Raw genomic sequence first — 144,179 nt, 5'->3', positions numbered from 1 at the left:
GGGCCATTTGTGAACTGAGGAGTCTACATCAAGTTTCCTGATGCTACTGGCCAAGCCAACTATAGAGTGCAATTGTATGAATATGGGCACATCCCAGGAGTGATTGGCTGTATAGATGGATGTCACGTTCCCATAAAGTGTCCATCAACTCCTGATGCTGAGGTGTACAGGAACTGTAAGAACTGGTTTTCCATCAATGTTCAGGGTGTAGGCACTCCTAATGTAAAGTTTTCAAATATTGTTGCCCGTTGGAAAGGTGCAACTCATGATTTCAAGGATTTTTCTCAACTCGTCATTGTGTGCTCAGTTTCGGAGAGGACAACATAGTGTACTACTACTTGGTGATAGAGGATATGGTCAGAGTAACTTTTTATTCACTCCATTACATAAATCCCACAACAGCTAAGCAGCAAAGATACACAACCGAGCTCATATCCGCACGAGAGGGATGGTCGAGCATATGTTTGGAGTATGGAAAAATCAATTCCAGTGTTTACGCAATACACTTCGCTTCAAGCCAAGAAGATGCTGCAAGGTGATCATTGCTACAGCTGTGCTGCACAACTACTCCTCCCATGGAAGATCAGGATCAAGCAGATGTGGCCATGGGTGGGGCAGGCAATGGCAATGGCCAATGAGGACTTGCACACAAAGTTGCTTTCACATTGCAGCACAACTAGATGAGATGCATTTAAATGTGGAATGTATTCATTATGGCTTATTTTTGCTTCAATAATGTTTGTTCTGTACAAAATGCAAATAGTGTGCAGCAAAATTGATTGACTAAACCAAGGCTGGTTTAAAATGTAGTTTGTGGTGATTAAAATACTCTCACTGGTGAATATCCAAATGACAAAACATTTATTTTTAACATATCATATTGTTCACCATGGCTGGAAATCACTATTGTCTCATTTCTGTATCTTTTTGGGGATTGTACCTCTCTCTTCCAACTTCATATCCAATTCAACCTGTAGAATTCTCATTTTTATTTCATGTTCTTCCTTCAGATATTTCTTATTTTATTTTTATTTTATGCTCATGAAATTCTCTGGATAACTTTCATGCATGGTCATCTTGTTTGTTCTCTGCTGAAAGGTGGTGGCAGCGTCTTCTCTCCAGGATGCTATAGCAGATGTGGAGGGTACACACTCACTGTGCACTAGCTCTTCCACACTGTTCACATTCCTTTCCTCTGGAAAAAGAACACTGTTAGAAGCACAAATAAACTCATATGGTCCTTAGAATGAAAGAAGAAGAATGATTGACACAGACAGTTGAATATATTTACCAAAGCAAGTAACCAATTTACTTTCTTTGGTATATGTACAATTTGTGCTCAGTTCTTCATCTTAACTGTCCAAATTGTCATGGTCTGGTATACCAGCCAGACGTTGGTCATGGTCTGGTATACCAGCAAGAGGTTGGTCATGGTCTGGTATACCAGCCAGAGGTTGGTCATGGTCTGGTATACCAGCCAGAGGTTGATCATGGTCTGGTATACCAGCCAGAGGTTGGTCATGGTCTGGTATACCAGCCAGAGGTTGGTCATGGTCTGGTATACCAGCCAGAGGTTGGTCATGGTCTGGTATACCAGCCAGAGGTTGGTCATCATCTGGTATACCAGCCAGAGGTTGGTCATCGTCTGGTATACCAGCCAGAGGTTGGTCATCATCTGGTATACCATCCAGAGGTTGGTCATCGTCTGGTATACCAGCCAGAGGTTGGTCATCGTCTGGTATACCAGCCAGAGGTTGGTCATCATCTGGTATACCAGCTAGAGGTTGGTCATCATCTGGTATACCAGCCAGAGGTTGGTCATCATCTGGTATACCAGCCAGAGGTTGGTCATCGTCTGGTATACCATCCAGAGGTTGGTCATCGTCTAGTATACCAGCCAGAGGTTGGTCATCGTCTGGTATACCATCCAGAGGTTGCTGGCGCTTTATTATTCCAGACAGGAAGTCACTCAATTCATTAGTTTTGCCTTTTTTTGGTGGTCCACCACCAGCAGTAAATCACTCTCTTCTGATCTCTGCATTCTCTCTTTTTAAAGCCAGTTTAAGGTTCTTCCACTATTTAGAGCATTTCCACAAAATACATGTCTTATTTTTGGCTTCAAATACAATACCAATTGTAGGCTGTAACACACGTGACAGAATGATAATTGAGATAATGCAAATAATGAATGATTACCTAGTTGGGTTAAAAAAAAGTGTTTCTTGCTGTAGGCCTAAATCATCCTCTGCCTGCATCCCTACCTGTAGCCTACCTGCCTCTGCTATAATGCATGTCCACCTCTCACTCTATCAGTCTTGTAGTCTATCTTCCTGAATTACAATGATATATTCTAATAGATGAATCTTGATGCCAAAACGTCATTAAATATTGGTAAATTATTTAGCTATAGTGTCGATATAATGAGCACCCAGATACTGCTTAGACAACACAATAATATCAGACAGAGACAAGCTGGCCGGAGGATAAACTGTCGCTGGCCGCCTCTACGTTGGCTACTGTACTACAATATTAATATTATCGGAGCAGTCTTGTTGATACAAAAGATTTCAATGTTCTCCGATCCGCCTCGTTCGTTGATACAACGTTTCATTATTCTCAGAAACACCTTGTTGATGAAATGCTTCAATATTCGCAGAACGTTTCCCTTCCCTGGGGAACATGCAAATACAAAAATGAGTTAGCTGGGCACACACATTACAAGGAACATTTCTGAATGCAGAGCAACAATTTTGGTGGTAAGCACACAAGACAATGTCACTGTCATAGTACACAGTATGCGCGTTCCACAAGGGTGACTTCATATAGCCTATAGCAGGGGGTCTGCAGCCTTTTTCATATGTGTGACAATTTACAATTGATCCTACAATTTTTAAGGATCTGTGTGCCACTTATTATTTTCAAATCAACATTGTAGGTATCTCAACTGTGCCCAGAAAATGTCTGTTAACCCGAAATTGCAAAAACTTGACTTCAGTGAGTTCAAGACACCTGGGCAGTCGGGAATAAACAAGCTCCAACTGGGAAAATATATTTTGAACGGTCATCCAAATCGGAATTGAAAAATCCGGCCTCTTTCTAAAGCTACAACCTGAAGATCAATGACGTCATCATGACCTTGTTTTTTTCAGAGACCCAGTTGTTTTGAAAGCACCATAAATCCAGAGAATGCCAGACTTTGATGACAAAATCTGCCCACGAAGGATCGCCGCGCCACCTTCTTGTTCAAGTGGTCACAGCACAACAAGTTGAGTCCAAAAATGTATTGTATTGTATGCTATTGCTGCTGCATAAATGATGTAATATGCCAGGGAGATATGTATACTGTAGCTAAGAAAGTAATACTAAGTGTATATTGTGTAGAACAATGTTAGTAGCCCATGTGCCTCACCCTAATAATCTAGTCAATTTACCCCTCTTAATTTCACCTACTATTCTGACTTGGTGGTGCACATGTGGCCTTTAACCTGTTTTAGAGAAATGTAATCATCGAATATTGTAAGAGCTTTCATTGTCTGCTTATATGCCCACTTTATTTATCCTACGGTTCTGACTTGGTGTACAGGGAGAACACTGTAAGAACTGCCCATGTTCTGAATTCTGTTGTTGTACATTTCAAAAGTGCTAAACAAAATAGTTATAGTGACTATGTCCATCCGAGCTCGCTCATGAATGTCTTAATCAAAATTACGGATTGCCTCTTATCTGCTTGTCGTCCCTTTATTCCATAGTTTGTACATCTCATTTGTCATTAGAAACCACATTTGTTTAAGTAAGTCAGCCATATCAGCTATTTTTTTTTAAAGACAGTAAATGAGGCTGAATGAACTGTTTCGCTGCCAGACAAGGCTCCGCTGATAGCCAGGTGTAGCAGTGGTAAGATGTTGGGACTGCTGTTGGGACAGCTTTATGTAGGCCCTAACAGTTTGTTGGCACCGTTTGTCACCGTTATAGTGCAATTAATGTGTTCTGTATTTTTTGCCCCCCCCAGATTTACGTGCTGAAATCGCCTCTGCTTCATAGTACACTCTGCTGATCTGATGCTGTAATGGTGTCAAGCGAGTCATGGATAATTGCTTATGTGAAGTGTGTTTGAAAGTGGCGGTTGCAAAATAAGTGGGTGTATGGAAACCTAACAGCTAATTGGGCAAATTGGTTGCCACTCAAGACCATTTTGCATGGCTGCTTGCTGCTTTTATGTAGTGTTTTAGCTAAGCCTAACCCTTTTCCTAACCTTAACCTCATTCTCCTAACCTGCTAGTTTAGTTCTCCTAACCTGATACGTTAGTTATCCTAACCAGCCACGTTTATTCTCCTAACCTGCCACGTTCATTCTCCTAACCTGCAACGTTAATTCTCCTAAGCTGCCACGTTCATTCTCCTAACCTGATACATTAGTTATCCTAACCAGTTTAGCTAAAACGCTACAGGGAAGCAGCCAAACAAAACGCTCTTGAGTGGCAACCAATCTGCCCAATTAGCTCAGCTGTTATGTTTCAATAACCCCACTTATTTCTCAACGCCCACTTTCAGACACTTCACGTAGGCAGTTACCCTTTGTGTGAAACCAGTGTTATGATACTAATGATTTGTCTCCACGGATGGTTTGTTTATATTTCTACCATTGTGGCGATATAGAGTTGGCCTTCCGCTCCATCTATTGGTCGCCTCGGGGACAACAGTTGTTGACAACTAACATTGTCGCTAACCCTTTACTACCTTTAACCTAATTCTCCTAACCTGCTGCGTTAACTCACCTAACCTGCTGCGTTAATTCACCTAACCTGTTGCGTTAGCTCTCGCCTATCTTTTCTTTGCATTAGTGGATACATCTCATTATTGTAATTATTTTTTAAATATTCGATTGAGGTTGTTGACGTCAACCACCTGTATTCAATGGAGAGAGATGCCAAACTAACAACAGCCTATTGTTTTTTTTTATTTAACCAGGCAAGTCAGTTAAGAACAAATTCTTATTTACAATGACAGCCTGCACCAGCCAAACCCGAACGACGCTGTGCCAATTGTGAGCCACCTTATGGTATTCCCAATCACGGTCAGTCTGGATTTGAACCAGGGTGTCTGTAATGACACCTCTAGCATGGAGATGCAGTGCCTTAGACTGCTGCGCCACTCAAGAGCCTTCTCTGATGTGCGCGTGTGCAATAGCTTAATTCACTATTGCACTCCTTAACAACAATATTTTGTCCACTCTGTTCTTAACAGATTCTAGTTTTGGAAACAAAAAACTGTATTAAAATCAAATGTTTCATCGATGAGAAAATTTGCAGAATGAATCTCCTCCCGCTGCCGGCCACTGCGCTTCCTCTCACCGCCATATTTGGTAGTGGGTGGAAACGCCAAACGGATGCCTCATATATATACATCCGATGAAATATCTGTTTCATTGTTCTGTCTCGTTTTTATATCTGCTATTTACAAGCCTCATTGCATGAATATGCATCAGACAACTCTGATATAAAGTGTTTTTTCTCAAAGTTGCTGGGATACCACGTGTCCTACTTATATCAGTACACAACTTAAGCATTACGAAACTTGAAATTACAAAATTTGATCAAATCAACCTCACATTGCAAATAAGCCATTTATTGTTTTGTTGACCAAATTCGACACTCATTGGTCTCCTTGCTTGGTGGGCGAAGCAATGAAAAAACGCCATCTGCTGGACGGAAACAGATTCTCTGCTGAGTTGGGCCCTAGTCTTCCTCTTCCTCGGACAGCGGAAATGGTCATTGTCTGCCTTCACTATTCTCACCCCAATGAAGAAACATCCTACACTATATATACAAAGGTATGTGGACACCCCTTCGAATTAGTGGATTTGGCTATTTCACCCACACCCGTTGCTGACAGGTGTATAAAATCGAGCAGACAACCATGCAATCTCCATGCAATCTCTCTCAGATAGGATCCAACAAGTAAGCTTCGTGAAATGGGTTTCCATGGCCGAGCAGCCGCACACAATCCTAAGAACACCATGCGCAATGCCAAGCGTCGGCTGGAGTGGTGTAAAGCTCGCTTCCATTGGACTCTGGAGCAGTAGAAATGCGTTATGTGAAGTGATGAATCACGCTTCACCATCTAGCAGTCCAACGGATGAATCTGGGTTTGGCGGATGTAAAGTTTAGTGATGGAAGAATAATGGTCTGGGGTGGTTTTTCATGGTTCGGGCTAGGCCCCTTAGTTCCAGTGAAGGGAAATCTTAACGCTACAGCATACAATGACATTCTAGACAATTCTGTGCTTCCAACTTTGTGGCAACATTTTAGGAAAGGCCGTGCATAAATCAAGGTCCACACAGAATTGGTTTGTCGAGATCGGTGTGGAAGAACTTGACTGGAGGCTGTTATAGTAGCAAAGGGGGGACCAACTCCATATTAATGCCCATAATTTTGGATTGAGCTGTTTGATGAGCAGGTGTCCACATACTTTTGGTCATGTAGTGTATCAGGAACAGATGAGCAGGTGTCCACATACTTTTGGTCATGTAATGTATCAGGAACAACGAAATAGAAAATGAAAAAGATAAATGGGATATTGTGACATATTATAACTGAAATAATACTGGGAAATGTAGCCTGTCAATTACGATGATTATGACTGCGGAAATAAAGTTATTGAAGACCAACTTTTAATCAATTACATTGTAAATGAAAGTGATATGGATTGCAGCAACGGGTGTGATAGACAATTTAAATATAATTTTAAAACAAAGCTCTTTGCATCTGTTTCTTTGGAGAACGGCTTCCATATCATAAGAAATGACTCCCCCTACCACATTTCAGACATTGTTTCTTCAATGAAGTAGCCTACAATATGCTACAGTAGACCTACTGGCCTAAATACTATTTCGTACAGTAGCCCTAAACAAAATTATGAAGGTTCACTATTGAGTGTTATCACATTGTTCTACACATAACTTAATTAAATAATCTCCACTATCCGCACAATATTACAATGCAATATAATTCAATTTCAAATACAACAAAATACCAATTTAGTTTCAAATGTTAAATGTGTAGCCTACAGTTCAGGAATATTTCCTGGCTTTTCCCTTCTTGATAAGAAATGACCATTAATGGATTACATACATTTGAAATGAAAAATGTATCCTACAACATGACTTTTCCATTCATAAAGAGTTGTTGTGGTAAATGAGGGAATTAAATACTTTATTTCAGAGTACAAAATGATTGTCAAATAGATAAACAGCACTTGGTGAGTTAAAATAGCAAGATCAAATTGTTCTGATAATACCCACCAGTGGGCGTAATTGACTTGAAAAATGTTGGTAGCAATCAGGACAAGATAACGCCGATATCCGTGTTATGAAGTGGTAAATCGGTGGTGGATGATGGTTGCAACTGAGATCAGCTGTGTGGGGGATTTTAGAGAATATTGATGTTTTAAGGAGAGATCAGCTGGCTATAATCTAGTGGCCAATCTTGGTTTCTATAGGCCCATAACTTGTATAGCTTGGTCAGTCCTTGCATGATAGCTCTATGAATTTGAGAGTGGTTACATTTATCCAGGCGCATCCCTCTGCCTTTTACTAAAAAAGAGGTGGGGGGGCATCCACTTTGTTATTGTTTCAATTCCGGATTGCCCCTTTAAGGGTGAGGAATGAGAATGCAGTTCATCTTTTTCAAAATCAGTTTTATTTCAGTCACAGCAGTAAAAATCTGCCAAACATACAAATACAAGTACTAACCTCCAATGAGGAGCAACAGTACTTTGATGCATTGCAAAAGTGAAGAAAATTATATTTACAAAACATTGCACTAAAATTAAGGAACCACAAGGATTGAGAAGTAACCAGTGATGCAGAATGATTTTCAACTATTTGAAAGATGAAAAGTCTCATCACAAAATACCATTTTGGAGTGATGCAAGGTTGCATTAGCAGATCAATAGAGCAACCATGTAAAGCAGAAAGATATTACATTTCATCCCAACAAAAGAGATTGTGCTGAAATCAATGACTCCGATGATACGTTATATATTTTCTAACCAACTCTGTGGCATTACTTTCAGCATCCTATTTCAAAATGTGACAGACTACTTATTAAGCAGTTAAACCATCCTGTACATATCTAATAAGCTCAGTTACCTCAAAAGGTTTGTACTTATATCTTCTTTACACTCTTTTACTTTGCTCCACTGCTTGCCCAAACATTTGGGACACATAATTCAATGGTCTAAATTCTAAATCTAATGTCACAGGCGTCAACCCTTAACAAAAGACTGTTCTGTTCTGTCCAGATCATTCAACAGGATCTGTCTGGTTCTAGCCAGACAGCAGACTGAGCGGTGTTCTGTTTCACACCAGTGCTGCTGCATTTTGTCCTGAGAACAAACTGTCTCTTCGTTTTTCAAAAGAGGTTTCCCTTTTCCTGTCACTCCTTAACCTGAGGAACGATACAGTCCGTCTCATGTAAAGCCAACGAATGGGCTGATGTTTGTAGTTACTGTATATTGGCTTCTGTCACACAGACTTCAGATGAGTTAAACAGAAAGGTCACCTGGGGAACCATGCAATACATTCAGATGCATCATGCTAAGGCAACGCCACAGCGTCAGCGAGCGGGAGATGTTGCCTTTTCTTTTGCAGATCTGATTTAGACCTAATATGAATTTTCTCTGAAGCTAATTCATTACTCCACACATCTGTTCCAACACTCTCTTTCAGACAGAAAAACACAGATGTCTAACAGGGCTATCCTATACATCTACTGTATACTAGATGCACTCCCATACCTGACCTAGCACAGCCAAAGGGTCAGGGGACGTGAGTAGCATTGTTTTCTCTGATAAGCCCTTAACACCCAACTGCCGCACTTCAATATGAAAAAGAAAGCAGAAAATAAGAAAAGGCTATGAATTTCCCCTTTCCAAGCAGACTCTTACTCTATTCACCCAAAGCTCATAAAATCACCCTCTCTCATTAACGTTGATTGATACACATCCCATTGCTATAGCAGGGGGTCAGCCCATGATCATGTTTTCTTAGATATTAAATACACTATTTCTCAATGAGCATCCCTGACATTCACATTTGTACACAACCATCACCAGATTCACCGGATGGTCTACACATGGAGTGAAATTAGTCCTCCTCCACATGTTGTGTCGTATTCTTTCCCTGTTTGTGTGTGTGTGTGTGTGTGTGTGTGTGTGTGTGTGTGTGTGTGTGTGTGTGTGTGTGTGTGTGTGTGTGTGTGTGTGTGTGTGTGTGTTATAAGCAGGGCAATAAGGACACAGTTCAGTCTTTGGAGCTCATCCCTTCTCCTTGTAGGCCTTTAAAAGGGGGGTGATTTGGGGGCAGAGGGAGGTCAGGCTAGGGGAGTGTTTTGATCCTCTGAGGTTCGAATGTCATGGTCCATTCCCAGTCTAGTGGGGTGGTCAGTGCTCAGGCTCCTGGTGTACCAGCCTGATGGCCCATCAGGGGGTCTCCCCCCTCCCCTACCATACCATCCTGGGTGGGGGTCTGCTTCTCGGCCGTAATGACGATGGTGTTTTCATCCAGCAACTCACAGGTTGGGTTGGAGAAGGCCGACAGGGGCAGGGTGATCCTCTGCATCTCCCGCTCATACACACGCTGGTCATGCTGCTGCTTCAGGTCCCGACCTCTGCAGAAAACAACACATAGACAGAACAGGTTTGGTGGACTGTGGTACCAGGGGCGGAGCCAGAGGGGTGTCCGGGGTGGCACTGGACACCACTGACATCGGATTGGCCACCCCGGGTGCCACACCAAAATGTCATTCCCTACTGGCAGTTTGATGCTGATTGACATCTCATTTCCCCTCTTGTTGAAAGAAGCAGTTATTTTGACGTTTACAAATCGAGGACGAGGAAGAGAGAATATTAACGTTGGTTGCGAGATACAGAAGAAGAACATACAGAAGAAGAAGAGAACATTTTCACAGATCCACTAGCTCTTTTCGCATCATATTTTAAGTAAGTTTTAAGGTTTAGCGTCAGGTTTAGGTTTCCTGAACAACTTTTACGAAAGTTGAGTCGCTGTGTAAGTTAATGGAGCCAAAGGTCTAACGTTAACAGACAGTTCATAAGATAAGAGAGATCGGTTCCCAATTTAGCCTAACATTATGTTTACATCTGTGCTAGTAATACACGCATATACAGTGCAGTGTCGTAAGTTACAGTATACGAATATTTAGCTGATGTGGGGTAACTAGTAGGTTACAGCTGTCAGTGTTCAGCAAGTTAACATTCAGCCATTTGAAATTCATTAACTCAGATTTTCGTACTTGAACTCAAAACAAAGAATTGTTATTATCAATCTGTTAACGTTACTCAAAAGATTACCACAATTTGCAGATAGCCTGTTTGCTATCGTAAAGGTGTAAGAAATTTTAGCTCGCTAAGTTCCTTACTGCAGAGTAGGGCCAGCCATGATCGAACTAGTAACTTAGGCCGGTAGTTGATTTTAACATACAGTTATGATAAAGGGGATTTATAATTGAGATTGAGTTTGAGATTGGTCTAAAATGTGGGTAATTGGATGCTTATATGTAACCACTAATGGTTTTGCATTGGGTCAATTAAACATGAAAAGAAAGGGAGAGATCAGACTTATTTTTAAAGAAGCAGAAACAGGCAGATCAGGTGCAAACAGACCCCAGCCTTTGCATCACCACCAAACCCCAGAGCAGCTCCCTACATGACGCTCGTCAGAGTCAGTGTGGTCAGACTTCACAAGGACCCAGTCTGCCAACACCAGGTCAGAGAATCCACCAGACAGTCAGTCACATGCCCAGTTCAGAATTTAAGTTTAGCTCCAGCTTTTAATAGATGATTTTGTCAGATTAAGCCTCACTTTAAAATGTTGCTTGTTGATTTGTGTGTGTTCTTGTTTGATGGCTGTGGTATTTTTATTTTGATTATACACTAATGGTTATTGTGTTATTTTAATGCAATAGATATATCAAGGGATGACACAGAGACCTCTGAGCAAGACAGTGAGCCAGAGCTGCCAGGAGATGTCATCGAGCCCCTCCCAACTGCATCAAGCACCAGATATGTTGTTCCAGAAGGACCCAATGGTAGGCCAGGCCTATACTTTACACTACACATTTTAGTTAGCAGCTGTTAGTATCTAATCTTGCGGATCCCTTAATTATACATTTCCATAGAGATATGACACATTATTTAACGTGTATTTCAGACATTTCAAGATCCAGAGAAGAGGGTCCTGTACAGCCGTGTTTGACAACATTTCCCAGAACTCAGCATGGTACTAGGAAAGGGGCTTTCAACAGCGCCTGGTATAAGGACAATTCATGGCTTAAATATTCTGTAAGTCAAGATTCAATTTATTGTTTTACCTGTAGGCATTTTTCTCTGTCCAATGCACCTGAATCTGCCTTCACATCACAGTCATGTTTCTCTGCCCAATAAACCTGAATCTGCCTTCACATCACAGTCATGTTTCTCTGCACAATGCACCTGAATCTGCCTTCACATCACAGTCATGTTTCTCTGCCCAATACACCTGAATCTGCCTTCACATCACAGTCATGTTTCTCTGCCCAATGCACCTGAATCTGCCTTCACATCACAGTCATGTTTCTCTGCCCAATACACCTGAATCTGCCTTCACATCACAGTCATGTTTCTCTGCCCAATGCACCCGAATCTGCCTTCACATCACAGTCATGTTTCTCTGCCCAATAAACCTGAATCTGCCTTCACATCACAGTCATGTTTCTCTGCCCAATGCACCCGAATCTGCCTTCACATCACAGTCATGTTTCTCTGCCCAATGCACCCGAATCTGCCTTCACATCACAGTCATGTTTCTCTGCCCAATACACCTGAATCTGCCTTCACATCACAGTCATGTTTCTCTGCCCAATGCACCCGAATCTGCCTTCACATCACAGTCATGTTTCTCTGCCCAATACACCTGAATCTGCCTTCACATCACAGTCATGTTTCTCTGCCCAATGCACCTGAATCTGCCTTCACATCACAGTCATGTTTCTCTGCCCAATGCACCTGAATCTGCCTTCACATCACAGTCATGTTTCTCTGCCCAATGCACCCGAATCTGCCTTCACATCACAGTCATGTTTCTCTGCCCAATACACCTGAATCTGCCTTCACATCACAGTCATGTTTCTCTGCCCAATGCACCCGAATCTGCCTTCACATCACAGTCATGTTTTTGTAACTGTTTAAAGATTCTGGGTTTAAGCTCCATTCGGAGGCAGAGCATCATATCAATGCTATGTATGCTTGGTATCAGCATAAAAGGGATATTGACAGCAACTCATCAATGTTAGATGTCATAAATGAGGACTGGAAAAAGAAAGTGGAGGAAAACTGTACTTACATTATAACAATTGCAGATGTGCTCCTATTAACTATCACTCAAAATATAGCACAGAGAGGTCATCGGGAGTCTGATGACTCACAACAAGGGTAATGTTTTGACAATCTTAGAAGAAATAGCAAAGCATGACCCTCTCATGGAGAAGAGGATGAATGCATGTGGCAATGCTAAGTACACAAGCCACCAAATCCAGAACAAAGTTATTGAGGGCTGAGCTGAGATGGTACAAAGTGAAATAATAAGAGAAGTAAAAGAAAGTTACGTTTTTAGTGTAATTGCAGATGAAACCAAAGATTTAAAGAAAAAATAACAAAAGTCTTTAGTTGTGAGGTACTATTACAACGGGGCCAACCACAAAATATTTTTACACTTTGTCAGCTGAAAGATTAGATTAAATTATAGATAAGATAAGATTAAATTATAATTGATTGCCTTGATTAGGCCAATTCCCAAACTTTTCTTTGATATTAGTTAACATAATATATATGAGCATAAATATGATACTCTAAATTTGTAATATTGATGGGCACAAATTATTTTTAAACTCCATTTCTGCTTGATACCAGGTGTGTCAAATTGCAGTGTTTTTTTGTAAATACATTTTTTTGTAAATAAACTATGCAATATATGTAACACACAAATGCTATCTTATTGGTGCTTGATCTTTATTTTCTGAAAATATTTTGGATGTTCAACACTTATAGACCCAGATTATATATGAATGAAAACAGAGTGAGTCAAGTCTCTCCAGTGTGTGTGTGTGTGTGTGTGTGTGTGTGTGTGTGTGTGTGTGTGTGTGTGTGTGTGTGTGTGTGCGTGCGTGAGAGAGAGAAAGAAATTGAGCTGCAGTTCTGAGGTAGAGACACTGACTATCCATAGTATGTTATAGAATTCTAGTGAAGTAACCCTTTATATGAAGTAACCCTTTATATGAAGTAACCCTTTATATGAGGTAACCCTTTATATGAGGTAACCCTTTATATGAAGTAACCCTTTATATGAGGTAACCATTTATATGAAGTAACCCTTTATATGAAGTAACCCTTTATATGAGGTAACCCTTTATATGAGGTAACCCTTTGGACCACACTATCTGCCACATTGAAGAACTCCGCGTTACGTGAATTATCACTTCTACCTCCAATCAGTAATCATACGATTCATTCATACTCCTTAGATGCCATGTTAGGGTTAAACACTCATTTTCTGTCATGGTCTATGGACCCCCTGAAGTAGCCTTGGCCACCCCATGTATAAAACTATAGTTCCGCCACTGTGTGGTACTGATCATAGTGTTGGGGCAGATTATATACACACATGGGGTTGACAGTTGCTATTTCACACTGCAGTTTGCAGAACTAATGTCTTTAACCTGAGGAAAACACAGCTTTAATTCAGAGAGGCTCATCATAGCGTGCCTCAGCAACTTATTTTGGCCTGGATAATCTTTCAAAACACTTGGAGAGCCATCTTGGGTCCTGATTTCTATTCATGACAAGAACGAGAGGTAGTGTCCCATGCTCAGTCTCATATCATTGGATGAGGCTATTTTTAAGTGTCCCAAGCTGAGTCTCATATCATTGGAAGAGGGTATTTTTAACAGTGTCCATTAATCTTGAGGTAGCAGAAATGACAGGGGCGGTTCAAGGCAGTATCTGGTCTGGTACAGGGAAGGGAATGTTTTGATGGAGACTGGGGGTAGGTGGTGGCAGGCATGCTGCAGTATGAGCTAAGCCAGTCCAGGAAGTATGAGCAAACCCAGTCCAGGCAGGTGACTGGAGTTGTCTCAAATGGCACCCTATTCCCTATATAGAGCTCTGGTAAAAAGTAGTGCACTATGTCGGGAATTGAGTGCCATTCGGGACACAATCTGAGGGTGTTGTGAGGTCTGCTATCTGCTGAGCCCCAGCCGGCACAGGGAACATGCCATACTGTTGGCCAGGAGCCTCTTCCTGCCCCCTGCTTCTATGCGACACTACGCCCCACTACAGCACTGATTCTACACATTGGGTCTGCGTTATGTCATTTCAGGAATCAGCAAATCCTCCTAACCTTCGCTATTTACTTATTGTGCAGCTATTCTTCCAAATCTTGTCTCGTTAACTCGACACGCCTGGGTTTCAGAGGCTGTACCTTTTCCCTAAACCTGATATTACTGCATGAGAAAGAAAAAGGCTAAAACTCTGTATGTACATATGATTGGAAATTGATCTAATCAACACATACACATATCATTGGTGGCATGGATTCACCATCAATATGTGATGATACATGTTTACTATACATGTAGAAGGCTAAGCAAGCATCACATTACCCCCCCCCCCCTCTCTCTCTCTCTCCACTCTTTCAGAATCAAATGTGGGTGCCTAAAATATCCAGACCACAGGCATTCTCTTCCCCTGTTTTTCCATTACGTTTCTTGTTTTCACGTTGTTGTCTTTGTGGCAGTTGGTCTCATTGCATCCGAGTGACACTGCTCTACATCCTCTACATCCTGGTAACATTCTGTGCCCACTGCCCACACATTCCCTCCCTCACCCCACTGGCATTCCGCCAAATAGGTTCCAAGCACTCAGAGCTGCTGCCTTCATCATGAACATGACAAGTCTAAGCTTGCCTGTGCAACGCTACATTCCAGTTTTGAATCACCACTACACCACTGTCTCTCTCGCAGTAGAACAAAGCATCTGTTGCAAATCGATGAAACATTGTTTTCCTACTCTCCGGAGAGGCACCATTTAGTCTTGTGGTGCACGACATGTGCTCTAGTTCTTATGTCACTCACACATACCACGTGATACAACCTAACAAAGTAGCAAAACATAGCTAGGGTTGTAATGTGCTGTCTCTCCAGTTGTAGCACCTAATGTAGCATAGTGGCTGATACTGACCTCTTGTAGAAGTATCCGACGGTGATGCCCACCCCGAGGAGGATGATAATGGACATCATGAGGATGCCAACCACATAGCCTGAAAGAGACATGACAAACCGGCTCTGGTTACCAAACTCAATTCACAAAAGTTTATATACACTATGTATTTGAAAATGTGCATATCAGTGCAGTTCACTTGCAGTGAGGTAAATAATGCTGTTGTGACTATGAGAATATTTGGAATCTTTTATAACTTATGACCATTTATATCCATCTCATTGTACCAAGCCGAGCTGCATCAAGCTGGCCCATTCTTTTTAATACTGTCCCTTTAGGCTCACATGTTATGGCCCTATGGCATCGCCCCTTTCCCCTATTTCTCAGCAATGAGATCAGGACATACCAAGAGTGCCCAGGTCCTTCTTCTTCTTGGGTCCTGTGCGTACCCTCTGGATGATGCCCATGACTGGCTGGACTGCATTACCCCCTCCCTGGGCAAGCCCAGACTTGGCCGGCTCAAAGATCTCTGTCTTTGCTGTGGTGAGGGGGCCTTCTTCTGCCTCTGTAGGGGCTTCGTCTGTGGAGACAATATGATCAACATCCAGTCCCCAAACACTGACCAACCGCCATGTTAGCTTGCGTTCTGTTTTTTCTGATGTTGTATTTGGGTTTCTGTACTTGAGGACACATGATAGTAATAGTTTTAACTCTATTTCTTGTTTAATGATTCACATTTCCCAGGCCGGCCAGAAGAGGCTCTTTACGTGCTTTATTGTAGAATCAACATTGACATAAAATAAATAAATGTGTCACGCCTTGGTCTTAGTATTTTGTGTTTTAGATAATTAGTTGGTCAGGCCAGGGTGTGACATGGGTTTATGTTGTTGTGTTGTTGTATTGGGGTTTTTGTAGGCATTGGGATTGTGGTTGATTAGGGGTGTGTTTGGTATAGGTTTGGCTGCCTGAGGCGGTTCTCAATCAGAGTCAGGTGATTCTCGTTGTTTCTGATTGGGAACCGTATTTAGGTAGCCTGGGTTTCACTTTGTATTTCGTGGGTGTTGGTTCCTGTCTCTGTGTTAGTGTTTCACCAGACAGGCTGTATAGGTTTTTCACGTTCCGTTTGTTGTTTTTGTATTTCTAAGTTATTTCATGTATCGTCGTTTGTTCCATTAAAAAACATGAGTAACCAACACGCTGCATTTCGGTCCGACTTTCTTGCGACAAACGAAGAACGTCGTTACAAAATGAGTGAATAGAGGAGGAAACTAATTTCCACTTGGTTCCATGTAGTAAATAGCATGGTTTTTAATCACTGCCTTGTTTGCCATCAATAAAGTTGACACAGAGGCTATCCTCAGATGGGCAGGAGAGCTACTGGATTAGTCTAATTTGTTTACTTTGGAAGCAGTTCTATAAAGAAAATGCATAATCAAAAATGACAGCCATTTCACAGCACAATGGGGCAGAAGAGCACTACGTGTGACGTGATCGCAGTCTCAGGGAAAAGGAAACTGCAGCTGCGGATGTCAACATCTGCTCTCCAAAAAAGGTGTTTACCAACTCTGCTGGAGTTAAAGAACATGAGGTCATAGCCAGCATTAGCCAATTGCCTGCTGTCTCCATGGGAAAGGTCTCATTTCCACCAATGGGTTGAGTAAGAGTTTCAGGCTTATACCTAACTTTAGGCAGCCGCCTGCCGAACAAGTTATGGCTCTTTAAAATGTAGCATCTGCAGGTTCCTTAAGGACAGGGCCCTTGTTATTGTTTGACATGTATTGTCTTCCCAGACAATGAGAGGTCAAAGATCAAACCCACAGGAAACAGCCTCATAGTGGATTGACTCTTCTCTCACAGCTTTTCACATGGCAGAAGAAACTTCTCTAGATATGCCTAATCAGCAGGGTTATTAAAAATAAAATGCAGCAGTTTGTGTATAAATGCATAACCATAAAAAAATAACTACAGATATCTCTTGTCTAAAAATCTTCAGCTAAAGATCTCTAGTTTCCTTTTTTAAAATGTATTCTTTATTTAACTAGGCAAGTCAGTTTAGAACTTGCCTTCTAGAACTTGAGAAGAAATACATTCTAGGTTCCCGAGAAAGAAAGACACGCCTCCCATTAGTTTGCTTGGTTCTCAAGGCCAACTCTTAGGGGGACATTCCCACCATAACACTTCTAGAGCCTCGCACCTTAATAATAACATTCACAGGGTTAGTTCGGAGAAAAACATTTACATTTCATCTCTTTAAAGTTAGCGATTTCTCAACTACAGTGACTTTCCTTTCCGAGAACTGCTTTGAGAATACATTTAGGGAAGGGCAGAGGAAGTAGCCCCCCTCCTCATCCAATAATGTGTTTTTACCCAGCCCTGACCTACATCTCAATGTGTGTGCATAATATATATTCCCTCCGCCAGGTATATGTTTATTTCTATTAGACTGATTATTTATTTTTTTATGACTGGGCAGCTAAATACCTTTGCAGGTGTCAATGTCACATGACTGTCTCTGTGCCACAGCATCTGGGCCAGTCACGTAGCACCAGGGCTTCTCAGATGAGTCTGGGTTACGGCAGTAGTTATGCTCCCCAATACCTACAGAGCATGGAGAAAAGGACATCAACATCCTCACTGTTCCTCACGGGTGGAAAAACCCTCACGGTATAACTCATTACAAGCTTGCATAATGAACACAAAAGTTATGAAATATACTGTACTACTGAAATGCATGTTCTGGCTCTGTATTGTGGCAACAATATTGAAATGCATCAACCCTGACCTTACTAATATAACCCTCACAGAGAGACTAGAGCCTTGAGTTATACACTCGTGTCAGGAACATCTATAACCAAACAAACATGTTTACCATCACAACAAATGTGCCATTTAAACCAGGGCACTTCTAGTGAACACTCCAGCAATGGTGACCGGTGAGAACTTGTAAAATCAATGAACTATCAATTTGATGATATATTACATGTTTGATTGTGTCATGAAATGACAATGTAGTTTACCCATTTGTGAATCTCTATACGCCATAACATCATAGTCCCGGGTTGTGTTGGTCCAGTTCAGACAGGTTAGTCCTGTGTAGGAGCTCTGTTGATCCCCTCTGTACTCTATGCCGTTGGATTTGATGCAGTCTGGGGACACATTGATTTATGGAAAAATTAACATGTTCAGTTGAAAATAAAGAGGAAAAATTAATAGCAAATAAAACATCAATATACTGTGAGTGCAGAATCTAGAAGAAACACATTCAACAAGGAATTGCCACGAAAGTGCTGTAGTCCTACATTCATATTAATTATCAACACAAAATGTATTATTGAATCTTCTTGTTGTAAACAAATACATTTTAGAACTTGCATTTTCTTGGACTCAATGTCTCAGGTCCTAAGCCATAATGTAACCATACAATTCTTAACTGATAAAGGGAGCATATTGAGTATATAACGAAAACAAATGAACATTACATGTAATAATAAATAGACTAGTGTGAACAAAGGCATTGCTTTCAGTCGTCATAATAAGAGAATTGTGTTACCTTCAGCATTGGGTGTTCTGTCCGCTAAAGCAATGCTTAGCAAAACAAAGTGCAGCAAGAAAAACATTCCGTAGACAGGATGAATAAAAACGAAAAATGATCAGTGCACAAAAGGAAATAGATGGGTTATTTAAAAAGAACAATATGTTTTGTTGTGGAAGAGCCTATGCTGAATAATTCAGTCAAACTGCTCTCCTCTCTGCAGACGAGCCCTTCTTCTTGTCTAAGCAAGATCTGTTTTCTTCGTAAACAGCCTCTCTCTCGCTCTCTCGGACAAGGAACGCCCCTTTGCACTGCAGTACCGGGCAGCGACAGCTGCGGCGCGCTGCCCTTTTCAATGTCCTAAACGTAGAGCCAAAAGAGCTCAACTCAGAAACTCGCTCCATCCATTGGGACCAAATTGACATGCTCAGATTGGTTACTCGGCACTGAATAGTACACCTTTTCATATCGTATCGTCATGTAGTTATACGATTTGAATAACTCACTGTTAAAATGTAGTTTGTATCAGTAAATAATATATGGTTCCTTTAGGATCTGTTGATTTGAATGAACTGTGTGAAATGAAAAGGTTTTTAGATGGCCTTGTTATACTGATCACTGATCAATTGTATCATCCTTTTTTCTAATCTTCTTTTGATGGTAAGATTTAGGTGATCTCCTCCTTTGGCAGCACAGAGCAAAGCCAACCCACTGCCCCACCAACTACATTATCGGCTGCAGGAGACGTGGCAAAATGAATTGCAGAAAATGAAACAATGAGAAGCTCCTTAGAGTAACAGCATTGAAACACTTCTCCCTTGTTTGTTCCCCATTCAGCCTGCTGGCCCACTAGGCCCAATGGAACACATTACGGAACTCATAAATTATTCCCCCACTGGCCTACTTCGCCAGCGTACAAAACAACACTCTGAATAAAGAGACTGCCCAGAGTCCAGACACCGTCCCACTGTATTACTCAAAAAGCCTCTCTGCTTTCCTGAGCTGTCCAAAGATTACCCCAAAAGACTCACACTATAAAGTATGAGTGCTGGCAATAGACTTGACTTGCAACACTTTACATATTACCTCAATTATTACCCCCAAGTCATAAGACTCCTGAACATCTAATCAAATGGCTACTAATCAAATGACTATTTACATTGCCCCCCCCCCGACACTGCTGCTACTCTCTGTTATCATCTATGCATAGTCACTTTAATACCTCTACCTACATGTACATATTACCTCAATTACCTTGACTAACCGGTGCCCCCGCACATTGACTCTGTACGGGTACCCCCTGTATATAGCCTCACTATTGCTATTTTTCTGCTGCTCTTTAATTATTTGTTAATTTTATTTGAAGTTTTATACTTATCTATTTTTACTTAACTTGTTAAAACATTGTTGGTTAAGGGCTTGTAAGTAAGCATTTCACTGTAAGGTCTACCTACACCTGTTGTATTCGGCACATGTGACAAATACAAAGCTATGCCCTTTGCTCCCTCCACTACCCACCCCCTCTCTCCGCCATGTTCTCCCTCAGCCTCTGTCCCTGACAGGACATCAGAAGGCCATGGGGACTGGAGGGGGCCAATGTTAAATGCTGCCCCCTCTCCCTGTACAGGCAGCTGGGTGCTCAAAGGAGAGAGGCCCCTGTCATTGTTGGCTGACCCCAGCAGAAGGAGAGAGCCACAGGCCACTGGCAGAGCATGATTCATTCACTCAGCAGCCGCTTTTCAAACAAACGTCACCCTGCTTTCAAACAATTACCAATACAAACACTCTCCCTCTCTCTCGTACTCTCTATCCCATACTATAGTCACTCTGTCTTTCTTCCCCATGCCAATACAAATACTCTCTCACACCCAGTTCTCTCTCTGGTTCATCTAAACACACACACACTCTCTAATGCAGTATATTACTTTCATTGTCAGTCCTAAAAACCAATCTCACACGGAGACACTTCGTATATTTATTAACTTTACATTGAGTTGACCTAAATCAAGTTGTGTTGGTGCTGAGTAAAGTGTGAATGTTCACTCTTATTATTTCCATAACCAGAACTGCACTGACTGGCAGAATGTCAGTTAGAGAAGATTCCTTGTGACACTAATGGAACACTCAGCTCATAAAAGACTTGTTCCTGTCTGCCGTGTCATTACCTGGACACAGACTTAATGAAACCTCCAAGGCTATATCCAGGTAAACCTTCAGTCTCAGGGAAATGGTAACCAAAGCTCTAATAAGGCCAGACGGACAGCCTCCAGGTTCCTATTAAACCCTCGCCAGAGTGCAGGAAGCACGTACACACCTTCCAGAAAAGACCCAACTTTCCTTTTCTTAATTATGTAAGGAAAGTTTCCAATGGAAAAACATTTGGACAGTTAAATAGGTCATTGTTAGACAGATGAGGGGGAAAAAAACACTGAAATAAGAAAATGGGAAATTGTTGTTTATAAGATTAGGCGAGTCATGCTTTTATTATTAATTTCATTATATGTATGTTCTAGTTCAGGAAGACTCAAGGACAGAAATCAGAACATGTTATCTGTCCATCTGTCTGGAACTCGCACAGAGTTTACAGATCTTTTTTTTCCTGTTTGTTTTAAAATCACTTGAACCTCAGTGCCGGCTGTCACAGTGGGTAAGTCGGCAGACCCATTTAAGTGTTCTGGTATTGTTCCTACTCCAAGCCTGCTGTGGTTTGCTCTCAGACACAGAAATCCTATAGGATTATCTCTCAGTTCTAAGACGTGTCTGAGGAACACGTACTGCATAATTCCCACGTATGATTCATTAAGTGGTTACATAAAGTAAGTGAATAGGGAACTGATAAAGAAACTGGCTAACATGTCACCCAGTTGCTCTTAGACCTGTATGTTAACATTGTAATTGACATTGTAATTAACACAGGAGGCGAAAAAAATGACCAGTTCAGAAACAGTCCTACTTTATAATGCCTGCTCCAACAGTCTACAAGGACATATTAGAAAGGTCATTCAGCCCCAATGTACACAAACACTTCTAAAGAGCGTGAACTGTAGCCGTTCAAATATTTGCCTGCCACCAATAGAACAAAAAGGAGTGGACTGCTGTGATAATGGTGTAAGACTGTTCTAGTGTGGGGTGTTGCACGGCAACCAGCAACAGTACAGCTCAACAGTACAGTCAATCATCTTCATCTGAGGGAGGCAGGCAGTCTGACAATGGACACTTATCCAGGCAGGAGACTGGCCACTAATGGAGCGTAAAGCCTTGTATGCCCATTCTGTTCACCAACCCTCCTGTCTGTCTGCCTCTACTCCTGACGGCCGCCGGCATTACATCACTGTCTGTCTCCCACTGCTGCAGATGAAGCCCAATAAGACGTGGCTAATGCGGAAAGATGAGCAGGAGAGAAGAGAAGGCAACGTAGCCTACTATAGACTAGAATGAAGGAGGGCGCCTTGCTGTGGCTGCTGGTGGTATGACAGATATACCAGGAGTGGTCGGAAGCAGTTGGAACCGGACTGAGACAGCTGGAACCGGTCTGAGAATTCACAGAGGGGCCTTGTTCAAGCACAACAGAGGGATTTAATGTTGGGCAACAGATAAAGACATCCTAAACATAAAAGCCTACAGAAAAGAGAGGACAACCCCAATTTAATAGATTATTTAATCTATAAAATTAAACATTCATCCTTTAAAACCATACAAAAATACTTGCATCATGGCTGCATCATGATTACAGACATGCAAATGCATTAACATAGTAAATAAAATACACAATAGTATCAACAGAGATGTTCTAAGAGGCTCTTTGGATCAGTATAGACACTCAGTTCAGGCATAGTAGGTGTAAGGAGATGCTCTCTATAGCTGGTCAATACTTAGCAGGCCTCAGCAGCAGCAGCAAGTAATCTGATCATTGCATTCATCTGGCTGTAGTCAGTTCTTTTACATAAGTAATTGGAGAACCTGCCTGCCAAATGCTACTGTACTGTAGTGCAGAAGCTACAGAGAGTACATTCAATGCCCACGTTGTTTGTAGCTGCAGTAGGCATTCATGCAGCATCCATGGATTCATTCATTCTGGACTTGGATCGTCAAAGAGGAGAACTAAGGCAATCTGTTGTCATAGTGTGGACCAGACTACTGTATCATCAAGGCAGGTCTCCAGTCAGAGCTGCAGTAAAGGCAGCGGGCATCTGGACACCGTTCTGGCGGAGCACACAGTGAACTTCCTGGATGTTCTTACGTAAACTCTCTGGGTCACAGAGGGGCCGGAGGTCATCAGACATTTCTAGTAGCCGCAGGAGGAATGCTGCCCTGGCCCACAGACCACACAGGGTGCCATGGAAACTAGAATCCATGAGAAGGGCCAACCAGGCTGGGTCCAGGGTGTCACCTAGAATGGAAGAACAGTTAAAGGGATACTTCGGGATTTTGGCAAAGACGTTCTTTATCTACTTCCCCAGATTCAGATGAACTTCTGGATAGCATTTTTATGTCTAATTTGTGTCTTGCTAGTAAATACCCATAGACTTCCAATCGTTGCGCTAATGCTAGTTAGCTTTGGCTATCAGGTGTGTCCATGTAAACAAGATTATTAGGGAAATTGTTCTTCTTGCAAAGCATGTAAACATTTAAAAAAAACTATTATATTAATGACTATGCACAATAACTGTGTTACTATGTGCTTTCCGACACAATCAGTAAGTATGTGGTCCTTGGCCTGTGTGTTACCTGGCTGGAGGTCCTTACAGACCCGGAGGTTCTCCAGCAGGTCTGTAACATTCTCCCTGGCCCATACACCCAGGCGTTCTCCCACCACTGAGGATGCTGGGTACTTTTCAGCGAGCTGAAGCAGGTATGGAAGCAGACATGCTGACATCACAGACGGTTCTGCAAATACGTTTGCCTCATCCTGCTCATAGAGACTGGCACACCTGTGGAACAGAGAGAGATTGGTGAACAACAGAAACAAAAGACACTCGGCCTACATGCCATGAATTTGTTGACTGCCTGTGTGTGTTGTGACTCACCCAGTGTCCCTGGCCTCCCTCAGGACTGAGCTCAGGTCAGACTGGGGCATGTGACACAGCAACACCTCCAGGGCACCAGGACTATCCCAGCATTCCTCCAGCAGCAGCTCCAGCAGGAAGGGCAGAGCCTGGTTGACCTGCATCAGGTACATGCTCCTCTCCCCTCCTCCTCTTCTGGCTTGGCAGAGTGTGGAGGCAAAACCTGCCGCTTTTATCCTCACCTGCTGGCTCTCATCCTGCAGCAGGTAAAGCCCTGTGTTGATCAACCTGCATTGGAAGAAAGACGGAGAGGACATTATGCAGCAGATTGTGACAAAGTCAGCATGCATACTGTAATTTACTTTTTAACCTACGACCCTGCTCTAGATCTCTACCTGGTGCTGAAGACAGGGAGAGGAGTGTGGTCCCTCAGGGCCATGCTCAGTAAGGGGGCCCCAGCCAGACACAGGGCCCCGGCACAGGATCTCCTGAGAGCCTCAGGGGCCTCTGGCACCCGGTGGACCTCCAACAGACTGCACCACCGAGGGAACAGAGATGTCTGAAGACTGAGACAGAGGGAGAAGAAATGTTCAGTATGTCTTTTGCGGATCTGACACCCTAATGACTTGTTGTCAAGTAAATTTAAAAAACATGTCAAAACAGAGATGAGTGCAGTGTGCAGAATTCTGTATGCTGACCTTTGGGAGAGCAGCAGGCTGGCAGCACACAGGGCCTGGGATAGAAACTCTGGCCCCCCTCTGTGGCCCTCCAGGGCCCCCAGCAGCAGCTCCACACACTCCAGCAGGACTGGACCCTCCAGGGGGGGAGAAGGGGAAGGCTCCTGGGACAGAGTATGGTCAGCCCCAGGAGTCATCACGGCAATTAGAGTTGTCAGATATGTCCTGCTGTACTCCACACTCTGATCCAACAGCGCCTCCTTCAGGTTGGCCTGAGTACAGAGAGCAATGTTAAACACCATTCCCATAAAACAGCATGGTCAGGTCACCATTGTCAAATCAGGAATGTGAAGTAATTAAAGGTAATAGGTGGGAAGACTTTGCTGTCCAGAAACTGAAGGAGGTATAAAAACAGGGGCACTCACACAGGCATATGGATTGAGTCTATGGAATTTTATTAAAAGGCAAAATAATGTTTTCTTTAGAATGTACAATAATATATGCCATTCAGCAAATGCTTTTATCCAATGTGAATTAGTCATGGGCACATACAGTGCCTTGCGAAAGTATTCGGCCCCCTTGAACTTTGCGACCTTTTGCCACATTTCAGGCTTCAAACATAAAGATATAAAACTGTATTTTTGTGTGAAGAATCAACAACAAGTGGGACACAATCATGAAGTGGAACGACATTTATTGCTTATTTCAAACTTTTAAAAAAAAAATCAAAAACTGAAGAATTGGGCGTGCAAAATTATTCAGCCCCCTTAAGTTAATACTTTGTAGCGCCACCTTTTGCTGCGATTACAGCTATAAGTCGATTAGGGTATGTCTCTATCAGTTTTGCGAGAGACTGAAATTTTTCCCCATTCCTCCTTGCAAAACAGCTCGAGCTCAGTGAGGTTGGATGGAGAGCATTTGTGAACAGCAGTTTTCAGTTCTTTCCACAGATTCTCGATTGGATTCAGGTCTGGACTTTGACTTGGCCATTCTAACACCTGGATATGTTTATTTTTGAACCATTCCATTGTAGATTTTGCTTTATGTTTTGGATCATTGTCTTGTTGGAAGACAAATCTCCGTCCCAGTCTCAGGTCTTTTGCAGACTCCATCAGGTTCTTCCAGAATGGTCCTGTATTTGGCTCCATCCATCTTCCCATCAATGTTAACCATCTTCCCTGTCCCTGCTGAAGAAAAGCAGGCCCAAACCATGATGCTGCCACCACCATGTTTGACAGTGGGTATGGTGTGTTCAGGGTGATGAGCCGTGTTGCTTTTACGCCAAACATAACGTTTTGCATTGTTGCCAAAAGTTAAATTTTGGTTTCATCTGACCAGAGCACCTTCTTCCACATGTTTGGTGTGTCTCCCAGGTGGCTTGTGGCAAACTTTAAACAACACTTTTTATGGATATCTTTAAGAAATGGCTTTCTTCTTGCCACACTTCCATAAAGGCCAGATTTGTGCAATATACGACTGATTGTTGTTGAGTCTCCCACCTCAGCTGTAGATCTCTGCAGTTCATCCAGAGTGATCATGGGCCTCTTGGCTGCATCTCTGATCAGTCTTCTCCTTGTATGAGCTGAAAGTTTAGAGGGACGGCCAGGTCTTGGTAGATTTGCAGTGGTCTGATACTCCTTCCATTTCAATATTATCGCTTGCACAGTGCTCCTTGGGATGTTTAAAGCTTGGGAAATCTTTTTGTATCCAAATCCGGCTTTAAACTTCTTCACAACAGTATCTCGGGCCTGCCTGGTGTGTTCCTTGTTCTTCATGATGCTCTCTGCGCTTTTAACGGACCTCTGAGACTATCACAGTGCAGGTGCATTTATACGGAGACTTGATTACACACAGGTGGATTGTATTTATCATCATTAGTCATTTAGGTCAACATTGGATCATTCAGAGATCCTCACTGAACTTCTGGAGAGAGTTTGCTGCACTGAAAGTAAAGGGGCTGAATAATTTTGCACACCCAATTTTTCAGTTTTTGATTTGTTAAAAAAGTTTGAAATATCCAATAAATGTCGTTCCACTTCATGATTGTGTCCCACTTGTTGTTGATTCTTCACAAAAAAATACAGTTTTATATCTTTATGTTTGAAGCCTGAAATGTGGCAAAAGGTCGCAAAGTTCAAGGGGGACGAATACTTTTGCAAGGCACTGTACATTATATGTATGGGTGGTCCCGGGAATTGAACCCACTTCCCTGGCGTTACAACTTACAAGTGCCATGCTCTACCCAGTGGTATTTGAAAGTACTAAAGCAAAAATACTTTCAAGTACTACTTAAGTCATTTTTTTGGGATATCTGTACAAAAATATAAATAGCAATAGTCAACTTTTACACTTACTTCACTCTTAAAGAAAATAGTGTACTTTTTTACGCCATACATTTTCCGTGACTCCCACGGCACAACACAGCAGAGAAAAGGGATGGATATCCTTGACTGTATTGGTCTAGTTCAGATTCACCTGACCCTGTTTAGTGAGTTGGGTGTGAGCTGATACACACCCATTCATTTTCATGAGAAAAAACAACTATTCTCAGCTTGATTTCAGCCCTATGCAGCATTGTGTTAAAGTCATATCTTTAGTGCCTTGAATTCCTCATGTTGTATATTGAAAACTAGTCATTGAAAACTGTTGGTAAGTTTTTGGACAGGGTGACTTTCCCAGCATTCTCTAGTCTAGACAGGGTGTTTATGTCTCACCTGCAGTGCCGTCTGCAGCACCTGTTGCATGCTGGTCCCACTCCATCGCCGCCTTTCAGCCGCCCAACTGACCAATGACAGCCTCAGGTCAGAGCTCTCTGTGGAGAAACTCCCCCACACCTGGCAAGCCCACCGGGGCTCTGCACAGAGGAAGTGGATAGCGTTTTGATGGAAGGAGGCGGACCCAATCTGTAAAACGAAATGTCATAAACTTTCAGTATTGTGGGACCCAGATGATGAAAAGGATAACAAATCATGACAGTACCTCTAGATAAGAACGGTGTGTGTGTGTGTGTGCATGTGTGTGAGAGACAGGATCTGTTGGGCACCTGGAGCCTTTGGTGTGGTGAGTGGAGCTCTGACAGGAGCACATCCCTCATCTGGCGGAGGAACCCCTGAGAGCAGAACCCCCTCAGCAGGCCTGCCACACCCAGGTAGGCCCCACGCACCAGGGGACAGTGCTGAGCCCCTGTCATCAACCACAGTCTGGACTCTACACGGTCCACCACATCACACAGTGCGTCTAGGGGAGGACTGGGGAAATAACAAAAATGACAAAACCCGACAGTGCCTTAATCACAGAATAAATAGAACATTAATTATAGAATCTCTATGGTCTCCATAGAATCCTTCCCTGTTAGTTTTCTACTCTGTAAACCCTCACCGTTGTGTGCATAGACCCCTGTCCAGGATGGCTCTAATCTGCAGTAGCTGTCCATGCAGACGATTGTGACAGCTGGGGTCCTGGGGCTCCGGCAGCTCTCCTGTCAACCGGAGAAGGGTGCTCATGTATTGGCAGGGGGGCGTCATGGCGACCAAGGCTTTGGAGGTCATGACCCTCACACTGTAGATGGGACTGGCAGCCAGCTGGAGCAGGGGAATCAGGAAGTCTGACAGAGTCCTGCTGGGAACAAAGGTTTCATGGACCAGTTTTCATACTGCAAGGAGATGCACAAAACACTGTAAACGATTGTGTGCCTACCTGGAGAATACAGGTGTGTTATCCTTAAACAGGCGCATGGACATCATCACCTGCTTCATTGAGTAGATGCAACTATAAAGGGATTCCTTAGCTTGACAAAATTAAATAAATTACATGAAAACAGTAATCACCCAGTTTGGTCTTGGACCCCTCGCTGGAGTTTGGCCAGGAGGGTGAGGACAGGGTAGAGGGAGGGGTGCAGGCGGAGCCGGGCCTCCCCAGAGGGACCCTGCAAGTCCTCTGCCGCCCCCCTCAACTCCCCCAGGAGGAAGGGCTGCAGGGCAGGGTAGTGGGTGAAGAAGGCAGGGGGAGACATGCCATGCTGGGTGGAGCCCTCCTCACCTCCAGAGCGCTGACCCAGCAACCTTGAGCACAGAGAGCCTGTTCATGGGAAAGGGTTCAGTCAGAGGGAGCACAATAACAAATGAATAATTTAACATGCATGTCTGATCGCTACATGAAAGAAATTGGAGCAGACAGCGCAAGTGAACCTAATGGATTCTCTCCCGGTCTATATGATCTAATGTTTGAGCTGGTCAGTTTCAGAGAATACAAATGACACTGAAACCTGAGCTCTGTCCTCAGTGTGCGCATTAGAGTAGTGAGAGGGAGAGATTGTCTTTTTACTGTAGAGCTGCAGTGCAGCATTCCTCATGGCCCAGCAGGGGGAGCTGAGGAGGGTCAGGGACAGGATGGCCACAGCTGGGGCAAACTGCAGCACAGCCACCCCCAGCCCAGAGCCTCGTACCAGGGCCTGCAGGGTGTGGACCGCACACACCTGGGGGAGAGGAGGGGAAAAGCCAACATTAGACAGCATGCTAACTGACCTGGACTTGAGTATCCTATTGGTATGTGTGTATCTCGATGGCTGTGCATCTCATCTGTGTACGTGGTAGGTAATGTACATGCGTATAATTATAATTCAGAATCTGGCTAACTTTTGGTGAATTCATGATGTGTATTACCTGTGGCAGGTCCAGTGTCTGATCCCAGTCCTGGGGCAGAGGGGACCTGGCTGTGTCCAGCAGGGTGTGTATGCTGTGGGCCAGGAGGGGCCGGGCCTTACTGGCCTCCTCTGCTGACACCACACACAGGATGAGCATGGGAAGCCCTGCCGCCCGCCGGGTCACTGACGTACAGCGAGACTGCAGCACGTCTAGGCCCTGGAGAGAAAACCCCATATCAGTTAGCACACACACAGTTTAACCATACTAGCTTAATATGCATGCAACATAGCTTCATTGTTGCAGGTAAAATTAGATATGAATTGGCAGAGAATGATGAGGTACATCACTGGCCTGGACCTAAAACATACTCTACAGAAACCCCTTTACCCCATGAGAACCCTGTCTGCAGTGTGGATGAGCCCCCTCAAAAAGGGCCTGGGTCAGAGGTTACCTGCTTCAGCATGTGTGCTGGGATATCCCTGAGCTCTGGGTCACTGCTGCTCAGGAGACAGGCACAGAACCTGGTAAAGCCCACACAGCAGCCCTCTACTGCCCCCTGGGGGATAGAAATGTGTATGTCAGGACTGAAGATGAGACAAGAAAACCAGGGAGGCTTTGAGTTGTGATCCATAGATGGATGTTATGTCCTTTTTACCCAGTGGCGGCATTTGAGAAGAATGTTCTTGAACACTTTAGAGGCCCTCTTCAGGTCTTCTAAAGTTAGAAAGGGTTCTGTCTGTTTGGCCTGAGCAATCATTCTCTCCACCAGAGAACCTAGAAAGATTCCTATTTCCTGAAAAGGAAAACAACAATAGTTTTTGAAGGCCAGAATGTGTTTCTTAGTGGTGCTGAACACGGGGTTGAATGTGCAGCAGGGTGGTCAGTGCGAGTGTTGATCGGTAAGATGAAGAGTACCTTGAGGGAAACCCAGCAGCAGGTGAGGACCAGACTGTGTTCCTCAGACAGCAGCACACACTCATCCCCCTCCCCCTGGTCCTCTCCAGCCACCTGGCCTATCAGAGAGGTGATGGCATTCCCCATGTCACAGAAAGATGGGGGTATATCTGGAAAAGACAAGGGCCGGGGGTGAGACAACCGTTCCACTTCAAATGTACCCTTCTCCAATCTCTCGTGTGATGTCTCTTTACTCCTTCCTGGCGATACCTTTCTCATCACCGCAGGCATCCTGGTCTCCATACAGCACACCCAGTAGGAGCAGAGTGATCCTCTCCAGGAGAACCAGGATCTCTATGGTCACTCTGTGATCGACCACATCACACAGGGTGTTAGGTACCTCTAGTATACACCTCTCTAGGGCAGTCAAAATACCTGAAACAAATACATCACTCAAATAAGGTTGCCATGTCAAATGCTTTGGAATTCAACATGTTTATATACAAGCTGTTAGATAGCTGCAAAATGTAATTTTGTGAAATAGCAATGATGCAACAGGTCTCACCGTGTATGGGTTTGGTCCTTGCAGCAAGCATCATATCATCCTTAGCAATCAGGTAATGCTGCTCGAGTTCCTTGAGTAGATACCTGACCAGAGTAGAGGCCTTCGAGTCCCCAGAACTGACGTAGTTGATACGGCTGTCCAGCCAGGGCACATGAGACTGACCTCCAGACCTTCGGAGAGGGGGTCATGCAACACTGAGGTCGAGGACCAGAGCTCTGGCTACAGGTGGTGTAGAAATTAAGGTCTACTTACTTCTGGAGGAGGACCTTGATGATCAGAGCTCCCATCTGAGCCTCCGGCACACGGGGACTGCAGAGGAGCAGTTCTGCTCGGCCGAACAGCACAGGAGTAATGTCCTCCAGAAAACTAGGTGGGAAAAATCTCACCAGTAACCCTGCAGAGAGCTCCCGAATCTACATAGGAAGAAAATAGAGCAGAGAAAATACTTTATTTCACTTATCCTTTCTGTCACTTACAAGTGTATTAAAAATAAAAAATGGAATTTGTAACATAAGTATTAAGTCTACCTCATTGGTGGAATCCTCTAAACAGCCAATAAGGACCAGCTGTTTTGATCGAGAGAAGAAATCCCACCATCCTCTCAGTCTTGCCCAGTTGATCAAAGAGGCCATGTTAACTACAGAAAGGGAACGAAAACCTCTTGGAATTTTGCGTCATACAGGCTTTAAAGCCCCAGAATGAAGTCAACCATCTCATTCATGCCCCCTTTACTGACCTGGGGGTTGGCCCTTCTTCTTGTCTGGGCTCCAGGTGTCTGTGCAGGTCTCTAGTACAGCAGACAGCAGCAGCAGGACAGTCTTTTTCCTCTGGTAGCTGTGTCCTGGTGCCAGATAGGACAACGTCAGCTGGGACAGCCAGTCCACAAACCCTACAATGATCAGGATATTAATAAATTGCACCGCACAGCTAGATGGGACAAGGAAATGAAACCATTATTTAGTGCTTCAAACTTTCACAGCTCTCACCTACTCCCTGATCCAGTGCCATCTCGGTCTCCTTTGTGAGGCTGACACCACCGTCCCTTTTTCCCTTCTGTCCTCTGAGGTGGGCCAGGCAGCTGTCTCGGATCCGGACCAGAAACCTCTTCACCCCCGCCTGAAGGTGCTGGCGGAACGGTGACGACTCACTGTTGAGGTTCTGGGGGATGAACGTCCTCATGGTAGACAGCTCCTCCGGCGTCGGGGCCTCTTTGGTCTTTGGGCTGCAGCATAGCAGGTTGAGGGCGGCCAGGCGGACTCTATCGTCCACACATCCCAGGGCAAGACGGAGGGTCTCCAGGGCATAGCCACTCTCCAGGGCCCAGGGGGAGCCTCCATAAGTGGCTCGGCGGGCACTCATCACACAGGCCCAGGCATGGAGGTGCCCTGGAGAGGCAGGGTCTAGAGGGGCCAGCAGGGGCTCCACAGCAGCGGGGAAGACACGCAGAGTCCAGGGCAGCAGGTGGCTGGAGCTGTTGTTCTGAAGAAGGGTCACGTCAGAGGTCAAGGCCTCCAGCAGAGTGGTCCGCCAACGCCTGGCCCACTGATTGGCCAGATCCAGCTCCAAGGGAGGAGCATCCTGGGCCAGTTCCTCACACAGCTCGCACCGCTGCTTCTGGATCAGACACTTGTAAAGCTCTGAGGCACATGGGGACAGATGATTGGTGGACATGCACTTCAGGAGATGGTTGGGAAGCTCAGAGTACTGCTCCAGCACCTGAGGGGTTAACGGAAAATTAATTATAATCAATTTCCACAACTGAACATACACGTTAAAAAAGGTTAAGATGACTTTGAATACACTCACCATGTCAGTGCCAACATAAGGGAGCAGTGAACAGAGGGGGAAGTATTTGGCTTTGGCCTCCCAGGGCAGTTTGGTTATGCGGTGGAGTAAGGAAATGTGCAGGTTCTTCTGTGTGTCTCCAAAACGCTGGCAGTCCATCTCATAGATCTCCAGCAGCAGGCAGAAAGCACTGCGCACAACCTCTGACACACCCTCGACCTGGGCATGTGTTAGGAGAAATGGGATGTTATTGTTACTACTATACTTTGCCCCTGAGCTGTTCTTGTCTATTCATGTTCTGTATTATGTCATGTTTCATGCTTTGTGTGAATCCCAGGAAGAGTAGCTGCTGCTTTTGCAACAACTGATGGGGATCCGAATAAAATACACCCCCCCCCAAAAAAAAAATATATATATATACAGTGGGGCAAAAAAGTATTTAGTCAGCCACCAATTGTGCAAGTTCTCCCACTTAAAAAGATGAGAGAGGCCTGTAATTTTCATCATAGGTACACTATGACAGACAAAATGAGAAGAAACAAATCCAGAAAAATCACATTGTAGGATTTTTTATTGAATTTATTTGCAAATTATGGTGGAAAATAAGTATTTGGTCACCTACAACAAGAAAGATTTCTGGCTCTCACAGACCTGTAACAACTTCTTTAAGAGGCTCCTCTGTCCTCCACTCGTTACCTGTATTAATGGCACCTGTTTGAACTTGTTATCAGTATAAAAGACACCTGTCCACAACCTCAAACAGTCACACTCCAAACTCCACTATGGCCAAGACCAAAGAACTGTCAAAGGACACCAGAAACAAAATTGTAGACCTGCACCAGGCTGGGAAGACTGAATCTGCAATAGGTAAGCAGCTTGGTTTGAAGAAATCAACTGTGGGAGCAATTATTAGGAAATGGAAGACATAAAAGACCACTGATAATCTCCCTTGATCTGGTGCTCCACGCAAGATCTCACCCCGTGGGGTCAAAATGATCACAAGAACGGTGAGCAAAAATCCCAGAACCACACGGGGGGACCTAGTGAATGACCTGCAGAGAGCTGAGACCAAAGTAACAAAGCCTACCATCAGTAACACACTACGCCGCCAGGGACTCAAATCCTGCAGTGCCAGCTGTGTCCCCCTGCTTAAGCCAGTACATGTCCAGGCCTGTCTGAAGTTTGCTAGAGAGCATTTGGATGATCCAGAAGAAGATTGGGAAAATGTCATATGGTCAGATGAAACCAAAATAGAACTTTTTGGTAAAAACTCAACTCGTCGTGTTTGGAGGACAAAGAATGCTGAGTTGCATCCAAAGAACACCATACCTACTATAAAGCATGGGGGTGGTAACATCATGCCTTGGGGCTGTTTTTCTGCAAAGGGACCAGGGCGACTGATCCGTGTAAAGGAAAGAATGAATGGGACCATGTATCGTGAGATCAGCAAGGGCATTGAAGATGAAACGTGGCTGGGTCTTTCAGCATGACAATAATCCCAAACACGCCGCCCGGGCAACAAAGGAGTGGCTTCGTAAGAAGCATTTCAAGGTCCTGGAGTGGCCTAGCCAGTCTCCAGATCTCAACCCCATAGAAAATCTTTGGAGGGAGTTGAAAGTCCGTGTTGCCCTGCAACAGCCCCAAAACATCACTGCTCTAGAGGAGATCTGCATGGAGGAATTGGCCAAAATACCAGCAACAGTGTGTGAAAACCTTGTGAAGACTTACAGAAAACTTATGACCTCTGTCATTGCCAACAAAGGGTATATAACAAAGAATTGAGATAAACTTTTGTTATTGACCAAATACTTATTTTCCACCATAATTTGCAAATAAATTCATTAAAAATCCTACAATGTGATTTTCTGGATTTTTTCCCTCATTTTGTCTGTCATAGTTGAAGTGTACCTATGATAAATTACAGGCCTCATCTTTTTAAGTAGGAGAACTTGCGCAATTGGTGGCTGACTAAATACTTTTTTGCCCCACTGTGTAACACCATTTATATTAATAATGAGATGATTGGAAACTCACTGGACTCTCAGCATTGTCCCAGATGACCTGGATGAGTTGTTGTCTCAGGCTAGAGTCATCGGGCAGCAGGGGAGCGCTGGTCACCTCCCAGATCTCAGCTAGACACTCCTTAACACTCTTCAGCCACAGTGTTAACACTGCCATCAGACATAGGCTTTAATAAACGTTGATTTGATACTCAGGTATTTCTTACTTTCATTACGTTTGCACTTACAGAAACACACATAGACACTGGTTTGGTTTTACAATACCTTCAAAGACATAGTAGTGACAGTCAAGCTTCTCCTCACACAAAGCAGAGACCAAAGGAAACAAACCACCCAGGAGTAGACAAGTCTGAAGCAATAGAGAGAAAACTTTGAATCAGAAACCACATTTTCTAGATTGGCCGAGGAGAATTCTATAAGAACGAATGAAGAAAATATATCAGTTAGCATGAGCAGTCTGTGACATACCCCTGTGGTGTCCACCTGACTGACTAGGATGCCCCTTCTACAGCAGGTCAGCAGACCCCTGCTCACAGCCAGTCTGTCCACTCCGTCCTGCGAGCGGGGGCTGCACTGCACCTGGAGACCACCTACACACAGCTGCCAGGGCTCTGAGTAACACACATCAACCAGTGGCATATTATTATTATTTTTTAAACACTTAATCATCACAGTCCTAATATGCATAGGGTTATGGTTCAAATCAATCATATGTGTTGTGATGATTTGTAATGTAAACAATGTAGAATGTAAACAATAAAAGTCAACATACAATGTCAACAATATGAAAAGTCCTGAATGTGTACCTGAGTGAGTGACTTGTAGCAGACTCCAGGCAGCTGCTCCTCCCTCCCCTCCCTCGAGTACGGTGTTAATCAGCATGGCCACTGTGGTGCCAGCCAGGAGACGGGTGTCCCTGTTGGAGCACTGCCCGCACCCAGAGGAAACAAGTAATATAGTAATAATTTTAAATGCTATTTAGCACACGCTTTTATCTAAAGCGACTTACAGTCATGCATGCATTTCTTTACATATGGGTGATCCGGTAATGGAAACCACTACCCTGGTGTTACATGGGCCATGCGCTACCAAATGAGCTACAAAGGACCATGTAGTAAGAGTAAGAGCTGGACCATGGAGCGACATCAGTGAGAACAGACTGGCAAACCTGAATGATATTTATTTAAAATAGTTTGAGATTTAACCTGAATCGATGTCAAACACAGACCTGTCCCAGGATGATGTCCATTAGAGACTGTAGGATGCTCTGCACTGCCAAACTCCCCTGTTCCTTCTCCCACACCAGAGGGGCCACTTCACCTGGCAACAGCTGAAAAACCTGCAAACACACCTGAAGGGACATGTCCCAGAACAGTAAGACACCTACTAACACAGCCAACTCACAGGTCAGTTCAGTGACAAGACGTCTTCTGAACAGCGCTTCAAATGAATGAATGAAAAATGAAAAAAGAAAAGTACAATTTTGTTGACAAGCGCAAGGAAGTTAAAGGTTGATAAAGTGCATATACAGTATTTACCTTGACAGCTTGGTAACACAGTGGTCCATTTCTCAAACCCTCCTGCTCCAGTATTACAGGGAATAACTCAGCCACTTTATCTATCAAGGAAGGGCAGGCCTCTCGCCACAGCTCACGACCAATAGAGCTGTCCTCCAGGAACATGCAAGCTGCAAACACAAACCACACACAGGAGATCACTTAGCACCTAAAATGAGGCCAAAAAGAGAATAGTTAATATTGACAATGCCACTCACACTAAAACAAAGAACAATGCAAGATGATTCTAATCCACAACTAACCTATCTGGAGGTCCACAATGGATAATGCCTGAAAAGGAAAGATGCTGAAACATTAACATTAAACATTATCAAATTGCTAAAGAATAATTCTAACCATGGATTATTTTTAGAACAATACACATACCTGATCCTTTCCCACAATAGTGCACAAACAGTGTTGGATTTCTCGAAAAACCAGCAAACGATTGACTTCTGCCAGATGTTGTAACATCTGTAATGGCATGATCAAATACATATTCAGAATAGCACTTTAGTTATTCATCATTGAAAACATAACTTCTAAAGGACGGAGCTTGTTCTGGACCTGGTCTAATTTGCGACTGGCGATGTTAAACATCTGCATCTGCATGGCGACGAGTAGCCTGATGAGTGGCAAGAGGAGTCTCTCCTCTAAACACTGAAGCTGCTTCACTGGGATCTTCCTCAGCAGCTGGCCTGCCTCCTCCAGACTACGCTCTTTGCATCGCTTTATGTTGCTCCTGTTCAGAGACAGACAACATGCCATGAAGATGAGTGACACCGACGGTAAACAATGAATGTGTACTAATTGGTTGGAAATGGGAACAGTCGGAGTGGAGCTGGAACCAGCAACTCCGTGACACCGCAGGGACTATCCCACTGCTGCCACCAGTGTAGTGATGGAGAACAATCACTGCATGGCTTGAATCAACAACCCTGTGGTTATTGTGATGTGAATGCATTACCACCTGAAGGCAGTAGTACATGCATTCCCACACATGCATTGTCATACAAACATCAGGGGTGTATTCATTATGGAAACAGTTTAACGTTTTAGCACCAAACAGAAGCATCAGAGCATAACGACAGTTTCTATTGGAAAAATGCAGGTTCATTCTGTTTAAGAAACATTTTGCAACAGAATCGGTGTCATGAATAAAACACATTAGGCACTTGTAAACCAGATTTACCTTGAGCACTCATCAAGTTTGTTCATGAAAAGCTTTAACGTAGTGCTGACATCTGTGGGTATTTTATCCTCAGTGACCACACAGTCTAGTACAGCTTTCATCTGATCTTCGACCGATTGAACAGGCACCATTGTTTGTTAATTCCCGAAAGTTTGTCTTAAAATTATCCCTGGAAAGAAAGAGAACATGCTTCCTCGTGTTTTTCTTGTCAAACTAAATCTACAGTTGGAGTTGAGTCGTTACAGAACAGTGCATTATCAATTACCGCCATCTAGTGTATAGGAGTATACGTTCGGTTAGCAAATCATCTTTGTAACATTACATTACGCTTTTGTGTTCATATTTTGTTGTCAATTCATTAGGGTGCATGCAGAGAGTCCATATAATTGTGCAGGTTGCAAATTTACTTCTAGAAGTTTGCTATAACAGATATATTCTTTGTCTGTTTCCGTAGTACAGAACAGCCCCACGAAAGTCGCTGTTGGCTATCTCAGTAGAAGCTCGCCCATTTCTGGAGCATGAACGCAAGTAATCCCCTAAACTGTGATTGGTTAATATGTCATTGCCATTGCCATCTCTCTACAACAATTTGCAAAAATGGTGACTCCCTGGTGAGGTGGAACTATTGCGTTCTCTACAGGATGTAGGGAAGGTTCACAGATAGAACAATTCGTTATATATATATATATATATATATATATATATTAGGTTTAGTTATACAAATCTTTGGAAGGCTCGCAGTTCAATTCCGGGGAGGACTACGGTTCCTTCCGGTTTAAGAAAAATATGTCGGAAGCAAAAAAAGTGAAGACGAATGTTCTGAATGGACAACAGCAGTAGCGAAAACTATAACAAAAAGGAAATTGTCTAAAATTGGAGTGGATGATACGTGTATGAATGATAATGAATCGCTTCTTGTTGGGATGCATATGTGGGAAACCCGTTTGATATGTCAAATGGTGAGGTATGCGCTGGGAAAAGTCTGTCATACTGGTCTTATTTTGATTAATCGTATTTCTGAAGAACATAGGAAGATGGCAGTGAGCCTCAAAAGAATCCGAATAACAGAAGTTTTGAATTTCGGAGTAGAGCACTCTCAAAGGAGTCGTTGAATACCTGAAGAAGATTCCTGGTGTGGTTGGTGCTCGGCGTCTAACCCGCTGGGTGAATGGAGAAAATAAGAGTCTGTCGGCCCAATTGTTTTCTGATTATTAGCAAATACCTACGCATGTGAAGCTTGGTTATGTAAGATACGCTGTACGAACTGTCGTCCCCAACACATTGCAGTGTAAGCAGTGGCGGTTTTAACTTGTATGGCTCCCTTGGCGAACCCGCCGCCGCTCCCCCCAAAAAGCACCATTCTGTACTAACTCATTTTTATTCAGACATTTGGAACAACACAAATAAATATAACATTTGAAAACTATATAAATCTAAAAAATATATACAAAAAGACTCATGAATAAAGTGACAAAGAAACTAATAGTATACAAATAAAACATTATTACACTATTACCCTACTGCTAACAAAAAACACAAATAAAACTAAATTGCACAAATTCTATACCACACAAATACACAACACACTTTTAAAGAAGAGAACCTGATTATTACACTATTGCACTTCAAACAAGAAACACATTGCACAAATAATTCCATTACTAAATGCATTAGTACTGTACAAAGGTAGAGGTGCGCTATTTGATAGATTCCCCCTACCCCGGGTTTCCAGTGGGGGGACCTGAGGTCAACAACCTCCCACCCACCCATTTCATACTTCTGAGTGGGAGACCTTCCCAGGCAGTAGCCTGCCTAGCTCACTGACGATCCAGGGCGTCCACTCCGACAAGGTTAATTGACCCACAGTCCCACACGATGACAAGATATCATTGACGTAACGTGCAAATGAGTGATAGATCACACAAATGTCACATTTTCAATTTGTTTTTGTGCGGGCGCCTCGTGCAGCCCCCGGCAAGATGCCTCCCTGGGAGGCTGCCCGTGTCGCTTATACCTACATCCGCATCATTAGAATTGATAAGGATTTGGCCATGTTTCAAGTGTGTGCAGATGGACAGGGTATTGAAGAACGATGTGTAGAAGAACAACGGTGTTGCAATCGTGGTGGTGATCATGATCCCGAGTTCCTGGAGTGCCCTGTAAGGGTGAAGGAGATTGAGGTGGCAAAAGGTAGAGCAGTCAATCGAATCTCCTATGCGGAGGCGATTAAAATAATTGAGGAAACAAGTGACGCTAAGTGAAGATATGGTAGTAGCCTGTAGTCATTTTTTTAGAGGGGGATCAGCTTAATATTGCGGAAAGATTGTTGCTTCCATCATTGTAATTGTCTGCATAATTTCCAATCCCCCATATCTGTTTTTTGGTAAATATATATCCATATACATACACATATGCATACACAAACATTCATAGTTCGCAAAGAGCCAGGCGGCCCAAACTGCTGCATATACCCTGACTCTGTTGCAAGAGAAGTGACACATTTTCCCTAGTTAAAAGAATTTCATGTCAGCAGGCAATATTAACTAAATATGCAGGTTTAAAATATATAATTGTGTATTGATTTTAAGAAAGGCATTGATGTTTATGGTTAGGTACACGTTGGAGCAACGACAGTCCTTTTTTGCGAAAGCGCGCCGAATCGATTAAATGCAACGCAGAACATGCTAGATAAACTAGTGATATCATCAACCATGTGGAGTTAACTAGTGATTATGATTGATTGATGGATTGTTTTTTATAATATAAGTTTAATGCTAGCAAGCAACTTTCCTTGGCTTACTGTATTCGCGTAACAGGCATGCTCCTCGTGGAGTGCAATGTAAAGCAGGTGTTAGAGCATTGGACTAGTTAACCGTAAGGTTGCAAGATTGAATCCCAGAGCTGACAAGGTAAAAATCTGTCGTTCTGCCCCTGAACAAGGCAGTTAACCCCCCATTCCTAGGCCATCATTGAAATTAAGAATGTGTTCTTAACTGACTTGCCTAGTTAAATAAAGGTGTAAAAAAAAATGTCCAAATCGGTGTCCAAAAATACAGATTTCTGATTGTTTTGAAAACTTGAAATCGGCCCTAATTAATCGGCCATTACGATTAATTGGTTGACCTCTAATTCCAGGTATGCAAAGCTCTTAGACTTACCCATAAAGACTCTCAGCTGAAATCGCTACCAAATGTGATTCAGTGGTGTAAATACTTATGTAAATGTGATACTTCTGCATTTAATTTTCAATAAATTTACAGCAATTTCTAAAAACAGGTTTTCACTTTGACATTATGGGGTATTGTGTGTGGATGGGTGAAAACATTTATACACCTGTTGTACACCTGTTTGTGAAGCATGTGACAACATTTGATTTGAATTTAAGAAAATGTTTTGTTTTTCTGTTTTGAATAAAAGTAATAATGGAAAAGAATAATGGCTGGGTCTTGACATGTTTATTAAATTGTATTATGTAGTCTCGTTTGTGTAGCCAGAAGGCTGACATTTCATTTATTTTATGCAGTGACTAAATACATTCTTTTAAACAAAACCTTGAGCTGATCATTAAATGTATTGCTAGAATAGGCGTACCATTGATTTTCAGGCTAAGGAATGATAACGAATGTAATAAGTCAATCTTAGCTGTTATATACAGTAGAGATACATACCCTTTTTAGAATATACCTTTATTATTCCACACAAACCCTACCACCCTTCCCCCAATTGGAGTAAACTAATAAACAATAACACTTAGGCTTCTACCAGTTTATACATATTTTACCCATTTTACAGACACAATCTATTTTACAATAGTTATATTTTGTTTGTTTTTTGTCCTTCCTCTTTTTCTGATCCATCTGGTCCATCCAGTCTATTTGTAACTGTGCTATTTCACAGATTTTCTTAATTTACAGTTGATGTCAGAAGTTTACATACACTTAGGTTGAAGTCATTAAAACTCGTTTTTCAACCACTCAACAAATTTCTTGTTAACAAACTATAGTTTTGGCAAGTTGGTTAGGACATTTACTTTGTGCATGACACAAGTAATTTTTCCAACAATTGTTTACAGACAGATTATTTAACTTATAATTCACTTTATCACAATTCCAGTGGGTCAGACGTTTACATACACTAAGTTGACTGTGCCTTTAAACAGCTTGGAAAATTCCATTTCAGGGCTTCAGAAGCTTCTGATAGGCTAATTGACATCATTTGAGTCAATTGGAGGTGTACCTGTGGATGTATTTCAAGGCCTACCTTCAAACTCAGTGGTTCTTTGCTTGACATTATGGGAAAATGAAAAGAAATCATCCAAGATCTCAGAAAAAAAATTGTAGACCTCCACAAGTCTGGTTCATCCTTGGGAGCAATTTCCAAATGCCTGAAAGTACCACGTTCATCTGTACAAACAATAGTACGCAAGTATAAACACCGTGGTACCACGCAGCCGTCATACCGCTCAGGAAGGAGACGCGTTCTGTCTCCTAGAGATGAACGGACTTTGGTGTGAAAAGTGAAAATCAATCCCAGAACAACAGCAAAGGACCTTGTGAAGATGCTGGAGGAAACAGGTACAAAATGATCTATAGCCACAGTAAAACGAGTCCTATATCAACATAACCTGAAAGGCCGCTCAGCAAGGATGAAGCCACTGCCTCAAAACTGCCTTACAAAAAGCCAGACTACGGTTTGCAACTGCACATGGGGACAAAGATCATACTGTTTGGAGAAATGTTCTCTGGTGTGATTAAACAAAAATAGAACTGTTTGGCCATAATGACCGTCATTATGTTTGGAGGAAAAAGTGAGAGACTTGCAAGCCGAAGAACGCCATCCCAACCAAGAAGCACGGGGGTGGCAGCATCATGTTGTGGGGGTGCTTTACTGCAGTAGGGACCGGTGCACTTCACAAAATAGATGGCATCATGAGGGAGAGAAATTATGTGGATATGTTGAAGCAACATCTCAAGACATCAGTCAGGAAGTTAAAGCTTGGTCGCAAATGGGTCTTCAAAATGGACAATGACCCCAAGCAAAATGGCTTAAGGTCAACAAAGTCAAGGTATTGGAGTGGCCATCACAAAGCCCTGAACTCAATCCTATAGAAAACTTGTGGGCAGAACTGAAAAAGCACGTGCGAGCAAGGAGGCCTCCAAACCTGACTCAGTTACACCAGCTCTGTCAGGAGGAATGGGTCAAAATTCACCCAACTTATTGTGGGAAGCTTGTGGAAGGCTACCCGAAACGTTTGACCCAAGTTAAACAATTTAAAGGCAATGCTACCAAATAATAATTGAGTGTATGTAAACTTCTGATCCACTGGGAATGTGATGAAAGAAATAAAAGCTGAAATAAATAATTCTCTCTACTATTATTCTGACATTTCACATTCTTAAAATAAAGTGGTGATCCTAACTGACATAAAACAGGGATTTTTTTTCTTTATGTACATTTTTCTTTAGGCTAAGGCACTAGGTTTGGACTATAGTGAGAACCTGACCCAATATATTCTGCTCAGGTAAGTCACTGGATACACACACTGAGAAGTTGATCAAAATACCGCTCAATGCATACAAATGAGAAGGATCCATGTCTCTCTGTAGAATGTTTGACCTTCCTCTTCTACCTCTGTTAGATCACAGCAATACACAAAGCCAGGATGGAGAGCCAGATTTCCTGGTTGCTCAAACCCTTTCAACTTTAACTATGAAATCCAAATATTAGCTTAAATAGTGACCCTATTAATTCATAATTTTGGCTTTGTTGCGTCTCCATTCCACTTCTGTGACCAACACACTAAATAACTCAACAGTTGTGAAACTGAACTGTAACGTGGTATTCCGTTCCACCGGCACATCCACGTTAGGGTCATTGTGACAGAGATGGTGGTGTGTGTGTGTGGGGGGGGATCCAAGCAGTGGAAGTCAGATGAGTGGCAAAAGCCTATAACACTGTCCATTGCCATCACACCTATGTTAATTTTCTGTCTGTGCTGTCCTTCTGTTGAGACAAAAAAAAAAGTGTGATTGAATAAAGTCCTCCTTGTTAGGACTACTGTCTCTGATGTGGGTGTTGCCCTGACTGGGACTCAGTCTTTCCCTGTCACCTCCACCATCACCTTCACTGATATCCCCATCAACACAGGACCACCCAAAACCAGGTGACCCCTGAAATACTAAAGCCCTCAGAATTGAAATCAACAGCCTCTGTATAATGTTTTTATGACTACGTTGAATGGTTTGGGAAGTGCTGTGAATAAAACTCTGATATGGTTCTGCCCTGGTGTCCTTCAGGTTTCAGATTAACTTTACTGAGTATGACTGCGACAGGAATGATGTGTACTGGCCCCAGCTGTCTTTCCCCCTCACCAGGTATTACACAGGTGAGACTCTGCTGTCCCAAGATGTGACAAGTGAAATATTATAAATAGATGATGTCAGTAGGATTAAAGCTTTCCCTCCACCCTTCTACCTCCAGGTGAGTTGTATTTTGTCTCTGGCCAAGGGCCTTATCCTGGTGTTTTTCTTCATCGCTGCCTCCATTCTTGAGACTCAATGGAAACAGATCCGACAGGCATGGAGAAGTGCTTTTCTCTAAACCCAGGTATCTGAGAAAGAGTGAGGTAATAATCAGACAAATTAACATGCACTAACTCTTGAGGCTTGAATATGCTTGATCCTGCTGTTTGAAAAATAATGTCTGAACATTGTTATTGATGTAATGAAGTCATGTTCAGGTGGTAAGCTTAACAGTTTCAGCAGGTTTTCATGGTTTATAAGAATGTAAATTATCAAGTTTGATTGTATTTTGATATTTTTAAAGATATTTTTTTACCTTTTTAAATCTAATTTTTGATTAACTTGAAATGTGAATCTGGCCTGGGATAAACATTGTCTATTATATTTATGAGATATTCAAGTGACCGCTCTAAGAATGGAAGAGGTGAGATCAGATGGGACCATTCTAACCAATGAGAGGGCAGATACGAGTGTGAACAACAGGCATAGAGATAGATAGAGGACTCATCTTTGTATCTGTGCCATTCTAGCATCTGCAATGCCATGGACAGTGCCATTGAAGACATCTCCATTTTATAGTAGTCCATTTCCTTCTTCATTGGCTGATTACTCCCTACTCATAGCAATCCCCACCTAGTTGACTACTTTATTTTAAAGTAGTACATTTTCTTCTTCATTGGCTGATTGCTCCCAACTCATAGGAATCCCTATATAATAGACAATATTTGTCCCAGGCCAGATTCACATGCCAAGTTAATAAAAATGCTTTCCCTTACAGCAGACTTTTTTGTACATGATGTTGCCACTACCGTCTCTTATGACCGAAAATAACTTCTGGACATCAGGACTGTGATTAATCACCACGGACGAGCAGAATCATCTTTTTCTTTTAACGAGCCTGAACGAGCCTGAACGAGCCCAACGCGAACAACATACTGCTTTCTCGGGAACAGGCACAGATCCCCGTGATTTGCGTGAAGAGGAGGCGGAAAAAAGGTGCTAGATGGCAGGCTGCCTTCTGAGAATTTGTAAGCGATTGAATAAACCCCCACTTCCTTCCATTCTGCTAGCAAACGTGCAATCTTTGGAGAATAAAATCGATGACCTACGCAGAAGATTAAACTACCAATGGGACATTCAAAACTGTAATATCTTATGCTTCTCTGAGTGGTGGCTGAATGATGATATTATCAACATACAGCTGGCTGGTTATACTCTGTACCGGCAGGATAGAACAGCAGCGTATGGTAAGACAAGGGGCGGCTGAATATGTATTTTTGTAAATAACAACTGGTGCACGATTTGTAAGGAAGTTTCCAGCTATTTCTCGTCTGAGGTAGAGTATCTCATGATAAGCTGCAGACCACTCTATCTACCTAGAGAGTTTTCATCTGTATTTTTCATAGATGTTTTACATACCACCACAGTCAGAAGCTGGCACTAAGACAGCATTGAATGAGCTGTATTCCGCCATAAGCAAACAAGAAAACGCTCACCCAGAGGCGGCGCTCCTAGTAGCCGGGGACTTTACTGCAGGAAAACTTAAATCTGTTTTACCAAATTTCTGTCAGGATGTTAAATGTGCAACCAGAGAAAAAAAACTCTGGACCACCTTTACTCCACACACAGAGATACATACAAAGCTCTCCCTCACCCTCCATTTATCAAACCTAACCATAATTATATCCTCCTGATTCCTGCTTACAAGCAAAAATTAAAGCAGGAAGCACCAGTGACTAGATCAATACAAAAGTGGTCAGATGAAGCAGAAGCTAAGCTACAGGACTGTTTTGCTAGCACAGACTGGAATATGTTCCGGGATTCCTCTGATGGCATTGAGGAGTACACCATATCAATCATTGGCTCCATCAATAAGTGCATTGATGACATCGTCCCCACAACCACAACCACAAACCATAGATTACAGGCAACATCCGCACTGAGCTAAAGGCTAGAGCTGCCGCTTTCAAGGAGCGGGACTCTAACACTTGAAGCTTATAAGAAATCCCGCTATGCCCTCCGACAAACCATCAGACAGGCAAAGCGTCAATACAGGACTAAGATCGAATCGTACTAAACGGGCTCTGACGCTCGTGGCAGGGCTTGCAAACCATTACAGACTGCAAAGGGAAGCACAGCCAAGAGCTGCCCAGTGACACAAGCCTACCAGACAAGCTAAAATACGTATATGCTCGCTTCGAGGCAAATAACACTGAAACATGCATGAGAGCACCAGCTGTTCCAGAAGAACTTTTAAACAGGTCAACATTCACAAGGCTGCAGGGCCAGACGGATTACCAGGACTTGTACTGCAAGCATGCACTGACCAACTGACAAGTGTCTTCACTGACATTTTCAATCTCTCCCTGTCTGCGTCTGTAATACCAACAGGTTTTAAGCAGACCACCACAGTCCCTTTGCCCAAGAACACTAAGGTAACCTGCCTAAATGACTACCGACCCGTAGCACTCACATCTGTAGCCATGAAGTGCTTTGACAGGCTGGTCATGGCTCACATCAACACCATTACCCAGAAACCCTTGACCCACTCCAATTTGCATACCACCCCAACAGAATCGAAATAAATCACAACAGTGTCACCAGCTAAGCACACCCACACCATCACACCTCATCCTCCTTGCTTCACGGTGGGAACCACACATGCGGAGATCATCCGTTCACCTACTCTGCGTCTCACAAAGACACGGCGGTTGGAACAAAAAATCTCAAAGATTTCCACCGGTCTAATGTCCATTACTCGTGTTTCTTGGCCCAACAAGTCTCTTCTCTCTTCTTATTGGTGTCCTTTAGTGGTTTTATTTGCAGCAATTCGACCATGAAGGCCTGATTGATGCAGTCTCCTCAACAGTTGATGTGAAGATGTGTCTGTTACTTGTATACTCTTCAAAGCATTTATTTGGGCTGCAATTTCTGAGGTTGGTAACTCTAATGAACTTGTCCTCTGCAGCAGAGGTAACTCTGCGTCTTCCTTTCCTGTGGCGGTCCGGATTGACTGACCTTCATGTCTTAAAGTAATGGTGGACTGCAGTTTCTCTTTGCTTATTTGAGCTGTTCTTGCCATAATATGGACTTGGTCTTTTAACAAATAGGGCTATCTGCTGTATACCACCCCTACCTTGTCACAACACAACTGATTGGCTCAAACACATTAAGAAGGAAAGAATTTCCACAATTGAACTTTTAACAAGGCACACCTGTTAATTGAAATGCATTCCAGGTCACAACCTCATGAAGCTGGTTGAGTGAATGTGAATGCCAAGAGTATTTAACCTTTATTTATCTAGGCAAGTCAGTTAAGAACAAATTCTTATCTTACAATGACTCTCTACCCCGACCAAACCCTCCCCTTACCCGGACAACGCTGGGCCAATTGTGCACCGCCCTATGGGACTCCCGATCACGGCCGGTTGTGATACAGCCCAGGATCAAACCAGGGTCTGTAGTGACACCTCTAGCACTGTGCCTTAGACCGCTGCATCACTCGGGAGCTAAGACAAAGGGTGGCTACTTTGAAGAATCTCAAATATATTTTGATTTGTTTAACACTTTTTTGGTTACTACATTTTTTTAACCTTTATTTTACTAGGCAAATCAGTTAAGAACAAATTCTTATTTTCAATGACGGCCTAGGAACAGTGGGTTAACTGCCTGTTCAGGGGCAGAACGACAGATTTGTACCTTGTCAGCTCGGGGTTTCAAACTTGCAACCTTTCGGTTACTAGTCCAACGCTCTAACCACTAGGCTACCCTGCCGCCCCATATGTTATTTTATTGTTTTGATGTCTTCACTATTATTCTACAATGTAGAAAATAATACAAATAAAGAAAAACCATTGAATGAGTAGGTGTGTCCAAACTTTTGACTGGTACTGTATGCTTCAGTAAGGTTGGCTTCTTAGCGTTCATAGCAATGGTTATCACAGAAAATAGATGTTGTGGTGCCAGCTGCAGAGATGTATTTTGGCATACGAGAGATTTGACTTCAGAAGAGTTACAGGATGTGTTGAGTGGTGGAGTCCCGTCCTCCCAGGCCGTTGGCATGGTGCAGGAGCAGATAGGGTCAAAGTAGTGGAATGAGGTTGTGGACTTTTAATGAGTGTAGAGTTAGTTGGTAGGGTGTTTTTTTATTATATATATTTTTAGTTTAGTTTTTCCTTTTCCCATTTTATTTCACAAAGTATAATATACCGATGTTAAACTCAAAAGAAGAAGACTTGCCGAGTTGGATGATGGTTGGGTCAAGTCGGAGCTCCTTTTTTCCCCCGAGTTACCAGTCGTCTTGAACGCACTGAAGTCGGAGATTTCCAAGTTGTTTTGAACGCGGCATAACTTGCATACAAGCTCCATATCAATGGGCGCATGAGTATGTAAAGCAAGTTAGTCTTATTTGAAGTTTCACGTTTTTAAAATGTGCTTATAGTAATAATTATCTACCGGAACGTTTGTACTCACGTTTTTAAAATGTGCTTATAGTAATAATTATCTACCGGAACGTTTGTACTGTCAGAAGCTAGCTAACGTTACCACAACTTGACTGAGAAGAGAGTTTACGGAACCATCTAACGCTAGCTAGTGACAGTGGACCTTCTGGTTCGCTAAATCGATAGCCACGTTAATTAATATGGTTACAAGAAGATGACTTAGTCGGGTCCTTTTTGAGACTCACTGGACTGGAGACGTGTCACTGATGGGCCAATGATTGACACGGTGTTGAAGTGAATGCACCGGTAGTTTGCCAGCTAGCTGCTAGCTTGCTTGCCAGCTAGCTACTTCTAAGACGCCGGAGCTCGCGGGTGAGATTGTTCGTCCGCTAAGCCTACCCAGGGAAGTGGTTTGTGCTCGTGACTAAGATTAGCTGAAACTATTAGCTGAAACTAGCGAGCGGGTTGTATTGTGTGAGGAGAAGCGCAGGCTGTCAAGATGGGCTCGTTGTTCCGAAGTGAAGAGATGTGTTTGACCCAGCTGTTTCTGCAGTCTGGTTCAGCATACGACTGCATCAGCGAACTGGGAGAAATGGGCATGGTGGAATTCAGAGACGTAAGTATTGATCCCCAAATAAACTGTCATCTAACTAGCACAGCTGTATTGAAACTAATTGAAAAGTTATTCTCTCTCTTTGGTGCTGTTGTATTGTGAGCTGTCACTGTCAGACATAAGCAGGAATGTAGAATGTTGCCCATGGGTTTCCTTAACACAAGACCTGACACAAGATGGCTTATATAACACGTCTAACCATATATAGAGTACAGTAGAATGCTTGCTTTACCGATGTTAACAGGTTCTTGAGGAGTCTGGACCAGTTTGATTTCATTCGTTGCAACTTGCCCTGTAGAGCAGTGGTCACCAACCTTTCCTGAGGCAAGACCACTTTGAGGCTAAATTCAAGCAGAGATCTACTGCGCAGATTGTTTTTAAACATGACTTTAAAAAAACGTAAGCCGAGGCAACAATAACCAATTAAAAACATTTTTCTAGTAATGAGGTTTTTTCATTATGCTATATGCCCAATACATTATCACTGCATATTGGCTATGCTAGATTTGTACTGGTGCTGTTGTTCTCCTCAGATAATTTAAAAATGATTTAAACAATTGAGGTATATGATCACACTGGTAATAGATCATTTGTTCTATTACTTGTGAGGCACAGCTAAGTAAGCATCATTTTCTTTTTTACTGGACTGATGGCCTGCATCTGATGGTCAGTCTGAGGGGAGTGAGGGAACAGTGTGAGGCTCAACACCCTGACTCTCCAACCTGACTCACTGTCCCACCACCCTCTTTCCCTCAGCTGAAAAAATGGGACACAGTCTTCCAGCTGATGTTGTTACTCCTATGACCAGAGAAAGTGAAATATTTCTTGGTATTTAAAAATACACAAGTTGCTAATAATAACACAAGCTTATCGGAACACTTTGCTATACTCATTCAATGCAGCTGCAATGCTGGTGTCTTATAAATTTGTTGAACAAAGTGTTGACAGTGCTGAATAACAATGTTAAATATGAACTTACAAACAGTAGCTCTTTTGTATTCGTTGAGTCGCCAGTCATGGTTTTAAGTTTTGAACTCTCACGGTATCAACATTGCATGTTCCAGGCTTCTTTTTACAGTCTATGGCTCGAGGAAACTTTGCAGACGCGGTGATCTGGCCTATCTGATTGGCCAGTGGTAGGCCTATAGGTGCACTTGATTTGCTCACTGTGCCTGTCGGGTACGCGGAGTTCTACCTTCAGACACATGAAATGGTTCAAAATGGGAATGTTGACTTCCTGGTGCTAGGGCTGCTGAAACAAGTGCACCTACCGCCAACAGTGTGAATTTTTTTTTTTTAAATAGGACTGCAAATGGCGTTATCGTTGTGTTTTTAACAGAAATGTTTTGGAGAACGATCAGTCGATCACGATCGACCGGTTGGTGCCCACTGCTGTAGAGTATAATGTGGAATGTTGACGATAATTTGCAAAATCCAGTCAATCTGCTCAGACAGGTGTGCGTTTGTGTTGAAAGTAACAATGTAGCTCTGCTCTTACTGTTTCAGCTCAACCCCAGCGTGAATCTATTCCAGCGGAAGTTTGTCACTGAGTTAAAAAGATGTGAGGATATGGAGAGAATTTTAGGTAAGGATAAAACCGGTCGGTTTAATCTTTAATAAAAGTGATGATGGGCATGATTCACTCCTGAATAACTCAACAACATTCACACTTAGTTAGTTACTGTGTAAATCCCAGTCTCCATGGTCATGGTAAAGTTATGAGATACACTGATCTGGCCAATGAGTCTCATCCAAGGCAGCTAAACTCAGGCTTAATTTGAGGCCAATGCTTGGTGATTAAATATAGGTCCCCAAAAAAGGAAAGTACAAGGAGCGTTGGGGTGAGTTTCTCAGAAATGTGAGCTCCTGAGAGGAAAGGCTAAGTGTGAGGCAGAGTACATTTGACTCGTGGGGACTATAAACGCTGCGCTGTCCTTAGCCCTGGGCTGTCCTTAGCACTGGACAAAGGGTGTTTTCACATATAGTCCTCTTTAAAAAAACAATCTCAGTTCTCTTTAAAGTGAATTCTGGGGTAAAGATAAAGTGAAGCAAAATAACTGTTCTTTGTATTCACACTGCCCTTGCATTTGAATGAGGACTCAACTAGTTTGCCAGTTCACTTCACCTATTTTGTGGACAGAGCCCTCTTTGCTTTCACATTGCTAACTTCAACAAGCATTTCTCAACGGCTGGCCATGCCTTCCTCCTGGCTACTCCAACCACGGCCAACAGCTCCACCCCGGAGCTACTCACCCAAGCCTCCCAGCTTCTCCTTTACCCAAATCCAGATAGCAGATGTTCTGAAAGAGCTGCAAAACCTGCACCCGTACAAATCAGCTGGTCTTGACAATCTGGACCCTCTATTTCTGAAACTATCCGCTGCCATTGTTGCAACCCCTATTACCAGCCTGTTCAACCTCTTTCATATCGTCTAAGATCCCCAAGGATTGGAAAGCTGCCGCAGTCATCCCCCTCTTCAAAGGGGGAGACACCCTGGACCCAAACTGTTACAGACCTATATCCATCCTGCGCTGCCTATCTAAGGTCTTCGAAAGCCTAGTCAACAAACAGATCACTGACCATCTCGAATCCCACCGTACCTTCTCCGCTGTGAAATCTGGTTTCCGAGCCGGTCACGGTGCACTTCAGCCACGCTCAAGGTCCTAAACGATATCATAACCACCATCGATAAAAGACAGTACTGTTCAACCGTTTTCATTGACCTGGCCAAGGCTTTCGACTCTGTCAATCACCACATTCTTATCGGCAGACTCAGTAGCCTCCGTTTTTCTAATGACTGCCTTGCCTGGTTCACCAACTACTTTGCAGACAGAGTTCAGTGTGTCAAATCGGAGGGCATGTTGTTCGGTCCTCTGGCAGTCTATGGGGGTGCCACAGGGTTCAATTCTCAGGCCGACTTATCTCTGTATATATCAATGATGTTGCTCTTGCTGCGGGCGATTCCCTGATCCACCTCTACGCAGACGACAACATTCTGTATACTCCCGGCCCGTCCTTGGACACTGTGCTATCTAACCTAAAAAACAAGCTTCAATGCCATACAACACTCCTTCCGTGGCCTCCAACTGCTCTTAAACGCTAGTAAAACCAAATGCATGCTTTTCAACCGTTCGCTGCCTGCACCCGCACGCCCGACTAGCATCACCACCCTGGATGGTTTCGACCTAGAATATGTGGACATCTATAAGTACCTAGGTGTCTGGCTAGACTGTAAACTCTCCTTCCAGACTCATATCAAACATCTCCAATCTAAAATCAAATCTAGTTGGTTTTCTATTCCGCAACAAAGCCTCCTTCACTCACGCCGCCAAACTTACCCTAGTAAAACTGACTATCCTACCGATTCTCGACTTCAGGGATGTCATCTACAAAATAGCTTCCAATACTCTACTCAGCAAACTGGATGCAGTTTATCACAGTGCCATCCATTTTGTTACTAAAGCACCTTATACCACCCACCACTGCGACCTGTATGCTCTAGTTGGCTGGTCCTCGCTACATATTCGTCGCCAGACCCACTGGCTCCATTCATCTACAAGTCCATGCTAGGTAAAGCTGCGCCTTATCTCAGTTCACTGGTGACGATGGCAAAACCCACCCATAGCATGCGCTCCAGCAGGTGTATCTCACTGATCATCCCTAAAGCCAACACCTCATTTGGCCGCCTTTCCTTCCAGTTCTCTGCTGCCTGTGACTGGAACGAATTGCAAAAATCGCTGAAGCTTATCTCCCTCACCAACTTCAAACATCTGCTATCTGAGCAGCTAACCGATCGCTGCAGCTGTACATAGTCCATCGGTAAATAGCCCACCCAATTTACCTACCTCATCCCCATACTGTTTTTATTTATTTACTTTTCTGCTCTTTTGCACATCAGTATCTCTACCTGCACAAGACCATCTGATCATTTATCACTCCAGTGTTAATCTGCTAAATTGTAATTATTCGCCTCATGCCTTTTGCACACAATGTATATAGACTTTTTTTTTCTTTCTGTGTTATTGACTTGTTTATTTTTTACTCCATGTGTAACTCTGTTGTCTGCTCACACTGCTATGCTTTATCTTGGCCAGGTTGCAGATGTAAATGAGAACTTGTTCTCAACTAGCCTACCTGGTTAAATGAAGGTGAAATAAGAAAAAAGAGAAAATAAGTTTAGAAAGGAACCAAGATGCTTTTTCTAACATGCACTCTGGTGCAGGCTAGATGCAGTGCATTATGAAAGTTTTCAGACCCCTTGACTCTTTCCACATTTTGTTACATTACAGCCTTATTCTAAAATGGATAAAATAAATTCCTCAGTCTACACACAATACCCCATAATGAAAAAGTTATTTGTATTTTAGCAAGTGTATTAAAAATTGAATTTTCTTATTTACTTAAATATTCAGACCCTTTGCTATCAGCCTCGAAATTGAGCTCAGAAGCATCCTGTTTCCATTTATCATCTTTGAGATGTTTCTACAACTTGATTGGAGTCCACCTGTGGACAATTCAATTGATTGGACATGATTTGGAACAGCACACACCTATCTATATAAAAAAAAAAAGTCTGTCAGAGCAAAAACCAAGCCATGAGGTTGAAGGAATTGTCCGTATTGCTCCGAGACAGGATTGTGTTGAGGCACAGATCTGGGGAAGGGTACCAAAAAATGTCTGCAGCATTAAAGCTCCCCAAAAACAGTGGCCTCCATCATTCTTAAATGGAAGTTTGGAACTACCAGGACTCTTCCTAGAGCTGGCTGCCCGGCCAAACTGCGCAATCAAGGGAGAAGGGCCTTGGTCAGGGAGGTGACCAAGAGCCAAATGGTCACTCTGACAGAGCTCTAGAGTTCCTCTGGAGATGGGAGAATCTTCCACAAGGAAAACATCTCTGCAGCACTCTACCAATCAGGCCTTTATGATAGTGGCCAGAAGTAAATGGCACATGAAAGCCTGCTTGGAGTTTGCCAAAAGGCACCTAAAGACTTTCAGACCATGAGGAACAAGATTCTTTGGTCTGATGAAACAAAGATTGAACTCTTAGGCCTGAATGCCAAGCATCACGTCTAGAGAACACCGTAAGGATGGTGCCAGGTTAAGCATAGTGGTGGCAGCATCCTGTTGTAGGGATGTTTTTCAGGGACAGGGAGACTGGTTAGGATCGAGGGAAAGATAAATGGAGCAAAGTACAGAGAGATCCTTGATGAAAACCTGCTCCGGACCTCCGACTTGGGCAAAGGTTCATCCTTCCAACATGACAACGACCCTAAGCACACAGCCAAGACAATGCAGGACTGGCTTCGGGACAAGTCTCTGAATGTCTTTGAGTGGCCCAGCCAGAGCCTGGACTTGAACCAGATTTGAACATATCTGGAGAGACCTGTAAATAGATGTGCAGCGACGCTCCTCATCCAACCTGACAGGGCTTGAGAGGATCTGAAGAGAAGAATAGGAGAAACTCCCCAAATGCAGGTGTGCCAAGCTTGTAGACTCTTCTTGGGTATGACGCAAGTCATTAATCGCTGCCTAAGTTGCTTCAACAAAGTACTGAGCAAACGGTCTGAATACTTATGTAAATGTGATATTTCAGTTTTGTATTTTTCTTTAAATTTGCATAAATGTATACCCTGTTTTTGCTTTGTCATTATCAGGTGTTGTGTGTGGATTGATGAGGGGAGACGATGTAATCAATTGTAGAATAAGGCTGTAACGTTACAAGGTGTGGAAAAAGTCAAGGGGTCTGAATACTTTCCGATTGCGCTGTATACCTACTTACATTTTGGAAGCTAATAGATTGCTTATAGTTAATCTGAGATATTGTAATCAGAAGATACTATTAACCTGTCCATCTTATTTGTAACAGAATAAATAGCAATAGAATAACTGCAGAATAAATAATGCTGTAATTTTGACAATTGTATGCCCAAGGTAGCGCTACAATAGATTATGTACCATATGTTGTGATACTTACCAACTATATTGTCTAATCACACTATTCAAACCCCACAAGCAATAAAGATCTTATGAAGTTAACTTAGTCTATATGTCACATATTGCAAACAAATAATCTAAGCTAAACTCCACACATTTTGGAATTTCTGCGCGTCATTGACGGCGCACATTTTTTTTTTCTGTGAACCTGCACATCATCTCTCATTTGTGGCACCAATGTGAGGGTTTATGCCAGGGGAAACGGTGTTACAGTAGTCTAGTGTGTGTGGTGCGGGAATAATGACCAGCAAACCTGGGGAGCTTTGCATTCACCATGTCCTAAAAAAAGGAAACCGGACTGTGGAATTCAAGCAAACTGAACTCAGACCACCTCTCGATGGTCTCTGTTCAGTTCGCTTCGGGTGCTCTTTTGAGGGGTCTGAGTTCACACTACCCAAAAAATTAAGTGAACTGCTCTGAGTTCGCAAAAATGTCCTGTAAGGGCCTTAAGACTGGCTCTGGGATAGCTTATCCCGTGTTCACATAAGCATTTATTAACCTTGGGCTAAGCTTTAACCCTGGACTAAGGATTCACATTTGTATCCCAAAGCCCTGGACTAACAGACGAATGCAACACTCGACCAGAGGTGGAAAGTAACAAACTATTCTCATTACTGTAATTGAGTGGCTTTTCCAAGTACTCGTATTTTTAAAGTCCGTATTTTAAAGCTGCAATATGTTACTTTGTCTTTAAAAAAACTTATGTTCTAAAGCACTTAAATTGCTAGTGATCATCCAATGTGATTTCAACAGTAACAATATTTCGCTTCCAGCCTACCTGAGAACTGCTGTATTCAATTTCCCTGTCTGGAAAGATTTACGACTGCATATAATGAAATACGAGTTTCCGGAGGCAGTGCCAGATCAGACAGATATGAATGGAACTTTGATGCCCATATGGCAGATACAGGTAGCACACAACTTGTCCCAGCAGTTCAGACCCCATCTAACATAAAGAAACTAGAGTTCGACTGATTATGATTTTTCAACGCCGATACTTTTTTTTTTTTTTTTTTTTGGGAGGACTAAAAAAAGCCGGTACTGATTTTAAATCAGCCTATTTAAAAAAAATAAACACTTTTTTTATATATATATTTATTTATTTATTTATTTATTTGTAATAATAACAATTACAACAATACTGAGTTAACACTTATTTTAACTTAATGTAATACATCAATTTAGTCTCAAATAAATAATTAAACATGTTCAATTTGGTTTAAATAATGTACCAAAAGTGTTGGAGAAGAAAGTAAGAGTGCAATATGTGCCATGTAAAAAAGCTAACGTTTAAGTTCCTTGCTCAGAACATGAGAACGAACATATGAAAGCTGGTGGTTCCTTTTTACACGAGTCTAAAATATTCCCAGGTAAGAAGTTTTAGGTTATAGTTATTATAGGACTATTTCTCTCTATACCATTTGTATTTCATATACCTTTTGAATTTGTATGTTCTAATAGGTACTTTAGTATTGCCAGTCTAATCTCAGGAGTTGATAGGCTTGAAGTCATAAACAGCGCAATGCTTGAAGCATTGTGAAGAGCTGCTGGCAAACGCAGGAAAGTGCTGTTTGAATGAATGCTTACGAGCCTGCTGCTGCCTACCACCGCTCAGTCAGACTGCGCTATCAAATCATAGACTTAGTTCGTATTTCTGTGTGTTATTATATTATAATTAAGGTCATTAATATGGCCAAATCCAGAAACGATAATTTCAAAAACAAAACGTTTATTCTTTCAGTGAAATACAGAACCGTTTTGTATTTTATCAAACAGGTGGCATCCATAAGTCTAAATATTGCTTTTACATTGCACAACCTTCAATGTTATGTCATAATTATGTAAAACTCTGGCAGATTAGTTCGCAATGAGCCAGGTGGCCTAAACTGTTGCATACACCCTGACTGTGCGTGCAATGAACGCAAGAGAAGTGACACAATTTCCCTAGGTAATGTTGCCTGCTAACATTAATTTCTTTTAACTGAATATGCAGGTTTAAAAAAATATTCTTCTGTGTATTGATTTTAAGGCATTGATGTTTATGGTTAGGTACATTCGTGCAACGATTGTTTTTTTCACATGCGCTCTTGTTAAATCATCCCCCGTTTGGCGAAGTTGTCTGTCTTTGTTAGGAAGAAATAGTCTTGACACAGTTTGCAACGAGCCAGGCTGCCTAAACTGCTGCATGTACCCTAACTCTGTTGCACAGAATGCAAGAGAAGTGACACAATTTCCCTAGTTAAAAGAAATTCATGTTAGTAGGCAATATTAACTAAATATGCAGGTTTAGAAATATACTTGTGTTTTGATTTTAAGAAAGGTGTTTGTTTATGGTTCGGTACACATTGGTGCAATGACAGCGCTTTTGTTGCGAATGTGCTTGTTAAATCACCCGTTTGGCGAAGTAGGCTGTGATTCAATGATCAATTAACAGGCACCACATCGATTAAATGCAACGCAGGACAAGCTAGATGAACTAGTAATATCATCAACCATGTGTAGTTAACTAGTGATTATGTTAAGAGTTTTTTTTTTTTTTTTTTAATTTTTAAATAAGATAAGTTTAATGATAGCTAGCACCTTAACGTGGCTCCTTGCTGCACTCGCATAACAGGTAGTCAGCCTGCTACGCAGTCTCCTCGTGGAGTGCATTGTAATCGGCCATAATCGGTGCCCAGAAATGCCGATTACCGATTGTTATGAAAAATTAGGGCCGATTTCAAGTTCTGCCATTCCGATTAATCGGTCAACCTCTAAAAGAAACAGTGAACTTAAGAGCCAACAGGCGAAAAGGGAAAAATGATTGCGCCCGGGCCAAGACAAGAGTCGAGACTGAACCTCCTATTTGCGTTCATTGTGGAGAGAGCTTGCTAGCGAAGGGATTCAAAACTGACCTGCTGAAAAGGTAAGACATACGTTAGCTAATGTAGCTATCTTGCTAGCTAGATATAAAGTGATGTGTTGCATTTTAGTTATAAATATGGAAGTGGGTGTTATACCTACTATGAAATACTTGTTTGGATTGTTGTTAGCTAGCTGACTGCAAAAGGCATTGGTTTGTTTCATTTTAATTTAGACTATTGCTTCGCTATTTAGTTGTAGCTAGCTATACAGTTGAAGTCGGGAGTTTATATACACCTTAGCCAAATATATTAAAACTCAGTTTTTCACAATTCCTGACATTTAATCCTAATAAAAATTCCCTGTCTTAGGTCAGTTAGGATACCACTTTATTTTAAGAATGTGAACTGTCAGAATAATAGAAAGTGATTTATTTCAGCTATTATTTCTTTCATCACATTCCCAGTGGGTCAGAAGTGGACATGCACTCAATTAGTATTTGTTAGCATTGCCTTTAAATTGTTTAACTTGGATTAAATGTTTCGGGTAGCCTTCCACAAGCTTCCCACAATAAGTTGGGTGAATTTTGGCCCATTCCTCCTGACAGAGCTGGTGTAACTGAGTCAGGTTTGGAGGCCTCCTTGCTCGCACGCGCTTTTTCAGTTCTCCCCACAAATCTTCTATAGGATTGAGGTCAGGGCTTTGTGATGGCCACTCCAATACCTTGACATTGTTGTCCTTAAGCCATTTTGCCACAACTTTGGAAGTATGCTTGGGGTCCATTTGAAAGACCTATTTGCGACCAAGCTTTAACTTCCTGACTGATGTCTTGAAATGTTGCTTCAATATATCCACATAATTTTCTTTCCTCATGATGCCATCTATTTTATGAAGTGCACCAGTCCCTCCTGCAGCACCCCCACAATATGACGCTGCCACCCCCGTGCTTCACGGTTTGGATAGTCTTCTTCGGCTTGCAAGCCTCCCCCTTCTTCCTCCAAACATAACGATGGTCATTATGACCAAACAGTTCTATTTTTGTTTCATCATTTTCTCCAAAAAGTACGCTCTTTTACCCCATGTGCAGTTGCAATCCGTAGTCTAGCGTTTTCATTGCGGTTTTGGAGCTGTGGCTTCTTCCTTGCTGAGCAGCCTTTCAGGTTATGTTGATATAGGACTCGTTTTACTGTGGATATAGATACTTTTGTACCCATTTCCTCCAGCATCTTCACAAGGTCCTTTGCTGTTCTGGGATTGATTTGCACTTTTCGCATCAAAGTACGTTCAACTCTAGGAGACAGAACGCGTCTCCTTCCTGAGCGGTTTGACGGCTGCATGGTCACATGGTGTTAATACTTGCGTACTATTGTTTGTACAGATGAACGTGGTACCTTCAGGCGTTTGGAAATTGCTCCCAAGGATGAATCAGACTTGTGGAGGTCTACAATTTATTTTCTGACGTCTTGGCTGAATTCTTTTGATTCTCCCATGATGTCAAGCAAAGAGGCACAGAGTTTGAAGGTAGACTTGAAATACATCCACAGGTACACCTCCAATTTACTCAAATGATGTCAATTAGTCTATCAGAAGCTTCCATGACACAATTTTCTGGAATTTTCCAGGCTGTTTAAAGGCACAGTCAACTTAGTGTATGTAAACGTCTGACCCACTGGAATTGTGATACAGTGAAATAATCTGTCTGTAAACAATTGTTGGGAGAATGACCTGTCATGCACAAAGTAGATGTCCTAAACGATTACCAAAACTATAGTTTGTTAACAAGAAATTTGTGGATTGTTTGAAAAACGAGTTTTAATGACTCCAACATAAGTGTATGTGCACTTCCGACTTCAACTGTATGTATCCTTTACCTTGTGTTGTATTTCTGTCTGTGATCTTAACAGTGCATCTGATTGGCTAACCAGCTACTTCACAATAGTGGCACGGAATAGCCATGATCATCATTTGACGACAAAGCTCTAACTAGAAAACATATTTCAACAAAAATATTGCCGCTTTTTCAGTTATAACAGGGAGCAATCGACATCAACACCTACCAAGTGTAGTGTGTTTCCAGCCCCACCATTGTCAAGTATTGAATCAGATCGGGAAGCGGGCTTTAGCAAAGTGTTTTTGGCCATGTCTGTTCCAACTTTATTTCCCCTAGCTGGCCAAGAACAATAATATTTCTACTAAAAATGAAGTAGACATCTGCAAATGCTAGGCATCTATTTGGCTAACATGTTTAGGAAAATTAACTAACCAGGATTTTCTTTGAGTAATGATGGCATACTATCCCAATAGATTAGTTTAGTGCACACAGATATGACCATGTTATTCCTCATTTGAGCTGTCTGGCTGAGATGTAGTCAGTCCTAGCCTGAAAGCTACACATGTATAGGACTGTGACATTTTATATTAAATAACTGGAAACATGAATTATGTTCTGCCTAGTAGCCGCCTCCAATTATCATTAATCCTAAACTGGATATATTTACCCTGGAAATATAAGATTGCTTATCATCAAAGGCAGTTCTGTCCCAGTTGTCAAATGGTAAAATTGAATTTCAGATTGGGATTGATGGAGCATGTTAGTTTTTATTTAATTTATTATCTCTAGGTCAGGGATGGACAACTCCAGTCCTTGAGGGCTTGATTGGTTGACACCTCAGCTGACTTCAATAATCAACTAATCATAGTCTTCAGGTTAGAATGCAATTAGTTTAATCAGGTGTGAAAGCATATTTTATTTTTTTTTTTTTAAATAAAGGGCTGGGGGAAAGTGTTGCACCAATTAGCTCCCGGGGACTGGAGTTGCCCATCCCTGATCTAGGTCTACATCTGAGCTGGAGTCATTCTAGAACCACATACTCATTTACATGGTTTACTTTCCCTCCTCTGGTAGAACTTGTAACCATCGTCCAGCCTCATGGAATGCGGGGGCAACTAATGTGTCAACTACAGTTCTGCACTTTATAGTAATGAAATTCTATAGACAGAATAATATTTGGTGAACATTTTATCTTTCAGCTACAGGAGACTCTACAATAACAAGTCTCAAAGGTGAAGTGTCTAAGCATTGACAACTTCAGAGGTCTACTAAACCTACATCCCAGAACTTCAGAGAGCAGTGTTAAGGCTGGCCTCTCAATTGGTGCTACCAAGAAGAATGACCCTGAGAACAAATGAACCAAGACTCCATGTTGTGCCTCCACCAACAACGGCTGAGCTGCTACAACTTCAAGGAGATATCACCACGCAACGCAGTTAGCACACCTTTTTGAATGGGGAAGGAGCTTTCCCTCATGTCAGACTTAGTGGTTCCTGGGAATGTGTGAAAATATTTCAGTACTCTGTAGGTTGTTGAAAGAGGGTGGCCTACAACCAAACATAAAACGTATGTAAATAAGGGAAGTTTGTGTGGGCAACAAACTTGTGTATGAAGCAATATTTGTGTATTCTTTATCTAGCATATAGGCATCATTATTGTGGTATTTGAATTATTTACTAAACTGGTTTCCTTTATCTATGCTCTGGATGGTTTTCACTTCAAATTAGCATACTTACACTAGGGGACCTATCTAGAAAGATGGACTACCCTGGTGTAAATACAGTACAAAACAAGTCAGATCACACAAATCATGTCAAATATATGTTTATTAGGGAGATAAAACAAACTATTCTCTAACCTCCAAAATAACAAAAGCGCAGTGTAAGAAAACATTTGAAATGCAAAACATACAAACCTCAGCGATATCACCCTGCCCAGACCCACCTGCTCACACCCACATCTCCAGTGCCTGCATCACCCTCTGCCACATGACCTCAAACTGCACCATTTTGTTTCTCTCTGATGTAAAACATTCAGATAAAGTACTGAACTGCTATCACCCAGATCTATGGGAAAAAATCAATACTATAAGAATATTTTGAAGATAAATACACAATGCAGAGACAGAAGATGAGCTGGGTTATAACCTACATCCTGTCCCTTTGTTCACTGGGGAGAACCACAGGAGAGGATCGCTGAGGGAGCATCACTGAGAACCAGGAGAATGAACATCTACCATCTACCCCCAAGATTTGTCCTATTTGAATAAACCTATTTTCCTCCCCCTGATTTGTTTGGGGATCTGTGTTAAAGAATAACATCAACTATTTAACATTAAAGATAGGAAAAATATTCAATTTGGTGCTAATTGGGATCCAAGTGAAGACTAAAGTACAGTGTAGTCATGGAAAGTGTTCAAAACGGATTAAAGTTCTCTACTGCAATGGATTTCCAGCATTGATTCTTGAGAGGTCGTTTTTGAGATCAGTGTAGATCTGCATTCAACAACTCCAGTGGGGGTTGGAGATGGCATAGCCTAATACTAACGGAAGCATGTCATTTCAGCCACAACCGTTGATGACTGGTGTATAAAATCGACCACACAGCCATGCTATCTCCATAAACAAACATTGGCTGTAGAATGTCCCGTACTGAAAATCTCCAGTGACTTGCAACGCGGCACCGTCATAGGATGCCACCTTTTCCAACAAGTCAGTTCGTCAAATTTCTGCCCTGCTAGAGCTGCCCCGGTCAACTGTAAGTGCTGTTATTGTGAAGTGGAAACGTCTAGGAGCAACAACGGCACAGCCGCAAAGTGGTGGGCCACACAAGCTCACAGAACCGTGCCGCAGAGTACTGAAGCGTGTAAAAACTGTCTTTCCTCGGTTGCAACACTCACTACCGAGTTCCAAACTGTCTCTGGAAGAAATGTCAGAACAAGTTGGAGTGGTGTAAAGCTCACCTCCACTGGACTCGGGAGCAGTGGAAACGAGTTCTCTGGATTGAGGAATCACACTTCACCATCTAGCAGTCCGACGGACGAATCTGGGTTTGGAGAACGATACCTGCCCGAATGCATAGTGCCAACTGTAAAGGAAGAATGGTCTTGGGGCTGTTTTTCATTGTTCGGACTTGGCCCCTTCGTCCCAGTGAAGAAAATCTTAACGCTACAGCATACAATGACATTCTAGACAATTCTGTGCTTCCAACTTTGTGGCAACAATTTTCCCTTGCCTGTTTCAGCAAGACGATGACCCCGTTGTAAGGCGTTGTGTGGGCGAGCGGTTAGCAGATGTCACCGTTGTGAACAGAGTGCCCCATGGTGGCAGTGGGGTTACAGTATGGGCAGGCATAAGCTATGGACAACGAACAGAATTGCTGGTCACAGAATTGTGAGGAGATCCTGAGGCCCATTTCTTTTTTCTTTTAAGGTATCTGTGACCAACAGATTCATATCTGTATTTCCAGTCATGTGAAATCCATAGATTAGGAGCTAATTCATTTATTTCAATTGACTGATTTCCTCATGAACTGTAACCTAATGTGCAGCACAGTATCGCTCAACTCAGACAGCGGTGTGTAGCCTACTGTAACTGCTGGCAAAGTAATTCAAAGCCTGTACTTTATCACTCAGGATATAACTTTCCAGTGCTACTATTTTTGCCATGTAGGCCTAATGTTGTTATTAAAACAAAATCAGTCAACCCCATAGTAGAATAGTTTTTACCTATTTACCTAGTCAGCTTGTTGTGTATTTTATGCGAGAGAAATATTCCTCGAGGGACAGTCAAGTTGCGAGAGCGATGAGAGGGGAAACATGTCCGATTCTGATTAGCAGTCAATACACAACACTTCCATGAAAGCAGTTTTGGCAAATGTAGTTTGAAAAAAAGTTGGGGATCCCAGTTTTACATTGCTATCATGTTTATTTATCTACTCCTTCAATTGCGGGTGTGGCATCGTTTTACAAATGCAGTTTTCACCCTGAGTTTTAAGAATGGTTTCGGCACAACAAAGCTTATAAAGGGGAAATGTCCTCTTAAAAGGGCAATGAAATACTTTGTAATAGAATCAAAGCAAAAGTCAAATTTTGAGTGAAATTATGTTTATTCATATTCATTATAGAAAATAATTAATAATATCAATCAGGATGTTGTGTCCAATGGGGTAAATACAAATGGATGCAGGTCACTGAACTAAATGACTATCGCCCGTGGCACTCACTTCTGTCATCATGAAGTGCTTTGAGAGGCTAGTCAAGGATCATATCATCTCCACCTTACCCGACACCCTAGACCCACTCTAATTGGCATACTGCCCCAATAGATCCACGGATGATGTAATCGCACTGCACACTGCCCTATCCCATCTGGACAAGAGGAATACCTATGTAAGAATGCTGTTCATTGACTACAGCTCAGCATTCAACAACATACTCCCTTCCAAACTCAGGACCCTGGGATTGAACACCTTGAACACGGGGGCCCCTCAGGGGTGTGTGCTTTGTGCCCTTCTGTACTACCTGTTCATCCACGACTGAGTAGCCGCGCACGACTCCAACACCAAGTTTGCTGACGACACAACAGTGGTAGGACTGATCGACAATAAAGCAGAATATAGGGAGGGAGTCTGAGACCTTATCAGCCAGACAGAGGACCTGATCGTGGACTACAGGAACTGGAGGGCGAGCACACCCCCATCCACATTGATTGGGCTGTAGTGGAGCGGGTCGAGAGCTTCAAGTTCCTCTGTGTTCACATCACTAAGGAATTAACATTGTCCACACACCCACACAGTTGTGAACAGGGCACGTCAGCGTCTTTCCCCCCTCAGGAGGCAGAAAAGATTTGTCATGGGCCCTCATCCTCAAAGTTATACAGCTGCACCATTGAGAGCATCTTGACTGGCTGCATCACCTCTTGGTATGGCCACTGCAAGGCATCTGACCGCAATGCGCTACATAGGGTGGTGAGTACGGCCTAGTACATCACTGGGGCCGAGCTCCCTGCCAACCATGACCTATATATACCGGGTGGCGTAAGAGAAAGGCACAACAAATTGTGAAGACTCAAGCGTCTTGTCAGTAAGTATTCAACCCCTTTGTTATGACAAGCCTAAATCACTACAAAGATACAGCCGTCCTTCCTAACTCAGTTGCCGGAGAGTAAGGAAGCCACTCAGGGATTTCATCATGATGCAAATGGTGACTTTAAAACAGTTACAGAGTTTAATGGCTGTGATAGGAGAACTGAGGATGGATCAACAACATTGTAGTTACTCCACAATAGCAATTCACTTTTTGTCCTGAATAAACATTGTTATGTTTAGGGCAAATCTAATACAACATATTACTGAGTACCACTCTCCATATTTTCAATCATAGTGGTGGTTGCATCATGTTTATTCTTTCAGTGAAATACGGAACCGCTCCGTATTTTATCTAATGGGTGGCATCCATAAGTCTAAATATTCCTGTTACATTGCACAACCTTCAATGTTATGTCATAATTATGTAAAATTCTGGCAAATTAGTTCGCAACGAGCCAGGCGGCCCAAACCGTTGCATATACCCTGACTCTGCGTGCAACAAACGCAAGAGAAGTGACACAATTTCACCTGGTTAATATTGCCTGCTAACCTGGATTTCTTTTAGCTAAATATGCAGGTTTAAAAATATATACTTCTGTATATAGATTTTAAGAAAGGCATTGATGTTTATGGTTAGGTGCAGTCATGCAACGATTGTGTTTTTTCACAAATGTGCTTTGTTAAATCATCCCTCGTTTGGCGAAGTCGGCTGTCTTTGTTAGGAAGAAATATGCTTCACACAGTTCGCAACAAGCCAGGCGGCCCAAACTGCTGCATATACCCTGACTCTGTTGCAAGAGAAGTGACACATTTTCCCAAGTTAAAAGAAATTCATGTTAGCAGGCAATATTAACTAAATATGCAGGTTTAAAATATATACTTGTGTATTGATTTTAAGAAAGGCATTGATGTTTATGGTTAGGTACACGTTGGAGCAACGACAGTCCTTTTTCACGAAAGCGCACCAAATTGATTAAATCAACGCAGAACACGCTAGATAAACTAGTAATATCATCAACCATGTGTAGTTAACTAGTGATTATGATTTTTAGTTATTTATTTTACCTTTTATTTAACTAGGCAAGTCAGTTAAGAACAAATTCTAATTTTCAATGATGGCCTAGGAACAGTGGGTTAACTGCCTGTTCAGGGGCAGAACAACAGATTTGTACCTTGTCAGCTCGGGGGTTTGAACTTGCAACCTTCCGGTTACTAATCCACCGCTCTAACCACTAGGCTACCCTGACGCACCGATTGGTTGATTGATTGATTGTTTTTTATAATATAAGTTTAATGCTAGCGAGCAACTTACCTTGGCTTACTGCATTCGCGTAACAGGCATGCTCCTCGTGGAGTGCAATGTCAAATCAAATTTTATTTGTCACATACACATGGTTAGCAGATGTTAATGCGAGTGTAGCAAAATGCTTGTGCTTCTAGTTCCGACAATGCAGTAATAACCAACGAGTAATCCAGCTAACAATTCCAAAACAACTACCTTATACACACAAGTGTAAAGGGATAAAGAATATGTACATAAAGATATATGAATGAGTGATGGTACAGAGCGGCATAGGCAAGATGCAGTAGATGGTATCGAGTATGGTATATACATATGAGTATGTAAACAAAGTGGCATAGTTTAAAGTGGCTAGTGATACATGTATTACATAAAGATGCAGTAGATGATATAGAGTACAGTATATACGTATACATATGAGATAAATAATGTAGGGTATGTAAACATTATATTAAGTAGCATTGTTTAAAGTGATATATTTTACATCAATTCCCATCATTAAAGTGGCTGGAGTTGAGTCAGTGTGTTGGCAGCAGCCACTCAATGTTAGTGGTGGCTGTTTAACAGTCTGATGGCCTTGAGATAGAAGCTGTTTTTCAGTCTCTCGGTCCCAGCTTTGATGCACCTGTACTGACCTCGCCTTCTGGATGATAGCGGGGTGAACAGGCAGTGGCTCGGGTGGTTGTTGTCCTTGATGATCTTTATGGCCTTCCTGTGACATCGGGTGGTGTAGGTGTCCTGGAGGGCAGGTAGTTTGCCCCCGGTGATGCATTGTGCAGACCTCACTACCCTCTGGAGAGCCTTATGGTTGTGGGCGGAGCAGTTGCTCTCGATTGTGCATCTGTAGAAGTTTGTGAGTGCTTTTGGTGACAAGCCAAATTTCTTCAGCCTCCTGAGGTTGAAGAGGCGCTGCTGCACCTTCATCACGATGCTGTCTGTGTGGGTGGACCAATTCACTTTGTCTGTGACGTGTACGCCGAGGAACTTAAAACTTACTACCCTCTCCACTACTGTTCCGTCGATGTGGATAGGGGGGTGTTCCCTCTGCTGTTTCCTGAAGTCCACAATCATCTCCTTAGTTTTGTTGACGTTGAGTAAAGCAGGTGGTTAGAGCATTGGACTAGTTAACCAAGATTAAATCCCCGAGCTGACAAGATAAAAATCTGTCATTCTGCCCCTGAACTAGGCCATCATTGAAATTAAGAATGTGTTCTTAACTGACTTGCCTAGTTAAATAAAGGTGTAAAAAAAAAACGTCCAAATCAGTGCCCAAAAATACAGATTTCGATTGTTTTGAAAACTTGAAATCGGCCCTAATTAATCGGCCATTACGATTAATTGGTTGACCTCTAATTCCAGGTATGCAAAGCTCTTAGACTTACCCATAAAGACTCTCAGCTGAAATCGCTACCAAATGTGATTCAGTGGTGTAAATACTTATGTAAATGTGATACTTCTGCATTTAATTTTCAATAAATTTACAGCAATTTCTAAAAACAGGTTTTCACTTTGATATTATGGGGTATTGTGTATGAATGGGTGAGAACATTTATACACCTGTTGTACACCTGTTTACAAAGCATGTGACATAACATTTGATTTGAATTTAAGAAAATGTTTTGTTTTTCTGTCTTGAATAAAAGTAATAATGGAAAAGAATAATGGCTGGGTCTTGACTTGTTTATTAAATTGTATTATGTAGTCTCGTTTGTGTAGCCAGAAGGCTGACATTTAATTTATTTTATGCAGTGAGTAAATACATTTTTTTAAACAAAACCTTGAGATGATAATTAAATGTATTGCTAGAATAGGCGTACCATTGATTTTTCAGGCTAATGAATGATAACGAATGTAATAAGTCAATCTTAGCTGTTAAATACAGTGTAAATACAATTGTGCAAGTTCTCTTAAAAGATGAGAGAGGCTTGTAATTTTCATCATAGGTACACTTCAACTATGACAGACAAAATGAGAAAAAAAATCCAGAAAATCACATTGTAGGATTTTTTTATGAATTTATTTGCATATTATGGTGGAAAATAAGTATTTGGTCAATAACATAAGTTTATCTCAATACTTTGTTATATACCCTTTGTTGGCAATGACAGAGGTCAAATGTTTTCTGTAAGTCTTCACAAGGTTTTCACACACTGTTGCTGGTATTTTGGCCCATTCCTCCATGCAGATCTCCTCTAGAGCAGTGATGTTTTGGGGCTGTTGCTGGGCAACACGGACTTTCAACTCCTTCCAAAGATTTTCTATGGGGTTGAGATCTGGAGACTGGCTAGGCCACTCCAGGACCTTGAAATGCTTCTTACGAAGCCACTCCTTAAGTGGGAGAACTTGCACAATTAGTTGCTGACTAAATACTTTTTTGCCCCACTGTATAAAATATAGCATACCTTAGAATGTCACATGATTCACGGCGGGTTTGGATTCGTGGGCAAAATATAAGCGCAACATGCAACAATTTCAAAGATTTTAGTTACAGTTCATCATATAAAGAAATCAGTCAATTTAAATATATTCATTGGGCCCTAATCTATTGATTTCACATGACTGGACAGGGGTGCAGCCATCAGTCGGCCTTGGAGGGCACCCCCCAGACGATTCAACAGGTGATGAAGGGATGTGAAGGTCCTGGGCTGGCGTGGTTACACGTGGTCTGTGGTTGTGAGGCCGGTTGGACATACTGCCAAATTCTCTAAAACAATGTTGGAGCCAGCTTATGGTAGAGAAATTAACATTCAATTCTCTGGCAAACAGCTCTGGTGGACATTCCTGCAGTCAGCATGCCAATTGCACGCGCCCTCAACTTGAGACAGCTATGGCGTTGTGTGACAACTCTTTATATTGTTTTGTTTACATTTTAGAGGCGATAAGGTGATAGTTGCATGCCGCCACCTAATAATGTATTGGCTGTGTATCGGCTTACTATTCTGTAGTATGAATTCATTACACTTTGTGAAAAAATTGCCCTACCAACTACCAAAAATTTCCCTACCAACCTTACACCTATTGAAACCTCTTCACTGTCCACTACTTTTCGCCCTATCTGATCCTCCAGAGAGCGGGAGGTTCTGGGAAATTGCGTTCAAATCTTGAAAAAATACTGCATTCTTGCCAGAGGGATCTCCAAAAACACTTATACACACATACAGTAGTTACGCTGTGCAGCTTTTAAATTGGTTTTGAATGAAGTATTGTACTTCGCTACTTTTGTTTAATCAAATGTTACATAGTGCATTTTTGTAGGCTAGATTTTGTAGTTGTTGTAGGCTACAGTAGAGGGATGACACAGAAAAGTTGTGGCAGCCCCTCAGAGTCAGAAAGAAAATTGCTCATCGTTGTTCAGATATTCTAATTTCCTGCAAGTTTCTAAAGACGTAACGGCATGCATGGGAATGCTTGCACATTAAATATAACTTTGTAATCAGTTAGCGATGCTAATGAAAATAGTTTTGGTAAACGGAAAGGCTTTCCCCAAAACCTTCTCAATTCAATGTTAACTACAAAGTAGGCTTACCTGGCAGAATGATATCATGATTATTTGTATCAATCGGGTGGGCATTTGTATAGCAAACTCTGCAATCATGTGTAGAAACATCTCTTACCAAACACATTCCTCTCTTTCTAGATTTGCAATTAAAGGGGAATTACAAACAATCAATCAACAACAACATAAAATTATCCCACATTTCTTCGGGTGTGATTTATGCATTAACATCCACTCAGAACATCCAATTTTGTTGCATTCTATAAATAATTGTAATTTTGATAGTGGAAAGCAAAACAGAAATGAAAAATAATCATAAACCAGGAAAAGTATAACCGAGAAAATGGAATTTGGGAAAACCAAACCGAATTAATCAAATGGGGTGTGTGAGTGGAAGATGGAGAAAAGTTAGTGAATGAGGAAAAGTGTGAATGGGTGAGTAAATGTCATTGCATGGAAAAGATCATGTGTAACAACGTTCAGGTAACTTTAGAGAAATTAGCTATATATCAAGGTCAATGTTTTTTTTTTTAAGTAACTTAATTACTTTGACTCTGACCATGTTTTAAATTACCTAAACCCATGCCTGCGACGTTCAGGCCCTCCCCTACCCGAGCCTGATAACACAGCTTCTTCCTCAGTTTAATAGTATCAATAAGCTGCTTGTCTCTGTCCCCGCTCCCTGAGTGTTTCTGCTGCTCAATGATGAGATGTGAGAGAGAGCTGTTGGCTGACGTTAGCCAACTACTTTTCATCACTCTAAACTCCGACAAAATGTGTGGAACATTATTATTTTCTATCAACTCGGACAATGTTTTTGCTAGGGCTGGCACAATTACCATATAACCGTGAAACCAACGGTTATGAAGACCGTCATGAAAATAAAATAACCGCCATAACCATTATTTTTTATTGAAGATTGGACGGCTGGGCATTCATGCAGTTGTGTCCGTTTCTGCAGTAATATGGACTCTTAACTCGTATGAAACTTTTTTGCTCCTTGCTGAAACAATCAAGGTGTTGTAGCAAACGTTCTACATTCCATGGTAATGATGAATGTCCATTCAAATGATGTTAGATTCAGCAAAATGAAGCCACGAGCAGTACTGTAGATATTGAGATGAGCGAGATGTAAGACTTTGCTCTCGCAGTCACACACACTGTCTGCACAGCTTCACGCTGTTACAGCGTGGTAGCCAGGGCACCAAAACAGCTGAGAAGTGGAGGTTTGCGCTTCAAAGCTCTGTTGTTCAAGAAATTGACCCACTATGTAGTTTACTTTCTGCATCTGCGTCATATCGCTGAGTCTACCTTTTTAAAGGGACATTTCTAAAATGTTCAACTTCATATTCATAATCTCCAGCCGGGTTTAGAAACAATTAGGACTTTGTGACTGTGTGAACTAGTGACGACCCATATTGATGTGTATTCCTCCTGCTTTTACTTCCTGCTTTTACTTCCTGCTTTTACTTCCTGCTTTTACTTCCTGCTTTGCTCCTATGGGTATACTCTCAATGGCCGCCAGTCCATCCATTATGCCATCATTGACTTGAATGAGTATGAGTATGCCCGTTCCATTCATTCTATTTCTAGAGCAGCACATGCGGTCAGGAACTGAGGAGAGGAGAAAATGTGCTCCATAAAAAATACAATTTGACAGTGAATATTCTACGTGTTGTTCTTGACCCCGTAAAACACTGGATATTTTGGCACTGTGTTTCTGGGGCTAACCCCTGAAAAGTCGGCGCTAACCCTGCTGCGGAGCAGGGCCAGCTAGCCCTGGGCTAAGGTTGGTGCATAAGGAATGTGCAAGTGTGAACACTCGCTTAGCCCTGGGCTAAAATCTCTTAGCCCAGGGTTAAAGAGACTCTTAGCCCTGGGCCTAGTGTGGGCTTGATGAAAAACACAGTGTAAATTACAACAGATTAAGCTTATTGATATACATGTATTATTTGAAACAAATGGATTGTTTGAAATGCAGTGACTCTGTGTGTTGTGTACTAAGACTTAATTGCATCTTTGACAGGGTACCTTCTAAGAGAAATCAAGAGGGCAGACATCCCACTTCCAGAGGGAGAAGTGAACCCGGTTGCACCCCTGCCCAAACATGTCCTAGTTATAATGGTTAGCGCACCCTACCTGTCTCTTTAGAACGTTATAAATCCTTTTATCACAAGAATGAAGTATTGACTTCGTCCCAAATGGCACCATATGTTCCCTAAGTAGTGCACTCTATATAGGGAACATATGGTGCCATTTGGGACACCGCCCGAATTGCCATTGCTATTGACTCTGTATGTATGGCTGTATCCAGGAGCAGTTGCAGAGGTTGGAGGTGGAGCTGAGCGAGGTGACCAGGAATAAGGAGAAGCTACAGAAGAACCTCCTGGAGCTGACAGAGTATACACACATGCTGCGCATCACACGCAACTTTGTGCACCGCAGCACAGAGGTAGGTCCAACAGCTTCTCCACAAAGCAGGATCCCACCACTGTACAACACTTTGCCCCTCAGTTTGACTTAAGAGCACTTGCAATGGCTTTGATTTGCTTCATGAAGAGACTGAGCAAATTTTAGGGTCACATGATTTGGCTTTGCGCATAACATTGAGGCTTTCTTTTATCTTTTTTTCTTTATTGAGGATGTTTTGGGGATACATCTGGGGCTAGCCAAAATCTTGCTGCTTGTCTTTTATTCATTCATGCATGGGAAAATTCTTGCCCTTTTTCTAACAATGTGATATGGGGGTGTATGTGTTTTGTGTGTGTCCTCACACTGGGGTTATGTTTCACAGTGTGAGTCCCCGCAGGTCCAGTATGAGGAGTTCCCCTTCCTAGAAAAGGATTCCATGATGGACTACAGCAGCATGCAGCGACTAGGGGCCAAACTAGGGTAAAGGGCTATCAGCAGTCATATATATTTGTACACACTTGGGTATTTGTGCCTGTTTACTGTAATACCCTGTTTATCTCAACCTCACTCCTGCAGGTTTATATCAGGGCTGATTCAGAGAAGGAAAATAGAGGCCTTTGAGCGCATGCTGTGGAGAGTGTGTAAGGGCTACACCATCCTTAGCTACTCTGAGATTGACGAGTACTTGGAGGACCCTGACACGGTGGGTCAAAGTTGTTATGCCTGAGAGAGATTCTTAGCCCTTTTCTAAATGGTTGAGTGTGAGATAAAATAATAAGGTACTGCTTACCACATAGCTAAATTTAACAGCATCCCTGTTGGGCCTGTGAGAGGTAAAACATCTCACCTCAGCCTTACCATGTCTATATTCTAATCCGCTTCCTGTTCTCTGGTTATTGCAGGGTGAGCCAACTAAGAGTGTGGTTTTCCTCATCTCCTACTGGGGCGAGCAGATCGGACAGAAAGTCAAGAAGATCTGTGACTGGTAATTAAAACACCTCTCCAACTGACCTGTTACACTTTCAGCCTGAGGTGATTCCCTGTCAAACCATTAGGCCTGTTATCTTGCCCCCAACAAGCTCTGAAGACTGTGGTTTAACCTATGTGATAACATCATGGAGCTTGTCTTTTTGCCCCTCAGCTACCACTGTCACGTGTATCCATACCCCAACAGCAATGAGGAGAGGAATGATGTTGTGGAGGGACTCAGGACTCGCATCCAGGACCTGCACACTGTAAGCTCTCTAAAATCGTTGTGAGCAACAACATAGTGGGTGATGTTTTTTAAATTTGTTTTGTCTAAGTAATGAAAATAACTTTTTGACTATCAAATTTGTACAGTTAAAAATACAGATGTTTTCTTTTTAATATTACACATATGTATTCTTTAACCAGAAAAGGTTAACTCCAGAGATCTCTACCTAACGTCACTGGCTACTTAAAATATAAGCTATCAACAGATTAAGGTGTTATTCCTGCTGAATTTAGCTGTTGAAATACAGTGCCTTCAGAAAGTAGTTTAGTCCTCTTTTTTTAGTCCTGTTTTTGGTCCTTCCTCTATTTCTGATGTCCATCCAGTTTGATTTATATTTGTAACTGCTATTTCACAACATTTCTTAACCTACAGTTGAAGTCGGAAGTTTACATACACCTAGGTTGGAGTCATTAAAACTCCACAAATTTCTTGTAAACAAACTATAGTTTTGGCAAGTCGGTTAGGACATCTATATTGTGCATGACGCAAGTAATTTTTCCAACAATTGTTTACAGACAGAATATTTAAATTATAATTCACTGTATCACAATTCTAGTGGGTCAGAAGTTTACATACCCTATGTAGACTGTGCATTTCAACAGCTTGGAAAATTCTAGAAAATGATGTCAGGGCTTTAGAAGCCTCTGATAGGCTAATTGACATAATTTGAATCAATTGGAGGTGTACCTGTGGATGTATTTCAATGCCTACCTTCAAACTCAGTGCATCTTTGCGTGACATAGGAAAATCAAAAGAAATCAGCCAAGACCTCAGAAAATAAATTGTAGACCTCAGCAAGTCTGGTTCATCCTTTGGAGCAATTTCCAAACGCCTGAAGGTACCACGTTCATCTGTACAAACAATAGTACGCAAGTATAAACACCATGGGACCACACAGCTGTCATACTGCTCAGGAAGGGGTTCTGTCTCCTACAGATGAATGTACTTTGGTGTGAAAAGTGCAAATCATTCCCAGAACAACATCAAAGGACCTTGTGAAGATGCTTGAGGAAACAGGGGCAAAAGTATCTATATCCACAGTAAAACGAGTCCTATATCGACATAACCTTAAAGGCCGCTAAGCAAGGAATAAGCCACTGCTCTAAAACCGCCATAAAAATGCCAGACTACGGTTTGCAACTGCACATGGGGACAAAGATCTTACTTTTTGGAGAAATGTCGCCTGGTCTGATGAAACAAAAATAGAACTGTTTGGTCATAATGACCATTGTTATGTTTGGAGGAAGAAGGGAGGCTTGCAAGCCGAAGAACACCATCCCAACCTTGAAGCACGGGGGTGGCAGCATCATGTTGTGGGGGTACTTTGCTGCAGGAGGGACTGGTGCACTTCACAAAATAGATAGCATCATGAGGCAGGAAAATTACGCGGATATATTGCCGCAACATCTCAAGACATCAGTCAGGAAGTTAAAGATTGGTCGCAAATGGGTCTTCCAAATGGACAATGACCCCAAGCATACTTCCAAAGTTGTGGCAAAATGGCTTAAAGACAACAAAGTCAAGATATTCACAAAGCCCTGATCTCAATCCTATAGAAAATCTGTGGGCAGAACTGAAAAAGCGTGTGCGTGCAAAGAGACCTACAAACCTGACTCAGTTACACCAGCTCTGTCTGGAGGAATGAGCCAAAATTCACCCAACTTATTGTGGTAAGCTTGTGGAAGGCTACCCAAAACGTTTAAACCAAGTTAAACAATTTAAAGGCAATGCTACCAAATACTAATTGAGTGTATGTAAACTTCTGACCCACTGGGAATGTGATGGAAATAAAAGCTGAAATAAATAACTCTCTCTCCTATTATTCTGAAATTTCACATTCTTAAAATAAAGTGGTGATCCTAACTAACCTAAGACAGGGAACTTTTACTAGGATTAATTGTCAGGAATTGTGAAAAGCTGAGTTTAAATGTATTTGGCTAAGGTGTATGTAAACTTCGGACTTCAACTGTATACGCCTTGACTTCTTCCACATTTTATTACAGCCTGAATTCAAAATGGATTAAATGGATTTGTTACCCTCACCCATCTATACACACTACCCAATAATGACAAAGTAAAAACATGTTTTTAGATTTGTGTACATTTATTGAAAATGAAATACAGAAATATCTCATCTACATACAGTTCCAGTCAAAAGTTTGGACACACCTACTCATTCCAGGGTTTTTATTTATTTTTACTATTTTCTACATTGTAGAATAAGACATCAAAACTATGAAATAACACATGGAATCATGTAGTAACCTAAAAAGTGTTAAACAAATCAAAATATATTTTATATTTGAGACGCTTCAAAGTAGCCACCCTTTGCTATGTTGACAGCGTTGCACATTCTTGGCATTCTCTCAACCAGCTTCATGAGGTAGTCACCTGGAATGCATTTTAATTAACAGGTTTGCCTTGTTAATTTGTGGAAATGATTTCCTTCCTAATGCGTTTGAGCCAATCAGTTGTATTGTGACAGTGTCGGGGTGGTATTTAGAAGATAGCCCAATTTAGTGAAAGATAAATCCCATATTATGGCAAGAACAGCCGCAAATAAGCAAAGAAAAATTACTTTAAGACATGAAGGTCAGTCAATCCGCAAAAAACAAATGAAACTGGCAGTTGCTATGATGAAACTGGCTCTCGTGAGTACTGCCACAGGAAAGGAAGACCCAGAGTTACCTCTGCTGTAGAGGATAAGTTCATTGGAGTTAACTGCACCTCAGATTGCAGCCAAAATAAATGCCTTTGAGTTCAAGTAACAGACACATCTCAACATCAACTGTTCAGAGGAGACTGCGTGAATCAGGCCTTCATGGTCGAATTACTGCAAAGAAACCACTACTAAAGGACAACAATAAGAAGACGACACTTGCTTGGTTCAAGAAACACAAGCAATGGACATTGGTCTGATGAGACCAAAATTGAGATTTTTGGTTCCGACCGCCGTGTCTTTGTGAGACGCAGAATTGGTGAACTAATGATCTCCCCATGTGTGGTTTCCACTGTGAAGCATGGAGGAGGAGGATGGTGTGGGCGTGCTTTGCGGGTGACACTGTCAGTGATTTATTTAGAATCCAAGGCACAATTAACCAGATTGGCTACCACATCATTCTGCAGCGATAGGCAATCCCATTTGGTTTGCGCTTAGTGGGACTATCATTTGTTTTTCAACAGGACAATGACCCAAAACACAAGGGCTATTTGACCAAGAAGGAGAGTGATGGAGTGCTGCATCAGATGGCCTGGCCTCCACAATCAACCGACCTCAACCCAATTGAGATGGTTTGGAATGAGTTGGACCGCCGTGTGAAGGAAAAGCATCCAACAAGTGCTCAGCATATGTGGGAACTCCTTCAATACTGTTGGAAAAGCATTCCTAATGAATGTGGTTGAGAGAGTGCCAAGAGTATGCAAGGTTGTCAAGGCGAAAGGGTGGCTATTTGAAGAATCTCAAATATAAAATATATTTTTATTTGTTTAACACTCTTTTGGTTACTACATGATTCCATATGAGTTATTTTATAGTTTTGATTTCTTCACTATTATTCTACAATGTAGAAAATAGTAAAAAATAAAGAAAAACCCTTGAATGACTAGGTGTGTCTAAACTTTTGAATGGTACTGTAAGTATTCACACCCTTGAGTTAATACATGTTAGAATCACCTTTGGCATCGATTACAGCTGTAAGTCTTCCTGCATAAGTCTCTGAGAGCTTTTCACACCTTGATTGCATGATATTTGCCCATTATTCTTCCCATTATTCAAAATTCTTAGAGATCTGTCAAATTGGTTGTTGATCTTTGCCTGATCCAGCCTCAGTTTTCTGCTATCACAGCCATTAAACTCTGTAACTGTTTTAATGTCACCATTGGCCCCATGGTGAAATCCCTGAGCGGTTTCCTTTCTCTCCAGCAGCTGATTTAGGAAGGGCGCATGTATCTTTATATTGATACACCATCCAAAGTGTAATTAATAACATTACCATGCTCAAAGGGATATGCAATGTCTGCTTTAAAAAATATATATATTTACCCATCTACCAATAGGTACCCTTCTTTGCGAGGCATTGGAAAACCTCATCGGTCTTTGTGGTTGTATCTGTGTTTGAAATTCACTGCTTGACTAAGGGACCTTACAGATAATTGTATGTGTGGGGTACAGAGATGAGGTAGTCATTCAGAAATCATGTTAAACACTATAATTAAACACAGAGTGAGTTCATGCAACTTATTATGTGACTTGTTAAGCAAATTTCTACTCTTGAACTTATTTAGGACTGCCATAACGAAGCGGTTGAATACTTACTGACTCAGCTTTTAATTTGTTTATAATTTGTATACCTTTCTAAAAACATAATTCCACTTTGACATTATGGGGTATTGTGTGTAGGCTAGTGACACAAAATCTCACCATGCTCAATGCAATATTCAATGTCTGCTTTTTAAAAAGTTTTACCCATCAACCGAGATATATACAGTCAACACAAAGATGCAGGCCAATGGTGACATTAAAACAGTATCCCTTAAAGAATGGATCTCGTGCTTCCAGCTACGGCAAAGATTATAACTTCTTGGAAAGAAGCAGAATGGAGTGTGAGGGGTAGAGGTTTAGGAGCGAGAGGGAGAGTGCTCTCACTCAGGCGCCAGAGCGTGACAACTCTGGGGTCACTTGACTCTGCTTGTGCCTTGCAGTCTGGAAGACTGTTCAGATCAATCGTTTTGGAAGTTCTACCTCTGAAGAAAAAAAGAACTAAATTAACCTCTGGTCCCAGCACGTGATCTCCATGAGGTCTCAACTGAAGGCTGACTCTCCCTCCTCCCTTCCTCCCTCACGCGAACACACGCACATTCCAGAACTTAAAGCACACAGACTCAAATTCCCTCCCTGGCATGTTCATTGCATTTTCTCTAGCCCTCACACAACATTCTTAGACATTCATTCATCATTTACCCAACTGTGTCTCGTGCCAAAAATACCTTTGCTTCAATACCCAAACAAGCTATGGGCCCTTGCACTCAGTGGAGGCTGCGCTCAACGAGCCTAAGTCAATTCTACACACCCTTTTGATATTCTGAATAGTTGTGAAATCCCTCCCATTAGTTCAAATGTCATACTAATACCCCCCCACCCCAACCCCCGGCTTCCACCAGGTACTCCACAGGACAGAGGACTACCTGAGACAAGTCTTGAACAAGGCCTCTGAGTCCGTCTACACCTGGGTCATCCAGGTTAAGAAGATGAAGGCCATCTACCACATCCTCAACCTGTGTAGCTTTGACGTCACCAACAAGTGTCTGATAGCCGAGGTGTGGTGCCCTGTCAACGATCTGCCCATCCTGCGGAGGGCATTAGAGGAAGGCTCGGTGAGTCAGCTCCCTGTTACAATGGCTCCCTGTGTAATGTCATCGTTGGGCTTAACTAATTTATTGTTTTGGATTGTATTGTCATTGTTTGTGACCCCACCTTCTAACTACACTTTGTTCAGTATTTGGCTAAACCAACAGTCACACACCCAGTCAGCATGACCTGCTTTAATAATGGGGTTTTGGTTGTGGTAGAAAAAGGGAAATTGTTCTCGTCTTGACCACCTCTGATCATTTAAGACAGATCCAGGTATTTAGTTGGGCCAACTTTTTGAATTGTGAATATTGTTATAATTCTAGACATTCAGTTACATAGCATTATTTTAATATTCCCATATAATGTTTATACGCGATAACATGGCTGCCATAGAATTTTGAAGTGTCATGTAAATGCTTCATAATGCTTATTCTAGACATTATTGTCCATGTACTGTAATGTTAATGAGGCGCTAACATGGCTGCCATAGAATGTTATAGTGTCATGTAAATGCATAATAATGCAGAAACCTCAATTGCCCAACTCTAAATACATGGCTCTGGTTTAATTTATTAAACTCGTCTAGTCATGGGTCCTGTTGATCCCCAATTGAGGGCTACCAGGCTTCTGTCCATTATTACATTACATACAATGTGACCTTATAATATGTAATGACGTACATAATATAAGGTCACATTCAGTTCAATGACAGCAGTCCATGCAAAGGTTCTGCCAGTCCTTTAAAAGGCTTAAATGAGGCTTCTAAATACGAGGCTTAAATGGTCAATGTATTTGAACAGTCTTGAATGGTCTAAAATATTTGAACTGTTTGATGAGATGTTAGGATTCTGTCTCCATTTGGAGAAAACAAATGATGTCTCAAATAATTGGGTTGCCATCACTCAATCTCCATGCAACCTTAATAGGCTAACATTGCAATAATCTCAGTCTGAAAAGCCACTGTCTTGACATTATTGGCTTACCTTTACAGAGGAAAAGTGGAGCCACGGTGCCTTCTTTTGTCAACCGTATTCCCAGCAATGACACTCCACCAACCCTAATAAGGACCAACAAGTTCACATCAGGCTTCCAGAACATAGTGGAGGCCTATGGAGTGGGCAACTATAGAGAGGTTAACCCAGGTACAGTACGCCCTCGCTAGCCAATGACCGCTGATTACTACATTTAGGATTAAATCACATGCTATCATTAGGCCTACTGCTTTTATGTTTTCTGTTTGTTTTCTATTTCTATGAGCCACATGCCTGTAGCCAAAGACACATGTTCACTCCTAACAAGAATGGACAATAAAGTTTTACACTTTATTGATAGTTGAATGTGTATATGGAGGAATTATGATGTATTGTCTGTTGTGTCTAACAGCTCCTTACACAATCATCACCTTCCCCTTCCTGTTTGCTGTGATGTTTGGAGACCTGGGCCATGGTGTGATCATGGCTCTGTTTGCTCTCTGGATGGTGCTGTATGAGGACAATCGCAAACTGAAACACACCAGGAATGAGGTGAGAGGGGCAGAGGAGAGGCTGTCAGTGTGTACGTCCCAAATGCCACCATATTCCCTACGTAGTGCACTAGTTTTGACCAGGGGCCATGGGGATTTGGTCAAAAGTAGTGCACTACATAGGGAATAGGGTGCCGTTTGGGATGCTATCCGGTTGTGTGGGGAAATTGTTTCTGGTCTAAATGAGCTAAATGAGTAATAAGCAAACAGTAAATGTTGTGGTTAGCTGGATGTTTCCCCCTACGTTGACAATGGTGTATTTGTATGCTCAGATCTGGAACACATTCTTTGAGGGCCGTTACATCATCCTTATGATGGGCTTGTTCTCGGTCTATACCGGACTCATCTACAACGACTGCTTCTCCAAGTCTCTTAACATCTTTGGCTCGGGCTGGAGCGTCAATGCCATGTTTAAATCTGGAAATTGGACTTGGTAAGTACTGTACTATAATATGTTCTGTACTGTAAGATCTGTTCCTGAGATTACAGAGATGATTAGGTCAGGGTGAAAGGCCACATGATCACAACTCAATGCCAATATGTTTTGGTTTTTGATGTCCTATTACTGATTGGCCATACTGGTTTTTCAATTATATATTAATTACAAGTAAAATTAAGTATAACAATTGCAAAGATGTATGCGACATTAAAGATTACATCACCTGATAGCTTGCTCTTTTAATTGTTCACTTTTGTATTTTCTTTAAAAGGGATTCTACACTCCGCACCAATGCCTTTCTGACCCTTGATCCCAATGTCCCTGGGGTTTTCAATGGACCCTACCCTTTGGGCATTGACCCGGTAAGTACATGGCTTTATGATTCATGGTCACAAACTTCTTTGTCTTGTCTCTATGTTCGCTACACACACAAGTTATTCCCTGTCTCTTCTTAACCATACACATTTGCCTCTCACCAACCAGGTCCAATAAAGTAAGTCATGGATCATTACTCATTGTCATTTCAATGTTTTGTTAACAATCGCATCAGTCTGACTGTGATGTCGTCTGTCCATACCTCAACCTGATGTGGTTATTTTCCTTGTTTCTTCCAATGTGTAGATTTGGAACTTGGCGTCAAATCGTCTGACCTTTCTGAACTCCTACAAGATGAAGATGTCTGTGATCGTTGGTATCAGTCACATGAGCTTCGGGGTCATCCTAGGTATCTTCAACCACCTGTGAGTTACAGCACACTCTCCCCCCACACTTTGCAGCCTTCTGTGTGTCTATGAAAGCACTTTATAGCTCTGTTGTCGGGTGTCTATCTGTGTAGGCATTTTAGGAAAAAGTTCAACCTGTACTTGGTACTCCTCCCGGAACTGCTGTTCCTGCTGTGCCTATTTGGTTACCTGGTCTTCATGATCATCTACAAGTGGCTGGCCTTCTCTGCACGTGACTCCCAGATGGCCCCCAGCATCCTCATCCACTTCATCAACATGTTCCTCATGCAGGGGGACGGGGTGCCACCCCTCTTCCCAGGACAGGTACATGTGTGTTCACACAGTGGTTGTCTCCAAAATTACATCCTATTCCCTATATGCACTATAGGGAATAGTGTGCTATTTGGGACACACCCGCTGAATATACATATAGAACTGGTACTTCTCACTAAAACCCTTACTTGTGAAGGACCACCCCCTCAGTGAAGACATGTATACAAGCCCAACCCGCTCTGAAGCTACTTCAGTGAGACTGTAACAGACCTGTCTGTTCTTTCCCTCTCCTACTGTAGGTTGGGCTGCAGGTGTTCCTGGTGATAATTGCTCTACTATCGGTGCCTGTCTTACTGCTGGGGAAACCAGTCTACCTCTACTGGCTGCACAACGGAGGAGCCAACCGAATTGGAATGTACAGGGTGAGGCTTTGAGTTTGTAGCTCTAGCTGAGCTACGAGTCATAAGCATGTGTGGGTAGTGTGTCCATATATGAGTCTGTGTTCTGGTTGTAACATAGTCTATGGTGGTGTGTGTATGTAGACTGTTTATAGGAGTGCGCTCCGGTTTTAACATGCAGAGTGTGTGTGGTGTGTGTCAACAGGGTTATGAGCGTGTGCGGCGGCACAGCGAGGAGGAGCTCTCCCTGATGAGGGCAAATGACATGGAGGAGGGCAGTGTCCCCAGTGACCTCTCCACCAGCAGAGAGCAGCAGAAAGAGGAGGTTAGCTGATGACAGCACGGTCACCACCTCCCACTCGCCTCTCATTCAGGCATCAGTACACTATGGGTCCCGAAAGTAACAGGTCCTCCTGTCTGTGTGTTGTTTTACAGTTTGACATTGGGGACATGTTCCTGCACCAGTCTATTCACACCATAGAGTACTGCCTGGGCTGCATCTCCAACACAGCCTCCTACCTGCGCCTCTGGGCTCTGAGTCTGGCACATGCCCGTGAGTATCAACACACCACATCAAATGTTTATTATTTGTATTGTTCTTTGAAGGATAAACATTTCAAGTGCATTTTATATTGAGAGAGGATAATTATTTATGTATGTAATGTTCTCTGACTGGAGCAACCTTCTTTTAAATTATTAAATCAAATGAATCAATCAGAGATGTGACAGTGTTTGTTTGTCCCTGCTCCCCCAGAGCTGTCGGATGTGCTGTGGTCCATGGTGATGCGGTTGGGCCTGCGGATGGACACCAGCCTGGGCATCATGTTTCTGGTGCCAGTGTTTGGGATATTCGCTGTGCTCACTGTGTCTATCCTCCTGGTTATGGAGGGACTGTCTGCCTTCCTCCATGCTCTCAGGCTGCACTGGTTAGTTACTCACTATACTTGCAGAATTGAGTGAAGGACAGGAAATATGTGTAAAAATTCAACACATCATGCCTTTATAATGCTTTTATTAATGCTTACTCTATATTCAGTGATCTCTGTTCTCTCTCCATAGGGTGGAGTTCCAAAATAAGTTCTACACTGGGACTGGAATCAAGTTTGTTCCCTTTGCCTTCTCCCTCCTGCCCTCTAGCTTTGAGCATGATGGCTTGCTGTGAATGGGACAAACAATGCTTCTGCCCTCCCAGAGGCAAACTGCCACAATGTGCCAGCAGGATCCAGTGCTATATAGCTAGCCTGGGTACTAGTCGGTTTGTGCCATCATGCCACTCCTAAATGACAAGGAGTGGCATGATGGCACAAACATATTGGTACCCAGGCTTCTATTGAGCCTCATCGACATACAGTCCAATTTCATAGTTGTTTTTTTCTACTATTTGTTGCACTGACTGATTGCCTTACGTAAGTACAACCAAATCTCAGTGTATCATGCTCTATTTTAAATTGAATGATATTCTGGGTTACCAAAACTCTGCAAGGAAAAGCCTCCTTCAGTCATGTTTGTAAATGAAAAGTATTTTTGGATGAATGTGGGAGAGATGTACATTTTATTTTATAGAGTGATAAAGTGTGAATGAGAAATTAACATTTGAATGACTATGACAGGCTTTAAAAAAAGTGGTGCATCACTCTTGAAAGTATGCATACCGTGTTGTGCTGAATGCTGACACAATTATATTAAATTAAGATATGTTTCCTATGCCTCCATCGCTTTGTGGAAGACTACTTCTTAAACTGCCCATTCCATGGATGGAAATGAAAAGTATAGCTCAAGACATCATTTAATGACACCAACAATCCCTGATTATGAATAAGCCAGGAAAAGCGGGCACTGGACCAGTGCAGAGATCAAAGCTTTTTCCTATATTCCCATCCTGTAGCACCATAGCAGGAGGATGTAGTTTATGCTGTTGGGTAATTGTACCTTCAAGATGGAAAAATAAGAAAGAGTTATAATTTTTCATTTCGATTTTTTTTGTTGATATTGGTTAAATGTCCTAATGATGGTATTAAACCCTCTGACGAGGAGCTAATTGTTTGAGTTGTGATTACCACGTAAAATGGAACTTTAACATTATGGGGAGCTTGCACCATTTCATTGTAAACTCACTTGCTGTGTTATCAAACAGTAATGTGCTGTATCTTAGTGATGCTTAAAGATGCCTCTAAAGCAGGATCCTATGGGAAATGCTGCTGTGAAGTTGAGATGAGGGGAGAATCACAATTGCATACTCCTCGCATCCTCAAACCCCATTGGAGGAGAAGTTCAGAGGGGAAGGACCTCTGGCTTTCTCATCCCAATGGGTTTTGAGGAGGCGAGGAGCGTGGACTCCAGGAGTCTGCAATTGAGAATATGTCTAGGTAATGTAAAAATAGTGGTTAGAAAATACTTTTCTATAACTATGATGACCACTAATTCTTAGATGTGAAGTCTGATTAGCAATGGCTCTAACGTCTAATCCTTGATTACACAGTGTGTGGTTTGTTGAAGGGCTTGCTGTAAATGTTTGTACCTATTCTAATGTAGGCTATTTTAATCATATTTATTTTAAAGAATGTAAACATTTGATGTATTCGCATCATTAACTCCATACTTATATTAAATTAGTGGTATGCATACATTCCTCTGTTTTGGCTTTGCTGAATTATTTTATATCAGATAATGGTGAACATGTTTTCAGTGTAACAGGTGAATAAAGCTGACTGAATAAAGTTGAATTTGACTGAAAATGTTAATGTCAGTGGCGTTACTTTTGCGCGAGACTATCAGATGTTGCGACTGGAGGGCGCCAAAGGGGGCGCATGGCTCACAGAAACAGAAAGTTGACCAGTTGCCATAGTGACATGAAGCTGTCAATTGGTTGCAAGTAGCTAGCTACATCAACAAACGACAACATTTGAAGTTAGCTAGCTAAAAGCTAACATTAGTACTTTGTTGTAACTTAATTGAGGGATAAAATGTCCCTCGACGACCCGCGGGTGGAGTGGATCCGAAACCGGGTATATTCCTGTTTTTATTTGCCGGAGCCAGGTTGTTTCGAGGAATTGCTGAGCCGCGGAGATGGAGAAGAAGAGCAGAAAATAATCCGATTTCTGAATGAAGTCACCGAGGAAGAGTCAGCATCGACGCTGCTGTTTTTCAAAGGAGTCAACGAGGAAGAGATTGAAGTTGAAATTCCGATTGGTACGTGAGTGAGGAGTAGCCACACGTATGTTGTCAATGTCGCGTTCAAGACCATTTTAAACGTGTAACTCTGAAGAACTCGGAAATCGCCTTAAGTGCGACTTCAGTGGGTTCAAGACAACAGCTGGGATTTCAAGAATAACTCATTTTAATACATTCTGAAATAAAATATCAATCAGAAACTCTGACATCATCCTTTGCTGGGTTCAAAACAACTGGGAACTCGGAAATCTCTGACTTCAGTGCGTTCAAGACAGAGAATGGTGGAGATTTCTAGTGGCCAAAAGGCTGTATTAGCATGGGCAGCACAATTGAGGTCTTCCACCATTTTAATGTAGGCAACTGGGTGGGACTTCCAACTTCATTGGCTTATCCCTCCTGGGACCCTGTTGGAGTCATGTCCAACTCATTCATCGGAAGGGATCAGCCAATCCTGAAGAAGAAAATTGACGACTTCAAAATAGAGATTGCCTCAATGGTGCTGCCCAGATACAAAGATGAGTCATCTGTCTATCTATCTAGTCTATTTAGCTATCTATAATGGTTCAAGACAACTGGGAACTCGGGGAAAAACAAGCTCAGACTAGGAAAAATTGTTTTGAATGGTCATCCAACTCGGAATTCCAAGTTCGAAAACGCAGACATCTTCGACTTCCCTACCTGAAGATCACTGACATCATGATTTGACCTTGTTTTTTCCCCGGTTCCCAGTTGTCTTGAAGGCAGCATAATGACTCACTCATCATCACACTGTGGCCTTTTCTCAATTGGATTTGTTCAACTCCTGCATCCTCTCACGCTTCCTTTTTGAAAAGGTCAAAGGTAATCTAGACGAGGTGGCGAGGAGAGGGAACGTGGACAAAAATGCGCTTGTATGAAACTCCTCCAGTCACGCATCATCAGGCAAATTACATTTACTAGACCAAAGCAATCGTTGATTGATGTAAAGTCATTTAACATCGAGTTGGGAATGGAATTTGAGAGGAATGCGAGAGCCTTCCCAATGATAAACTCATAGCTGGGGCTGCAACCTGGTCTCAGAGCATTTTGTATTATTCTGTATGTAAATCCGAGACACTCCATTTAGTATGATATTTTTCCACCTTGTCGGATCGAGGATTCAAAGCAGCGACCTTTCGACATCATAGCATTAGCTAATGGGGATCATAAATTAAAAAAATTCAAGAAGGCAGGCCTTCAGTAGGCAACCTCAAGAAGGCTTCCACCCAGGCCAGAGGTTCATGGGCCAGAGGTTCCTGCTCCAGAGTTTCCTGCTCCAGACGTTCCTGACCCAGCACAGGGAAGATGTCCACCTGGATGGTCAGTTTCCTGAACCAAAGGTGGGAGCAGTTCCTGGGTATGTCCTGAGCCAGTCTTACAGCTGGGGGCTGAATCAGTGCCTCTCTGGTTCTCACCTGGTTAGGCTTATTCATCCCACACTTCCAGTAAGGCCTGGTCTCTTGCTTAGTGACAGTGGCTGTGGGACAGGTTCTTGGACCACAGTGGGTGTTGGGACTGGTTCCTGGGCTGGAGTTTGATATGTTTCATGGGCGTCTCTGGTCCTCTGGTGGTGCGGTAGTTTATGTATGTCGACGTGTGTCAAATACACTATATATACAAAAGTATGTGGACACCCCTTCAAATTAGTGGATTAGACTATTTTAGACACAAGGTGTATAAAATCGATCAAAAATCCATGAAGTCTCCATAGATAAACATTGGCAGTAGAATGACAGCTCAGTGACTTTCAGCATGGCACTGTCATATGGCCAGAGCTGCCCTGGTCAACTGTAAGTACTGTTATTATGAAGTGGAAAGTCTAGGAGCAACAACAACTCAGCTGTGAAAACCAGCGAGTGCTGAAGCTTGTAGCGCGTAAAAATCGTTTGTCCTCGGTTGCAACACTCACTACTGTCGTGACTTGATTGTCATTAATGTGATGACTGTTAATTATCGAATCAACTATGTTTAATTGTTACCTGATTAAATTAATCATGTAACAATTAACTAATTGTGAATTTGGGACACCACCGAAAAAGTTGTTTTAACGGGTTACCATCTCCCGAATTAAACAAAGATATTAAACAAAGATATATATATATATATATAAATTATTTATCGATATTAGTCTCATTCTGAACGTCGCATAATCCTTGGATCTGCAAGAACCCCAGCCTTTCTGAATATTCAGTACTACACAAATTGCTATAATTGATTTACTAACTAACTAAATAACACAGAATAAACATACACACTTACATGAGATAAAAGTCCTTTGTGGACTGACTTGTTACACATATGGAGAGGGAGGAGTAGGTAAAGAGAGGAGAGACAAAGGGAGACAACACTTGGATACATTTTGGAACCTACGCTAAAAGGAATAGTAATACTTTGCACATGAACCACCACTCATTCACTTACTTTCTCGGGTAGATCAAGTTCTAGATCCCTTTACATGCACAGCTGCAGCCTGTCAAATGTTCTGGTCAAGTCTATCGTCTTCACTCGTGTTGAGAGTTTCAGAGTTTGTAATTAAAGCTGAACTTGCTTTTTACCTGAATAACCTCTGGTGGCAGACCATTCCATGATGACATGGCTCTATACTGTATATAATGGAGTTACGCATTAAATCTGTCTTTGGTTTGGGTACCGTGAGCACATCGATCAGGAGGAATTTTGGACCATTCCTCTTTACAAAACTGTTTCAGTTCCACAATATTCTTGGGATGTCCGGTGTAAACCGCTCTCTTGAGGTCATGCAACAGCATCTCAATCGGGTTGAGGTCAGGACTGACAGGGCCACTCCAGAAGGCATATTTTATTTTGTTCAAGCCATTCTGTTGTTGATTTAATTATGTCTTTTGGGTTGTTGTCCTGTTGCATCACCTAACGTCTGTTGAGCTTCAATTGGCGGACGGATAGCCTTATATTCTCCTGCAAAATGTCTTGATAAACTTGGGAATTAATTTTTCCGTTGATGATAGCAAGCTTTCCAGGCTCTGAGGCAGCAAATCAGCCCCAAATCATGATGCTCCCTCCACCATACTTTACAGTTGTGATGAGGTTTTGATGTTGGCGTACTGTGCCTTTTTTCTCCACACATAGTGTTGTGTGTTCCTTGCAAAAAACTCAACTTTAGTGTAATCTGTCCACAGAAAATTTTGCCAGAAGTGCTGTGGAACATCCAGGTGCTCTTTTGCGAACTTCAGACGTGCAGCAATGTTTTGTTTTGACAGCAGTGGCTTCTTCTGTGGTGTCCTCCCATGAACACCATTCTTGTTTAGTGTTTTATGTATTGTAGACTCGTCGACAGAGATGTTAGCATCTTCCAGAGACTTCTGTAAGTCTTTAGCTGACATTCTAGGATTCTTCTTAACCTCATTGAGCATTCTCTGCTGTGCTCTTGCAGTCATCTTTGCAGGACAGCCACTCCTAGGGAGAGTAGCAACAGTGTTGAAATTTCTAAATGTATAGACAATTTGTCTTACCGTGGACTTTCTTTTAGAGATACTTTGGTAATCCTTTCCAGCTTTATGCAAGGCAACCATTCTTAATCTTAGGTCTTCTGAGTTCTCTTTTGTTCGAGGCATGGTTCACGTCAGGTAATGCTTCTGTGAATAACAAACTCAAATTTTGTGGGGCAGGGCAGCTCTAACCAAAATCTCCAATCTCATCTCATTGATTCGACTCCAAGTTTGTTGACTCCTGACTTCAATGAGCTTTTGGAGAAGTCATTAGCCTAGGGGTTCACATACTTTTTCCAACCTACACTGTGAATGTTTAAATGATGTATTCAATGTAGAAGAGAAATGCAATAATATGTGTATTATTAGTTTAAGCACACTGAGTATGTCTATTGTTGTGAATTAGATGAAGATCAGATCAAATCTTATGTCAAATTTATGCAGTACTCCAGGTAATTCCAAATGGTTCACATACTTTCTCTTGTCCCTGTATGTCTGTTTGAAGTGTCTGCAAATACACTGCTCAAAGAAATAAAGGCAACACTTAAACAACACAATGTAACTCCAAGTCAATCACACTTCTGTGAAATCAAACTGTCCCCTTAGAAAGCAACACTGATTTACAATACATTTCACATGCTGTTGTGCAAATGGAATAGACAACAGGTGGAAATTATAGGCATTTAGCAAGACACCCCTAATAAAGGAGTGGTTCTGCAGGTGGGGACCACAGACCACTTCTCAGTTCCTATGCTTCCTGGCTGATGTTTTGGTCACTTTTGAATGCTGGCGGTCCTTTCACTCTAGTGGTAGCATGAGACAGAGTCTACAACCCACACAAGTGGCTCAGGTAGTGCAGCTCATCCAGGATGGCACATCAATGCAAGATGTGGCAAGAAAGTTTGCTGTCTGTCAGCGTAGTGTCCAGAGCATGGAGGCGCTACCAGGAGACAGGCCAGTACATCAGGAGACGTGGAGGCCGTAGGAGGGCAACAATCCAGCAGCAGGACCGCTACCTCTGCCTTTGTGCAAGGAGGACCAGGAGGAGCACTGCAAGAGCCCTCCAAAATGACCTCCAGCAGGCCACAAATGTGCATGTGTCTGCTCAAACGGTCAGAAACAGACTCCATGAGGGTGGTATGAGGGCCCGACGTCCACAGGTCAACACCGTGCAGGACGTTTGGCATTTGCCAGAGAACACCGAGATTGGCAAATTTGCCACGGGCTCCCTGTGCTCTTCGCAGATGAAAGCAGGTTTACACTGAGCACATGTGACAGACGTGACAGTCTGGAGACGCCGTGGAGAACGTTCTGCTGCCTGCAACATCCTCCACCATGAGCGGTTTGGCGGTGGGTCAGTCATGGTGTGGGGTGGCATTTCTTTGGGGGGGGGCGCACAGCCCTCCATGTGCTCGCCAGAGGTAGCCTGACTGCCATTAGGTACCGAGATGAGATCCTCAGAGCCCTTGTGAGACCATATGCTGGTGCGGTTGGCCCCGGGTTCCTCCTAATGCAAGACAATGCTAGACCTCATGTGGCTGGAGTGTGTCAGCAGTTCCTGCAAGAGGAAGGATCCATCCACCAATGCCACGCTCCATTAGTCCAGGTCTGGGAGGAAATCCCTCAGGAGACCATCCGCCACCTCATCAGGAGCATGCCCAGGCGTTGTAGGGAGGTCATACAGGCACGTGGAGGCCACACACACTACTGAGCCTCATTTTGACTTGTTTTAAGGACATTACATCAAGGTTGGAACAGCCTGTAGTGTGGTTTTCCACTTATGAGTGTGACTCCAAATCCAGACCTCTATGGATTGATAAATTTGATTTCCATTGATAATTTTTGTGTGATTTTGTTGTCGGCACATTCAACTATGTAAAGAAAAAAGTATTTAATAAGAATATTTCATTCATTCAGATCTAGGATGTGTTATTTTAGTGTTCCCTTTATTTTTTTGAGCAGTGTATATTATACAAGTGGTTCGCCATTTTTAATACATGCATGTTTCTTAAAAAGACTAGAATAGAAGTAGTATATTTCTCCTCAACAGTGAAATACTATCATGTGTGTTGTTGATGTTAGTTCTGTGTGTGCAGTTAAGGGCAAGGAGTGCTGATTTGTTTTGAGCCAGCTGCAGCTTTGCTAGGTCTTTCTTTGCTTCACCTGACCATATTACCAGACAGCAATCAAGATGGGACAAGATCAAAGCCTGAACAACTAGTACAGTTGATCTTTGTGTTATAAACGCAGAATAGCTTTTTATAACAGACATACCTCTCCCCATCTTCACAACAACTTTGTCAATATGACTTGACCATGATCACTGACCATCCAATGTTACTCCTAGGAGTTCAGCTTCTTCAACTTGTTCTTTGGTTACACCCTTTATGCACAAATCCAGTTGAAGTTTAGGTCTAAGAATGCTTTGAACCAAATACAATGCTTTTGGTTTTAGATGTATTTAAGTCCAGTTTATTGTTAATTACCCATTCTGACACTGACTGTAACACCTCGCTAAGAGTCTCAGTGCGCTCACCGGATGTAGGTGCTGAGGTGTAGTGTGCAATCATCAGCATACATAGTCATTTTAGCTTCTTGTAAGACAAGTGGCAAATCATTTCTAAAAATAGAGAAGCGTAATGGATCAAGGAAACTGCCCTGAGGGATACCACACTGTACATATCTGATGTTAGAGAAGCTTCCATTGAATATTACTCTCTGAGTTCTATTGGATAAGCAACTCTCCAACGATGTGATAGCAGGTGATGTAAAGCCATAACAAGTTAGTTTTTTCAAAAGCAAATTATGATCAATAGCATCAGAGGCTGCACTGAAATCTAACAATAGAGCTCCAACTACCATCTTATTATCCATTTATTTTAGCCAATCATCTGAGTCAGTGCAGTACAAGTCGAGTGCCCTTCCCTATATGCGTGCTGAAAGTCAGTAGTTAACTTGTTCTTTAAAAAATAGCATTGTATTTGTTCAAACACAATTCTCTCCATCAGTTTACTAAGAACAGGCAGCAAACTGATTGGGCGGCTGTTAGATCCACCAAAGGGTGCTTTACTATTTTTAGGTAGTGCAATTACTTTAGCTTCCTTCCACGCCTGTGGACGTACACACTCCTTTAGGCTTTGGTTAAAGACATGGCAAATATGGTGTGGCAGATTTCAAGACTCCGGTAGGATACACTCTTCCATTCACCTACTAACTAATTGACATCTCCTCTGCCACTTATCAGTTTCCGGGTCACGGAGGAGAGAGGGTAGAATATGGAGTTTTGCCCAAATGAGAAAAGACCTGTGATACTTCTGCTAGCAAAGCAGGCCCAAGCAGCCTAGCTAGCTACGTTAGCTACATTTGCTAACCAACAACAGAGGTTTCTGATTTAAACCTAGCTACATGACCAAGAGTGACTGTGACAGCCAACAATATTTTCAATTGTTCAGCTAGTAATTACTATTATGTGTAACATTAAAATACTTTCTACCTGTTTTCTGATTAAAGGTCCCTCGGAATTAGCTGAGAATGGGGACGAAGGCAGCCTGGCAGAGTCATCCAAACCCTCCTGTGACACACCTGCTTCTGAGAGAGACAAGTCCCCTGGAGATAGTCAGTACTACTAGTGTAGTATCTGCTTAGATACAATGTGACTGGTTGTGGTGTAGTGGTACACGTAATACATACAGTAGACCTATCCTTTTCATCCTATTATTGGATACAAGCTTTTACTGTCATTGCATATATTGACACTTGTTTCTGTATGGCCACAGAAAAGAAAAAGAGGAGAGACTCAGAGGCCTCACGTATGTCAGATGCCCCAAAGACAGAGTCTACACACCCTGCAGATGACTCCCAGGCCCACGAAACTGAGGGCACCTCTGACTCGGAAGATGAGCCTCCCCTCACTGTAAGATTTACCCTCTGTGTGGGACTACAGCCTCCCTTTCAAACATTATTCAAGGTGTTATAAAATGCATAGCACTTAACAGTATTCTATTGTTTTTGAGGGCTAGGCTATAACAAGAATCTGGAATCTGGTCAAATAATATGATCCGTGTATTGGACATGACGTGAAGGCCATATTAGTTGAGTGAGATGGAAGCACATCTATCTTGTTATCTGTCTGATTTTGTGTTCTTGTCACAGAGGATTGAGGTTCAAGTCGTGTACCACATGGAGCTGCATGTCGCAGTAAATCATGTCCCAGAGAGGTTCATGAAATCCAACATCCTTTACTTTCTCAGGAACACTAAAGGTGGGTGAGAGAAGGGAACCAAAGGAAGACCGGTCTACTCACTGTGTTATTATTTGTGTGTCCCTAATTTGTCACAGAGAAAGCATTCAAGACAACCCTATTTAATGTTTCATTTATATATTTTTTATTCTGTTTTTAGAAACCATCATTGAGCCCATTGACGTGAATGAGGCCAACAATCTGATGCCCAAACTGTTGGAGATTGGCATGCTGAATGGACACTCTCTACTGATGCTGAAGGACATGCTCAACTACGTGTGTAATAGACAAGGGATTCATACTCTACTTGAGACAAAATCTTCAAACTTGATGAACAAGTTAGATAGGATATTCATGTTTATGACTCATGTATAATATGGACTCTTCTTTTTAAGTGGCCCATTAAAGCTTACTGCGTTCTGTTCTTAGTTGTTTCAGATGAGCCCTTTGAGTCTCAAGCTATCGTTACCCTACTGTTTCTTGGTGATTCCAGGTGTACATTCCAATGCTGTCTGTCAACCAGCTGAAGTTGACTGATGGAGGCTACCAGCAGGGGCCAGCTGCCTCCCAGGATAAGGAGGCAATTGGTGATGGGAAGGGGGACAAGGATGAGAGGCCTGTGGAGTCTCGTGGGGTACTTATGATTCGTGATGAGTTACTTAACAGCACTCACAAGTTCCTGGGTCACATCGAAAGGACTCTCCAGCAGCTGGAAGGTTTGTGTGTCTGTGTTTGTATATCATACCATCAAATAGTTCCTCCTCCCAGACAGGACCCAACCATCAACAGGGTCAGGACTTAGTTCAGCAGCTACCATGCTCTCTGTAAGCATGATATGTGTAAATGCATGCATGCGTCATGTAACAAGTGCGCCGCTTTCTCTGGTGTTTTAAACAGTATCTGAAGGTTTATGTGGTAAATGATGATGCTGTGGCCTCTCCATTTCAGGTGAGATTAAGCTGCACATCCCTGAGTTGGACCTGGAGCCAGAGGTGGATGCGCTGCTGGCCACTCCAGAGGTGGTGGAAAAGCTGGAGCAGTGTGTGATGAACTGGCAGACTCAGATCACCATCGTCATTGAGGAGCAGCAGAAGAAGAAACCACAGGTGAGAGGGAATAGGCTACTGGGCCCATACATTTGATGTATCAGACCTTTTATGATTCAAAATGAAAATAAATGAGTAAAATTGTTGTTGTTTTTTTAAGTAAAAATGTCTGATTACTACTATTTCTCGTTGTTTTACACTCATTCCTATTCCCAGGTGCCAGGCCCCATGGCAGAGATAGATTTCTGGCGGGAGCGAACAGCCATTCTGAGTGCTCTGAGTGAGCAGCTCAAACTGCCTGTGGTGAAGAAGATCCTGGAGGTGATGACCAAAGCTGACCCGGTCACTGTCCAGAACCTGGACCTGACCGTGACCGAGCTCAGCAAGCTCCATGTGGAGTCTGTGGAGAATGTACGCTTCCTCAGCACACTGGAGCGACACTTCAAGGTGGGCTCATAGTCCTGAAAAAGATACCCTGTTCTCCCCAAACCTCACATTATGGCTGTAGGTCTGACTATTCTGCTGCTGAAAGATGGAATAAGTTATTTTGATATGTTGTCCTTATATCCTTGAGGCCAAATTTTAAGCTCTTCTCCATGCCCCGACTTAGCATTTGTCTTGTGTATCCCAGAACCTGGCCACGGGGGCAGACTTTGGTGTGATCCTGGACACCATCCCTCTGATGATGAACGGCCTGCGCATGGTGTGGATAATCTCCAGCCACTACAACAAGGACGAACGTATGGTGCCCCTCATGGAGCGCATTGCCTGGGAGCTGTCTGAGCGTGTGGCTCGTGTCGTCAATGTCCGCATGCTCTTCAAGTGAGTTGAACCTGTCCTCTTACCTCTTCTCATGACTTCAACTAACTCCACACTTAGTTTTGAAATCGTAACTGCAATCTATAACCCTAAAGGTTTTTATACGAAAGTCATATTTTCTCATCCTCTCTTTACAATGACATGTACTGTATGTTGCTGTCTTTGCTTGATTCTTATATTCTTTGTAATGGACAGAGACAAGAGGGAGGTAGCGAAAGCCAAAGCTCAGGATGGAAAGCAGGTGCTGGACCAGTGGAAGGCTTGTTACTTTGAGGTGCGGGCCAGGATTGAAACATCAGGTAGAGACCCACGCTGGGAGTTTGACCGCAAAAAGCTGTTTGAGAAGACCGACTATATGGCCTCCATCTGCCAGGACCTGTACAAAATCCTGCAGGTCAGTTCAACCTGCCTGAGTGACAAACACCTCAACATCCTCTCAATCTAACCTTAAACAGACCGATCACATGCATATCCTTTATTTATTCAATGACTAACCCACACCCTGTTCTCCCATGCGTTCTATGAATGCTCAACACTTTATGAAAACCAATTGTAAGACATTCACTTCTAGCTAAACACAATAGGAACATACTTTTGCAGATTTTGGAGGAGTTCTATAACATCTTTGGTCCAGAGCTGAAGGCAGTGACGGGGGATCCTAAGCGTATTGACGATGTGCTGCGCTGGGTAGACAGCCTGGTGGTGCCCATCGAGGAGCTCAGCTTCGACCCCTTCAACATCCGCAAGATGGGCAGTTGGAAGATGGTCATGCAGGACTTCAAGGCCAAGGTTCAGGTGGGAGCAGCAGGACATCCTGGTAGCAATTTTGGAATCCACATTCATTCATCACCAAGTCATGATTCACTCCTCTCACCTTGTCTGTCTACCCAGGCTATCGAAGGAGAGGCCATCAACTTCATTGACCAGTCCTTCAAGACGCTGCGCTCTGCGTCGGCAGCCTTCGACATGCTTCTGAAGTTCAAACACATCCGCTCCAGAGAGGCCATCAACAACCAGATGATGATGAAGTTCAACGACATCCTGGCCCAGTACTGCAAAGAGGTACCTTAGGAAACAGACATCAAAAGAACAGAAAAGAACGCAAATGTGTTGATTGGATTGGTCTTGACATAAGCTCCAGGCTTATAATATATAATTGGATATTTTTCATATAATTTGTAGAGTTCAAAAGGTACTCGCACTGAAATCATATAATTTGTATACACAATGTGGCATCTGGATGGAGTCATGGTAATAGTGTGAGCTTTAGGAAAGCTTGGTCACTGTTGTGTGTTGTGGGATAGGTGGACATAATCAACGGGATATTTGTGAAGTGCAAGGACAACCCTCCTCTGAATAAGAACCAACCCCCGGTGGCTGGAGCCATCTACTGGGAGCGTTCTCTCTTCCACCACATCAAACACACCATCATCCGCTTCCTGGAGGTCACAGATATGCTGGAGAGTGAGCCGGGCAAAGCGGTAAGAGCACTGAGCAACTAACTAACTAATCAGAGTAATTGCTCCATGTTGTACATCACATGTATGTCTCCCGAATGGAAACCTATTCCCTGGTCAAAAGTAATGCACTACATAGGGAATGGGGTGCCATTTGGGATAAAAACATTTGTCTGAAACAGTTTTGTTTACAGCACCATCTTCTTCTCCTTAGGCCAAGGCCAAGTACCTGGAAGTGGGGATCCGTATGAAGGAGTATGAGCAGAAGAAGTATGAGCGCTGGCGTGACGAGACAGAACAAAGCCTCCCCCTGCTGATGAAGAGGACCCTGCTGGTCATGGTCAACAGCTCAGGGGTCGTCACCGGAGAACAGCCCCCTCTAGACATGGTACATAGTAACGCATCACCGAGCGGCTGGGCCTAGGATGAAATACACCTTTCCTCACTAGCAAGGCTTTTATGAACAAGTCTATCCTGTAAACATCTTGTGAAGTCCCTTAACATTGTCTCTTGGGTGATATGTCCCTTATGTTTTCTCATCTCTGCATACTTTCTTTCTTTCTCAGACTGGCCCAGCAACTGAGCGTGACATGGAGAGAGGGGTGCGTTACATGATGAATTTTGCCCCGGAGCTGAAGGAGATCATTTCAGAGACCAAGTACTTGGAACAATTGGGCTACTCTGTGCCTGAGCTTGCCCGTAATGTGGCTCTGCAGGAGGACAAATTCCTCAGGTGATATTTCCACACAACCAACACTGAGTGGCAACAGATGGAAACAGCTAAACCAGTTGTCTTAACCTGCTTTAACACTTTTCTAATAGATATGTGGATGGGTTGAAGAACCTGGTGAACCGCTACCACTCTCTGATGGACTGTCTGAACGATGCAGAGTTCTTCCTACTGGCCGAGCAGATCCAGGAGCTGAGGAGGGTGATGCGCTCAGGATACAAGAGGCTCAACTGGAACGCCCTGGGTACATACGCTCTGCTCTGATATAATGAAATAAATGTGCGTTTGAAGTTATTGTTTTTCGTTCCCCAATGTGAGTACACGTCACAATACTCAGAGGTATCTGTCCTTTCTGGTTTAAGGCATCTCTGAGTTCATCAACCGAGGCACCCAGGCTGCGTCTAAGTTTGAGTCGCTGGTCAATCAAATTCAGAAGAATGAGAGGGACATTGATGCCAAGTTGCAGTCCATTGAGACAGCCAACTTATTCAAATTTCCAGCCCCAGACAAATCTGATGACCTTCCAGGTAAACAGAATGTCAATCCTATTTAGAATGACATTGGGTAAGCTAAAATATCACATCAAGTGGGAACGAGAGTCTGATAAACTGGCATTTTCAGTATTTTAGCCCTCCCTCACTGTAACTGTGGTTTTAGGAGTGAAAGAGTTCTGTGAGCTGATCGAGCGAGAGAGGGCAAAGGATTTGAATCTATTGAGTAGGAAGTACACAGCCATTGGCCCTCTGCTCACCAAGATGGAGAGTCTGATCATGCAGACCAACAGTGGCAAAGCCAAGCGCATGGGCCAGTACTACACCTACTGGGAACGCAAGGTCTTCGACTCCCTCACCAAGATGGTGCTCAGGTGGGACATTTAGCATACCTCTTTCCAGGTGGCTTTAAGTACAGGCAAATACACATTGTGGTATTGTAAGCTATGGAAAAATTGGTAATGTTTCATAATTTGAGATGAAAGGTGTGGACATAACAGTGCATTATCTCTGTGCTCTCTTGTAGGAACATCCAGACTTTTAACATGGCCATGATGGGCAACACCCCACTTTTCCAAATTGAAACCATCTTGTCTGCCCCTGAGATTGTGCTGCACCCCAAAAACAGCGAGGTGTACAAGCTCATCATGCAGTGTGTCAGAGACTGTGTAGAGAGCACCAAGGTAGGACACAACACCCTTCCCCTCCCCCATACCTGTTTACCAACATATAAGAAGACATCCCTGTGTAGTGTATGACTGGTGTGACTCTCTTCCCCCACTAGCGGTTTGTGCGCTGGATGCATGGCACCTGTATAGAGTGTCCCCCTCAGCGTGTTGATGGAGAGGGTGAGTCGGTGGTGTTCAGTTTCTACAGCGAGGTGTGTCAGCACCCCCAGGTCAATGAAAGGGCCATGGCCGTCTCCCAGAATATCCAGCGCCTCCTCAGCGCCGTGGGACGCTACCTCAATCGCTGGAAGCGCTACCGGCCCCTCTGGAAGCTGGACAAGGCCATTGTCATGGAGAAGTTTGCTGCAAAGAGGCCCTCCTATGTCATGTATGACGAGAAGCTGCAGTTCTATGCCCGGGTTAGCGTAGAGGTGGCACTGCAGCCACTGGTAAAGGATGAGCACATCATGAGGCTGAACCTGGAGCCTCTGGCCCGCACCGTGCAGGAGAACGCTCAGGCCTGGGTCAACTCTCTGGGCAGACTGCTCAACGAGTCAGCCCGAGAGGACCTGTTCAACCTGCGGGATGAGCTACTGGTACTGCATACTTATTATTCAGTCAATGTTCCTATCGGTCCTAGACTATGGCGACATCATCTACTGTATATGAACGCAGCTGCCACTTCATTAAAGTTGTTAGATGCAGTTTATTATAGCGCACTGCACTTTTTTACGGCAGACAGTTGTATTACTCATCACTACCAGAAAGTTGGTTGGATCTCTCTTTGATGTCACGTAGGTTGAAACATTGCTCTGTTTTCATTTATAAAGCCCTTTTACAAAAACTGCCACTGTACCTAACATCATTACTAAACTTTTGACTTTTGACTGCAACCAAATGCTTCCTACAGATATTGATCAGTCTCACATTGCTGTGGAGGAATTTTGGCCCACTCTTGCATGCAGAACTGCTTTAACTCAGCTACATTTGTTGGTTTTCATGCACGAACTGCTTATTTTAAGTCCTGCCACAACATCCCAATTGGGATTAGGTCTGAACTTTGACTAGGCCATTACAAAACTTCAAATGTGTTGCTTTTGAACCATTTTCATGTAAACTTGATTGTGTGTTTTGGATCATTGTCTTGCTGTATGACCCAGCTGCGCTTCAGTTTCAGCTCACAGACAGATGGCCTGACATTTTCCTGTATAATTCTCTGATACAAAGCACAATTCATGGTTCCTTCTATTAAGACAAGTTGTCCAGGACATGGGTCCCATTATTCCTGGTGAAAACCAAACACTGCATTCAACGGTAAGAACCTTATACCAACTGTCAAGCATGGTGGTGGTAGTGTGATGGTTTGAGGATGCTTTGCTGCCTCGGGACCTGGACAACTTGTCTTAATAGAAGGAACCATGAATTGTGCTTTGTATCAGAGAATTCTACAGGAAAATGTCAGGTCATCTGTCTGTGAGGTGAAGCGCTGCTGGGTCATGCAGCAAGACAATGATCTAAAACACAATCAAGTCCACATGAAAATGTCTGAAAGACATTTTGTAATGGCCTAGTCAAAGTCCAAACCTAATCCCAATTGAAATGTTGTGGCAGGACTTGAAACGAGCAGTTCCTGCTTGAAAGCCAACAAATGTTGCTGAGTTAAGCCAGTTCTGCATGCAAGATCGGGCCAAAATCCCTCCACAGCAATGTGAGACTGATCAATATCTGCAGGAAGCATTTGGTTGCAGTCATTGCAACTAAAGGTGGCACAACCCGTTATTGAGTGTAAGGGGGCAATTACTTTTTCGCACAGGAGAATTACATAACTTTTAAATAAATAAAGTAAGTATCCATTTAAAAAAAAAATGTCAACTCAAGTTCTGTTTATCTAATATTAGGTTTTGGTTGAAGATCTGATAACATTCAGTATAAAAAATGTGCAAAAATAGAGAACATCTGAAAGGGGGCAAATACTTTTCACAGCACTGTATTTATATTTTGATGTGTGTATTTTCTGTCATTTCTGTAATTCAGGGCTCATCGGTAAAAGAGACCTTGGTCTCAGTATGATGCCCTGATAAAATAAAGGTTAAATAAAAAATAAATGCATCATACTATGAATTGCTGCTATTCTCTTAAACTATTCCTTACTAAGCAACCCCTCATGTTTGTGTATGATTGTATTGTTGAATAGCAACTGTCTGAGAACCTGAAGAGAAGCCCAAACACCCTGGAGGACCTGAAGTTTGTCCTGGGCACCATCTCAGACATCAGGGACATGTCTCTGGCTGTGGAAATGAGGTTCACTGACATCCAGGAGAGATACAGGACCCTGGGCATGTACAAAGTAGAGGTGAGGAACATACATTACTCGAGTGTCTGTATATTGTCTCTTCGTTATTTGCCTGTTGAGTGTAAGTCCGTATAGTTTTCCCTTTTGAGTTTATTGTGTTGCTGTCCCCTGTTTGAGTGTGGATCCCTGTGTGTGTTGCAGGCCACGGAGGAGGAGCTGCAGTTGTCGGCTAGTATCGGCCGCCTATGGAGTGATCTGTTTGAAGAATCCAGACTAGTGGACCGCAGCCTAGGACGGGTCAAGAAGACCTTCACTGAGGTGAGACAGACGCCATGACACCTCGACCAACACTAACTTTACCATCACAGTCTCGCCTATATCTATCATTACGATCCTCATCCCAAAATGTACATCCCCTCTCCCCTGTCTCACAGATTACTAAGGAGCAGATTGAGACGTATAAGCAGGAGCTGACCGTCTTTGCAGAGAGCTTCAACATGCATGGACCTGGAGCTGTGGGAGACAACCTGGAGAAAGGTAAGTGTTGACCCCCTTCCCATCAGACTGTCCTAACAGCCCCATCACTGCTCACTGGGTGATTTGATGTCTTTCCCCATTCTCTGTGTAGGAGTGACAGTGATGGGGACCTATGAGACAGAACTAGCCAAAATAGAGGCGGGACGTCAAGAGTTGGCCAATGCGGAGAAGCTCTTTGACCTGCCAATCACCATGTACACAGAGCTGCAAAACGTACAGAAGGAGATGAAGGGCCTGCGACAGATCTACGAGATCTACAAGTCTCAGAAGGTACGAGTTTGCGGGTTGAGTACAGTGTGTGTTTGTGTAGTAGAGAACACAATGGCGCCAAACTTACAAACATAAGCAAGCATTTCAAGTTAAACAGGTTCTCATGCACAAAATGTGTATCAGCCAATTAAAATGGCTGATTTACTTGCATGTGACAGAAAGTCATATAGAGCCCCACAGTGGAAATAAAGACGAATATATTGACAAAAGTCAAATTGTGATTTACACGGTTATCAAAACACCAGGGTAAGCATACACAAATTACAGCCCTTATTTTAAGTGTTTCTAAAATCCCCTATGGGAAAAATGAATGGTGGGAAAAAGATTGGAACCATTTCCCTGTTTGACATCTAGGTTTTATGGGTATTATGACTCATACTGTGGTACTCCATAGTAGCTAGTTCCATCAGATAACATGGCAAATGTTAGCCTTTTTTTTTTTTTTTACCCCTTTTTCTCCCCAATTTCATGGTATCCAATTGTTTTTAGTAGCTACTATCTTGTCTCATCGCTACAACTCCCGTACGGGCTCGGGAGAGACGAAGGTTGAAAGTCATGCGTCCTCCGACACACAACCCAACCAAGCCGCACTGCTTCTCAACACAGCACGCATCCAACCCGGAAGCCAGCCGCACCAATGTGTCGGAGGAAACACTGTGCACCTGGCAACCTTGGTTAGCGCGCACTGCGCCTGGCCCGCCACAATGATATCCCTCACCAGGTAGCATGGTTACATTGTGGCACAGCTTCTGCAGCCAATTAAAATCCTAGACGTAGTTGGACATGTTCCAACACTTGTTCATGGAAGCATCTTTAACATACCTCAGTCCAACAGCACGTTCTGATCAAAGCAACTAGGCTATCACGTGTCTTTGACTGACTGGTCAAATTGCTGTCTGTGTAAAGTTTCTAGTCCATGTAATTGTCCCAGATATTGGCAAGAGTTCGAATCTCACGAATAGTCGTCCCCCGCCCCCTTTGAAATATAGATGTATATGTAGCCTATTGGGTTAGTGCGTGCATGGGTGTCAAACTCATTCCACTCTGGGCCGAGTGTCTGCACGTTTTTGGTTTATCTTTTCAGTTGTTCCTTACTAATTAGTGATCTTAATTCATCAATCAAGTACAATTGTGGAGTGAAAACTCGCAGACACTCGACCCTCCGTGGAATGAGTTTGACACCTGTGGGTTAGTGTGTTGAAAAGGGACATTCATTCAATTTCAGCCTTGCACACAAAAACACACTGCTATTGCCTAAAAATCTGATTGCATAGGATATCTTACATGGACGTGTACGCCTGAAAGCAGGCCGACATTTTAACGCATTTTTATAATTATCTGCTTTGTCTTAAGTGTTATTTCACTAGAGAAGGATGATCCAAAGTAGAACTACAGTCATGGCCAAAAGTTTTGAGAATGACACAAATATTAATTTTCACAAAGTCTGCTGTCTAAGTTTGTATGATGGCAATTTGCATATTGTCCAGAATGTTATGAAGAGTGATCAGATTAATTGCAATTAATTGCAAAGTCCCTCTTTGCCATGCAAATGAACTGAATACCCAAAAAACATTTCCACTGCATTTCAACCCTGCCACAAAAGGACCAACTGACATCATGTCAGTGATTCTCTCGTTAACACAGGTGTGAGTGTTGACGAGGACAAGGCTGGAGATCACTCTGTCATGCTGATTGAGTTCAAATAACAGACTGGAAGCTTCAAAGGGAGGGTGGTGCATGAAATCATTGTTCTTCCTCTGTCAATCATGTTTACCTGCAAGGAAACACGTGCCGTCATCATAGCTTTGCACAAAAAGGGCTTCACAGGCAAGGATTTTGCTGCCAGTAAGATTGCACCTAAATCAACCATTTATCGGATCATCAAGAACTTCAAGGAGAGCGGTTCAATTGTGAGGCGAAGACTTTTGGAGGATGGCCTGGTGTCAAGAAGGGCAGCAAAAAAGCTACTTCTCTCCAGGAAAAACATCAGGGACAGACTGATATTCTGCAAAAGGTACAGGGATTGGACTGCTGAGGACTGGGGTAAAGTCATATTCTCTGATGAATCCCCTTTCCGATGGTTAGAGCATCCGGAAAGAAGCTTGTCCCGAGAAGACAAGATGAGCGCTACCATCAGTCTTGTGTCATGCCAACAGTAAAGCATCCTGAGACCATTCATGTGTGGGGTTGCTTCTCAGCCAAGGGAGTGGGCTCACTCACAATTCTTCCTAAGAACACAGCCATGAATAAAGAATGGTACCAACACATCCTCCGAGAGCAACTTCTCCCAACCATCCAGGAACAGTTTGGTGATGAACAATACCTTTTCCAGTATGGGGGAGCACCTTGCCATAAGGAAAAAGTGATAGCTAAGTGGCTTGGGGAACACAACATTGATATTTTGGGTCCATGACCAAGAAACTCCCCAGACCTTAATCCCATTGAGAACTTGTGGTCAATCCTCAAGAGGCGGGTGGACAAACAAAAACCCACAAATTCTGACAAACTCCAAGCATTGATTATGCAAGAATGGGCTGCCATCAGTCAGGATGTGGGAAGTTAATTGACAGCATGCCAGGGCGGATTGCAGAGGTCTTGAAAAAGAAGGGTCAACATTGCAAATATTTACTCTTTGAATCAACTTCATGTAATTGTCAATAAAAGCCTTTGACACTTATGAAATGTTTGTAATTATACTTCAGTATTCCATAGTAACATCTGACAAAAATATCTAAAGACCCTGAAGATTAATATTTGTGTCATTCTCAAAACCTTTGGCCACGACTGTACAGTAGAAATAGTTTGCACTCTTGTTATCATCCTACAGGTGGCAGTATTGCATCTTAAATCAACTCTTAATGTAGTAAGACACTTGGCACATGTTCTCATGTATGCTACACTTACATGCAGGCCTACAATGTTTTATAGTTTTGCACTATTATAATAACCCCCTTTGTCACATGCCTTTTGAATCGTGCATCAAGGACCAACATTGAACAGATTTTCCTCAACAAAAATGCTTAATGCGACAATGGCTCGAACCCATTGTTAAAATGCACTTTCAATTACGGGTCAACCACTTTAGTAGTGGGTTCCACCTAGAAGTGGTGAGAACTGCGATTTGACAAATATATAAGACTAAGGACCTCATTATCTTTTTTTCCATTGATGGGTTCTGACTTCTAGGGCTAACTTGTACCATGTTATATGATGGGACAAGCTACAATTTAACATTGGTCATATGCTAGTAAATCAACTATTTTAATTGGATGATACGCATTTTGTATGCGAGAATCTGTTTAACTTTAAATGTGTACTTATGTTTGCAAGTATGGCCCCAATGTTTTCTAGAGTTCTGTGTGCATTGCCTTTTTGTGTGTTGCCTTATGTGTGTCTTTCAGGCAGCTAAGACGGAGTGGTCCCAGACTCTGTGGGCGAACCTGAACATCCAGCTGCTGCAGGAGGGCGTTGAGAGCTTCATTAAGAGTCTGAGGAAGCTGCCTAAAGATGTGCGGGCCCTGCCTGTGTCCTTCTTCCTAGAGGGACGCATGAAGGAGTTCAAAGAGTCCCTGCCTCTCCTTCTGGACCTGAAGAACGAGGCCCTCAGAGACAGGTACGCCTAATCACCTATGGATGTGGACTTAGAGAGTAGGATGTTTAGGTGACAGAACCTGATATCAACACACAGGCCCTATAACAATCACATGACTGTAGTGTGAAGTAATATTTGATATGTGTATATACAGGATATTATATATACAGTATATCACACAAGTGAGTACACCCCGCACATTTTTGTAAATATTTGAGTATATCTTTTCATGTGACAACACTGAAGAAATGACACTTTGCTACAATGTAAAGTATTGAGTGTATAGCTTGTATAACAGTGTCAATTTGCTGTCCCCTCAAAATAACTCAACACACAGCCATTAATGTCTAAACCGCTGGCAACAAAATTGAGTACACCCCTAAGTGAAAATGTCCAAATTGGGCTCAAATTGTCAATATTTTTGTGGCCACCATCATTTTCCAGCACTGACTTAACCCTCTTGGGCATGGAGTTCACCAGAGCTTCACAGGTTGCCACTGGAGTCCTCTTCCACTCCTCCATGACGACATCACAGAGCTGGTGGATGTTAGAGACCTTGCACTCCTCCACCTTCCGTTTGAGGATGCCCCACAGATGCTCAATAGGGTTTAGGTCTGGAGACATGCTTGGCCAGTCCATCACCTTTACCCTCAGCTTCTTATCATGTTGGAATGCTGCCCTGCTGCCCAGTCTCCGAAGGGAGGGGATCATGCTCTGCTTCAGTATGTCCCAGTACATGTTGGCATTCATGGTTCCCTCAATGAACTGTAGCTCACCAGTGCCAGCAGCACTCATGCAGCCCCAGACCATGACACTCCCACCACCATGCTTGACTGTAGGCAAGACACTCTTGTCTTTGTACTCCTCACCTGGTTGCCGCCACACACGCTTGACACCATCTGAACCAAATAAGTTCATCTTGGTCTCATCAGACCACAGTTCCAGTAATCCATGTCCTTAGTCTGCTTGTCTTCAGCAAACTGTTTGCGGGCTTTCTTATGCATCATCTTTAGAAGAGGCTTCCTTCTGGGACGACAGCCATGCAGACCAATTTGATACAGTGTACGGCGTATGGTCTGAGCACTGACAGGCTGACCCCCCCCCAACCCCTTCAACCTCTGCAACAATGCTGGCAGCACTCGTACGTCTATTTCCCAAAGACAACCTCTGGATATGACGCTGAGCATGTGCACTCAACTTCTTTGGTCGACCATGGCGAGGCCTGTTCTGAGTTGAACCTGTCCAGTTAAACCGCTGTATGGTCTTGGCCACCGTGCTGCAGCTCAGTTTCAGGGTCTTGGCAATCTTCTTATAGCCCAGGCCATCTTTATGTAGAGCAACAATTCTTTTTTTCAGATCCTCAGAGAGTTCTTTGCCATGAGGTGCCATGTTGAACTTCCAGTGACCGGTCAGGATGAGGGAGTGTGAGAGCAATGACACCAAATTTAACACACCTGCTCCCCATTCACACCTGAGACCTTGTAACACTAACGAGTCACAACACCGGGGAGGGAAAACGGCTAATTGGGCCCAATTTGGACATTTTCACTTAGGAGTGTACTCACTTTTGTTGCCAGTGGTTTAGACGTTAATGGCGGTGTGTTGAGTTATTTTGAGGGGACAGCAAATTTACACTGTTATACAAGCTGTACACTCACTACTTTACATTGGTGCCAATTGTAATTTCTTCAGTGTTGTCACATGAAAAGATATGCTCAAAAATATAAAAAGATGTGAGGGGGTACCGTAATTTCCGGACTATAAGCCGCTACTTTATTCCCACACTTTGAACCTCGCGGTTTATACAATGACGCGGCTAATTTATGGATTTTTCCCGCTTTTTTTCCTGCTTTCACAAGATTCAGTTTCGAGCACGCTTAAATCGAGCGCGCGCAAACTTCCCATCATTCTGATTACGGTAGTAATTTTGTCACCCTCATCATGGCAAAGACACGGAGAAATGCATATGATGCAGCTTTCAAGTTGAAGGCGATCGATCTGGCTGTTGGAAAAGGAAATAGAGCTGCTGCATGGGAGCTTGGCCTTAATGAGTCGATGATAAGACGTTGGAAACAGCAGCGTGAGGAACTGACTCAGTGCAAAAAGACAACAAAAGCTTTCAGAGGGAAGAAAAGCAGATGGCCCAAAGTATTTGCAGCCACTCGACATCAGTGTAAATCGTGCATTTAAGGTGGCGCTCCTTGTTCAGTGGGAGGCTTGGATGACAAGTGGGGAGAAATCCTTCACTAAAACGGGCCGCAGGCGAATAGCATCTTATGGTCAAGTCTGCCAGTGGGTCCTGACAGCGTGGAGCATTGTCAAAAAATCCACTATCATCAACGGGTTTCGAAAGGCTGGACTGCTGCGTGTTGAAGGGGCAGTATGAGCTCAGCGGGGTATTTGCCTCCGGATGAAAGTGACGAGAGCGACAATGAAAATGATCCAACATTGGATGAAGCAATTCTGAGGCTATTCAACTCTGACACTAAAGGAGATGACTTCAGTGGTTTCAGTGCACAGGAGGTGGAAGATAGTGACCAATGACTTTCTTGGTAGGCTACTGTTTTAATTTTTGTTACAAGCCGTGTTTTGTTTAAAGGCTGTGTAAAGTTCATTTGTTTAAATGTACCGGTAGTCACCTGCGGCTTATAGACTTGTGCAGCTTATTTATGTACAAAATACCTATTTTTTTTATAATTCAGTGGGTGCGGTTTATATTCAGGTACGCTTAATAGTCCAGCAATTACGGTACTCACTTTTGTGATATACTGTACATCACATCAGACTCATAATAAGACAAGGCAATTAGCCAATTAAAATGTTTATCTGACTCCATAAAGATAATTCAAATATACATGCAAGCATTAGGCAATGAGTTGACATTGACTCTCAAGAATTGGTCTGAGAATTGTCTATATCAAAGGCAGATATTTAATTAACATTGCACAATGAATGGATTCACATACAAGGCATAAAGCTTAAGTTATAAAACATTAACACGCATTACAAACAATACTTCTAGGCATACAGTGGGGTAAAAAAGTATTTAGTCAGCCACCAATTGTGCAAGTTCTCCCACTTAAAAAGATGAGAGAGGCTTGTAATTTTCATCGTAGGTACACTTCAACTATGACAGACAAAATGAGGGAAAAAAATCCAGAAAATCACATTGTAGGATTTTTTATGAATTTATTTGCAAATTATGGTGGAAAATAAGGATTTGGTCAATAACAAAAGTTTATCTCAATACTTTGTTGGCAATGACAGAGGTCAAACGTTTTCTGTAAGTCTTCACAAGGTTGCTGGTATTTTGGCCCATTCCTCCATGCAGATCTCCTCTAGAGCAGTGATGTTTTGGGGCTGTTGCTGGGCAACACGGACTTTCAACTCCCTCCAAAGATTTTCTATGGGGTTGAGATCTGGAGACTGGCTAGGCCACTCCAGGACCTTAAAATGCTTCTTACGAAGCCACTCCTTCGTTGCACGGGCGGTGTGTTTGGGATCATTGTCATGCTGAAAGACCCAGCCACGTTTCATCTTCAATGCACTTGCCGATGGTAAGCGTTGTTACTTTGGTCCCAGCTCTCTGCAGGTCATTCACGAGGTCCCCCCGTGTGGTTCTGGGATTCTTTTCCCCCACCGCTCTTGTGATCATTTTGACCCCACGGGGTGAGATCTTGCGTGGAGCCCCAGGTTGAGGGAGATTATAATTGTTCTTGTATGTCTTCCATTTCCTAATAATTGCTCCCACAGTTGATTTCTTCAAACCAAGCTGCTTACCTATTGCAGATTCAGTCTTCCCAGCCTGGTGGGGGTCTACAATTTTGTTTCTGGTGTCCTTTGACAGCTCTTTGGTCTTGGCCATAGTGGAGTTTGGAGTGTGACTGTTTGAGGTTGTGGACAGGTGTCTTTTATACTGATAACAAGTTCAAACAGGTGCCATTAATACAGGTAAGTAGTGGAGGACAGAGGAGCCTCTTAAAGAAGAAGTTACAGGTCTGTGAGAGCCAGAAATCTTGTTTGTAGGTGACCAAATACTTATTTTCCACCATAATTTGCAAATTAATTAATTAAAAATCCTACAATTTGATTTTCAGGATTTTTTTTCTTATTTCGTCTGTCATAGTTGAAGTGTACCTATGATGAAAATTACAGGGCTCTCTCATCTTTTTAAGTGGGAGAACTTGCACAATTGGTGGCTGACTAAATACTTTTCTGCCCCACTGTATACTGTAGAGCCTAAGGTTAATTTATAAGACAAAGCATGAACAAAGAGATGCCTATTAGGCCAGAGGCCTAGAAGCCTAGGAAATGAGAATTGATCATACAACCTTCCTCCATGGACTGGATACAGGAGAAGAGCAAGAACAAAGGCATTTAATTCCATTTATAATATATGAAAGTGTACAATTCAACCTAAAACCAACCACCATTACCATTAACGTAAACACTCCCATGGCCAATCGCAACAGTGTGTCACAGAATTTAAAGGTGTGTGTGGGGGATGAGACCTATGTAAATAAAGCAGAATTCCTGAGAAGACAAAACGTTTACATAATAGAGTAATTTAGAGATAGAGATCATCATTCATATAGGTAGCAGAGTTATCCTCCGTGAACACGTTTCAGATAGATACCAAACATGGATAATGTAGTATTATTCTGTCACTCATTCAATAGTCAGTCCTCTGGATACTGTAACAGAGAGATACATTTTGGCCCCTCAAAGGGAGAAGGGCTAACTAGTCTGAGCATTGTCCTTTGTGCTTTCCTTGTGTTCCTGGACCATTTGCCATGCAACTCCATGTGTCAGAGAGCACATACATGAAGGCCAACAAAATACCTCCTGAAAAAAACTAGAAACAAATGAAGTGAATGTGGTTTTAATGTATTTATTTATATAGAGAGTATGTGAATGTTTGTTTGTCCTTGATCCTCCTCAGACACTGGAGGGAGCTGATGCAGAGGACTAACACCAGCTTTGAGATGAATCCAGACACCTTCACTCTAGAGAACATGTTCGCCATGGAGCTGAACAAGTATGGCAATGTCATCGGTGAGATTGTCACCTCAGCTGTCAAAGAGCTCAGTATTGAGAAGGCAAGCAACCCCTTTAGGACGTTTATTTCATCACACAAAGCTGTAATTGTACAATTCTCTTTGCGGTGTGTTCAACATTGTATGGTCAGTATCAATAACTAAACATTGAGTTTATATGTCATTTACATTTAGATAATGGGTATATGTGTGTTTGTGTACAGGGAGTCACGGAGGTGGTGGAGACCTGGGAGAATATGAAGTTTAGTGTGCAGCGCTACTTCAAAGGCACCCAGGAACGTGGCTCTATCCTGGGGGTGGTGGACGAGATTCTGCAGAACCTAGATGACAACGCCATGAACCTTCAGAGTATGGCAGGCAGCCGCTTCGTAGGGCCCTTCCTGGCCACCGTACAACAGTGGGAGAAGAGCCTGTCCCTCATCAGCGAAGTCATAGAGGTCAGTCAACGTCCCAAATAGCACCCTATTCCATATATAGTGCACTACTTTTTACCAGGGCCCATAGTGCACTATGTAGGGAATAAGGTGCCCTTTGGGACACAGACAGTGACCTTTGGGTCCTAGTTCATGGAAGAGTTAAAATACTGTTGCGTACAACTCTCATCACAAGCTCATTGTCCTTTGAAACCACCGTTGAGTATAATGGTAACCACCCATACAGGATCTGTGCTGAAATGATATGGCATCTCCTAAGGTTTGGATGCTGGTGCAGCGGAAGTGGATGTACCTAGAGAGCATCTTCATTGGAGGGGATATCCGCTCTCAGTTACCTGAGGAAGCCAAGAAATTTGACAACATTGACAAAATGTTCAAAAAGGTGATTGACTTGAGTCCCATTTCTATTAGAACATAATTAAACACAACACGTAATACTTTTAGACAGTATTGTCTTACCTAGTTTTGTATGCTTGCATGGTCTACTCTAGATTATGACTGATACAGTGAAGGACCCGGGAATTAAGAGGTGCTGTCTGGTGCCCAACCGGCTGACTGACCTGCAGAGTCTGAGTGATGGTTTGGAGCGCTGCCAGAAGAGTCTCAACGACTACCTGGATTCCAAACGTAACGCCTTCCCTCGCTTCTTCTTCATCTCCGACGACGAGCTGCTCAGCATCCTGGGTAGCAGCGACCCTGTTTGCGTCCAGGAGCACATAATAAAGGTACTGTAGCATGTCACTACAGGCCAGAGATGGTTCTCTTCAGGTGATCAAAGGTGCAGTCATCTTTGTGGCTTTTGTTTCCTAAAGTGTGTGGAGTTAACGTTGCCTTTTCTCTCCCTTTTTCCTCCCACCCAGATGTATGACAACATAGCGTCTCTGCGGTTTGACGTGGGGGGTAACGGGGAGACGGTGGCTGGGGCCCTGGTGTCTGCGGAGGGAGAGGTGATGGACCTGAAGCGGCCGGTGCCAGCCGAAGGCCGGGTGGAGGACTGGATGACTGGAGTACTGCTGGAGATGAGGAGGACCAACAGACTCATCACCAAGGAAGCCATCTTCCGCTACTGTGAAGACAGGGGCAGGTTAGTGTGTTTCAGAAACACACGGACCTACTCCTGTCTTCAAAGTAAAACTTTGTCTGTGTGTAAGATGCCAGTGAAATATTCAGCAGCACCAGTCCATAGTGTGTGTTTCCCTCAGGATTGACTGGATGTTGCTGTACCAGGGGATGGTGGTGCTGGCTGGGAACCAGGTGTGGTGGACCTGGGAGGTGGAGGACGTCTTCCAGAAGGTGAAGAAGGGAGACAAGCAAGCGCTGAAGAACTACGCCAAGAAGATGCACCAGCAAATAGACCAGCTGGTGACACGCATCACTCAGCCCATGAAGAAGAACGACCGAAGCAAGATCAACACTGTCCTCATCATCGACGTCCATGCCAGGGACATTGTGGACAACTTTGTCCGGGACAGGTAGGGAACAACATAGTGCTTTGTTATTACACTTACTGTACTGCATGCAGTGACATATATATGACTTCAGATGAAAACTAGATGATGTTTCTCCTCATTTCTCTCATGCAGTATAATGGATGTCCGTGAGTTTGAGTGGGAGAGCCAGCTGAGGTTCTACTGGGACCGGGAGCCCGATGATCTGTTTGTGCGCCAGTGCAGCGCTGCTTTCTCCTATGGTTATGAGTACATGGGACTGAATGGTCGTCTGGTCATCACCCCTCTGACTGACCGCATCTACCTCACCCTCACACAAGTACAATACCTGAACCTCAGAAAGCTTTGTCAGTCTGTATTTATACACTGTTGAATGATGGAGGTGAATCATTTTGTCTAACTGTAACTACCACTGTGTTTGTGCTTGCCTCAGGCCCTGTCCATGTACCTGGGTGGAGCCCCCGCGGGGCCGGCTGGAACGGGGAAGACAGAGTCCACCAAGGACCTGGCCAAGGCTCTGGGCCTCCTGTGTGTGGTCACAAACTGTGGAGAGGGCATGGACTACATGGTGAAGCCCCTCACACCAAAATTAAAGCTTTATTTCCTCTATTGTAGTCCACATGAATAGTTTCTTTATTTACCTTGTGTATTCATTTATCATGCTTCTCCTCTGTCTTCCCCCTCCTCTGTGTCCAGGCTGTGGGGAAGATCTTGTCTGGCCTGGCCCAGTGTGGTGCCTGGGGCTGCTTTGATGAGTTCAACCGCATCGATGCCTCTGTGCTGTCTGTCATCTCCTCCCAGATCCAGACCATCCGCAACGCTCTCATCCTGCACCTCAAGAGGTTCCATGTAAGTTATTATGACACAGTCATCTCTTAGATGTCTGAAGACTGCCTGGACAGTTCTGGATTGGGAGAGGGTGATACTAAAACCTTGCAATTTGAGTAGGTAAACACAAAAGAACATTATTGCAAGGTAACTTTTGGGATGTTTTATTTTTTATTTTATTTTACCCCCAAATGTCGTGGTATCCAATTGTTAGTAGCTACTATCTTGTCGCATCGCTACAACTCCCGTAAAGGCTCGGGAATGACGAAAGTTGAAAGTCGTGCGTCCTCCGATATACAACCCAACCAAGCCGCACTGCTTCTTAACACAGCGCGCATCCAACCCAGAAGCCAGCCGCAACAATGTGTCGGAGGAAACACTGTGCACCTGGCAACCTTGGTTAGCGTGCACTGCGCCCGGCCTGCCACAGGTGTCGCTGGTGCGCGATGAGACAAGGATATCCCTACCGGCCAATCCCTCCCTAACCCGAATGACGCTAGGACAATTGTGTGTCGCCCCACGGACCTCCCGGTCGCGGCCGGTTACGACAGAGCCTGGGCGCGAACCCAGAGTCTCTGGTGGCACAGCTGGCGCTGTAATGCAGCGCCCTTAACCACTGTGCCACCCGGGAGACCAGTTTTGGAATGTTTTCCCTCAAAACTGTTGGTGACATTGACTCAGGACGATTTTAACTCAGTAGTCTATATGTGTTTTGGGTGTCAGTTTGAAGGCCAGGAGATCAGCATGGACGACCGCATGGGCATCTTCATTACTATGAACCCTGGCTACGCTGGACGCACAGAGCTGCCTGAGTCAGTCAAAGCCCTGTTCAGACCCGTGGTCGTCATCGTCCCTGACCTGCAGATGATCTGTGAGATCATGCTCTTCTCAGAGGGATTCCTCTTGGCTAAGGTGAGCAGCACATCCTCTCATCAACACACACACACACATACAATATTATAGATAAGTGTTGTCTGACATTGTTAGACGCACACTCACTCAGTTAGTCATCTTCCTTTGAATGTAGATTCTGGCCAAGAAGATGACGGTGCTGTACAAGCTGGCCAGGGAGCAGCTGTCTAAGCAGTTCCACTATGACTTTGGCCTGCGGGCTCTGAAATCTGTGTTAGTGATGGCTGGAGAACTGAAGAGAGGCTCACCAGACCTCAATGAGGTAAAGACCTGTGAAATTATGCAAAGTCCACTGTGATACAATTCCTATGTGTTGTACTTATAGTAAGGAGACAAAGAGAGCATTTAGAATTTTCTGGAAGTTTGGGGTGGTTTTATTTCATTGACAATCTCTCTCTTTCTCTATCCCTGTCTTTTTTCATTCTCTCTCCCGTTCTCCTTCCTCACCCTCTCTCTCTCAGGATGTGGTGTTGATGCGTGCCCTGCGGGACATGAACCTGCCTAAGTTTGTGTTTGAGGATGTGCCTCTGTTCCTGGGGCTGATTTCAGACCTGTTCCCGGGGCTTGACTGCCCCCGTGTGTGCTACCCCAGCTTCAATGATGCTGTGGAGCAGACCCTGATGGAGAACAAATACCTCATCCTGTCCAACCAGGTGCCCTGGCTACCCTTCTCTGTCTAAACTTTAAATCTCAGGGCATAGGCAACTTTGTGAAAATGTCCATCCGCATTGAAAGATGACTAATTATTATTTCTACACATGAACGTGAAGATGTTGATAAGTCCTTGTTTCTAATGCTGAGTGTCTGTGGTGTTCAGGTGGACAAGGTGGTGCAGATGTATGAGACCATGATGACCAGACACACCACTATGGTGGTGGGCCCCACAGGTGGAGGCAAGTCAGTGGTCATCAGCACTCTGTGCCAGGCACAGACCAGGTCAGTGCCTCTCAGACCATTGTGACAGCTGGCATCACAACAGCCTTGCTTCTCAAAGCGTTCAACAGAGAGTGTTTTTAGGAATAGTAGCTCTCATAATTGTGGTTGTTTTCATGCCTACAGGTTAGGCTTGGTGACCAAGCTTTACTGCCTGAACCCTAAAGCCATGAGTGTCATCGAGGTGTACGGCATTCTGGACCCTGTCACCCGTGACTGGACTGATGGGATACTGTCCAACATCTTCAGAGACATCAATAAGCCCACTGACAAGAAGGAGAGGAGGTAAGACCATGTCACTGCCATTCCCTTGTAGAGTTCAACCTGAAGTTTTTAGGTATTTTGTTGTATCCAATGCTGCACTCTAGACCCAAACTGTTATAGATCTATATCCATCCTGCCCTGCCTTTCTAAAATCTTCGAAAGCCAAGTTAACAAACAGATCACTGACCTTTTCGAATCCCACCCTACCTTCTCCACTATGCAATCTGGTTTCCGAGCTGGTCATGGGTGGACATCAGCCATGCTCAAGGTCCTAAACGATATCATCGACCGCCATCGATAAAAGACAGTACTGTGCAGCCGTCTTCATCGACCTGGCCAAGGCTTTCGACTCTGTCAATCACAGTATTCTTATCGGCAGACTCAATAGCATTGGCTTCTCAAATGACTGCATCTCCTGATTCAGCAACTACTTCTCAGATAGAGTTCAGTGTGTCAAATCGGAGAGCCTGTTGTCCGGACCTCTGGCAATCTCTATGGGTGTGCTACAGGGTTCAATTCTCGAGCCGACTCTTTTATCAATGATGTCGCTCTTGCTGCTGGCGATTCTCTGATCCACCTCTACGCAGACGACACCATTCTGTATACCTCTGTCCCTTCTTTGGACACCGTGCTAACAAACCTCCAAACGAGCTTCAATGCCATACAACACTCCTTCCGAGGCCTCCAACTGCTTTTAAATGCAAGTAAAACTAAGTGCATGCTCTTCAACCGATTGCTGTCCGCACCCTCCCACCCTACTAGCATCACTACTCTGGACGGTTCTTACTTAGAATATGTGGACAACTACAAATACCTAGGTGTCTGGTTAGACTGTAAACTCTCCTTCCAGACTCAGATTAAGCATCACCAATCCAAAATAAAATCTAGAATCTGCTTCCTGTTTCGCAACACAGCCTCCTTCACTCATGCTGCCAAACATACCCTCATAAAACTCACTATCCTACCGATCCTTGACTTCGACGATGTCATTTACAAAATAGCCTCCAACACTCTACTCAGCAAACTGGATGTCGTCTATCACAGTGCCATCCGTTTTGTCACCAAAGCCCCATATACTACCCACCACTGAGACCTGTATGCTCTCGTTGGCTCGCCCTCACTACATACTCGTCGCCAAACTCCAGGTCAACTATAAGTCTATGCTAGGTAAAGCCCCGCCTTATCTCAGCTCACTGGTCGCCATAGCAATACCCACCCTTAGCACGCGCTCCAGCAGGTATATTTCACTGGTCACCCCCAAAGCCAACACTTCCTTTGGCTGCCTTTCCTTCCAGTTCTCTGCTGCCAGTGACTGGAACGAATTGCAAAAATCACTAAAGCTGGTGTCTTATATCTCCCTCTAACTTTAAGCATCAGCTGTCTGAGCAGCACTGTACCTGTACACAGCCAATCTGTAAATAACACACCCGACTACCTCATCTCCATATTGTTCTTATCCTCTTGCTCTTTTTCACCCCAGTAGCTCTACTTTGGATACAAAAAGATTTCCCAAGCTTTAAACATCCCAAGGAGCACTGTGCAAGCAATAATATTGAAATGGAAGGAGTATCAGACCACTGCAAATCTACCAAGACCTGGCCGTCCCTCTAAACTTTCAGCTCATACAAGGAGAAGACTGATCAGAGATGCAGCCAAGAGGCCCATAATCACTCTGGATGAACTGCAGAGATCTACAGCTAAGGTGGGAGACTCTGTCCATAGGACAACAATCAGTCGTATATTGCACAAATCTGGCCTTTATGGAAGAGTGGCAAGAAGAAAACCATTTCTTAAAGATATCCATAAAAAGTGTTGTTTAAAGTTTGCCACAAGCCACCTGGGAGACACACCAAACATGTGGAAGAAGGTGCTCTGGTCAGATGAAACCAAAATGGAACTTTTTGGCAACAATGCAAAACGTTATGTTTGGCGTATAAGCAACACAGCTCATCACCCTGAACACACCATACCCACTGTCAAACATGGTGGTGGCAGCATCATGGTTTGGGCCTGCTTTTCTTCAGCAGGGACAGGGAAGATGGTTAACATTGATGGGAAGATGGATGGAGCCAAATACAGGACCATTCTGGAAGAAAACCTGATGGAGTCTGCAAAAGACCTGAGACTGGGACGGAGATTTGTCTTCCAACAAGACAATGATCCAAAACATAAAGCAAAATCTACAATGGAATGGTTAAAAAATAAACATATCCAGGTGTTAGAATGGTCAAGTCATAGTCCAGACCTGAATCCAATCGAGAATCTGTGGAAAGAACTGAAAACTGCTGTTCACAAATGCTCTCCATCCAACCTCACTGAGCTCGAGCTGTTTTGCAAGGAGGAATGGGAAAAAAATTCAGTCTCTTGATGTGCAAAACTGATAGAGACATACCCCAAGCGACTTACAGCTGTAATCGCAGCAAAAGGTGGCGCTACAAAGTATTAACTTAAGGGGGCTGAATAATTTTGCATGCCCAATTTTTCAGTTTTTGATTTGTTAAAAAAGTTTGAAATATCCAATAAATGTCGTTCCACTTCATGATTGTGTCCCACTTGTTGTTGATTCTTCACAAAAAAATACAGTTTTATATCTTTATGTTTGAAGCCTGAAATGTGGCAAAAGGTCACAAAGTTCAAGGGGGCCGAATACTTTCGCAAGGCACTGTATATACAGTGCCTTCGGAAACAATTCAGACCCCTTGACGTTTTCCAGATTTTATTATGTGACAGACAGACAACCTTATTCTAAAATTGATTAAATAAATAACAATTCCTCAGCAATCTACACACAATACCCCCATATTGACGAAGCAAAAACAGTTCTGCAAACATTTCTGCAAATGTATTAATAATAAAAAGCAGAAATACCTTATTTACATATTATTGAGACCCTTTGCTGTGAGACTCGAAATTGAGCTCAGGTGCATCCTGGTTTTCCATTGATCATCCTTGAGATGTTTCTACAACTTGATCAGTATCCACCTGTGGTAAATTCAATTGATTGGATATTATTTGGAAGGCACACACCTGTCTATATACGTTCCTACAGTTGACAGTGCATGTCAGATTAAAAAACAAGCCATGGGGACAAAGGAATTATCCGTAGTGCTCCAAGACAGGATTATGTCGAGGCACAGATCTGGGGAAGGGTACCAAAAACTTTCTGCAGCATTGAAAGTCCCCAAGAACACAGTGGCCTCCATCATTCTTAAATGGAAGAAGTTTGGAACCACCAAGACTCTTCCTAGAGCTGGCCACCCGGCCAAACTGAGAAATCAGGGGTGAAGGGCCTGGGCCAGGGAGGTGACCGAGAACCCGCTGGCCACTCTGACAGACCCTAGAGTTCCTTTGTGGAGATGGGAGAACCTTCCAGAAGGACAACCATCTCTGCTGCACTCCACCAATCAGGCCTTTTTGGTAGTGGCCTAATGGAAGCCACTCTTTAGTAAAAGGCACATGACAGCCCGCTTGGAGTTTGCCAAAAGACACCTAAAAACTCTCAGAACATGAGAAACAAGATTCTCTGGTCTGATAAAACCAAGATTGAACTCTTTGGTCTGAATGTCTAGCATCACATCTGGGGGAAATGTGGCTCCATCCCTACAGTGATGTACGGTGGTGGCAGCATCATGCTGTGGGGATGTTTTTCAGCAGCAGGGACTGGAAGACTAGTCAAGATTGAGGCAAAGATGAACAGAACAAAGTACAGAGAGATCCTTGATGAAAACCTGCTCCAGAGCACACAGGACCTCAGACTGGGGCGAAGATTCAGCTTCCAACAGGACAATGAGTCTAAGCACACAGCCAAAACAACGCAGGAGTGGCTTTGGGACAACTCCCCGAATGTCCTTGAGTGGCCAAGCCAGAGCACAGACTTGAGCCCAATCAAACATCTCTGAAGATACCTGAAAATAGCTGTCCAGCAATGCTCCCCATCCAATCTGACAGAGCTTGAGAGGATCTGCCGAGAAGAATGGGAGAAATTCCCCAAATAAAAAGTACTGAGTAAAGGATCTGAATACTTATGTAAATGTGATATTTCCATTTTTTTAAATAAATTACCAAACATTTCAAAACTGTTTTTGCTTTGTCATTATGGGTTATTGTGTGTCAATACTTTCCAAAGGCATTGTGTATATACAGTACCAGTCAAAAGTTTGGTTACACCTACTCATTCCAGGGTTTTTCTTCATTTTAACTGTTTTCTACATTGTAGAATAATAGTGAAGACATTAACACTATGAAATAACACATATGGAATCATGTAGTAACCAAAAAAATGTTAAACAAATCAAAATATATTTTATATTTGAGATTCTTCAAAGTAGCCACCCTTTGCCTTGATGACAGCTTTGTGCATGCTTGGCATTCTCACAACCAGCTTCATGAGGTAATCACCTGGAATGTATTTCAATTCACTTCTTGACGCTACCCATCCCTGTCGCGGGATCATTTTCATCAGCAACCGCTGAATAGCATAGCGCAACAGTCAAATAATATTACTAAAAAATATTCATATTCATGAAATCACAAGTGCAAAATTGCAAAACACAGCTTAGCCTTTTGTTAATCCACCTGTCGTCTCAGATTTTGAAATTATGCTTGACGGCGAAAGCAATCCAAGCGTTTGTGTAAGTTTATCGATAGCCTAGCATAGCATTATGTACACTTAGCATCAGGAAGCTTGGTCACGAAAATCAGAAAAGCAATCAAATTAACCATTTACCTTTGATCTTCGGATGTTTTCACTCACGAGACTCCCAGTTACACAACAAATGTTCCTTTTGTTCCATAAAGATTCTTTTTATACCCAAAATACCGACGTTTGTTTGTCGCGTTATGTTCAGAAATCCACAGGAAAGAGCGGTCACGACAACGCAGACGGAAATTCCAAATAGTCTTCATAATGTTCACAGAAACATGTCAAACGTTTTTTATGATCATTCCACACGTAGTTTTTAAAATATATACTCGATAATATATCAACCGGATGTGTATACGTTTTTCAATAACAGCGGGAGGAACAATGGCGGCTTTACTCTGTAGAGCAAAAACTCACTCTGAGAGCCCCCACCTATCCACTTACGCGATGTGATCCTTCACACTCATTTTTCAAAATAAAAGCCTGAAACTATGTCTAAAGACTGATGACACCTTACGGAAGCCAGAGAAAAAGGAATCTGGTTGATATCCCTTTAAATGGAGGATAGGCATGCATAGGAATAGAAGGGTTTCAAAATAAGAGGCACTTCCTGATTGGATTCTCCTCAGGGTTTCGCCTGCAATATCAGTTCTGTTATACTCACAGACAATATTTTGACAGTTTTGGAAACTTTAGAGTGTTTTCTATCCTAATCTGTCAATTATATGCATATTCTAGCATCTGGTCCTGAGAAATAGGCTGTTTACTTTGGGAACGTTCTTTTTCCAAACATAAAAATAATGCCCCCTAGCTTCAAGAGGATAACCGGTGTGCCTTGTTAATTTGTGGAATTTCTTTCCTTCTTAATGCAAGAAACGAAGACCCAAAGTTACCTCTGCTGCAGAGGATAAGTTCATTAGAGATACCAACCTCAGAAATTGCAGCCCAAATAAATGCTTCACAGATTTCAAGTAACAGTCACATCTTCACATCAACTGTTCAGAGGAGACTGCGTGAATCAGGCCTTCATGGTCAAATTGCTGCAAAGAAACCACTACTGAAGGACACTAATAAGAAGAAGAGACTTGCTTCGACCAAGAAACTACGAGCAATGGACATTAGACCGATGGAAATCTGTCCTTTAGTCTGATGTGTCCAAATTTGAGTTTTTGGTTCCAACCCTGTGTCTTTGTGAGATGCAGAGTAGTTAAACGGATGATCTCTGCATGTGTATGGTAAACGGATGATCTCTGTGAAGCATGGAGGAGTAGGTGTGAAGTTGTGGGGGTGCTTTGCTGGTGACACTGTTATTTATTTAGAATTCGAGGCACACTTAACCAGCATGGCTACCACAGTATTCTGCAGCGATACGCCATTCCATCTGGTTTGCGCTTAGTGGGACCATCATTCGTTTTTCAACAGGACAATGACCCAAAACATACCTGCAGGCCGTGTAAGGGCTACTTGACCAAGAAGGAGAGTGATGGAATTCTGCATCAGATGACCTAGCCTCCGCAATCAACCGACCTGGTTTGGGATGAGTTGGACCTCAGAGTGAAGGAAAAGCAGGAAACAAGTGCTCAGCATATGTGGGAACTCCTTCAAGATGATTGAAAAAGCATTCCAGGTGACTACCTCATGAAGCTGGTTGAGAGAATGCCAAGAGTGTTCAAAGCAATCATCAAGGCAAAGGGTGGCTACTTTGAAGAATCTCAAATATAAAATGTCTTATAATTTTTTTGTTTACTACATGATTCCATATGTTATTTCATCATTTTAATGTCTTCACTATTATTCTACAGAATATATATTATTTTACACTAATACAATTGCTCTATTTTCATGTCATCTGACCATAGCACCAGTTCTAATCCAAGTCCCAATGCCATTTAGCAAACTCCAGGCATTTACATTTGTTGGAGAACATGCAAATAGAGCTCTTTGGCCACGCACACCAGTAAGGAAATGAGGATGCACAAGCAGAAAAGAACCGAATACTATTATCTACTGTAAAATAGTGGTTTATCTTTAATTTTATGGGGCTATTTTGCATCCACTGGTCCTGGGGTCCTTATTAATGTTTATGGCAGTATGAACTTTACCCAGTTCCTAGATAAAAACCTGGTTGCCTCTGCCAGTAGGCTGAAACTTGTCCGCAAGTGGATCGTCCAGCAAGACAATAACCCCAAGCACACATCAAAATCCACATATAAATGATTAATTGACCACAAAATCAGCATTTTGCAATGGCCATCTCAGTCTCTGGACTTGAACCCCTTTGAAAACTTGTGGTTTGAATTGAAGAGGGTAGTCTTAAAGCACAGATAATGGATATCTAGGGTCGGAAAATATTATTTATGGAGGAATGGTCTGAGATCCCTCCCAATGTGTTCTCCAATCTCATAAAGCATGTTAGAAAAAGGTTCAGTGCCGTTATCCTTGCAAGGTGAGGTATGGAAAGGTATTGAAAACAGGGGTGTGTAAGGGTTTTCCTCTGGTGAAGGAGAAGCGGACCAAAATGCAGCGTGGTGGTTATTAATTTTCTTTAATAAAGGAACTCGACATGAAATAACTAACAAAACAATAAATGTGTGAAAACCTAAACAGTCCTATCTGGTGAAAACACAGAGACAGGAACAATCACCCACAAACACACAGTGAAACCCAGGCTACCTAAATATGGTTCCCAATCAGAGACAATGACTAACACCTGCCTCTGATTGAGAACCATATCAGGCCAGACATAGAAATAGACAAACAAGACATCCAGCATAGAATGCCCACTCAGATCACACCCTGACCAACCAAAACATAGAAACATACAAAGCAAACTATGGTCAGGGTGTGACAGTGTGCCAATAATTTTGACCCCTATCTTTTTGAGAAAAAAATCTTACTTGTTAAACAAAATCTCTTTTTCTTAGCAATTGTATTAGTCTAAAATTATATGATTTCCTTTTTTTAGCATACAATATAATTTGTATTATTTATTTCATGTGGTATTTTTTGTTCATCTTTATCAAGGGTGGCAATAATTTGGAACCTGACTGTATATCTCTTGTTGCCACATGAACTCTTACCTACAGGTACATCCTGTTTGATGGGGATGTGGATGCTCTGTGGGTGGAAAACATGAACTCCGTAATGGATGATAACAAGCTGCTCACCCTGGCCAATGGAGAGAGGATACGCCTGCAGAACCACTGTGCTATGCTATTTGAGGTTTGTCACTAATATCACTATAGTCTCCTCAGACCACACCTTACTTACTTGGAATAGTTTACCCAAATTACAAAATTACACACGTTTGTGGCGCAAATCCCATTCAAGTCATGGGACCCGTGTTAGCATTTTTCACACATCATGTTCAAATCATCTATAAGTGACTTTGTTGAGCTTCACAATCAATTTTAGATACTTGTGAAAAATGTGGACGTGATGCGCAAAAACAATTATATCGGTCCCATGACTTGAAGGGGATTTGTGCAACAAATTCTAAAATGTTAGCATGTGGAAACTAAATAAAAGCATGATTTTTTTGTCATACCTTGTCCATAGACTGCTTACAGGGTGAGGAAGTCAAAATGTGTCATTTTGTAATTTGAGTGAACTATCACTTGAAGAATTTCTCAATGCGAATGGTAAATACATTTGTCCATCATGTGTTGTAGGTTGGAGATCTGCAGTATGCCTCCCCTGCTACAGTTTCTCGCTGTGGGATGGTGTTTGTGGACCCCAAAAATCTTCGCTATACTCCTTACTGGCAGAAATGGGTCAGTAACAGACCTCCAAAGGTAAGGAACATGACACAGTAAAATGCATAAAGGTTTTATCCTTTCAGCTTTATCAAAATTGATGTTGAAATGTCTCATCTTGCATTTGCTTGTCTTTTCCTGGTCAGGAACAACCACACCTGGAGAAGCTGTTTGTAAAGTACGTGCCCAGCACTATCGACATGATAGTGGAGGGTATTGTTGATGGCAAACAGGTGGAGAAACTGAAGACCATCGTCCCTCAGACAGATCTCAACATGGTTGGTACAGCTTGGCCTTCTTGAGTGTTATAACATGAGTGTTATAACATGTTGCTAATTATATTTACCCAAATTGAATCTCATGAACAGGTATGCAGTATTTCCTGCAACAAAATCAGTTTCTGTATCACCTACCTAAGATTGGATCCAGCAAACTTCTTACCCTACATTTATAGTTCTATAGTCCATTTTCATGATGCCTGTTCATAACCCCGCTCTCTGTCTGTCGTGTCCAGGTGACGCAGTTGTCCATGATGCTGGATGCCCTGCTGGAGACAGAGGTCTATGATGCTGATGTTCTGGAGTGTTTCTTCCTGGAGGCGCTGTATTGCTCTCTGGGGGCATGTCTACTGGACAACGGAAGGGCCAAATTTGATGACTTTGTAAAGAAACTGTCCAGCTTGACCACTGGTCATGATGAGAAGGCTCTTGTTGGACCTGGAGAGATTCCAGGTGAGCGAGGCACCATCCAAGCCATCGGTCAAATACAGTCATACTTCAATTTTTATTCAGCTATTAGATACCCAAAACTACAAGTTATTCACAAAATGAATGGCTGGGATGTCCGTTCACACAGGTTACCTGCCTACTCTGTACGATTTCCATTTTGATGGGACCAAGAAGAAGTGGGTTACCTGGAGCTCCCTGGTCACCAAATACGTCCACAGCCCTGATGTGAAGTTCATTGATATCCTGGGTAAAGCATCAATGCATGTGTGCTCAGAAAAAATAAAAATAAATAAGTAATCCACTGGATTCCTACAGATACCAAATGTTTCCAACCTCCCCTCTTTCTCCCTGCTCTCTCTCCATATATTTCTCTCTATCTCCATCTTTCTCTCTCTTACAGTCCCTACTGTGGACACCACGCGAGCCAGTTGGCTACTGGAGCAGATGGTGAAGATCAAGAGGCCTGTAGTTCTGGTGGGAGAGTCTGGCACCTCCAAGACAGCCACTACTCAGAATTTCCTGAAGAATCTCAACATGGACACTACTGTGAGTTTACAACAAGATGTCACAGAGACACAGACAGAGCCCATGACACTGAAATGGCAACCTATTCCCTATTCCTTATATAGTGCACTACTTTTGAGGCAGGGCCCATTTAGGATGAACACCATGTGTATTAACTGTGTTTAATGTTGCTTCTTTGTGTCTCCAGATGATGCTAACCATCAACTTCTCATCACGGACCACCTCCATGGACCTCCAGAGGAACCTTGAGGCCAGCGTGGAGAAGAGGACCAAGGAGATATACGGCCCTCCCATGGGCAAAAGACTGCTGGTTTTTATGGATGACCTCAACATGCCCAGGGTAGGTACATGCATGCTCTTCTCTAGCTTCCCATCACCCTCTCTTCCATCCCTCAACCTTCATCCTTTACATGTGTGTCTGTATTAATGTAGGTTAGTGTGTTTGTTTGTCTGGTTGATTGTATGTTGGTATGTCATTGTACCTGTGTCCTATCAGGTGGATGATTATGGAACCCAGCAGCCCATTGCCCTGCTGAAGCTGCTGTTGGACCGAGGAGGCATGTATGACAGAGGGAAGGAGCTGAACTACAAAGTTCTGAAGGACCTAGGCTTCATTGCAGCCATGGGCAAGGCAGGAGGTGGGAGGAACGAGGTGGACACCCGCTTCATCTCCCTCTTTAGTGTCTTCAATATCCCCTTCCCAGACGAGGACTCCCTCCATCTTATCTACTCCTCCATCCTCAAGGGACACACCAGGGTGAGACGCACTATCACACATTTTAAGATGCAGCTCTTACCACCAAAAACAGCATTACCACACATGAATTATTGTATGAAATGACTTGATTGAACTCTAACCATTTAAACCGTAGCCGTTTGAGGAGTGCATCCAGACGATGTGTGACAAGCTGACGATCTGCACTCTGGAGCTGTACAAGAACATCATCAAAGACCTGCCGCCCACGCCATCCAAGTTCCACTACATCTTCAACCTCAGGGACCTGTCCAGAGTCTACAACGGTCTGGTCCTCACCAACGCTGAGAGGTCTTAAACATTACCCTCGGTTGAATCTAAATAACACATGTTAAGAAGATGTTGCTAACATGTAGAAGCTCATGTTAAGTGTTGTGTCATGTTTAGTCTCTGAACGTTTCTCTTCTGTAGGTTTCTAACGGTCACCCAGTTTGTGCGTGTGTGGAGGAACGAGTGCCTGAGGGTGTTCCATGACAGGCTCATCAATGAAATAGACAAAGCCCTGGTACGTTCATCTGCATGGTTCTGTTCTGCTTAATCATGAAAAATGTATTAATCCCTTTACAGTAACTTCCTCTTACTATATTGTACTTGTTTTCCATTCTCATCTGTCCCCTGTCTTGTTGTCTCAGGTCCAGGACCATATAAAGAACCTGATAGATGAGCACTTTAGGTCAGACTTGGAGTCAGCCATGAGGGACCCCATCCTGTTTGGTGACTACAGAACTGCCCTCAACGAGTCTGAGCCACGCGTCTATGAGGACATACAGGACTATGATGCTTCCAAAGCCTTGTTCCAGGTACTCAGAAGTTGGGATGATGACTTTCAAACGTGTTTGATTTTTACATTTATAAATGCCCCTTGTCACCTGTACTAGGCAAAATTAAATGGCACCCTTTTTTCAATATATTCAAAATATCACAACTTTACTGTTTGCCCAGTCTCAAGCCTTTGTCTCGTTGCTGACCTGCCCCTGTCACTGCTCTGTAGGAGATCCTGGAGGAGTACAATGAGAACAAGACCAAGATGAAACTGGTTCTGTTTGACGATGCCCTGGAGCACCTGACAAGAGTGCATCGCATCATCAGGATGGACCGCGGCCACGCCCTGCTGGTGGGGGTTGGCGGCTCCGGGAAGCAGTCCCTTACCAAGCTTGCTGCATTCACCGCAGGCTGCGAGGTCAGCCAGACACATCTCTGCGTCCCAACTGGCACCCTATTCCCTATATAGTGCACTACTTTTGCTCTGGACAATAGTAGTGCACTCTATAGGGAATAGAGTGCCAGTTGAGACACATCCATCATCTGCTACTGCTCATATGGGAGGAGGCCTTTAAAGAGACACCAGAAAGATACCTTCTTATATGGACTGTTGTTTGCCTCTCCAGGTGTTTGAGATTACACTGAGCAGAGGCTACTCAGAGACCAACCTCCGTGAGGACCTGAAGATCCTGTATCTGAAGCTGGGCATTGAGGACAAGAAGACAGTTTTCCTCTTCACTGATGCCCACGTGGCTGAGGAGGGCTTCCTGGAACTCATCAACAATATGCTCACCTCGGGTAAAAACTTGAGCATACACCAGCTCCCACACATTGTGTGCATCCGAAATGTCACCCTATTCCCTAGATAATGCACTACTTTGGACCAGATTCTGCAGTCTGACTAACCCTCTGTGTGTGCAGGCATGGTCCCTGCTCTGTTCCCAGATGATGAAAAAGAGATGGTGCTGAACCAGCTCCGTGATGAGGCCATAAAGATGGGCTCTGGCCCGTCCAAGGAGAGTGTGTGGCAGTACTTTGTCAACAAGAGTGCCAACAACCTGCACATTGTCCTGGGAATGTCCCCTGTGGGAGACACCCTGAGGACACGCTGCAGAAACTTCCCAGGTACACAACCCTTCACTACCGTTCACTTGGCTTTGTCTACTGTCTGAAGAGTTTATGTAATTGCTCCTTGTCTCATTTATGTCACAGGGCTGGTGAACAACACTGGTATTGACTGGTTCCTGCCCTGGCCTCCTCAGGCTCTGCATGCTGTGGCTCAGTCTTTCCTGGGTATGGAATCACAGATTCACACTTCCACCACCACTGCAATGTACTAAAATTATACAATCAATACATTTATCACTGACTCTGATTAGGGTGTTTATATAAGCTTTATAGTGGTGCAACTGAACCCATCAATGTCATGCCACAGGTGAGAGTCCGATGATCCCCGAGAGGCACTCGGCAGCCGTAATTGCTCATGTGTGTATGGTGCACGGCTCGGTGGGTGAGTACAGCAAGATGTTCCTGCAGAAGCTCAGACGCAGCAACTATGTCACCCCTAAAAACTACCTGGACTTCATCAGCACCTACGCCAACCTCCTGGAGGACAAGGACCAATATATCCTGGGTAACAGGGAGCACAGAGTGGGAGAAATATCAAAGGGCCTTGGTTTCCCTGCTACTGCTGTGCTGTATTGCAGTGGTATTTGTGGGGGTTTTGTGTGTGTGCCTGCGTGTGTGAGAGATTGTAAAGTTGTCTCCCTCTGTCCCTCGCATGGTGTCCCAGCTCAGTGTAAGCGTCTGGAAGGTGGTCTGGATAAGCTGGAGGAGGCCAGTGTGCAGCTGGCTGAGCTCAACATCAAGCTGGCAGAGCAGAAGGTGGTTCTAGCAGAGAAATCCTCCGCCTGTGAGATCCTACTGCAGGAGATCGCCACCAACACCACCGTGGGTCAGTGCAGTCAACACAGCATTAGACTGAGTTCCAAATGTAACCCTTTCCATATACCCTATTCCCTATTTAGTGCATTACTTATGACCAGGGCTCATACGGTAATGCACTATATAGGGAATCTGGTGCCATTTGCGAAGAGCCTTTAGACACGTTCGCTGTACCCATACCATGCTAATCATAGCCCACAGGGCAGCACAAGTAAACACAACTCTCCTTATTGTGTAGCTGAGGAGAAGAAGAAGCTGGCGGAGGACAAAGCCAAGGAGATCGAGGAGCAGAACAAGGTTATTGCTGTGGAGAAGAGGGATGCCGAGAGCTCATTGGCTGAGGCCCTGCCTGCTCTGGAGGCAGCCCGCATCGCCCTGCAGAGCCTGGACAAGTCTGACGTCACTGAGATCAGGTGCCCCTCCCTACCTTCCCCCCTCTGTGCTCCACTGCACCCACCTGGTTGGTTTTGTGTCCCACAAGTTAAACAGAGGTTGCATCACAAATGGCACCCTATTCACTATATAGTGCACTACTTTTGACTCTGCACTATATAGGGAATAGAGTGTAATTTGGGAGGCACCCATAATGTAGTGGTTACACTCATCAGACAGTCTGGGCCAGGAGTCAGCAGTCTGGTCCTGATGGAGTGTCACGTTGTCATCTGGCCCCTTCCCCGGCCCTTGGCTCCCTGGAAAATAGGAAAATGTTGTCATAGGAAAATTACAAATGGTGATTTTGGGAAATGTCTTATGTTGATTAATGGAACAAGTTACTCAGTGGCTTTAAAGCTTACACAGAGCAGACCTCCAGGATCAGGACTGAACTGAACACACTTGGTCCAGACCACTAACCTCATAGATAGAGAAGGCAGCTTTGGTTAGACACAAATCAATAAAAACAAAAAACAATAAAACACAAATCAAATACGTCATTCCCACACTTCAAAAACATTCACTGGGAATACGTTTCGAGTTTTTAATCCATCTGTTGAAGGAGGATGTAAGTATGAACCTAGTGTGACCTATGCTTTTTTCCGTGATCCTTATCCTAATACATAGAAAACTCAATTTCAACACTCCAAAGAAAATACAGTGCCTTCAGAAAGTATTCACACCCCTTGACCTTTTCCACATTTTGTTGTTACAAGGAGGGATTAAAATGGATTTAATTATAATTTTTTTTGTCAACGATCTACACAAAATACTCAAATGTCAAAAATTCTAAGATTTGTAATTAAAAAAAATAAGAAAAATAAAACACAAATATATCTTGATGACACTAATATTATACAGTTGAAGTCAGAAGTTTACATACACTTAGGTTGGAGTCATTAAAACCCATTTTTCAAATACTCCACAAATTTCTTGTTAACAAACTATAGTTTAGGCAAGTCATTTAGGACATTTACTTTGTGTATGACACAAGTAATTTTTCCAAAAATTGTTTACAGACAGATTATTTCACTTATAATTCACGGTATCACAATTCCAGTGGGTCAGAAGTTTACATACACTAAGTTGACTGCCTTCAAACAGCTTGGAAAATTCCAGAAAATGATGTCATGGCTTTAGAAGCTTCTGATAGGCTAATTGACATTATTTGAGTCAATTGGAGGTGTACCTGTGGATGTAATTCAAGTCATACCTTCAAACTCAGTGCCTCTTTGCTTGACGTCATGGGTAAATCAAAAGAAATCAGCCAAGATCTCAGAAAGAGAATTGTAGACCTCAACCAGTCTGGTTCATCCTTGGGAGCAATTTCCAAATGCCTGAAGGTACCACGTTCATCTGTACAAACAATAGTACGCAAGTATAGAAAACATGGGACCATGCAGCCGTCACACCGCTCAGGAAGGAGACGCGTTCTGTCTCCTAGAGATGAACGTACTTTGATGCGAAAAGAGCAAATCAATCCCAGAACAACAGCAAAGGACCTTGTGAAGATGCGGGAGTAAACCGGTACAAAAGTATCTATATCCACAGTAAAACAAGTTCTATATCGACATAACCTGAAACGCCGCTCAGCAAGGAAGAAGCCACTTCTCCAAAACCACCATAAAAAAGCCAGACTACGGTTTGCAACTGCACATGGGGAGAAAGATTGTGCTTTTTGGAGAAATGTCCTCTGGTCTGATGAAACAAAAACAGAACTGTTTGGCCATAATGATCATCATTATGTTTGGAGGAAAAAGAGGGAGGCTTGCAAGCCGAAGAACACCATCCTAATCGTGAAGCACAGGGGTGGCAGCATCATGTTATGGGGGTGCTTTGCTGCAGGAGGGAATGGTGCACTTCACAAAATAGATGGCATAATGAGGGAGGAAAATTATGTGGATATATTAAAGCAACATCTCAAGACATCAGTCAGGCAGGAAGTAAAAGCTTGGTCGCAAATGGGTCTTCCAAATGGACAATGACCCCAAGCATACTTCCAAAGTTGTGGCAAAATGGCTTAAGGACAACAAAATCAAGGTATTGGAGTGGCCATCACAAAGCCCTGACCTCAATCCTGTAGAAAATGTGTGGGCAGTAATGAAAAAGCTTGTGCGAGCAAGGGGGCCTACAAACCTAACTCAATCACACCAGCTCTGTCAGGAGGAATGGGTCAAAATTCACCCAACTTATTGTGGGAAGCTTGTGGAAGGCTACCCTAAACGTTTAACCCAAGTTAAACAATTTAAAGGCAATGCCACCAAATATTAATTGAGTGTTTGTAAACTTCTGACCAACTGGGAATGTGATGAAAGAAATAAAAGCTGAAATAAATCATTCTCTCTACTATTATTCTGACATTTCACATTCTTAAAATAAAGTGGTGATCCTAACTGACCTAAAACAGGGAATATTTACTAGTATTAAATGTCAGTAATTGTGAAAAACTGAGTTTAAATGTATTTGGCTAAGGTGTACGTAAACTTCAGACTTCAACTGTATCTTGATGTTAGAATCACATTTGGCAGCAATTACAGCTGTGAGTCTTTCTGGGTAAGTCTCAAAGATCTTTGCACACCTGGATTTTACAATATTGTCACATTATTATTTAAAACATTCGTCAAGCTCTGTCATGTTGATTGATCCTTACTAGACAGCCATTTTCAAGTGTTAACATAGATTTTTGAACCAATTTAGGTCAAAACTGTAGCTAGACCACTCAGGAGCATTTAATGTTGTCTTGGTAAGCAACTCCAGTGTATATTTTGCCTAGTGTTTTTTGGTTATTGTCCTGCTGAAGGTGAATTTGTCTCCCAGTATCTGTTGGAAAGTAGACTGAACCAGTTTTCCTTTAGAATTTTTAGCTAGCTCTAATCTGTTTATTTTTATCCTAAAAAACGTCCTTGTCCTTGCCAATGACAAGCATACCCATAACATGATGCAGCCACCATCATGCTTGAAAATATGAAGAGTGGTACTCAGTGTTGTGTTGGATTTGCGCCTAACATAACGCCACATTCTTTGCAGTTTTACTTTAGTGTCTTATTGCAAACAGGATGCATGTTTTGGAATACTTTGATTCTGTACAGGCTTCCTTCTTTTCACACTGTCATTTCGGATCGTATTGTGGAGTAACTACAATATTGTTGATCCATCCTCAGTTTTCTCCTATCACAGCCATTAAACTCTGTAACTGTTTTAAAGTCACCATTGCCTCATGGTGAAATCTCTGAGCGGTTTTCTTTCCTCTCCTGCAACTGAGTTAGGAAGGACGCCTGTATCTTTGTAGTGACTGGGTGTATTGATACACCATCCAAATTGTAATTAATAACATCACCATGCTCAAAGGGATATTCAATGTCTGCTTTTTTTTATATTTACCATCTACCAATAGGTGCCCTTCTTTGCGAGGCATTGGAAAACCTCCCTGGTCTTTGTGGTTGAATCTGTGTTTGAAATTTACTGCTTGACTGAGGGACCTTACAGATAATTGAATGTGTGAGGTACAGAGATGAGGTAGTCATTCAGAAATCATGTTAAACACATTTGAACTCCTGAACCTATTTAGGCTTGCCATAACAAAGGGGTTGAATGCTTATTGACTCGAGACATTTCTGCTTTTAATTTTTTATTAATTTGTAAACATTTCTAAAAACATAACTCCACTTTGACATTATGGGGTTTTGTGTGTAGGCCAGTGACACAAAATCTCAATTTAATATTTTTTTTTAATTCAGGCTGTTAATACTTTCTGAAGACACTGTAAATTCTGTTTTATAGATCTTGCTGTGCTGTGTTGAGACACTGTATATTTCCTCCTTGGATTTGCCAATGGATAGAAACAAAACAAATATTTTTCCCGCTTGACTCCTTTAAAGCAGCAATTTGTACTTGGTGAAACTGCCATGTCCATTTGTGATATTACAACAACAAATAAGTTATTTCAGACAACGAACACAGTTTTTTTCCCCTCAGACATCATTACATGCGTGATTTTTTTCTAAATTACCATGATGTCAGATGTTCCTCTCCTCTTTTTCATCAACAAAAGAAAATAATAACCAAGGCGCTACGTCATACAGTGGTGCTGTTTCACCTTACGCGGATTCCAGCTTTAACAAAAGTTGTTGCCCTCGAGCTCCATTCATGTTCATTGATAATTTTTTTTCTGTGCCTGTCTCTTTGGTTGTGCTTCTGTCCACTCGTCTGGCGCGTCAACCCTTGCAGATCATTTGCCAAGCCGCCCAAACAGGTGCAGGTGGTGTGTGAGTGCATCCTGGTGATGCGAGGCCAGAAGGAGATCAGCTGGAAGTCAGCCAAGAGCATGATGTCAGAGGGCAACTTCCTGCGTGCATTGATGGAGATGGACTGTGATGCCATCAACCCCAGCCAGGTCAAGACTGTCAGAGGTAGGTAGGCCACTTCTGTTCTGTGGTTTTCACTCCGAAACAGTACAACAATAGGTCTAACTTTATCCGTAATGCAACTTTAATATGCAGTATGAGCCCTCAAATAGCAAATACATGGATACAGGTAACTGCCAAAATAAACACCATCATAAAGTGTCTTAATAGAGTGTTGTGCCACCATGAGCCGCCAGAACAGCTTCATTGCTCCTTGGCGTAAATTCTTCAAGTGTCTGGAACTCTGTTGGAGGGATGCGACACCATTGTTCCACAGAAATCATTTGGTGTTTGTGGTGGAGGCGCAGCTCCAGAATCTCCCATAAGTGTTCAATTGGGTTGAGATCTGGTGAGTGGTGACTGAGACACGCACACACACTTTAAATCCCCTATGTTCCTTTGAGACCCCTGTGGCTTCTTCTAGCCATGGTAGCCAAACTCATGGGCAACTGGGCATATGTATAGATGACCCTAAGCATGATGGGATGTTAATTGCGTAGTTAACTCTGGAACCACACCTGTGTGGAAACACCTGATTTCAATATACTTTGTAAGCCTCATTTACTCAAGTGTTTTCTTTATTTTGGTAGTTACCTGTATATGTTCACTCTATTGCCCTGTGTTTCCCCTGGCCAGGCTTCTTGAAGAACCTGAACACCAGCTTTGAGGAGATGCAGGCCATCAGTAAGGCTGGCTCTGGGATGCTCAAGTTTGTGGAGGCTGTCATGGGCTACTGTGACGTCGCCAGGGAGATCAAGCCCAAGAGAGAGAAGGTAACGTGATCCAGGCAAATGTGATAGAGATAGTATAAACAGTGTAAATGACTTTGATCGGCATAGGGGAAGTGTCATAGTCATAAATCTCTTTTGTTTATGTTATAGGCATAACACTATCCAGCACATGGCCCATGCCAGTTAAATGGCACCAGCCTTTAAGAATGAGCAGTGTTGTGTTAGTGGCGTTTCAACCCCCCTGGTTGTCTGTTGCAGGTGGCGCGCCTAGAGAAGAACTTCTTCCAGAGCAAGCGTGAGCTGGAGCGTATTCAGAATGAGCTGGGGACCATCCAGAGGGAGCTGGGGGCGCTGGGGGACAAGTACAGTGCTGCCATGGGGGAGAAGCAGCTGCTGCAGGAGGAGGCTGAGGTCATGGAGAGGAGGCTGATCGCTGCTGACAAACTCATCTCAGGCCTGGGCTCGGAGAATGAGCGGTGAGGACAGCACGGTGGAGTGCATATACACACAGACTTACACAGACTGACTTACAGCCAGTTGAAGGCTGTGGACCATATTTGAATCAAGTTGTTTCCATGTCATTTCAACAAAAAAAATAAATGTGATGATGTTGAATCAACGTGGAAAACTGATTGAATTTGCAAGAAGTCATCAACGTCAGCATGACTTACAGCCAGTTGAAGGCTGTGGACCGTATATGAATCAACATTGTTTCCATGTCATTTCACCCAACTTTTAACCTAAATCCAATGACATGGTCAAATGTTTTGTTGAATTCACATTAGTTGACAACTCAACCAAATGTAAACCAAAACTAGACGTTGAAATTACGTCTGCCCTACCATCTCTGTATCTGTCTTTTCCTCCTCTTCTCGTCTTCCTCTCCTTCTTCCTCTTCCCAGATGGACAGATGACCTGGAGGAGTTGAAACAGCGTCGTGTGCGTCTCCTAGGCGACTGCCTGATCTGTGCTGCATTTCTGAGCTACGAGGGGGCATTCAGCTGGGACTTCAGGAATGAGATGGTGTTTGACGTGTGGGAAAAGGATGTGTTGGAGAGAGGCATCCCTCTCAGCCAGCCCTTCAGAGTGGAGAGCCTACTGACCGACGAGGTGGAGATCAGCAGGTCAGAGCCTGTACGTGTGTGTTGGTGTGTGTGTGTACATGCATTCATACTTGCATTTGTGAGTGCGTTTTTTTAAAGCGTGTGTTTCCGTCCCTGTGTGAGAGGAAGAGAGGGAGTAAAGGTGTCTGTGTTGTAGATGGGGGTCAGAGGGCCTTCCTCCAGATGAGCTGTCAGTCCAGAACGGGATTCTGACCACCAGGGCCAGCCGCTTCCCCATGTGTATCGACCCCCAACAGCAAGCCCTCAACTGGATCAAAAAGAAGGAGGAGAAGTTCAACCTTAAGGTACGGCTAACTTTATCAGCTGACTTCACAGGATCTAACTATTATTCTTTTACATCTGCATTTACTGGATGTTATACTTATACTGTATGTGATTGACCACTTCCATAGATCTCTTCGTTCAACGACCCAGACTTCTTGAAGCAGCTGGAGATGGCCATCAAGTATGGCTTTCCCTTCCTGTTCCAAGATGTGGATGAGTACATTGACCCTGTGATCGACAACGTCCTGGAGAAGAACGTGAAAGGAGCCGAGGGCCGGCAGGTTATAACGCTGGGGGACAAAGAGGTGGACTACGACCCCAACTTCAAACTCTACCTCAACACCAAACTGTCCAACCCTAAGTACTCTCCTTCTGTGTTCGGAAAGGCCATGGTCATCAACTACACTGGTGAGACATCTCTGTATGTCAGCACGCCTGTGTCTACACTGTATGTGGTGTGAGTGTGTGGGGTAACAGTTTGTGTGCCTGAGAAGCTGAAGCTGGCAGAGAAGACATCAACAGACATTGATAAGCTGTCTCTCTCAGTGACGCTGAAGGGTCTGGAGGACCAGCTGCTGAGTGTGATCGTGGGCTTTGAACGTAAGGAGCTGGAGGAGCAGCGGGAGAGACTGATCCAGGAGACCAGTGAGAACAAGAAGCTGCTGAAAGACCTGGAGGACTCTCTGCTGAGGGAGCTAGCCACCTCCACAGGCAACATGCTGGATAACGTGGAGCTGGTCCACACTCTGGAGGAGACTAAGTCCAAGGCCAGCGAGGTTTGTCTGGAGACAGGATATACTCACTCTCAAGGGGAAGACATCAGAGAGCATGAGGCCTGGGCTCTCTTAATGCTTTGTCTGTGTTCTCTGATGTAACTCCCTAGGTGTTTGAGAAGCTGAAGCTGGCAGAGAAGACATCAACAGACATTGATAAGCTGCGAGATGGCTACCGTCCCGCTGCCAAGCGCGGTGCCATCCTGTTCTTTGTGCTGGCGGAGATGGCCCTGGTGAACAGCATGTACCAGTACTCTCTGGCCTCCTATCTGGAGGTTTTTGACTTCTCCCTGCGCAAGTCCCTGCCTGATTCCATCCTGCCCAAGAGGCTGAAGAACATCATGGACACCCTGACATACAATGTCTACAACTATGGATGCACAGGTGAGGTGACAGGGTGTTCAGGAATGGTCAAACTTGGACTTTTGTGGGAACAGTTATGTGATAGCTGGGATTGATCTGAAACTGTGTGTGTGTGTGACTCAGGTCTGTTTGAGAGACACAAGCTGCTGTTCTCCTTCAATTTGACAATAAAGATTGGGCAGCCAGAGGGGAGGGCTCCCCAGGAGGAGCTGGACTTCTTCCTCAAGGGTGAGAGACATATGATGTCATCTACCATGCACTCACATAAACACAGCACACCAACTTGGAGACCCATAACTCACATACACTTTTTTTCCTCTCTGTGCTCCCCAATCCAGGCAACCTGTCCCTGGAGATGAGCAAGAGGAAGAAGCCGTGTCACTGGCTTCCAGGCCAGGGCTGGGAGGACATCATACGACTGGCTGAGCTCTTCCCTGCTGAGTTTGGCTCCCTACCAGATGACGTGGAGAAGAACCTGCCAGAGTGGAAGACTGTGAGTAACACCATCCAATCTTGTGACCTAGTGATGCACTGAATATGTTCCTATGTCCTCTCTAGAATGGTTCATTGTTAACCCTCCTCTCTGTTGTCATCTCAGTGGTATGACCTGGATGGGCCAGAGCAGGCTCCCTTCCCCATGAAGTATAAAGACAACCTGACTGCCTTCCAGAAGCTGCTGTTGCTGCGCTGCTTCCGCCTGGACAGAGTCTACCGGGCTGTCACTGACTATGTCACCATCACCATGGGAGAGAAGTAATAGACCGTTCTCCTACTTGTAAACAAACCTGAACTCCTATTGCTTTGATCCAAAATATCTTGACTTGTGGAGATGAGACTTTAGTGTTTCTCCCTATTCACTTTCTACTGTCTACCTCGCCCCCCTCCCTCTCAGGTATGTGCAGCCCCCTGTGATCAGTTTCGAGGCCATCTATGAGCAGAGTTCACCCAACTCCCCCATCGTGTTCATTCTGAGCCCCGGTTCCGACCCAGCCAGTGACCTCATGAAGCTTGCTGAGAGGTCTGGCTTTGGGGGCAGCAGGCTCAAGTTTCTGGCCATGGGACAAGGTCAGGAGAAGGTAGCAGGCAACACTCATTAATCACAGCAATAGAGCTTCCAATGTTACAATTTATTTTTTTATTGAACCTTTATTTAACTAGGCAAGTCAGTTAATTAAGAACAGTGCGCGCTAACCAAGGTTTCCAGGTGCACGGAGACAAGATAGTAGCTACTAACAATTGCATACCACAAAATTGGGGAGAAAAAGGGGTGAAATTCAAAACAAAAACAAAACAACAACAAAAATTGTTCTTAACTGATTTGCCTAGTTAAATAAAGGTTGAAATAAAAAATATAAATGGATGAGAGAGCTTCCTACTGCATGAGCTATGTTGCTGATGTAAATTGAGAAGAGCGTGGGGCCTAGGATCGAGCCATGGGGTACCCCCTTGGTGACAGGCAGTGGCTGAGACAGCAGATGTTCTGACTTTATACACTGCACTCTTTGAGAGAGGTAGTTAGCAAACCAGGCCAAATAACCCTCAGAGACACCAATACCAGCCCGCAATAATGGAATGGTCTACCGTGTAAAAAACTTTGGCCAAGTCAATAAAAATAGCAGCACAACATTGCTTAGAAACAAGGGCAATTGAGACATCATTTAGGACATTTAAGGTTGCAGTGACACATCTATAACCTGAGCGGAAACCAGATTGCATACCACATGTACTTTTGGTCCACATTCAACCACAAAGCTCATTGGAATGTTGTTAGTATGATACAGTATTGTTGTTGTGTGCTGTAGGTGGCGCTGCAGCTGCTGGAAACGGCGGTATCTCGGGGCCAGTGGCTGATGCTGCAGAACTGCCACCTGCTGGTGAAGTGGCTGAAGGACCTAGAGAAGTCCCTGGAGAGGATCACCAGGGCCCACCCTGACTTCAGACTGTGGCTCACCACTGATCCCATCAAAGACTTTCCCATCGGCATCCTACAGAAGTCTCTCAAGGTGAGGAAGAGCTCTAACTTAGTCAAACAGGCCTGCTACCTACTGCAGCTAACACAGACGGTTGCCTACTGCAGCTAACTGTATACAATGTGACTTAGTTTTATGATAAAGTGTCTGTCTGTCTATCTCTGATTCACTCTTCCAACACCATGCAGTCTCCCCAGCCCGATTCGTTCACCTAATCACAGCAAAACTGAGCCATTGAGGATTGAAGCGAATTGACTTTAGGAACTGATCTCTGTTCGTCCAGGTGGTGACGGAGCCTCCCAACGGGCTGAAGCTGAACATGAGGGCAACCTTCTTTAAGATCCCCCACGACACTCTGATGGGCTGCCCCCACCCGGCCTACCGCAGCCTGGTCTACGTGCTGTCCTTCTTCCACGCTGTGGTGCAGGAGAGACGCAAGTACGGCAAGATCGGCTGGAACGTGTCCTACGACTTTAACGAGTCTGACTTCCAGGTGAGTGGGAAAATGGCTGTTTTTAACAGCATCCACAGGACTTACACTATTGATTACATTTACTTCATAGTAATTTCCTTTTGTTGATCAGTTTAAATGTCATGTCTGTAACTCCAGTCTTTGTGTGCGCTGATGTGGATGTTCTCTGTTGACCAGGTGTGCATGGAGATCCTGGACACCTACCTGACCAAAGCTCACACTCAGGGAGATGCTAAGATCCCCTGGGGAAGTCTCAAGTATCTCATAGGAGAGGTCAGGCTCACCTATTCATACATCACATTGACTTAACAATGATAGTACAGAATCCTATTAGTATAATAGCCTCGCACTAATGGCTTCCATTTGTGTTTGTGTGTGTGTGTGCGTGCGTGTGTGTGTTTGTGCGTGTTTACGCTCTCTCTCTCAGGTAATGTATGGAGGCAGGTGTATAGACAGCTTTGACCGCAGAATCTTGACGGTCTACATGGATGAGTACCTGGGAGACTTCATCTTTGACACCTTCCAGCCCTTTCACTTCTTCCACAACAAGGACGTGGACTACAAGATCCCTCCTGACGGGCCCAAGGAAAATTATGTTGGTCAGTGGATGTAGTTCATCACTGGTCTGATATACAGACTTCAAATGTAGCTTTTTACATACGATTTCTACTGCACTGCCATTGTTGTTATTAACTTGTAGTTGTCATCCATCTTCTCTGATTGACTTGCTATGTATCACAGTGGAGATTGAGACCTTGCCCCTGGCCAACACTCCAGAGGTGTTTGGTTTGCACCCCAATGCTGAGATTGGATACTACACACAGGCAGCCCGCGACATGTGGACCCACCTGATAGATCTGCAGCCGCAGACTGGTAACAGAAACCTCACACACACACATACACACAGACTGAGCATAATCTGGCCTCCTCACCTTTCTGTCGGGGTCCTCAGGTGAGTCTGGTGGAGGCATCAGCAGGGATGAGTACATCAGCAACGTGGCCCGGGACATCCAGAACAAGCTGCCCCAGGTGTTTGACCTGGACGTGATCCGTAAGAAGTTTGGCCTGGAGATCTCCCCCACCTCCGTGGTGCTGCTGCAGGAGCTGGAGCGCTTCAACAAGCTCATTGTCAGGATTGGACGCTCTCTGGCTGAGTTGCAGAGGGTGAGAGAGGGGGAGAAGACAGGCAGGAACAGTGAGGGGTATAGAAAGAGGAAGAACTACAGGGACAGATTGTCATGGGGGCTTCTTTTGTGTCTCCATAAAACAGTATAATTATCTTTAGAATGTTTGCTGTTGTCTATTGCATATTTACTAATTCAACCAGGTGAGATACCTATAGTACCTATAGTTTGGTATGGGGATGTGAACTAACAAATGTGTCTGTGCCCGTAGGCTCTGGCTGGTGAGGTGGGCATGAGTAGTGAGCTGGATGAGGTGGCACGCGCCCTCTTCAACGGCATGATCCCTGCTATCTGGAGGAAGCTGGCACCTGATACTCTCAAGTCCCTGGGCAACTGGATGATCCACTTCAAGAGGCGTTACGACCAGTACAACTCCTGGGTGAACATCCTGCGCTCTAATACAGTTATTCTCTGAGACATATCATACACATCTTCCAGAAGATTGGTTTAGTTTATAAGGATCCCCATTAGCTGTTGCTCATGCAGATATGTTATTCAAGGTCACACTTTCTTGGTATCAAAGTATCCATGATGTATAGTACATATAAATGTAAATACAGTATGTACATGTATGTATGTAGTGGTTGTGTAGTTATGTTTTATTTTGATGCTTCTTCCTTCCAGGTGGATAAAGGGGAGCCCAATGTGATGTGGTTGTCAGGGCTGCAGATCCCAGAGTCCTACCTAACTGCTCTGGTTCAGGCCACATGCAGAAGGAACGGCTGGCCGCTTGACCGCTCCACACTCTACACACAGGTCACTCAGTACACCACTGAGGAGGAGGTCAACGAGAGGCCTGGACAGGGTGAGAGTCCTCTGACAGACAGACAGACACACACACACACACACACTGACAGACATATTAACACACACTGACAGACATTAACACACACACACTGACAGACATGTTAACACACACACTGACAGACAGATGGACAGATGGACAGGTGGACAGACAGACAGACAGACAGACAGACGGACGGACGGACGGACGGACGGACGGACGGACGGACGGACATTCTTTTTAAATTTAAAGTTTTATTAAGTTTTCTTGTTTTTCAATCAACCAACAAAACATATTCCACATTCACAGATGTGGCAAGCTTAAAAAAATACAAATAAAAAGTCAAAAAATATAATAGTACATTTGAAAAAATTAAAATACAATTATAATGAAAGATAAAGTCAAATAAAAACACTTATTTTTCTTAATCAATTTATTTTCCTTGGTGCATATATATATACATACATATATACACATACATACACACATACATACATATGCACACGTACTCAAAAACTAAATTAAAATAAAAACTAAAAAAAAACATATGTAACACATAGCAGTACTATCAAGGTTCTTATCAGCTATTTCTAGCATTCGCTGAGACGACGGGCCAATAATTAGTTTTTAGGTTTTACAGTACCTTACACAACATGTATCTGTGCATTTCCCTAGTCACCCCTGTCCAGTTCGATATATAGTTGAGTAGTGGAGGCCAGAGTCTATCAAACTTGGGCTGTCTCTTGTGGAGGTCATAAGTGAGCTTTTCAAGAGGGAGAAAGTCAACAATCTGGTCAATCCACATTTTAAATGTAGGAGGTGTATTAGAGGCCCACAATAGAAGAATACATTTCTTAACAAAGTATGTAATAGTCATCAGCAAATTTTCTCTGTCAGGATCAAGAACAAAGTCCTGCTGGGCATTAAGAAGATAGATACATGGGGTCATATCAAACTGTACCTCTAGTATTTTCTGTGCAGCAGTAAGTATAGATTGCCAGAATCTGGCAATCTCTCTACAGCTCCAAAATACATGCATATAGGTTACACTTTCAGAGGTACATCTTTTACAGTTAGGAGACATATCTGTTTTCATTCTATGGAGTCTCAAAGGAGTATAATAAAATTTGTATAAAAATTTGTAATTAGATTCTTTCATTTTTACATTGGTAGAGTAGCAGTATACCCTGTCGCAAACCTCCGCCCATAACTCATCACTGATAGTCAGACCAAGGTCCTTTCCCCAGATTATTTTCAAAGGAGTAAAGGAAGAGGAAGATATTTTGCCTTTAATGGATTGTGCTGTGACAAGAAGGATTTCAACTTCATTCAACTGAATTCTAAACCTCCTCTTGGAGGTAAATGAGGAATTTACATGTCTAATTTTTTTTTTTAATGGATCTTGGCACATCGAATTCACTGCAGAGCTCTTGAAAGGATTTCAGTGTAGTGGTTTTCTGATGAAATAGGTCTGAAAAGGTCCTGATTGGACGGACATTCTAACACTGACAGACAGACACACACAAGGTCGGACAGATGGACAGACAGACAGATGGACAGACAGACAGACAGACGGACGGACATTCTAACACTGACAGACAGACAGACAGACATACACACACACACGGACGGACAGATGGACAGACAGACAGATGGACAGGCAGACAGACAGACAGACAGACAGACAGACAGACAGACAGACAGACAGACACACAGACAGACAGGCAGACAGACACACACACAGACGGACATACTAACACTGACGGACGGACGGGCGGACGGACAGACAGTCACGGACGGACATACTAACACGGACAGACACACAGACACACGGACGGACATGTTAACACACACACTGACAGACATTAACACTGACAGACATATTAACACACACACTGACAGACATATTAACACTGACAGACATATGGACAGACAGACAGATGGACAGGCGGACATACTAACACGGACGGACAGACAGACAGACAGACAGACAGACACACACACAGACACGTAAACACACACTGACAGACATATTAACACACACACTGACAGACATATTAACACACACACTGGCAGACATATTAACACACACACTGGCAGACATATTAACACACACACTGACAGACATATTGACACCCACACTGACAGACATATTGACACACACACTGACAGACATATTGACACACACACTGACAGATATATTAACACACACACTGACAGACATATTAACACACACACTGACAGACAGATGGACAGACAGACAGACAGACAGACAGACAGACAGACAGACAGACAGACAGACAGACAGACAGACAGACAGACAGACAGTGATGCTTTGATACTGAGGGTTGTGGTTGTGTTCTCCCAGGCTGCTTCGTGTCAGGCCTGTATCTGGAGGGAGCAGACTGGGACATAGAGAGGGGTTGTCTGATCAGGAGTAAACCCAAAGTACTGGTGGTCCAGTTGCCCATCCTGAAGGTCATCCCCATTGAAGCACATCGCCTCAAACTACAGGTAGGGGCAACACCACTCACCACCTTATCCCTTCAATCAATCAATCAACTATATTTCTAAAGCCCTTTTTACATCAGCCAATGTCACAAAGTGCTATACAGAAACCCAGCCTAATACCCCAAACAACAAGCAATGCAGATGTAGAAGCACGGTGGCTAGTGAAATCTCCCTAGATTGGCAGGAACCTAGGAAGAAACCTAGAGAGGAACCAGGCTCTGAGGGGTGGCCAGTCCTCTTCTGGCTGTGCCGGGTGGAGATTATAACGGTGGCCAAGATGTTCAAACGTTCATAGATGACCAGCAGTGTCAAATAATAATCATCACAGTGGTTGTAGAGGGTGCAACAGGTCAGCACCTCAGGAGTAAATGTCAGTTGGATTTTCATAGCCGAGCATTCAGAGTTCGAGACAGCAGGTACGGTCGAGAGAGATTCGAAAACAGCACGTCCGGTGAATAGGTCAGGGTTTCGTTGCCGCAGGCAGAACAGTTGAAACTGGAGCAGCTGCACGACCAGGTGGACTGGGGACAGCAAGGTGTAATCAGGCCAGGTAGTCCTAAGGCATTGTCCTAGAGCTCAGGTCCTCTGGGAGGGGAGGGAGAGGGAGAGAGGGAGAATTAGAAGGAGCATACTTTAATTCACACAGGACGCCAGATAAGACAGGAGAATTACACCAGATATAGCAGACTGACCCTTCAGAACATGTGCTTAGTGACTTCGCTAGTGGCCTCTCTAGCAATGCAGTTTCATTGTTTTAAAATGTCTGTTTTGATGCTTTCTAACTGTGTCAAAATGTCTATGTGTTTGTTTCGTAGAATACTCTGAGGACTCCAGTGTACACCACGTCCATGAGGAGGAATGCTATGGGCGTGGGGTTGGTGTTTGAGGCAGATCTCTTTACCACCAAGCACATCTCCCACTGGGTGTTGCAGGGAGTCTGTCTGTGCCTCAATGCAGACTGATAATGTTTATATTTGTTTTAGATTTCTATGTAGATCATTTAAAGGCACATTTTAAAGGCTGAATTTATTTTAAATGTTTGGGAAACTATCAAATATCACATTTGGTGACATGCTTATTAGCATACTATTACATCAATTGATTTCACTGGAACATAGGGCTCCCGAGTGGCGCAGTGGTCTACGGCACTGCGTCTCAGTGCAAGAGGCGTCACTACACTTCCTGGTTCGAATCCAGGCTGTAACACATCCGGCTGTTATTGGGAGTCCCATAGGGCGGCGCACAATTGTCCCAGCGTCGTCCAGGTTTGCAGGGGTAGGCCATCATTGTAAATAAGAATTAGTTCTTAACTGACTTAGTTAAATAAAGGTTCAATAAAAAAAGTTTTAAAAATCCACAGTTGTTCTTATCATGAATTAACACTAGGTGGCAGCCCACCCCAGTCCTGTGTTCACTTAGATTAGTGGAGTAGAGACCCACTGCAGAACTCCTGTCTCCAATCAGTCCTCTGAAGAGGTGCCATTGGATCTCAGAGGTTCTATCCCCAACCCCTGCTATTTTTAATCTCTGACGACAGATCTTTTTATTAAGTCCTCTCTCTGCTTTATTCCTCGTGACATTTCTAATGCCCAGCATCTGTGCTCAGGCCGCCTCGACCGACTGACGGGGGAAATAAATCCACAGGGAAAACAAGGTCTGTTTTGTATTAGTTTTAATTAAAATCGTAACATTATTTCTCCAGGTTATATTTCATCCCCCCTTTTCGTTGACTACATAGAGCTGGCGTATAG

The 144,179-nt window shown here is 43.1% G+C and overlaps 4 protein-coding genes across 7 annotated transcripts; 2 read left to right on the top strand and 2 right to left on the bottom strand.

Moving 5' to 3' along the window:
- Positions 1-9,193: 9,193 nt before the first annotated feature.
- Positions 9,194-19,069, bottom strand: LOC135542285 (phosphoinositide-3-kinase-interacting protein 1-like). Its single transcript, XM_064969140.1, has 6 exons — positions 18,818-19,069; positions 18,285-18,413; positions 17,749-17,865; positions 15,674-15,847; positions 15,289-15,367; positions 9,194-9,668 (listed from the first exon to the last, which is right to left on the bottom strand). The coding sequence occupies exons 1-6, from the start codon at positions 18,882-18,884 to the stop codon at positions 9,449-9,451; spliced, it is 786 nt and encodes a 261-aa protein (XP_064825212.1). The 5' UTR covers positions 18,885-19,069; the 3' UTR covers positions 9,194-9,448.
- A 3,304-nt stretch (positions 19,070-22,373) lies between these two features.
- si:ch211-225b11.4 (tRNA (32-2'-O)-methyltransferase regulator THADA) lies at positions 22,374-37,362 on the bottom strand. 2 transcript variants are annotated; one of them, XM_064969097.1, is made up of 31 exons: positions 37,139-37,362; positions 36,514-36,688; positions 36,334-36,420; positions 36,210-36,237; positions 35,929-36,077; positions 35,619-35,741; positions 35,197-35,317; positions 34,859-35,001; positions 34,655-34,739; positions 34,404-34,540; positions 32,391-32,588; positions 31,571-32,300; positions 31,321-31,473; positions 31,112-31,221; positions 30,837-30,997; positions 30,585-30,754; positions 30,290-30,454; positions 30,041-30,189; positions 29,781-29,918; positions 29,577-29,681; positions 29,144-29,341; positions 28,806-28,956; positions 28,310-28,559; positions 27,861-28,100; positions 27,526-27,730; positions 27,197-27,385; positions 24,504-24,754; positions 24,201-24,371; positions 23,827-24,093; positions 23,528-23,730; positions 22,374-23,189 (listed from the first exon to the last, which is right to left on the bottom strand). In XM_064969097.1, the coding sequence occupies exons 1-31, from the start codon at positions 37,267-37,269 to the stop codon at positions 22,945-22,947; spliced, it is 5,628 nt and encodes a 1,875-aa protein (XP_064825169.1). In that variant the 5' UTR covers positions 37,270-37,362; the 3' UTR covers positions 22,374-22,944. The 2 variants fall into 2 exon arrangements, with proteins under 2 accessions (XP_064825169.1, XP_064825175.1); XM_064969103.1 differs by having other exon boundaries at positions 27,861-28,097.
- A 10,642-nt stretch (positions 37,363-48,004) lies between these two features.
- LOC135542243 (V-type proton ATPase 116 kDa subunit a 2-like) lies at positions 48,005-84,370 on the top strand. 3 transcript variants are annotated; one of them, XM_064969076.1, is made up of 20 exons: positions 48,005-48,717; positions 50,221-50,275; positions 71,291-71,388; positions 71,579-71,716; positions 72,059-72,156; positions 72,253-72,379; positions 72,579-72,661; positions 72,818-72,911; positions 78,092-78,304; positions 79,273-79,423; positions 79,665-79,804; positions 80,076-80,236; positions 80,514-80,604; positions 80,864-80,982; positions 81,078-81,288; positions 81,537-81,659; positions 81,841-81,960; positions 82,071-82,188; positions 82,390-82,561; positions 82,695-84,370. In XM_064969076.1, the coding sequence occupies exons 1-20, from the start codon at positions 48,601-48,603 to the stop codon at positions 82,795-82,797; spliced, it is 2,532 nt and encodes an 843-aa protein (XP_064825148.1). In that variant the 5' UTR covers positions 48,005-48,600; the 3' UTR covers positions 82,798-84,370. The 3 variants fall into 3 exon arrangements, with proteins under 3 accessions (XP_064825148.1, XP_064825139.1, XP_064825156.1); XM_064969067.1 differs by having other exon boundaries at positions 50,221-50,299; XM_064969084.1 differs by lacking the exon at positions 50,221-50,275 and having other exon boundaries at positions 48,636-48,717.
- A 172-nt stretch (positions 84,371-84,542) lies between these two features.
- On the top strand, positions 84,543-143,774 carry dnah10 (dynein axonemal heavy chain 10). Its single transcript, XM_064934332.1, has 80 exons — positions 84,543-84,828; positions 86,014-86,144; positions 91,799-91,903; positions 92,065-92,201; positions 92,441-92,549; positions 92,689-92,804; positions 93,022-93,244; positions 93,477-93,634; positions 93,791-94,021; positions 94,206-94,396; positions 94,589-94,787; positions 94,994-95,188; positions 95,285-95,455; positions 95,698-95,874; positions 96,065-96,190; positions 96,417-96,583; positions 96,673-96,824; positions 96,943-97,107; positions 97,238-97,445; positions 97,598-97,754; positions 97,856-98,335; positions 99,934-100,092; positions 100,234-100,350; positions 100,467-100,569; positions 100,661-100,839; positions 104,241-104,452; positions 109,374-109,534; positions 109,696-109,925; positions 110,182-110,304; positions 110,414-110,647; positions 110,783-111,006; positions 111,125-111,394; positions 111,506-111,689; positions 111,804-111,938; positions 112,067-112,219; positions 112,922-113,110; positions 113,226-113,372; positions 113,572-113,763; positions 113,928-114,046; positions 114,170-114,328; positions 122,036-122,171; positions 122,621-122,743; positions 122,851-122,982; positions 123,219-123,435; positions 123,560-123,679; positions 123,833-123,978; positions 124,145-124,297; positions 124,454-124,714; positions 124,830-125,002; positions 125,123-125,216; positions 125,344-125,511; positions 125,703-125,891; positions 126,100-126,271; positions 126,395-126,598; positions 126,686-126,766; positions 126,909-127,106; positions 127,266-127,427; positions 127,656-127,830; positions 132,077-132,258; positions 132,889-133,025; positions 133,242-133,459; positions 133,886-134,107; positions 134,244-134,391; positions 134,500-134,779; positions 134,918-135,147; positions 135,255-135,528; positions 135,631-135,735; positions 135,846-136,000; positions 136,106-136,260; positions 136,400-136,583; positions 137,310-137,510; positions 137,761-137,970; positions 138,127-138,222; positions 138,377-138,548; positions 138,691-138,822; positions 138,902-139,113; positions 139,345-139,512; positions 139,758-139,938; positions 142,286-142,431; positions 143,244-143,774. Exons 1-80 carry the CDS (start codon positions 84,599-84,601, stop codon positions 143,388-143,390), a joined length of 13,977 nt encoding a protein of 4,658 aa, XP_064790404.1. The 5' UTR covers positions 84,543-84,598; the 3' UTR covers positions 143,391-143,774.
- The last annotated feature ends 405 nt before the right edge of the window (positions 143,775-144,179 follow it).

The sequence above is a fragment of the Oncorhynchus masou genome, chromosome 1 (assembly GCF_036934945.1).
Source record: "Oncorhynchus masou masou isolate Uvic2021 chromosome 1, UVic_Omas_1.1, whole genome shotgun sequence".
NCBI classification, from domain to species: Eukaryota; Metazoa; Chordata; class Actinopteri; order Salmoniformes; family Salmonidae; genus Oncorhynchus; species Oncorhynchus masou.
The sequence above is the reverse complement of the archived record's forward strand: the minus strand, read 5'-3'. Positions and strand labels throughout refer to the sequence as shown.

Bases quoted from the DNA above. Each gene is read 5' to 3' on its own strand.
- LOC135542285 (XM_064969140.1), bottom strand. From the start codon at position 18,884: ATGTTTTTCTTGCTGCACTTTGTTTTGCTAAGCATTGCTTTAGCGGAC. The intron at 15,848-17,748 runs GTATTTAGCTGC...TTGTCTCCACAG, and splicing joins TGACATTGACACCTGCAAAG to ACGAAGCCCCTACAGAGGCA. The intron at 15,368-15,673 runs GTATGTCCTGAT...TGTCTCTTTCAG, and splicing joins GAAGGACCTGGGCACTCTTG to GCTATGTGGTTGGCATCCTC.
- dnah10 (XM_064934332.1), top strand. From the start codon at position 84,599: ATGTCCCTCGACGACCCGCGGGTGGAGTGGATCCGAAACCGGGTATAT. The intron at 104,453-109,373 runs GTACGCCTAATC...GATCCTCCTCAG, and splicing joins AACGAGGCCCTCAGAGACAG to ACACTGGAGGGAGCTGATGC. The intron at 113,111-113,225 runs GTGAGCAGCACA...CTTTGAATGTAG, and splicing joins AGGGATTCCTCTTGGCTAAG to ATTCTGGCCAAGAAGATGAC.
- si:ch211-225b11.4 (XM_064969097.1), bottom strand. From the start codon at position 37,269: ATGGTGCCTGTTCAATCGGTCGAAGATCAGATGAAAGCTGTACTAGAC. The intron at 36,689-37,138 runs GTAAATCTGGTT...GTCTCTGAACAG, and splicing joins AAACTTGATGAGTGCTCAAG to GAGCAACATAAAGCGATGCA. The intron at 24,372-24,503 runs GTCAGCATACAG...CCTCTGTCTCAG, and splicing joins AGCCTGCTGCTCTCCCAAAG to TCTTCAGACATCTCTGTTCC.
- LOC135542243 (XM_064969067.1), top strand. From the start codon at position 48,601: ATGGGCTCGTTGTTCCGAAGTGAAGAGATGTGTTTGACCCAGCTGTTT. The intron at 79,805-80,075 runs GTGAGAGGGGCA...TTGTATGCTCAG, and splicing joins TGAAACACACCAGGAATGAG to ATCTGGAACACATTCTTTGA. The intron at 81,660-81,840 runs GTGAGGCTTTGA...GTGTGTCAACAG, and splicing joins ACCGAATTGGAATGTACAGG to GGTTATGAGCGTGTGCGGCG.